This window comes from Oncorhynchus kisutch, unplaced genomic scaffold, assembly GCF_002021735.2.
Source record: "Oncorhynchus kisutch isolate 150728-3 unplaced genomic scaffold, Okis_V2 scaffold3549, whole genome shotgun sequence".
NCBI classification, from domain to species: Eukaryota; Metazoa; Chordata; class Actinopteri; order Salmoniformes; family Salmonidae; genus Oncorhynchus; species Oncorhynchus kisutch.
The window spans coordinates 136293-278940 of record NW_022265494.1 but is presented as its reverse complement, the minus strand read 5'-3'; the positions used below and the strand labels follow the sequence as shown (position 1 = coordinate 278940).

The 142648-nt window shown below is 42.7% G+C and overlaps 5 protein-coding genes across 13 annotated transcripts; 1 reads left to right on the top strand and 4 right to left on the bottom strand.

Moving 5' to 3' along the window:
• Nucleotides 1-8995: 8995 nt before the first annotated feature.
• Nucleotides 8996-14924, bottom strand: LOC109878778 (NACHT, LRR and PYD domains-containing protein 1b allele 3-like). 2 transcript variants are annotated; one of them, XM_031820612.1, is made up of 8 exons: nt 14881-14924; nt 12739-12803; nt 12392-12606; nt 11947-12203; nt 11665-11793; nt 11381-11513; nt 11266-11295; nt 8996-9601 (listed from the first exon to the last, which is right to left on the bottom strand). In XM_031820612.1, exons 2-8 carry the CDS (start codon nt 12744-12746, stop codon nt 9267-9269), a joined length of 1107 nt encoding a protein of 368 aa, XP_031676472.1. In that variant the 5' UTR covers nt 12747-12803; nt 14881-14924; the 3' UTR covers nt 8996-9266. The 2 variants fall into 2 exon arrangements, with proteins under 2 accessions (XP_031676472.1, XP_031676471.1); XM_031820611.1 differs by lacking the exon at nt 14881-14924 and having other exon boundaries at nt 12739-12874.
• A 7278-nt stretch (nt 14925-22202) lies between these two features.
• On the bottom strand, nt 22203-30415 carry LOC109878783 (NACHT, LRR and PYD domains-containing protein 3-like). Its single transcript, XM_031820606.1, has 8 exons — nt 30256-30415; nt 28354-30154; nt 28096-28269; nt 25211-25384; nt 24958-25131; nt 24526-24699; nt 23037-23083; nt 22203-22908 (listed from the first exon to the last, which is right to left on the bottom strand). The coding sequence occupies exons 1-8, from the start codon at nt 30374-30376 to the stop codon at nt 22346-22348; spliced, it is 3228 nt and encodes a 1075-aa protein (XP_031676466.1). The 5' UTR covers nt 30377-30415; the 3' UTR covers nt 22203-22345.
• Nucleotides 30416-41373: 10958 nt separating this feature from the next.
• On the top strand, nt 41374-70252 carry LOC109878765 (NACHT, LRR and PYD domains-containing protein 3). Of its 5 annotated transcripts, none has more exons than XM_031820601.1 (21): nt 41402-41455; nt 48556-48598; nt 49334-49515; nt 49741-49907; nt 50005-51805; nt 51889-52062; nt 54007-54180; nt 60005-60178; nt 60289-60462; nt 60843-60889; nt 61018-61594; nt 63966-64009; nt 64496-64533; nt 65417-65481; nt 65614-65828; nt 66020-66276; nt 66540-66668; nt 66861-66993; nt 67079-67099; nt 68875-69157; nt 69828-70252. In XM_031820601.1, exons 3-21 carry the CDS (start codon nt 49406-49408, stop codon nt 69832-69834), a joined length of 4590 nt encoding a protein of 1529 aa, XP_031676461.1. In that variant the 5' UTR covers nt 41402-41455; nt 48556-48598; nt 49334-49405; the 3' UTR covers nt 69835-70252. The 5 variants fall into 5 exon arrangements, with proteins under 5 accessions (XP_031676460.1, XP_031676461.1, XP_031676459.1 ...); XM_031820599.1 differs by having other exon boundaries at nt 69814-70252; XM_031820600.1 differs by lacking the exon at nt 48556-48598 and having other exon boundaries at nt 41374-41455; nt 69814-70252.
• A 2674-nt stretch (nt 70253-72926) lies between these two features.
• LOC109878769 (NACHT, LRR and PYD domains-containing protein 12) lies at nt 72927-94435 on the bottom strand. 2 transcript variants are annotated; one of them, XM_031820604.1, is made up of 21 exons: nt 94256-94435; nt 92282-92448; nt 90386-92180; nt 90129-90302; nt 85008-85181; nt 83093-83266; nt 82840-83013; nt 82506-82679; nt 81899-81945; nt 81217-81778; nt 80058-80577; nt 79856-79893; nt 78901-78965; nt 78554-78768; nt 78209-78362; nt 77712-77840; nt 77369-77501; nt 77254-77283; nt 76973-76993; nt 74414-74696; nt 72927-73657 (listed from the first exon to the last, which is right to left on the bottom strand). In XM_031820604.1, the coding sequence occupies exons 1-11, from the start codon at nt 94414-94416 to the stop codon at nt 80397-80399; spliced, it is 3783 nt and encodes a 1260-aa protein (XP_031676464.1). In that variant the 5' UTR covers nt 94417-94435; the 3' UTR covers nt 72927-73657; nt 74414-74696; nt 76973-76993; nt 77254-77283; nt 77369-77501; nt 77712-77840; nt 78209-78362; nt 78554-78768; nt 78901-78965; nt 79856-79893; nt 80058-80396. The 2 variants fall into 2 exon arrangements, with proteins under 2 accessions (XP_031676464.1, XP_031676465.1); XM_031820605.1 differs by lacking the exon at nt 83093-83266.
• A 9798-nt stretch (nt 94436-104233) lies between these two features.
• Nucleotides 104234-131116, bottom strand: LOC109878770 (NACHT, LRR and PYD domains-containing protein 1b allele 2-like). 3 transcript variants are annotated; one of them, XM_031820608.1, is made up of 11 exons: nt 131036-131116; nt 128498-128738; nt 116112-116203; nt 113315-113352; nt 110152-110216; nt 109805-110019; nt 109361-109620; nt 109097-109231; nt 107397-107529; nt 107201-107230; nt 104234-105991 (listed from the first exon to the last, which is right to left on the bottom strand). In XM_031820608.1, exons 2-11 carry the CDS (start codon nt 128614-128616, stop codon nt 105660-105662), a joined length of 1419 nt encoding a protein of 472 aa, XP_031676468.1. In that variant the 5' UTR covers nt 128617-128738; nt 131036-131116; the 3' UTR covers nt 104234-105659. The 3 variants fall into 3 exon arrangements, with proteins under 3 accessions (XP_031676468.1, XP_031676470.1, XP_031676469.1); XM_031820610.1 differs by having other exon boundaries at nt 128567-128738; XM_031820609.1 differs by having other exon boundaries at nt 104248-105991; nt 116112-116155.
• Nucleotides 131117-142648: the final 11532 nt, after the last annotated feature.

The window sequence follows — 142648 nt, the reverse complement described above, 5'->3', positions numbered from 1 at the left end:
AGAGAGAGACAGAGAGACCGAGAGAGAGAGAGACAGCGAGAGACAGAAGAGAGAGAGAGAGAGAGACAGAGAGAGGAGAGACAGAGAGACAGAGGAGACAGAGAGAGACAGAGAGAGAGACAGAGAGACAGAGAGACAAGACAGAGAGACAGAGAGCCGAGAAGAGAGAGAGACCTGCAGGCTGCTGTATATTCTGACAACAGGGTGAAAGGCAAACTGCAGACAAACATCAATACAGACAAACTTTACACACACACACACACACACACACACACAGACACACACACACCACACACACACACACACACACACACACACACACACACACACACACACACACACACACAGACACACACACACACACACACACACACACACACACACAGACACACACACACACACACACACACACACGCACACAGACACACACACACACACACACACACACACACACACACACACACGGTGGCTGTCCAGGGGAATGTCACCATCTCGAAACGAGGTCCACTGTCGCATTACCGTGTGTGTATGTCACACACACACTTTGACGTCTGTTTCGTGTGTCAATGTGGATAATATGATTAGCTATAGTTTACAATCCACAGATGAACATGCGGACGATGAACAGACAGAGGTGTGTGTGTGTGTGTGTGTGTGTGTGTGTGTGTGTGTGTGTGTGTGTGTGTGTGTGTGTGTGTGTGTGTGTGTGTGTGTGTGTGTGTGTGTGTGTGTGTGTGTGTGTGTGTGTGTGTGTGTGTGTGTGTGTGTGTGTGTGTGTGTCTGTGTGTGTGTGTGTGTCTCGGATTGGACTCTATAGCCAGCAAATAAAATCACTGTTAACTCAGAAATGGACAACCTTAAGAGATGGACTATATAAGAGATGGACTATATAAGAGATGGACTATATAAGAGATGGAGCACCATAAGAGATGGACTTTATAAGAGATGGACTATATAAGAGATGGACCACCATAAGAGATGGACTATATAAGAAATGGACTATATAAGAGATGGACTATATAAGAGATGGAGCACCATAAGAGATGGAGCACCACAGGAGATGGACTTTATAAGAGATGGACTATATAAGAGATGGACCACCATAAGAGATGGACTATATAAGAGATGGAGCACCACAAGAGATGGACTTTATAAGAGATGGACTATATAAGAGATGGACAACCATAAGAGATGGATTATATAAGAGATGGAGCACCATAAGAGATGGACTATATAAGTGATGGACCACCATAAGAGATGGACTATATAAGAGATGGACTATATAAGAGATGGACTATATAAGAGATGGACCACCATAAGAGACAGACTATATAAGAGATGGACCACCATAAGAGTTGGACCACCATAAGAGATGGACTATATAAGAGATGGACCACCATAAGAGACAGACTATATAAGAGATGGACCACCATAAGAGATGGACTTTATAAGAGATGGACTATATAAGAGATGGACTATATAAGAGATGGACCACCATAAGAGAAAGACTATATAAGAGATGGACCACCATAAGAGTTGGACCACCATAAGAGATGGACTATATAAGAGATGGACCACCATAAGAGACAGACTATATAAGAGATAGACCACCATATGAGATGGACTTTATAAGAGATGGACTATATAAGAGATGGAGCACCATAAGAGATGGACTATATAAGAGATGGACTATATAAGAGATGGACCACCATAAGAGATGGACTATATAAGAGATGGACCACCATAAGAGACAGACTATATAAGAGATGGACTATATAAGAGATGGAGCACCATAAGAGATGGACTATATATGGACTATATAAGAGATGGACTATATAAGAGATGGAGCACCATAAGAGATGGACCACCATAAGAGACAGACTATATAAGAGATGGACCACCATAAGAGATGGACTATATAAGAGATGGACTATATAAGAGATGGAGCACCATAAGAGATGGACTATATATGAACTATATAAGAGATGGACTATATAAGAGATGGAGCACCATAAGAGATGGACTATATAAGAGATGGATTATATCAGAGATGGACTATATCAGAGAAGGAAAACCATAAGAGATGGACTGTATAAGAGATGGACCACCATAAGAGATGGACTATATAAGAGATGGACCACCATAAGAGATGGACTATATAAGAGATGGAGCACCATAAGAGATGGACCACCATAAGAGATGGACTATATAAGAAATGGAAAACCATAAGAGATGGACTATATCAGAGATGGAAGACCATAAGAGATGGACAATATCAGAGATGGAAGACCATAAGAGATGGACTGTATAAGAGATGGACTATATAAAAGAGATGGGCCACCATAAGAGATGGACCACCATAAGAGACGGACTATATAAGAGATGGATTATATCAGAGATGGACTATATCAGAGATGGAAAACCATAAGAGATGGACTATATAAGAGATGGACCACCATAAGAGATGGACTATATAAGAGATGGAGCACCATAAGAGATGGACCACCATAAGAGATGGACTATATAAGAAATGGAAAACCATAAGAGATGGACTATATAAGAGATGGAGCACCATAAGAGATGGACTATATAAGAGATGGACTATATAAGAGATGGACTATATCAGAGATGGAAAACCATAAGAGATGGACTATATCAGAGATGGAAAACCAAAAGAGATGGGCTATATCAGAGATGGGAAACCATAAGAGATGGGCTATATCAGAGATGGAAAACCATAATAGATGGAGTATATCAGAGATGGAAAACCATAAGAGATGGACTGTATAAGAGATGGACTATATAAGAGATGGACCACCATAAGAGATGGACTATATAAGAGATGGACCACCATAAGAGATGGACTATATCAGAGATGTGCCCCCATAAGATATGGACTATATAAGAGATGGACTATATAAGAGATGGACTATATCAGAGATGGAAAACCATAAGAGATGGACTATATAAGAGATGGACTATATAAGAGATGGACTATATCAGAGATGGAAAACCATAAGAGATGGACTATATCAGAGATGGAAAACCAAAAGAGATGGGCTATATCAGAGATGGACTATATAAGAGATGGACTATATCAGAGATGGAAAACCATAAGAGATGGGCTATATCAGAGATGGAAAACCAAAAGAGATGGGCTATATCAGAGATGGACTATATCGGAGATGGACTATATAAGAGATGGACTTTATAAGAGATGGACCACCATAAGAGATGGACCACCATCAGGAAGTGTACATAAATAAACTATAGAGAGGACGAGGGAATAATATATCTTGACAAGGCCAGGTCAACTATGATAGGCTATAGGAATGGTTGACAAGGCCAGGTCAACTATGATAGGCTATAGGAAGGCTAGACAAGGCCAGGTCAACTATGATAGGCTATAGGAATGCTTGACAAGGCCAGGTCAACTATGATAGGCTATAGGAATGCTTGACATTTTCATCCAATCCCGTATGGCATCCATATTGCTATGAAAATATAATTTGTCGGTCTATGTAGCCTATTCACATATGAACCGAAGGTCGCGTGCACACGCGCGCACACACACTCACACACAGTGCCCTATCCACGTCCTAAACGAAGGTAGGAGCAGCAGCATAACCTGGCTATTACATGATAACAAGAAGGCCACTGCTACCGGATAACAAATAACATCAATAACAATCCAAACATGCACGAGACAATCCAAACATGCACGCTTACTTCCCCAGCTCCTCGAAAAGCTGGAATTCATCGGTGAATCTCGTGCAAATCGTTAGCGCCATCCTGAAAGCGACAGCAGTGTAGCAGACCGTAGACGCGATAGAGATGGATGTAATGCGCCCACTAGATCCACACTAGCGTTGTCTTCACCACCAGCGCTTTACCGCACGAACGAATAGATAGAAAGCTAAAAAACAGCGCAGAACAAGGCGGATCATACAGCGATGGCTCGACTGAAGAGAAGAAGAACGCTCTGCCGCAGCGACAGAACGGAAGACGCACCACTAGTCCAGTCACCAAACGCTGTCTGCCGCGAAGGACGATTGTTAAACCTAAATCCCTTTTTTTTTTGCAACGACAACAGCGTTATTGGGAGGATTTAGGACAGTGAATCTGGTGTATGCAGCTCACAGAGCGGAGATGCTGCATTTTGTCTGCATTTCTAGCTGTCTGTCCGTCTATAGCGCGTCCCCTCGTTTTGCCACTGAGGTGTGCGCGTGTGGTCGTCACTAGTTACCACAGCCACAAAGTTATAATTATGAAGTCATAATTAATTAAATCCGTATATATCTACAATTTATCTTCTTAAAATTTGATTCCATAACCTAACCCTAACCTCAACCCTAACCAAAACCACACTGCTAACACTTTGCCTAACCCTAACCAAAACCACACTGCTAACACTTTGCCTAACCCACGTTAAGCCAATCTTGACTTTGTGGCTGTGGTATATTGACAACCCCTCCCACAGGCTCTGCGATCAGCCCCTCTACCCACGTCATCCTTATACTTATTAAAATTACTATCGCCTTCAATAATAATAATAATGGTGACGATAGTGATAATAAATTATTATATTAATACATAATACATCATGAATAAACTGTTATTATTCATCTATGATCATATCTGATTGGTGCGGCAGGTAGCCTAGTGGTTAGAACGTTTGACTAGTAACTCAAAAGTTGCTAGAGCGGATCCCCGGAACAGACAAGGTAAAAAAAAATCTGCCGTTCTAAACAAGGCAGTTAACCCACTGTTCTTAGGCCGTCGTTGTACATAATAATTTGTTCTTAACTGACTTGCCGAGTTAAATAAAGGTTAAATAAATACAATACATCATAAATAAACTGTTATTTGTGTGTTTAATGGTTCTATAAGTTCCAACAAGGACATTTATTTCATTTTATTTTACCTTTATTTAACCAGGCAAGTCAGTTAAGAACAAATTCTTATTTTCAATGACGGCCTAGGAACAGTGGGTTAACTGCCTGTTCAGGGGCAGAACGACAGATTTGTACCTTGTCAGCTCGGAGGTTTTGCAACCTTCCGGTTACTAGTCCAACGCTCTAACCACTAGGCTACCCTGCTGCCCCGGCAGGACATTTCCCACATCCCCCATGAGGACAAATGCTGTTTTAATTGAAAGTGTTGGGTTTAGAGTTCAGTTTAGGGTAAGAGGTTTAGAGTTCAGTTTAGGGTAAGAGGTTTAGAGTTCAGTTTAGGGTAAGAGGTTTAGAGTTCAGTTTAGGGTAAGAGGTTTAGAGTTAAGTTTAGGGTAAGAGGTTTAGAGTTCAGTTTAGGGTAAGAGGTTTAGAGTTCAGTTTAGGGTAAGAGGTGTAGAGTTCAGTTTAGGGTAAGAGGTTTAGAGTTCAGTTTAGGGTAAGAGGTTTAGAGTTCAGTTTAGGGTAAGAGGTTTAGAGTTCAGTTTAGGGTAAGAGGTTTAGAGTTCAGTTTAGGGTAAGAGGTTTAGAGTTCAGTTTAGGGTAAGAGGTTTAGAGTTCAGTTTAGGGTAAGAGGTTTAGAGTTCAGTTTAGGGTAAGAGGTTAGAGTTCAGTTTAGGGTAAGAGGTTTAGAGTTAAGTTTACAATTAGGGTAAGAGGTTAGGTTTAGAGTTAAGTTCACAATTAGGATAAGAGGATAGGTTAAGAGTTAAGTTCACAATTAGGGTAAGAGGTTAGGTTTAGAGTTAAGTGTACAATTCGGGTAAGAGGTTAGGTTTAGAGTTAAGTGTACAATTCGGGTAAGAGGTTAGGTTTAGAGTTAAGTTTAGGGTAAGAGGTTAGGTTTAGAGTTAAGTTCACAATTAGGATAAGAGGATAGGTTAAGAGTTAAGTTCACAATTAGGGTAAGAGGTTAGGTTTAGAGTTAAGTTTAGGGTAAGAGGTTAGGTTTAGAGTTAAGTTTACAATTAGGATAAGAGGTTAGGTTTAGAGTTAAGTGTACAATTCGGGTAAGAGGTTAGGTTTAGAGTTAAGTTTAGGGTAAGAGGTTAGGTTTAGAGTTAAGTTCACAATTAGGATAAGAGGATAGGTTAAGAGTTAAGTTCACAATTAGGGTAAGAGGTTAGGTTTAGAGTTAAGTTTAGGGTAAGAGGTTAGGTTTAGAGTTAAGTTTACAATTAGGGTTAAGAGGTTAGGTTTAGAGTTAAGTGTACAATTCGGGTAAGAGGTTAGGTTTAGAGTTAAGTTTAGGGTAACAGGTTAGGTTTAGAGTTAAGTTTACAATTAGGATAAGAGGATAGGTTAAGAGTTAAGTTCACAATTAGGGTAAGAGGTTAGGTTTAGAGTTAAGTTTAGGGTAACAGGTTAGGTTTAGAGTTAAGTTTACAATTAGGGTAAGAGGTTAGGTTTAGAGTTAAGTTTAGGGTAAGAGGTTAGGTTTAGAGTTAAGTTTAGGGTAAGAGGTTAGGTTTAGAGTTAAGTTCACAATTAGGGTAAGAGGTTAGGTTTAGAGTTAAGTTTAGGGTAACAGGTTAGGTTTAGAGTTAAGTTTACAATTAGGGTAAGAGGTTAGGTTTAGAGTTAAGTTTAGGGTAAGAGGTTAGGTTTAGAGTTAAGTTTAGGGTAAGAGGTTAGGTTTAGAGTTAAGTTTAGGGTAAGAGGTTAGGTTTAGAGTTAGGTTTACAATTATGGTTATGGGTAAATGATTCAAATCTGTCGTTCTGCCCCTGAAAAAACCAGTTAACCCACTGTTCTTAGGCCGTCATTGAAAATAAGTATGTGTTCTTAACTGACTTGCTCAGTTAAATAAAGGTTAATTTAAAAATGTTAATTAAAATGGGTTGAGGTTAAGGTAAGGGTAAGAAAAGATAGGATTTTGAATGGAAATCAATGTTCGGTCACCACGAGGCTAGAAGAACAAAACGTGTGTATGTGTGTGTGTGGTAACTGGGTACTACAATGCAGTCTGATCACTATAGTTGTATTTTATTTTATTTGACTATTTAATATACATCCAAATGTTTCACCAGGCAACAGATGTATCCCATAATGGCAGAGGATAAATAGTCAAAGTGAATGACTTGTTTCCATGATGGTCCTCTATTGGTTGGCCATGGTGGTCCTCTATTGGTTGGCCACGGTGGTCCCCTATTGGTTGGCCATGGTAGTCCTCTATTGGTTGGCCATGGTGGTCCCCTATTGGTTGGCCATGGTAGTCCTCTATTGGTTGGCCACGGTGGTCCTCTATTGGTTGGGCATAGTGGTCCTCTATTGGTTGGCCATGGTGGTCCCCTATTGGTTGGCCATGGTAGTCCTCTATTGGTTGGCCATGGTAGTCCTCTATTGGTTGGCCATGGTGGTCCTCTATTGGTTGGCCATGGTAGTCCTCTACTGCTATTAACCCAACCACCCAACTATATGTGATGAAGTGAAAAGGCCCCCCCACCAGAGCATGAACTGTGGGCCGAGAAGGAGGCATCGATTTTTTTTAAAGGTACAGGATTGCTTTATTTATTCAACACCATCTGAACATATTATATTTTTTTACCGTTCCCAAAAGCATCTGGTGCACATACAGTTAGGAACAGTTAGGTATTATATCTCAGACTGACTTACTAATGCCAGATAGCTTAAAACAATGAAAGAGAAAGCTCAATGTAAATTGCACTAGAATGATCCATTTATGGATCTTCTTTTAAGGTATTGTTTTCACTTCATTCAACCCGCCTACCAGACACCCGCCCTTCATCCACACACTATTTCATGACCCTAAACACACAGATTTAACCGTGGGGACTGCAGATGAGACCCACACATCACCAGTTGGTACCCCAACACTGTTACTATCCATTAGGTTGGTACCCCAACACTGTTACTATCCATTCTACCATTAGAATGATACCCCAACACTGTTACTATCCATTCTACCATTAGAATGATACCCCAACACTGTTACTATCCATTCTACCATTAGAATGATACCCCAACACTGTTACTATCCATTCTACCATTAGAATGATACCCCAACACTGTTACTATCCATTCTACCATTAGAATGATACCCCAACACTGTTACTATCCATTCTACCATTATGTTGGTACCCCAACACTGTTACTATCCATTATACCATTAGGTTGATACCCCAACACTGTTACTATCCATTCTACCATTAGGTTGGTACCCCAACACTGTTACTATCCATTCTACCATTAGGTTGGTACCCCAACACTGTTACTATCCATTCTACCATTAGAATGATACCCCAACACAGTTACTATCCATTAGGTTGCTACCCCAACACTGTTACTATCCATTCTACCATTAGAATGATACCCCAACACTGTTACTATCCATTCTACCATTAGAATGATACCCCCACACTGTTACTATCCATTCTACCATTAGGTTGGTACCCCAACACTGTTACTATCCATTCTACCATTAGGTTGGTACCCCAACACTGTTACTATCCATTCTACCATTAAAATGATACCCCAACACTGTTACTATCCATTCTACCATTAGAATGATACCCCCACACTGTTACTATCCATTCTACCATTAGGTTGGTAACCCAACACTGTTACTATCCATTCTACCATTAGGTTGGTACCCCAACACTGTTACTATCCATTCTACCATTAGGTTGGTACCCCAACACTGTTACTATCCATTCTACCATTAGAATGATACCCCAACACTGTTACTATCCATTAGGTTGCTACCCCAACACTGTTACCATCCATTCTACCATTAGAATGATACCCCAACACTGTTACTATCCATTCTACCATTAGAATGATACCCCCACACTGTTACTATCCATTCTACCATTAGGTTGGTAACCCAACACTGTTACTATCCATTCTACCATTAGGTTGGTACCCCAACACTGTTACTATCCATTCTACCATTAGGTTGGTACCCCAACACTGTTACTATCCATTCTACCATTAGGTTGGTACCCCAACACTGTTACTATCCATTCTACCATTAAAATGATACCCCAACACTGTTACTATCCATTCTACCATTAAAATGATACCCCAACACTGTTACTATCCATTCTACCATTAGGTTGGTACCCCAACACTGTTACTATCCATTCTACCATTAGGTTGGTACCCCAACAGTGTTACTATCCATTCTACCATTAGGTTGGTACCTCAACACTGTTACTATCCATTCTACCATTAGGTTGGTACCCCAACACTGTTACTATCCATTCTACCATTAAAATGATACCCCAACACTGTTACTATCCATTCTACCATTACAATGATACCCCAACACTGTTACTATCCATTCTACCATTAGGTTGGTACCCCAACACTGTTAATCTGAAGCATTGACCAAAGATAGGGGTCAATCTCCCGAAGAAGGTTGATCATCCTGGAACACGACTCAGTTCCTTTTCTCAACACCATGTCGATGATGTCACGTGCCTTCTCTGCCCTCTCAGCGATCACCTTCACTGACTCCATTTCCTCCTGGTTGATGACTGTGTGTTGCAGGAGTCCGTCCAGCAGTTCATTCAGGACAGGTCTTGACACTCGTTTCACAAACTCTGTCCGTACAGAACGCAGCTGCAGTTTTGTAGAACCAGTCAGACTTCTCTCAGGCGGACGCCCTGCCCCCAACACAGCACCTGAGAGAGTCAGGTTACAAAATAACTACATTTGTACATTTACATTTTAGTCATTTAGAAGCAGACTCCTAAAATAAAAGTTTTGAGAAAACAACGACCTAAACATACCACATATTCACATTTAGGGACGGTTTCACAGACATAAAAAAACAGACTGGGGCATTCAGAACCAGGCTAATCTACATCACGTCCTGGAGGAGATGTCATTGGGGCATTCAGAACCAGGCTAATCTCCATCAAGTCCTGGAGGAGATGTAATTGGGGCATTCAGAATCAGGCTAATCTACATCAAGTCCTGGAGGAGATGTCATTGGGGCATTCAGAACCAGGCTAATCTACATCAAGTCCTGGAGGAGATGTCATTGTTCTTGAAGACAGTATTTTATAATCAGGACTAGTTCAGGTCCTACAGTAAACCATGTTGACTGGCCCGCAAGTCATTGGTTTGTACATGGCATTCGGAAAGTATGACTTGGTCCACATTTTGTTACGTTACAGCCTTTTTCTAAAATCAATCTACACACAACATGAATCTTGTTTCCATTGATCATCCTTGAGATGTTTCTACATTTGAAGATCCCCAAGAACACAGTGGTAGCCATCATTCTTAAATGGAAGAAGTTTGAAACCAACAAGACTCTTCCTAGAGCTGGCCGCCCGGCCAAACTGAGCAGTTTGGATAGAAGGTGATCAAGAACCCAATGGTCACTCTGACAGAGCTCCAGAGTTCCTCTGTGGAGATGAGAGAACCTTCCATAAGGACAACTATCTCTGCAGCACTCCACCAATCAGGCCTTTATGTCAGAGTGACCAGACGGAAGCCACTCCTCAGTAAAAGACACATGACAGCCTGCCTGGAGATTGACAAAAGGCATGATAAGACTCTCAGACCACGAGAAACAAGATTATCTGGGTATGATGAAACCAAGATTGAACTCTTTGGCCTGAATGCCAAGCTTCACATCTGGAAGAAACCGGTCACCATCCCTACAGTGAAGCATGGAGGTGGCAGAGTCTGTACGGTGAAGCATGGAGGTGGCAGCATCATACTGTGGGGATGTTTTCAGTGACAACGACTGGGGGACAAGTTAGGATCAAGGGAAAGATGAACGGAGTAAAGTACAGAGATCCTTGATGAAAACCTGCTCCAGAGCGCTCAGGACCTCAGACTGAGGCAAAGGTTCACCTTCCAACAGGACAACATCCCTAAGCGCACAGTCAAGAAAGCACAGGAGTGGATTGGGGACAAGTCTCTGAATGTCCATGAGAGGCCCAGCCAGAGTCCGGACTTGAACCCGATCTAACATCTCTGGAGAGACCTTAAAATAGCTGTGCAGCAACACTCCCCATCCAACCTGACAGCGCTTGAAAGGATATGCAGAGAAGAATGGGAGAAACTCTGTGCTGAGTAAAGGTTCTGAATACTTATGTAAATGTGATATCTGTTTTTGCTTTGTCATCATGGGGTATTGTGATGTCATTATGGGGTATTGTGATGTCATTATGAGGTATTGTGATGTCATTATGGGGTATTGTGTGTAGATTGATGAGGAAAGAAAACAATTGAATCCATTTTAGAACGAGGCTGTAACGTAAGAAAAAGTGGCAAAAGTCAAGGGGTCTGAATACTTTCTGAATGCACTGTAACTCTCATGTTAACTTACTTGTTGAACGGGTGTCAGAGATGTATTCATCTGAAAGATAAACAAAATTAGGTAATATCACTCTAAACAGCATCTGGTACTAAAGTACAAAGTGATGATTGACATAGGCTCCTACCTGTTGGTACTATTTCTTTCCACGCTGTCGTCTCATCATCACCAAATAATTCCATCGCAATGTCAATCCCTGTCATTTTCACAACCGCCCTGAAAAAGCTTGGTGTGGTGTCTCTATGTATGAGATGAATCCTCTGGAGGGAGAGAGAGAGAGACTGCTTTAGCAATGTGTTTTGTTTTCCATGCAAATAAAGGCATTTGAATTTAATTGAGAGAGGGAGAGATCAATGCATAGAAATGTGACTTAAATGTCAGATTCATGTTCTTAGTCAACTAAAACTGTACCGGTGGATTGATGGAGGTAGAACAGGGAATGTTCAGTCTGAAGGAACTCTTCAGTTTGAAAGACCGCTCTGGTCTTGTGTTGGGAAACCTTTTAGATCCTTGAAACTTTATTTCCTGTTGTTCCACAGCCTGCGAAACGAGGCACAAAATACCCAGCCAGTCAATGTATAGTCTGATTCAAACATGATTCAGAAAACAAGCAACACATCTTCATTTAATGAGTGTCAACATAACTAACCAGTGGTGCAGTTTAAGGTCATCTCTATAATAATGGTACCTCACCTGTATCTGGCCGGGGTCACTGGGAAACAGGTATAGGCGTGGAATTAGTTTATCCTTTATCACTGTCAGATAGAGCATCAGCTCACAGTGGACATCTACGTTCCAAGACAGTAATCTCAGTATCAGAGAGATAGCTGAGAACTTGGGATGGAGAATCTTAGCATGGAATCTGGTGACCTCATACACTTCCTCTAAAGACACTCCATGTTCCTCTACATGAAGAATCTTCATCTCATTCCTCAGGGAAGGGTTGGTCCCTGAACAACACAATACAAAGGAGACAGAAAGACAAATATTGTATTATTCATCCAACTAAAACACAAAGAATATGCAGTACCAGATCACAGTAAACTCAAACTCCCAGAATAGTTCATTCATTAATTCAGGAAGTGAAACTCAGTTACATGGAAATGTCTTTCTGAATACTATTTCTATATGGCTTTACCTAAACAGACAAAGTGTGGCAGATGAACTTCCTCCAGTTCACCTAACTCCATAGTGATGTCCAGCAATGGACCACCTTGTGTGTACTGCATGCCTTTCAGAAGTTGACTGTAGGGTTCCCAGTTCCTGAAGTGATACTTCAGAATGACATCTCTCTCACACAGCCAGCGGAGCCCAGACACTGTGCACTCATAACTCCCTTTGGGTGTCCTGTGCCTGAGGGCAACAACAAGATATGGTAGAGAGGGTCAATGGTCAAATGGAGAGGTTGGATTAGAAGACTATTCCCAAAGGTAATGGGGAAATACACTAGCAGGTGGAATGAAATGTTACAAGTAGTTATTTTACCTGAACATTGTCACTCCCTGGACAGTGGAAGTCAAGGGTTCAATCTGAAGCCAGTGTGTGGAGTCCTGAACAAGGACAAGCATGTCAGTAATACATATGGGGCCTGTTTCCTGGACACAAATTGAGTCTAGTGCTGGACTAAAAATCAATGGAAGTTTCAATAGAAAGTTCTTTAACTTCTTGAAGCTATGGGGGCGCTATTTCATTATTGGATTGCATTAAGCCTAGCATTCAGCCGGCAACATTTTCACAAAAACCAGAAAAGCATTCAAATAAAATCATTTACCTTTGAAGAACTTCGGATGTTTTCAATGAGGTGACTCTCAGTTAGATAGCAAATGTTCAGATTTTACAAAAAGATTATCTGTGTTGACAAATCGCTCCGTTTTCTTCATCACGTTTGGGTAAGAAAAAAAATGAAAATTAAGTCAATTAAGTCATTAAAACGCAAAGTTTTTTCCAAATTAACTCCATAATATCGACAGAAACATGGCAAACGATGTTTAGAATCAATCCTCAAGGTGTTTTTCACATATCTCTCGATGATAAATCCTTCGTGGCAGTTGACTTTCTCTTCTGAAGAAATGGAACACGCGTGGACCTAGAGATTACGCAATAATTTCGACACAGGACACCGGGCGGACACCTGGTAAATGTAGTCTCTTATGGTCAATCTTCCAATGATATGCCTACAAATCAGTCACAATGCTGCAGACACCTTGGAGAAACGACAGAAAGGGCAGGCTCATTCCTGGCGCATTCACAGCCATATAAGGAGACATTGGAACACAGCGCCTTCAGATTCTGGGGCATTTCCTGTATGAAACTTCATCTTGGTTTCACTTGTAGCATTAGTTCTGGGGCACTCACAGATAATATCTTATCAGTTTTGGAAACGTCAGAGTTTTTTCTTTCCAAAGCTGTCAATTACATGCATAGTCGAGCATCTTTTCGTGACAAAAATATCTTGTTTAAAACGGGAACGTTTTTTATCCAAAAATTAAAAGAGCGCCCCCTATCTCGAAGAAGTTTTAAGGTCCAGGACTAGACTTAATCTGTGTCCGGGAAACTGGCCCATTAACCAAAGTAACTCATCAAATGTATTTATTCAATGTTACATGGAATGCTGGGGATTTATCAATTAAACTGTCCAATGATAAAATATGAAAACAGCTAAAATCCTGCATGACTACAAGCAGAACACAGGACTGTCTATATCCCAGTATGAATGGTTGGTCAGTACACACCTGGCTTTGAGACTGTGTTTATATTACTAAAGCAGAACACAGGACTGTCTATATCCCAGTATGAATGGTTGGTCACTACACACCTGGCTTTGAGACTGTGTTTATATTACTAAAGCAGAACACAGGACTGTCTCTATCCCAGGATGAATGGTTGGTCACTACACACCTGGCTTTGAGACTGTGTTTATATTACTAAAGCAGAACACAGGACTGTCTATATCCCAGTATGAATGGTTGGTCACTACACACCTGGCTTTGAGACTGTGTTTATATTACTAAAGCAGAACACAGGACTGTCTATATCCCAGTATGAATGGTTGGTCAGTACACACCTGGCTTTGAGACTGTGTTTATATTACTAAAGCAGAACACAGGACTGTCTATATCCCAGGATGAATGGTTGGTCAGTACACACCTGGCTTTGAGACTGTGTTTATATTACTAAAGCAGAACACAGGACTGTCTATATCCCAGTATGAATGGTTGGTCAGTACACACCTGGCTTTGAGACTGTGTTTATATTACTAAAGCAGAACACAGGACTGTCTATATCCCAGTATGAATGGTTGGTCACTACACACCTGGCTTTGAGACTGTGTTTATATTACTAAAGCAGAACACAGGACTGTCTCTATCCCAGTATGAATGGTTGGTCAGTACACACCTGGCTTTGAGACTGTGTTTATATTACTAAAGCAGAACACAGGACTGTCTCTATCCCAGTATGAATGGTTGGTCAGTACACACCTGGCTTTGAGACTGTGTTTATATTACTAAAGCAGAACACAGGACTGTCTCTATCCCAGTATGAATGGTTGGTCAGTACACACCTGGCCTTGAGACTGTGCCTGACTCCTGCAGGTATGTAAAAGTAATAATTGACATTATGACTTACCTCAACATGGTCACAAGTCTTACAGCTCTGAGGAATCCCTGAAGTCAAAATTAGTTTTTATTTATTATTTTTTATTTTGTTATTTTTATATTATATTTATATTATTATATTTAAAACGGAATAATAATAATAGTAATAATAATAATTTAAAAAATCAAAAATTAAAAATTGACAATGTAATAATTAATTAATAATTATTAAATAGACTTGTAATAAAAATTAATATAACTTATATAATATATAATGTTTTGTAGGTGTTGGGGTCTGATTTCTGGTAGATTCTAGGATGAGAGCTTAAAGGTAGAGTCAGCTAAATGATGTTGTACGAGCAGCACCACAGATATTGTAATGAGCAAGATGCCCGACTTCTCTCTCACACAGTCACTCACTCACACACAGTATCTGCCCAGGTGCAAGGGTTCTCTTCACTCTCTTACAGAGTGTTAGTCACGGGACCAAAACAACATAGAAGTTTAGCCTTGCTCTCCAACACTCTTAGTTGTTGTAGAAATTGACCCACTCTGCTGTTTACGTTGTGCATTTATGTTGTATCGCTGACTCTACCTTTAAGTTTGTTTTGACCAAATAGATCATGATTGTGTTCCTTGTCTGGGACTCAAGTATAATGAATGCTTTTTATCGAACTTTGATTTAAAACTATTTTGAGTTAAAAATAATTAAAAATAATTATCATTTAACACTCACATGTCTCAGGTCCAGGCTTGATCCAACACTCTCCACCATGGTCGCTGGTGTCCTCAGGTCCAGGCTTGATCCAACTCTCTCCACCATGGTCTCTGGTGTCCTCAGGTCCAGGCTTGATCCAACTCTCTCCACCATGGTCTCTGGTGTCCTCAGGTCCAGGCTTGATCCAACTCTCTCCACCATGGTCTCTGGTGTCCTCAGGTCCAGGCTTGATCCAACTCTCTCCACCATGGTCTCTGGTGTCCTCAGGTCCAGGCTTGATCCAACACTCTCCACCATGGTCTCTGGTGTCCTCAGGTCCAGGCTTGATCCAACACTCTCCACCATGGTCTCTGGTGTCCTCAGGTCCAGGCTTGATCCAACACTCTCCACCATGGTCTCTGGTGTCCTCAGGTCCAGGATTGATCCAACACTCTCCACCATGGTCTCTGGTGTCCTCAGGTCCAGGCTTGATACAACACTCTCCACCATGGTCGCTGGTGTCCTCAGGTCCAGGCCTGATCCAACTCTCTCCACCATGGTCTCTGGTGTCCTCAGGTCCAGGCCTGATCCAACTCTCTCCACCATGGTCTCTGGTGTCCTCAGGTCCAGGCCTGATCCAACTCTCTCCACCATGGTCTCTGGTGTCCTCAGGTCCAGGCTTGGTACAACTCTCTCCACCATGGTCTCTGGTGTCCTCAGGTCCAGGCTTGGTACAACTCTCTCCACCATGGTCTCTGCTGTTGGTAAAGCAGAAGGATAGACTGTGATTAAACTAAATACAACTTATATAGGCTTTATATAGCATACATACAGTCTTCATAAGCAGTACAAAGGGTGTATAAATGTTGACAGACTAGGTCCCTATGTAGGCTGAATTGCCTAAATGTGACATAACCCACTATGTCAACTACTAGTCTAAATGTCTATAGGTCCAACCGAACACATTAAAACACACCACTACTACTAATTTAACTGTCTGTGGGTCCAACAGAACACAACACACCACTACTACTAATCTAACTGTCTGTAGGTCCAACAGAACACAACACACCACTACTACTAATCTAACTGTCTGTGGGTCCATTAAAACACCCCACTACTACTAATCTAACTGTCTGTAGGTCCAACAGAACCCATTAAAACACACCACTACTACTAATCTAACTGTCTGTAGGTCCAACAGAACCCATTAAAACACACCACTACCACTAATCTAACTGTCTGTAGGTCCAACAGAACACATTAAAACACACCACTACTACTACTAATCTAACTGTCTGTAGGTCCAACAGAACACATTAAAACACACCACTACCACTAATCTAACTGTCTGTAGGTCCAACAGAACACATTAAAACACACCACTACTACTAATCTAACTGTCTGTAGGTCCAACAGAACACAACACACCACTACTACTAATCTAACTGACTGTAGGTCCAACAGAACACAACACACCACTACTACTAATCTAACTGTCTGTAGGTCCAACAGAACACAACACACCACTACTACTAATCTAACTGTCTGTAGGTCCAACAGAACACAACACACCACTACTACTAATCTAACTGTCTGTAGGTCCAACAGAACACAACACACCACTACTACTAATCTAACTGTCTGTAGGTCCAACAGAACACATGAAAACACACCTCTACTACTAATCTAACTGTCTGTAGGTCCAACAGAACACATTAAAACACACCACTACTACTAATCTAATTCTCTGTAGGTCCAACAGAACACAATAAAACACACCACTACGACTAATATAACTACTACTTATCTAAGCCCATAGAAACACATTGAAGAACACATACATAGAAGACAGTCCAAAAAATAAATCATAAGACAAGGTTTTGAAGTGTCTTTCCTACATGTAGGAGATATAAGAAAGCTTTGGCAATATGTTTTAGACATAGTGATTAACCCCTTTTTTGGGGGTTAGTGACAACACTACCTTCAAATGGAGAACACCATCGTGTTCGTGAAAATCTCCACTTTTCATTGTGGGGTCGGATGAGTTTGTAGCCAAACCGGTTCTGACACTACAAACAGAAGTTGGCACGTTGACAGTTCTGCCAAAACACCCTGCTCTGCCACCTTTCACTGTGGATGAGGCGGATTGAAACACAGATATATCTATCTTAAACTGGCGGATGTGTCACACCCTGATCTGTTTCTCCTGTCCTTGTGCTTGTCTCCACACCTCTCCAGGTGTCGCCCATCTTCCCCATTATCCCCTGTGTGTTTATACCTGTGTTCTCTGTTTGTCTGTTGCCAGTTCGTCTTGTTTGTCAAGTTAACCAGCGTTTTTGTTCTCAGCTCCTGCTTTTCCCAGTCTCTTTTTCTCGCCCTTCTGGTTTTGACCCTTGCCGGTCCTGACTCTTAGACCACCTGCCTGACCACTCTGCCTGCCCCTGAGCCTGCCTGCCTGCCGACCTGTACCTTCGCCCCACCTCTGGATTGTTGACCTCTGCCTACCTTGACCCTGAGCCTGCCTGCCATTTGGTACTGTTGCCCCACCTCTGGTTTACTGACCCCTGCCTGCTTTGAGCTGTTTATCGCCTGCCCCTGTTGGAATATTAAACTATTGTCAATTCAATGTGTCTGCATCTGGGTCTTACCCTGATTCCTGATAATACGAACTGGCCATGACTGACCCAGCCAGCTGCACAACGCCATCTCCACCCAGTAAGCCACCATCGATAGGCACGAGGAATTGCTAGGTCGCAGTTGGTAGGATAGAATACCTGCATGTCTCTAGTAATGAATTGTACTCCGAGGGGGTCCAAACGTTGGCTGAATGCCATGACCTGCTGAAGCAATTCCACGGGCTGTCTGGGAGGCAGCCTCAGCAACTCAGCTGCTAGCAGCGCCGTCTGATCGGTCACTCCACCTTCTCGGGAGCCCCGCTTACCTCCTACAGAACATTTCAATGGAGAGCCGAGCACCTGTCGGGCATTCCTAGCTCAGTGTGCCCTCGTCTTCGAACTTCAGCCTTCCTCCTTCCACTCGGATCACTCTAAGATAGCCTACCTCATCACGCTGATGTCCAGGATAGCTCTCACCTGGGATACTGCCATGTGGGATCAACAGCTGGCCAAATGCGCTAGTCTGGAGGGGTTCGTGGGAGACATGAGGAAGGTTTTTGATGCCCCGTTCTCCGGGCGAGAGGCCCCCGGAAACTAATCCAGCTTTGGCAGGACTCCTGCACGTTGGAGGCACTGAGGCACTGTTCAATATGTTTCTGCACGATGTCTCGAAGGAGGTCAAAGACGAGCTTGCAGCCCGGGAGTTACCTATGGAGCTCAATTCCCTCATCACTTTGACCATCTGAATCGATGGGCGATTATGGAACAATGGAGGAAATTGGATTTCGCTCGCACACCCAGGGATCCTACCAATCCTTGACTTTGGCGATGTCATTTACAAAATAGCCTCCAATACCCTACTCAACAAATTGGATGCAGTCTATCACAGTGCAATCCGTTTTATCACCAAAGCCCCATATACTACCCACCATTGCGACCTGTACGCTCTCGTTGGCTGGCCCTCGCTTCATACTCGTCGCCAAACCCACTGGCTCCATGTCATCTACAAGACCCTGCTAGGTAAAGTCCCCCCTTATCTCAGCTCGCTGGTCACCATAGCATCTCCCACCTGAAGCACACGCTCCAGCAGGTATATCTCTCTAGTCACCCCCAAAACCAATTCTTTCTTTGGCCGCCTCTCCTTCCAGTTCTCTGCTGCCAATGACTGGAACGAACTACAAAAATCTCTGAAACTGGAAACACTTATCTCCCTCACTAGCTTTAAGCACCAACTGTCAGAGCAGCTCACAGATTACTGCACCTGTACATAGCCCACCTATAATTTAGCCCAAACAACTACCTCTTTCCCTACTGTATTTAATTTTTATTTATTTATTTATTTTGCTGCTTTGCACCCCATAATTTTTATATTTCTACTTTGCACATTCTTCCATTGCAAAACTACCATTCCAGTATTTTACTTGCTATATTGTACTTACTTTGCCATCATGGCCTTTTTTGCCTTTACCTCCCTTCTCACCTCATTTGCTCACATTGTATATAGACTTGTTTATACTGCATTATTGACTGTATGTTTGTTTTTACTCCATGTGTAACTGTGTCGTTTTATCTGTCGAACTGCTTTGCTTTATCTTGGCCAGGTCGCAATTGTAAATGAGAACTTGTTCTCAACTTGCCTACCTGGTTAAATAAAGGTAAAATAAATAAATAAAAAAATCCCACCTTGCTTCAGAGTCTTCCCCGTAAGCTCCCGATGGTCTCGTTGCTGAGAGAACCTGAGGCTTCTCAACCCGACGGGTCGCCGAGAGCTTTTTGGATGCTACACTGGCGTCCGAGCTGGACATCCCCACTCAGTCGCTCTCAGCCCCTCTCCATTCCGATGGACGTTAGAGCGCTGAACGGGCGCTCTATAGGCCGAGTCACTCACAACACCACTCCCATCAAACTACATGTGTCAGGGAACCACAGCGAAGCTCAAGTCCTCCCTGATTCCAGAGGTATTGGGATTCTCCTGTCTCCAGCGACACAATCCCCTTATTAACTGGTCTGCTGGTGCCATCATGGGCTGGAGCCCGTTCTGCTACGCCCATTACCTGAAGTCAGCACAACCTGCCCCGGGATGTCTTCCTCGGGGCTCTGAAGGTGCCCTGGACCTCTCCGCCATTCCTGCGGAGTACCATGACCTCCGGGAGGTGTTCAGCAAGGCCTGGGCCACTTCGCTCCAGCCACACCAACCTTATGACTGCGGGATTGACCTTCTCTCTAGCACGACTCCGCCCCGGGGATGACTGTACTCTGTCTGGACCAGGGACCAAGGCGATGGAGAGCTACATTGGGACTCTCTTGCTTCAGGATTCATCCGTCCTTCGTGCATCGACTACCGGGGTGTCAACGACATAACAGTGAAGAACCACTACCCGCTACCACTCATCTCCTCGGCCTTCGAGCTGATCCAGGGGGTCACCGTGTTCTCCAAGCTGGATCTACAGAACATCTACCAGCTGGTGCGGATATGGGAAGGGGACGAGTGGAAGAACGCCTTCAACACGGCCAGCGGTCACTATGAGTATCTGGTCATGCCATTTGGCCTTACCAACGCCCCTGCTGTGTTCCAGGCTCTGGTCAATGATGTTCTCTGCGACATGTTGAACCGGTTCGTCGATTTCTACCAAGATGACATCTTCATCTTCTCCCGTTCCACTCAAGAACCCTTTCCACCCACGTTTACGACCCCGGAGCCCGAGACAATCCTTCCCACCTCGTGCCTGGTGACGGCACTCATCTGGGGTATAGGGAAACAGGTCCGGGAGGCGCATCGGTCCCTGCCGAACCCTGGGGAGCCCTGATAACCAGATGTTTGTGGCTGACACTGTCCGCAATGCGGTCCTGGAGGGGGCCTGCCACCCGGGATCCCATCGGACCCTGGCCTTCATGCAACAACGGTTTTGGTGGCATACGATGGTTCCAGATGTCGCCGTGCTTATCTCCACCTCCACGGTCTGTGCTCAGAATAAGACTCCTCGGCTCCGGCTGGTCTTCTGTAACCACTGAAGCCTGGTCCCACATATCCCTGGATTTCATAACGGGTCTCCCACCGTCTGAGGGAAACACGGCTATCATGACCATGGTTGACTGGTTTTTCTTTCAAGGCCGCTTACTTCATTCCTCTCCCAAAACTACCCTGGTCCAAGGAGACGGCCCAGCTCATGGAGCAGCACATCTTCCGGATCCATGGACCTCCCGTGGACATGGTCTCCGACCGGGGTCCTTAGTTCTCATCCCAGTTCTGGAAGGCGTTCTGCACCCTCATTGGGTCATGGGCAGAAGGTATGGCTATCCACCCAGGATCTGCCGCTCCGGGTGGAATCCCACAAACTCTCCCACAAGTTTATCGGCCCATTCCCAATCTCCAAGATTATAAGCCCCTCTGCTGTTCTTCTTCTGTTGCCCTGTACCCTTTGTATACATTCCACCTTTCATGTTTCCAGACTCAAACCAATGTCTCACAGACCTTTGTCTGGTGTTTCCAGGCCCACCCCTCTACCGGCTTACACAGTGAGGCATCTCCTGAAGATTCGACCTTGGGGCAGCGGGTTCCAGTACCAGGTTGACTGGGAGGGTTATGGCCCAGAAGAGAGGTGCTGGGTCCCTGCCAGGGACATCCCGGACCTAGGCCTCATCGCAGATTTTCAACGCTGACACCACGGTCAACCAGGTATGCGCCCCTAGAGGGGGGGGTACTGTCACACCATGATCTGTTTCACCTGTCTTTGTGATTGCCTCCACCCCCCTCCAGGTGTCGCCCATCTTCCCTATTACCCCTGTGTATTTATACCTGTGTTCTCTGTTTGTCTGTTGCCAGTTCGTCTTGTTTGTCAAGTCAGCCGCGGTTTTGCTCTCAGCTCCTGCTTTTCCCACTCTCTCTTTTCTCGCCCTACTGGTTTTGACCCTTGGCTGTCCTGACTCTTAGCCAGCCTGCCTGACCACTCTGGCTGCCCCTGACCCTGAGCCTGCCCGCCTGCCGACCTGTACCTTTGCCCCACCTCTGGTTTAGTGACCCCTGCCTGCCTCGACCTGTCTATTGCCTGCCCCTGTTGGAATATTAAACCATTGTCATATCAATGTGTCTGAATCTGGGTCTTACCTTGATTCCTGGTAGGATGATTGATGAGGATTTTGTTATTATGTTACCTAGAATGATTGTTACCTAGATCGATGACTCACCTTTGATTGTGTCGATCGTCTATCTGACACAGAGTGACTGAGGAGGAGGAAACCTCAAACCCAAACCCAGGATAGAGGGGTTCAGTGAATCTGGTGTGTTCTGTGTAAAGGTGTGTCAGTGTACCAGAGGAGGACACACTATAGAAGGACAAAGTACCAGCTGACCAGTCCAGATACACTCCAACTCTGTTAGGAACAGGATCAGAGATGGATCTTCTGACACTGACTCCAGGATGGTAAAAGTCATAACCGCTATCAGAGCAGAATAAACACCAGGACTTCCTATTGAGTCCAATCCAACTGTCATCCTCATCTCCCTTCCTCTTCATTCCTTTGTACACCACACCGATGTAAATCTGGTCACCGTCCATCTCCACCTCCCAGTAATAACGACCTCCAGATAAGCCTTCTCTGCAGAGAACTTGGAAAAGACAATCAAATCTGTCTGGATGGTCTTCATAATGTTGGTTCTCCAACACCCATGTCACCTTCCTGTTCCCCTCAGACAGTATCAGGTGTGGGTGTGCTGTATTTGGGTCCAGGGTGAGATGACAGGCATCTGTAGACAAAAGGAGAGTTTAATCAAACCACATCTTCATATAAAATGTTGTTTTGTCGGAACAGAACAAGTATTGATTAGTTACTATAGTTCTGAATATACAGTTAATTAGGATTGAAGAGACTTACATTTTCTCAGCCCTGATTTCAGCCTGCACTCTCCACCATGATCCACACTGTAGGAGAAACAGGTTATTGACTGACAAAGACCTAATAAAGCAGTCAACATTTAAACCATATTGTTGTGTTCTGGTGCACTATCCCAGTTCATTACTATCCTACCTACTGCATACAGAACGGAGTACAGTTCATTACTGAAGACATACAGGTATTCTATCCTACCTACTGCATACAGAACAGAGTACAATTCATTACTAGAGACATACAGGTATTCTATCCTACCTACTGCATGCAGAACGGAGACACACAGGTATTCTATCCACCCTACTGCATACAGAATGGAGTACAATTCATTACTAGAGACATACAGGTATTCTATCCTACCTACTGCATACAGAATGGAGTACATTTCCAACAGGATATCAGAGATGCAGAAGAAGAGTATTCATGTGGTGATGATGTATGCTGTGTTGGAGTGCTCAGCCTGCTGGGTAAACTTCCCCCTTAATTCTACCATCATGTCCTCATGTTACTGAACCTACTCCACTACATACAGTGGCAAGAAAAAGTATGTGAACCCTTTGGGATTACCTGGAATTCTGCATAAATTGGTCATCAAATGTAAACAACAACAGACAAACACAGTCTGCTTATACTAATAACACACAAACAATTCTACGATTTCATGTATTTATTGAACACACCATTGTCACGACCTTTTGGGGTGTATATCGTGGCTCCCCTCTCACTCTCTCTCCCACATCAGGTTTTAAAACGGTCATAAACTCCTGCTAAAAACTCTCACTCTTTGCTGCCATGGAGTATGGAGCAAGAGAACCTATGGAGAACAAAGAACTTCTCTTTAGAAAACTCCTAATCCCCAAAATGGGAGAATTAAACAATATTTCCATTTTTGAGAATGTGGGAATGGTCCGTGGACACTTAAGAGACAGTCATGTCGCGTGTCGTTTCATTTGGTGATCTCATGAAGGACAGGAAACACACATAACTATATATCTTTGTATATTGTGGCTCCCCTCTCACTCTCTCTCCCACATCAGGTGGGATCTTAGGTCTTCTGAGATCTATTTTGTTCGTGGCATGGTTCACATCAGGCAATGCTTCTTGTGAATAGCAAACTCAAATTTTGTGAGTTTTTTTTATAGGGCAACGTAGCTCTAACCAACATCTCCAATCTCGTCTCATTGATTGGACTCCAGGTTAGCTGACTCCTGACTCCAATTAGTCATTAGCCTAGGGGTTCACATACTTTTTCCAATCTACACTGTGAATGGTTAAATTCTGTATTCAATATAGACAATACAAATAGAATAGTTTGTGTGTTATTAGTTTAAGCACACTGTGTTTGTCTATTGTTGTGACTTTTATGACCAACTGATGCAGAAATCCAGGTAATTCCAAAGGGCTCACATCATTGGTATTGCACCTGTATGACACAACCGCTGCTCACACTATTAGGAAATCTATTCTGACTTACTTCAGCTTCATCAGTTTATATGTGGGATCCACCAGAGCAGCTGAAAGCAGTCCCCCTGCAGAGTCTCCTGGGTGATTGTAGCTCAGGTCCAGCTCTTTCAGGTGGGAGGGGTTTGACCTCAGAGCTGAAGACAGAGCAGCACAGCCCTCCTCTGTGACCAGACAGCCAGACAGCCTACAGAGAGACAAAACAGCTGTCTAGGTTGGTGTACTGGTATCAATCATCTTGTAGGACACCAATACATTTGTCCATGACACAAACATTGTGATGAAATATTAGATTTTCAGAGTATTTATTTCACTAAGCTCAGTACTGACCTGACTGAAACAGCTGTACTTACCCCAGTGTGTGTTTACAGTCTGGATCCTCCAGTCCAGCAGACAGCAGTGTAACTCAGCCCAGTACCAACCTGACTGAAACAGCTGTACTTACCCCAGTGTGTGTAGTTTATAGTCTGGATCCTTCAGTCCAGCAGACAGCAGTGTAACTCCTGAGTCCTGCAGGTCATTGTCTCTCAACTCCAGTTGTTTCAGTTGTGAGTTGGGTGAACTCAGGACTGAGGCCAGATCTGAACAGCAACCCTCTGTCAGACCACACTGACCAAGACTAGAGGGCAGAAGAGCACATGAATAACACATCTTTAAAACATCCACATAATAACTCATACTGAAGATATTTAACTCACACTAGTGTCTGTATGTTGCAGAGTGGACTGGTTAGTCCAACACAGAGCAGCTCCACTCCTCTGTCTCCCAGGTCATTGTAGCTGAGGTCCAGTTCTCTTACGGGGGAGTTTGGTGTCTGCAGAGCTGAGGCCAGAGTCTCACAGGATTCATATGTGAGGTTACAGCCGGCTAGTCTGGAGAGAGGAGATATAGTGATACACTGTTTCTAACACAGTCTAGACCTCTGCAGGCAGAATGACAGCAAAGTACATTGAACCAAAAAATATAAACTCAACATGCAACCACTTCAAAGATTGAACTGAGGTACAGTTCATTAGGAAATCAACTAATTGAAATTAATTCATTAGGCCCTAAACTATGAATTTCACATGACTGGGAATACAGATATAATTCAGAAAACCAGTGACCACCATTTGCCTCATGCAGCGCAACACATCTCCTTTCGTATAGAGTTGATCAGGCTGTTTATTGTGGCCTGTGGAATGTTCTCCCACTCCTCTTCAATGGCTGTGCGAAGTTGCTGGATATCGGCGGGATCTGGAACACGCTGTCGTACACTTTCGATCCTGAGCATCCAAAACATGCTCAATGGGTGACATGTCTGGTGAGTATGCAGGACATGGGAGAACTGGGAAATGTTTTAGCTTCCAGGAATTGTGCATTCTCATGCTGAAACATGAGGCGATGGCGGCAGATGAATGGCACGACAATGGGCCTCAGGATCTCGTCACTGTATCTCTGTGCTTTTCAAATTGCCATTGATAAAATGTAATTGTGTTCATTGTTTGTAGCTTATTCCTGTCCATACCATAACCCTCCCGCCGCCATGGGGCACTCGGTTCACAAAGTTGACATCAGCAAACCTAAGATGAAGTTGGATGCGGCTTATGGTAGAGAAATAAACATTGACTTCTCTGGAAACAGCTCTGGTGGACATTCTTGTAGTCACCATGCCAATTGCATGCTCCCTCAAAAGTGTCATGTCTGCAACAGTAGGGACATGAGAAATTCATGTTCAAGTCATCAAATGCTCCGAAAAAAACAATTATCTGCAAAAAACGAATCAATTGCTAGCTAGCTAGCTAGCTACGTCTATCTTCGCTGGACCTGTGTTCACAATGTATCCAATTCACTTCGCTAGTCCTGTGTCCACAATGTATCCAATTGACTTCGCTAGTCCTGTGTCCACAATGTATCCAATTTACTTCGCTAGTCCTGTGTCCACAATGTATCCAATTGACTTCGCTAGTCCTGTGTTCACAATGTATCCAATTTACTTCGCTAGTCCTGTGTCCACAATGTATCCAATTGACTTCGCTAGTCCTGTGTTCACAATGTATCCAATTGACTTCGCTAGTCCTGTGTTCACAATGTATCCAATTGACTTCGCTAGTCCTGTGTCCACAATGTATCCAATTGACTTCGCTAGTCCTGTGTCCACAATGTATCCAATTGACTTCGCTAGTCCTGTGTTCACAATGTATCCAATTGACTTCGCTAGTCCTGTGTCCACAATGTATCCAATTGACTTCGCTAGTCCTGTGTCCACAATGTATCAAATTGACTTCGCTAGTCCTGTGTCCACAATGTATCCAATTGACTTCGCTAGTCCTGTGTTCACAATGTATCAAATTGACTTCGCTAGTCCTGTGTCCACAATGTATCCAATTGACTTCGCTAGTCCTGTGTCCACAATGTATCCAATTGACTTCGCTAGTCCTGTGTCCACAATGTATCAAATTGACTTCGCTAGTCCTGTGTTCACAATGTATCCAATTCACTTCGCTAGTCCTGTGTCCACAATGTATCCAATTGACTTCGCTAGTCCTGTGTCCACAATGTATCCAATTGACTTCGCTAGTCCTGTGTCCACAATGTATCCAATTGACTTCGCTAGTCCTGTGTCCACAATGTATCCAATTGACTTCGCTAGTCCTGTGTCCACAATGTATCCAATTGACTTCGCTAGTCCTGTGTCCACAATGTATCCAATTGACTTCGCTAGTCCTGTGTCCACAATGTATCCAATTGACTTCGCTAGTCCTGTGTTCACAATGTATCCAATTGACTTCGCTAGTCCTGTGTTCACAATGTATCAAATTTCGGTTTTGCTTTCTGTAACTTTGTTGCATGTCCTCTCTGCATGTATAGACGGTTATCGCGTCATCATATCTTTTCCAACTGTCCCGTTATCTGATTTGAATGTGCATTCTAGAATGCCCTTCTAGCCAATCAGAAATGAGCCTTCAACAATGCTGAGGAATAACTCATGTTAAAAACATACCAACTCACTCAAGATATTTAACCTTTGTGTGGTGCCTCCGGGAATGTGGCCGGGGGATAGCCACTGTTTTGAGCGTCAGCAACACCCCACAACCAGCATTGTAGGTTGCCGCAAGCTAGGCTGCCGCAAGCTAGGCTGCCGCAAGCTAGGCTGCCGCACTGCCGCAACCTAGGCTGCCGCAAGCTAGGCTGCAGGGCTATATCCACTCCTGAGTCCACTTAGCCTCGTTATGCAGCAACGCTATTCGGGACATTTAAGGTGTTGCTTTAGTTCAGCAAGGGAGAGCTCCTGGCTGGACATTGTGGTCTCCACAGGAAAACTAGCCAGTTTTCATTCAAGTCTTACTCTAGGTTCAGATCATTAGAGCCTTTAGTTTTCAGTTACAGTTTGAGAACCTTTGTGATTCTATTATTTTGAATAAATATGCCAGACTAGCAGGTTTACTCTCCTATGTGTTAGACTGATATTGTTCCATCCTGCCAGCCACACCAAGAGAGTCGTAACATTTATTTTATATATCTTTCACATTTTATGTATATGTAATAACTACGAATAAATAAACAATAAAGAAATAGTGGATACTGAAGATATTTAACTCACACTAGTGTCTGTATGTTGCAGAGTGGATTGGTTAGTCCAACACAGAGCAGCTTCACTCCTCTGTCTTCCAGGTCATTGTAGCTGAGGTCTAGTTCTCTCAGAGGGCAGTTTGGTGTCTGGTGAATTGAGACCAGAGTCTCACAGGATTTATATGTGAGTTTACAGCCATCCAGTCTGGGAGAGAGGAGATAATCTGTTAGATATACAAATCCTTCATTATAATGATACTGTATACATCAACTCAATAACAGAACTTACAGTGCTCTCTTGCAGGTTTTCACTACCGGCATTAACCTCTGATAACCTTTCTCTGATGTGTTGTATCTCTTCAGTTTAAACTTCTCCAGCACCTCCTCTGACATCAGTAACAGGTAGGCCAGGGCTGAACATTGGTCAGGTTTTAGTCTTGTTTCTGAAAGAGTTCCTGAATGCAGGGAGTTCTGCATGTCTTCAACTAGAGAGTTGGCACCAAGTTCATTCAAACAGTGGAACAAGTTGATGATCCTTTCTGGTGAGGATTCCTCCTTGATCTTGTCTGAAAGGTACCTGACTGTTCTCTCAACTGTTTCCTCATTGGTCTGTGTTGTACTTCCTGTCTGTGTCAGAAGGCCTCGTAACAGATTCTGATTGGACTCCAGTGAGAGACCCAGAAGGAAGCGGAGGAACAGGTCCAGGTGTCCATTCTCACTCTTCAAGGCCTGGTCCACTGCTCTCCTGTGTAAGTCAGACAACTGGATTGACTCCTTCTCTTCATCATCACTAGTTGGGGAGAAAACATTTTCCTTCTTGTCCAGACAAGATTCTAAAGCATGCACTGCTGCTAGAAACTCCTGAATGCTCAGATGCAGAAAGCTGTAGACCTTGTCTTGGTACAGCCCAGATTCCTCTTTAAAGATCTCTGTACACAATGCTGAGTACTCTGACGCCTCTGTGACGTCAAGGCCACACTCTCTCAGGTCCTCCTCATAGAAGATCAGGTTGCCCTTCTGCAGCTGTTGGAAAGCCAGCTTTGCCAGTTTCAGGATCATCTCTTTGTCTGACTGAGACAGTTCCTTGGGGTTTGTCTCTGTGGCTTTGTTGTACTTCTTGTTCTTCGCAATGATTTGGATGAGAATGAAATGTGAGTACATCTGGGTCAGAGTTTTGGGGACTTCATCCTTCTCTGCCTCTTTCAGCATAATCTCAAGGACAGTGGCTGATATCCAACAGAAGACTGGTATGTGGCACATGATGTGGAGGCTCCTTGATGTCTTCATGTGTTTGATGATTTCACTGGCCAGATTCTGATCTTTGATTTTCTTCCTTAAGTATTCCTCCTTCTGTGGATCATTGAACCCTCGTACCTCTGTTACCTGGTCAACACACTCAGGAGGGATCTGATTGGCAGCTGCAGGTCGTGAGGTTATCCAGAGGAGAGCAGAGGGAAGCAGATTCCCCTTGATAAGATTTGTCAGCAGCACATCCACTGAGGTAGGCTTCGTGACATCACAGCATTTCTCATTGTTTTTGAAGTCTAGAGGAAGTCGACACTCATCCAGACCATCAAAAATGAAAACGGTTTTGGTTTCACCATCTTCAATGCTGTCAATCTCTTTCAGCTCTGACAAGTAGTGGGATATATGTTGCATCAGACTGTATTGGTCCTTTTTCAGGTTCAGATCACGGAAAGGAAGAGGAAACATGAAATGAATGTCCTGATTTGCTTTTCCTTCTGCCCAGTCAAGGATGACTTTCTGCACAGAGACTGTTTTTCCAACACCAGCGATTCCTTTTGTCAGCACAGTTCTGATAGGTTTGTCTTGTCCAGGTAAAGGCTTGAAGATGTCGTTGCATTTGATTGGTGTCTCTTGTGTGGTTTGTTTCTTGGATGCCATCTCGATCTGTCTAACCTCATGTTCATTATTGAGCCCTCCACTTCCACCCTCTGTGATGTAGAGCTCTGTGTAGATGTCCTTGAACAGACTTTGGTTTCCATGGTGTCCAATTCCTTCAGATATGTGTTGATACTTGTGTTTCAGTTTAGCCTTAATCTCTTGTTGGACTGTCAGCAGAGTTTGACCTGTAGGAAAACAATGAGAGTTGGGACTCATAAGTTTGTATGTGTGTTTTAAAAAGGCCTTTGTACCATTCTTTGTAATATTATATGAAACACAGTCTTACTTCTTCTGTCCAGAAGGTTGTGTGTGATCTTTAATGCATCCTCACTGTCCAAACTCTCCACTTCCTTATTGTCATCTGGTAATGGTTCCTGGCTGAAAGCAGGTGGCTGATCACTCTTCATTGATAGCAGGCTGGTTGTAGGTGACTCTGCTCTGGGCTTCTGGAAACTGAACAAAACAGGGAGACAGGTCACCTCATCAAAATCAAATCAATACCTCATCTACTTCCTTTCAACAACACTTATATCTTTAAGAGAACTGTATATTTTACATTTAATCTCTTACCTCTTCGAACTGGTGTCTTGGGTCATTTTAGAGGCAGTGGTCCCCTCCTCTCTCCCCCCAGAGAGACTCATTTTAGAGGCAGTGGTCTCCTCCTCCCTCTCCTCATATAGACTCATTTTAGAGGCAGTGGTCCCCTCCTCTCTCTCCCCATATAGACTCATTTTAGAAGCAGTGTTCCCCTCCTCTCTTTCCCCAGAGAGACTCATTTTAGAGGCAGTGGTCTCCTCCTCTCTCTCCCCAGAGAGACTCATTTTAGTTGTAAGTCACAGCTCACTCAGCTACAATAAGAGATAACAGAACAGTCAATATTTCTGAACATTGAAGAACCATTAACAATGACAACACATTTACTGTCTGTGGTCAAAGAGTTAAATCAGAGAATTCATGTTGAATTTAAACATACGCAGTCCAATATGTTATTAATTTGATTTGACTTGAATCCCGAGAAGCTGAGTCCATAACAACAGCTAGTCTACCTGGTTGGATCCCCTGACTCCATAACAACAGCTAGTCTACCTGGTTGGATCCCCTGACTCCATAACAACAGCTAGTCTACCTGGTTGGATCCCTGACTCCATAACAACAGCTAGTCTACCTTGTTGGATCCCCTGACTCCATAACAACAGCTAGTCTACCCGGGGAACACACAGCTAAAAGAACATTCCAGTTTAGACTGAAAGACGGTAGTAGACATTATGAACATTTACCAAGGATACATGACAAACAGTTAAAATAGCTGGCAGGTATTTGTTCTATACCAAGTGTAAGGTTCTGCTTTTTCTTTGTGTTCTGGAACGTAGCCCTGTTTCTTTGTGTTCTGGAACGTAGCCCTGTTTCTTTGTGTTCTGGAACGTAGCCCTGTTTCTTTGTGTTCTGGAACGTAGCCCTGTTTCTTTGTGTTCTGGAACGTAGCTCTGTTTCTTTGTGTTCTGGAACGTAGCCCTGTTTATTTGTGTTCTGGAACGTAGCCCTGTTTATTTGTGTTCTGGAACGTAGCTCTGTTTCTTTGTGTTCTGGAACGTAGCTCTGTTTCTTTGTGTTCTGGAACGTAGCTCTGTTTCTTTGTGTTCTGGAACGTAGCTCTGTTTCTTTGTGTTCTGGAACGTAGCCCTGTTTCTTTGTGTTCTGGAACGTAAGCCCTGTTTCTTTGTGTTCTGGAACGTAGCCCTGTTTCTTTGTGTTCTGGAACGTAGCTCTGTTTCTTTGTGTTCTGGAACGTAGCCCTGTTTATTTGTGTTCTGGAACGTAGCCCTGTTTATTTGTGTTCTGGAACGTAGCTCTGTTTCTTTGTGTTCTGGAACGTAGCTCTGTTTCTTTGTGTTCTGGAACGTAGCTCTGTTTCTTTGTGTTCTGGAACGTAGCTCTGTTTCTTTGTGTTCTGGAACGTAGCTCTGTTTCTTTGTGTTCTGGAACGTAGCCCTGTTTATTTGTGTTCTGGAACGTAAGCCCTGTTTCTTTGTGTTCTGGAATGTAGCCCGGTTTCTTTGTGTTCTGGAACGTAGCCCTGTTTCTTTGTGTTCTGGAACGTAGCCCTGTTTCTGTGTGTTCTGGAACGTAGCCCTGTTTCTTCGTGTTCTGGAACGTAGCCCTGTTTCTTTGTGTTCTGGAACGTAGCCCTGTTTCTTTGTGTTCTGGAACGTAGCTCTGTCTTTCATTTATGTTCATTGATTTCACCTCTGTTCGTTTCTCATCTGGTCTCATCAGCTCCCTATTTAGTTCAGTTCTTTCTGTTTGTATGTTTGTGAGGTAGTGTTTGATTTTTTTGACTTTCTACCTGTGTTTTACCATTGACTGCTTGTGACCATGATTCCTGCCATATGTGAAGGCTTATTCAACATCTGCTGTGCTCTGCATGTGAATCTTCTCCCTGAATATTCATTACCGCTCACCTAAAAACGGAATGGATTCAGCGGTGCTACTGCGGCGCCTAACCCAGCAAGAGGAGCTTATGGAGGAAATGTGCTATCTTCTCCGCCAGCCTGCCCCTTCTCCTCCGATGCCAGGTATCATAACCCAGCAAGAGGCGCTTACGGAGGAAATGTGCCATCTTCTCCGCCAGCCTGTCCCTTCTCCCCCGATGCCAGGTATCGTAACCGATAGCCTCCTTCGTTCATACACATGCCTGGAAAATATGACGGTTCACCTGGGAAATGTCAGGGATTTCTGATGCAATGCAGCAAACACATTGAACACAACCCCACTAACTTCGCCATCGATAAGAGCAGGGTGGATTTTGTTGTGTCTCTACTCACAGGCAAAGCCCCGGATTGGGCCACCGGCATATGGACTGCCAACAGCACAGAACTCAGATCCGAGACCTATTTCCACACGCTCTTCAAAGAGGCATTCCTTCGATCACTCTCCCTCCTATAGGAGACCTCATGGAACTTCAACAAGGATGCAATTCAGCTGCCGAGTATGCCTTCGAGTTCCGCACCATGTCTGCAGGGAGTGGATGGAATCCGTCTGTTTTTACTTGGCATCTACTGAAGAGGGCTCAACATGGAACTTCTGGCAGAGCTGGCCTGTAGAGGTGACCTTAAAGGATTTAAATCAATACATTCGTTTCGCCATCGACCACCTCATCGCCGACCTCCGAAGAACAGGAACCCGAAACCTTCTCTTTCCATGATTCCGTCTTCCTGTCAGTTTTCCAGAGCCCATGCAGTTGGGCCGTGCTCCTGTCCCGTGTATTGAACGTCAAAAGCAAATCCAAGAAGGGCTCTGCCAACACTGTGGAGGGAAAGATCATCTACTCAGGCATTGCTCTGTCCCCCCACAGAGAGATGAGAAGGGTCCCTCCACTGCCATGCAGGTAGGTGTGTCCTTTTTTCAAAATATCTCCGAGGACCAATTCTCCGCCCCAGTATTGATGACAGTGAAGGGGGTTACCAAGTCCGTAGAAGGCTTGATAGATTCAGGAGCAGCAGGTAAATTCATCGATCAACAGCGAGTACAAGAGCTTGACATTGATCTAACACCTGTCACCCTCCCTTAAGGATTAACACCCTGGACTAGCAGCCATTAGGCACATGGTTCATCACGCACCTGACCACAGAGCGTCACCCCTCCCTTTAGGATTAACACCCTGGACTGGCAGCCATTAGACACGGGGTTCATCACGCACCTGACCACAGAGCGTCACCCCTCCCTTAAGGATTAACACCCTAGACAGGCAGCCATTGGGCACGGGTTCATCACGCACCTGACCACAGAGCGTCACCCTCCAGATTGGAGTCTTCCACACTGAAACCATTCAACTCATGGAACTCTCATCCCCCATATAGCTACTCATCCTCGGACACCCCTGGCTTTGTCATCATGACCCTGCCATCTCGTGGCAATAAGGTGAACTACTATCCTGGTATTCTACTTGCTTCTCCAGTTGTCTCAATCTCCCTGCAGAGCCACCACCATAGAGGACCCTGCCTCGGCAGTGCCACCCACCATACATTCTGCATACGCCCAGTACAGCAACGTCTTCAGCAAAGTCAAGGCCTCCACTCTGCCACCACATTGTCCAGGAGACTGTGCTATTGATTTACTCCCTGGAGTGTCCCCACAGAATGGCCATGTTTAACCCCTGCCTATCCCAGAAAATGAGGCAATGGAGAACTACATTGATGAATGACTCAAAAGGTTTAATTCGTCCTTCTTCCCCGACTGCGTCCAGCTTCTTCTTCGTTGGAAAAAAAGAACGGTGGTCTCCGTCCATGTATTGATTATCGTTCCCTGAATGATGTCACAGTCAAGAACTCTTCTTTTGTACCCAGCGACCCTTGAACAAGTGGGCCGCGCCGACATCTATACTAAACTCGACCTGCGAAGTGCATATAACCTTGTCCTTATACGTGAAGGCGACGAATGGAAGACGGCCTTTATCACCACTCGAGGACACTACGAATACCTGGTTATGCCCTACGGCCTTACGAACGCCCCAGCCGTCTTCCAATCCTTTATGAACAAGGTTTTCCAGGATATGATCAACCGCTTTCTCATCGTCTACATTGATGACCTCCTGATTTACTCCCTGAAGGAACACATAAAGCATGTGCAAAAGGTTCTTCAACGGCTCCTTGACCATAACCTTTAATGTGAAGACTGACAAGAGCGCCTTCCATGTGAACTTCCTCTGCTTCGTACTGACACCTGGAGGGGTCAGCATGGATGTGGACAAAGTCACCGCCATCAGTAATGGGCCCAAACCCACCACCGTTAAGGAACTCCAATGTTTCATTGGGTTCTCCAACTTCTTTCGCCGGTTCATTCAGAACTTCAGTTCTACTGCCGCCCCGCTCACTGCCCTTACCAGACAAAAGACCGGGCCCTTCAATGGACTGATACAGCCCTGACTGCGTTCAGCTTGAAATGCCTCTTCATCTCAGCTCCTGCCCTTCGCCAACCTGATCCGACCCTTCCTTTCACCCTGGAGGTGAATGCCTCCAAAGTAGGAGCCATACTCTCTCAGCGGGTGGGAACACCTTCCAAATCACATCTCTGGGCCTTCTTCAGGAAGTTATCCCCCAATGAGAGGAATTACAATGTGGGGACCAGAGAACTCCTCTCCATCAAGCTGGCCCTCGAGGAGTGGCACCACTGGTTGGAGGGCGCAAACATTCCCTTTCTTGTCCTAACAGATCATTGTAATCTGGAATATATCAGAGGGGCCAAGAGGTTAAACTCCAGACAAGCCTGCTGGGCTCTTCACACACTTCCATTTTCATGTTACTTACATCCTTGGAAAGAAAAAGTTTGACCTTCCGACCAGTAACTAAGACCCTACACCCATTCTTCCTTCTTGCATTATGGGACCGGTACAGTGGGAGGTTCACTCTGCCATACAAGAGGCCCAAACCTCAGACCCGGCTCCTCCTGAGACACCAGCTGGTGCAATGTTGTCACACGTCCTTGGGGTCAGGACATCCGGACATTCCACGAACCACCGAACTTCTAGCCTGGAAATTCTGGTGATCCTTACTGGCATCCGACGTAAGGGATTACTTACTCACCTGTCCAGTCTGCGCCCAAACCAAACGCCCCCATCATCTTCCTTCTGGGAAGCTTCAACCTTTGCCAATCCCTCACAGACATTGGTCCCACAAATCTGTTGACTTCATCACAGACCTTCCTGAATCGTCTGGTAATACCACAATCCTTGTCATAGTAGACCGTTTTTCAAAAATGTGTCGTCTGGGTCCTCTTCCTCATCTACCTAACGCCATGGAATTGGCGGAGTGCATGTTCCAGCATGTGTTCCGTCTGTATGGGATTCCAGAGGACATCGTCTCTGACCGCGGGCCCCAGTTTGTCTCCCGGGTGTGGCGAGCCTTCTGTGACTGATTGGTGGTCGCCCTCAGTCTCTCCTCCGGGTAACACCACCAGACCAACGGGCAGACGAACGTCTGAACCAAGAAATAGGGAAGTACCTCCACCAACAATATTCTGCTTCTCCACACGACTGGAGTCGGTATATTGCCTGGGTTGAATACGCTCAGAACTCACTCATGCACTCATCCCTCCACATTACTCCATTTCAGTGTGTCCTTGGTTGTTAACGCTAGTTAAAATGGTCCCTTTCCTAAATTAGCCATGGATGGAGAGAGGGATTCTAACTTTTGGTTTAACTTAATTCTCCATACTGGCCAATGATTATAATGGTGATTCTGATACCAACCATTAAGTCATACATTGTTGTAGCCTGAGAGGATAGACGTTAAATATGTAGCTAGATGTAGAAGGCTCACGTTAAACTAGCTAAAGTTACCCATGAATGGAAGTTAGGGCGGCGAGCAAGCATATTAGCCATGTAGCCTATGACAACAAACAAGAAAAGTGTGTACTGTATGACAGAGTGATAGACCGTTTTGTCAACATGACAGAGAGGAGGATGTCATTGGTGTTTCTCTACGATTAGGGTGAGTCAACATGTTTTTTTCTCTACTTGTATGAACGTGCACACACAGACATCGGGTACTATGAACCATTCTTTGCAACGTGCAGTAACTAAATTAATAGTTTAGTGGTCCAAAAATGTCGGAAACATTAACTTGCTTGACCCTGCTGTAGGTCATGTGACTGTCTGTTAAATACAATATGCTTTGTGTACTTAACCGGACAGATGTTGCGCTCTGGTTCTGTGATAAAACAAAGGTGTGGTTGAATTCTTATTGTACCGGGACATAGTAATTATATATTAATAACAGTGATTTTTACCCACGCACCGATACTGGTGTGACCTCATAATTGGCGTGGATGTAATGTGGACACCCACGCTTTAGGCTTCTGTAGGACTGAACCTGCCAAGTCGATGTAAGAGCTACGGAATGTTTTAATTATAGGCTATGTCCGGGCGTTCTGTGTTTTATATTTTTAAATTTGTATCATGTCATTAAATATCAGCCACTATCGAGAACCAGGGTCAGTAATACCCACATACATTTATAACTGTCACTTGAGTGTTCGTTTCCTTCTAATTGTATCTTCCATTGTTGCGTCATTCCATTCCGTTCACCTTTCTGTCCTCTGTCACGTCAGTGTAAGTTGTTCCTGAGGGTCGTTAGCATCAGGCGAAAGTTGTGCAACAATGTGGAACATATCGCCTGTTTGAATCATTATGGAACTCAGACCCGACGTAGCGGGTTAAACCTGTCGCCTGGTGCTCGGTTCACGACGACTGGACCGTTGTTATACGGTTCCTTGATTAGTGAGAATTAGGGGCAGATGTACAGGACCCTCCCTATTCAACCTCTCTTGTACACTTTTTTACACCTTCCAATGTTTCATGGATTCAACTTGAATATGACAACTTTCAGGATGAATCAAACCGCTGTGTTTATTATTTATCAATATAATTTGTGTGAAAACGCTGTTGAATGATAACTGCAAGTGGGTGTTTTCAGTGATTAAATTACATTTATTCAGCGCACGCAAGGTAACCACGCCTACAAAGCCCGTTATGCAACTTAATAAGGTAAGTCTGAATATAAACTGATGACAAGTGCGTAGGAAAGGCGTGAATAATCAGGGCGTAATTTCATAAATTGGAATAGTGCCCTTAGTGAATACACACATGCACTGCTTGAGTTCACATGAGGTGCGATCAGTTTATCTCGCCCGTCGTACTGGGTCTTGTATTCAGAAGAAGAATGGCGTGCCGACAACGATTGAACCAGTGGGTAACATTATGCAACGGTGCACCGGCCAATTTATCGAGCGCACAGCAGTGAGCCAAACGGACAACCACTTTCCTGATCGGTGTCGCCAGAAAGCATTTTCAACGTTGATTTAGCCCGACATTCAAATAGTTTCTATGCCCATTGTTGCTCGTCACCTTCTCTTGACTGACTTGTCGAAAGAGAGTGTTTTCTTTAGTGACAGCTTCACATAATTCCGATGCACGTCTTCTAACGTAGTTTCATCATGCGGATAATAATCACGATAATGCGCTGTCCGTCGCCTTGACCAATAATACTCTACCTCATAGCCCTGTAGCCTACAACATCACATTGGATCATATTGATTAGGCTAATTAATATGAATCAACACCCATGTAAATAAGACTAAACTTGCCATTCTTCAAAGTTGAAATCTGTATTGTATTAACTTTACAATTCTTCAGACGTCTTTCCCTTAAATCATCTGTCTCTTTATGAAAGCCTAGCTTCTCCACAACACTTTTCTACATTCAATTATAAAAGAACGTAACAAACCTCAAGATGTTTTTGTCTTCTACCCGTAAGGTCCATTTCTTCCTCTAGGTCCTTAAACATGGACAACCTGTGTTGGGACATGAGGTGTAGGGAGGATAGAGGTGGAGAGAGGGAGAGGTGGAGGGGGGAGAGAGTGGGAAGGGAGGAGACTGAGAGATAGGAGGAGACGGAGAGATAGGGAGAGGCGGAGGGAGGATGGAGGTGGAGGGAGGATGGAGGTGGAAAGAGGAGGGAGAGGTGGAGGGAGGAGAGAGAGAGGGAGAGAGGTGGAGTGGGAGAGAGGGAGGATACAGGTGGTGAGGGAGGAGACAGGTGGTAAGGGAGAGAGGGAGTAGACAGGTGGTAAGGGAGAGACCTTGAGAGGATCTGCAGAGAAGAATGGAAGAAACTCCCCAAATACAGGTGTGCCAAGCTTGTAGCATCACACCCAAGGCTGTAATCGCTGCCAAAGGTGCTTCAACAAAGTACTGAGTAAAGGGTCTGAATACTTATGTAAATGTGATATTTCCGGGTAGTTAAAAACATAATATGTTAAAATGTCTAAAAACCAGATTTTTGCTTCCGTCATTATGGAAAATAAAAATGACAGAAAAGGCCCAAAGGAGTTGGTGGAATCGTCCTTTAAATCATGGCCCACTTGCTCAGCTGGGCCAGGGACGCTTTAATTAGGTCAGGTGGGAAATGTCCAACAGATCTCAACTGATTAGGAGGAGGAAATGTCCTACAGATCTCAACTGATTAGAAGGAGGAAATGTCCAACAGATCTCAACTGATTAGAAGGAGGAAATGTCCTACAGATCTCAAATGATTAGAAGGAGGAAATGTCCAACAGATCTCAACTGATTAGGAGGAGGAAATGTCCAACAGATCTCAACTGATTAGGAGGAGGAAATGTCCTACAGATCTCAACTGATTAGGAGGAGGAAATGTCCTACAGATCTCAACTGATTAGGAGGAGGAAATGTCCAACAGATCTCAACTGATTAGGAGGAGGAAATGTCCTACAGATCTCAAATGATTAGAAGGAGGAAATGTATTTATTTGACCTTTTTATTTAACTAGGCAAATCAGTTAAGAACAAATTCTTATTTTCAATGACGGCCTAGGAACAGTGGGGTTAACTGCCTGTTCAAGGGATTTGAACTTGCAACCTTTCAGTTACTAGTCCAACACTCTAACCACTAGGCTACCCTGCCACCCCAGAAATGTCCTACAGATCTCAACTGATTAGGAGGAGGAAATGTCCGTGTGTCTGTGTGTCTGTCTGTCTGTGTGTCTGTGTGTCTGTCTGTCTGTGTGTCTGTGTGTCTGTCTGTCTGTGTGTCTTCACATATATCTATATTTCTTAATTATTTTAGATTTGTCGGTATTGTTGATATATTGTTAGATACTACTGCACTGTTGGAGCTAGGAACACAAGCATTTAGTTTAGCAGCTGTGAAAAGGGGTTGAGGGTTTGAATGGTGCATCAGAAGAGTCCATGGTGGTGGATTGGCCTACACTGCAGGAAGCAGGGGTTTCCTTTCACCAGCAGGATCCTGACATTTTAAAGGTTAAGAAGGTGGACGTTGTGGCCTTTATAGCTGTGGTAATTAATGGCACGACTTTGTGGCCTTTATAGCTGTGGTAATTAATGGCACGACTTTGTGGCCTTTATAGCTGTGGTAATTAATGGCACGACTTTGTGGCCTTTATAGCTGTGGTAATTAATGGCACGACTTTGTGGCTTTTATAGCTGTGGTAATTAATGGCACGACTTTGCGGCCTTTATAGCTGTGGTAATTAAGGGCACGACTTTGCGGCCTTTATAGCTGTGATAATTAAGGGCACGACTTTGCGGCCTTTATAGCTGTGGTAATTAAGGGCACTGCCGAGGTGGAGAGAAAGTGGACTTTGCGGCCTTTATAGCTGTGATAATTAAGGGCACGACTTTGCGGCCTTTATAGCTGTGGTAATTAAGGGCACTGCCAAGGTGGAGAGAAGGTGGACTTTGTGGCCTTTATAGCTGTGGTAATTAAGGGCACTGCCAAGGTGGAGAGAAGGTGGACTTTGTGGCCTTTATAGCTGTGGTAATTAAGGGCACTGCCAAGGTGGAGAGAAGGTGGACTTTGTGGCCTTTATAGCTGTGGTAATTAATGGCACGACTTTGTGGCCTTTATAGCTGTGGTAATTAAGGGCACTGCCAAGGTGGAGAGAAGGTGGACTTTGTGGCCTTTATAGCTGTGGTAATTAAGGGCACTGCCAAGGTGGAGAGAAGGTGGACTTTGTGGCCTTTATAGCTGTGGTAATTAAGGGCACTGCCAAGGTGGAGAGAAAGTCCAGATAGATAGAAATTATAGTGATTGTGGACAATAAGATTTCACAACATAAGAGTTACATGGAATATTGGCACAAGCCAAGCCCTCTCAGGTCCTAGAGCCGTACCACCATCTCAGGTCCTAGAACCGTACCACCCTCTCAGGTCCTAGAACCGTACCACCCTCTCAGGTCCTAGAGCCGTACCACCCTCTCAGGTCCTAGAGCAGTACCACCCTCTCAGGTCCTAGAGCCGTACCACCCTCTCAGGTCCTAGAGCCGTACCACCCTCTCAGGTCCTAGAGCCGTACCACCCTCTCAGGTCCTAGAGCCGTACCACCATCTCAGGTCCTAGAACCGTACCACCCTCTCAGGTCCTAGAACCGTACCACCCTCTCAGGTCCTAGAGCCGTACCACCCTCTCAGGTCCTAGAGCCGTACCACCCTCTCAGGTCCTAGAGCCGTACCACCTTCTCAGGTCCTCGAGCCGTACCACCCTCTCAGATCCTAGAGCCGCGCCACCCTCTCAGATCCTAGAGCCGCACCACCCTCTCAGGTCCTAGAGCCGCACCACCCTCTCAGATCCTAGAGCCGCGCCACCCTCTCAGATCCTAGAACCGCACCACCCTCTCAGGTCCTAGAGCCGCACCACCCTCTCAGATCCTAGAGCCTGAGAAGGGATATATGGAGAACTACAGAATGAAGTGGGAGTTGTGTTTGTTTTGGCAATATACTATTTTTATTAGGGTGGAGGAAGTTAGTTTCACTATTACGCATTGATTTATTATAAGTTTTTGTTTCAAACCGTCCAGTTGGTGGCGGCAATACACCTTTTGGGGTGCTGTCCTCCATAAACCCCACAGAAGAAGAAGAGGAGGAAGAACGTTGTCGATTAAGAGGAATGTTTAAGAGGTTTGTAAGCGTTCTTTTACAATTTTATGCAGAACTCGAGAGAGAGAGTGATGATTTAGGGGGTAAAACATCCGCCCGGTTATTACGATATTGATTTAAACTTTCAAAAATGATTATTTTAGGCTTATTTACATTGGTGGTGATTAGCTAGTAGTGATAAGTGATAAGCTTATTCAATAAGATAGTGATAAGCTTATTCAATAAGATCCGATGTGATGTGATATAGGCTCCAGGGCTATGAGGTATGGTATTATTGTTATTCGGCGATTGACAGCACATTATTAAGGTGATTATTATACGCACAAAAGACTGGAAACTGGCTTACTTTCACTTCCTGAAAGAAGACGTGCATCGGAATTATGTAAAGCTGTCATTAAATCAAATAGTCTGTGTCGTCAAGTAAATGTGACGTTCAACAATGTGCATATAAACTATTTAAATGTTGTGCTAAATCACATATTAAGTTAAAAGCTTTCTGGAGACAGATCAGGAAGGCGGTGGTCCGTTTGACGAACTGCAGATGCGCTCGATATAACGTCCCCGGCTCATCTATGCGCGTTGTGAACCCCGGGTTGAATCATCACCACAACTTTTCTCAGAATGAAAACCCCGGTGCGCCGGGCGAGATAAACTGATCGCAACTCAAGTGAACTCAAGCAGTGCATGGGTCTATTCACTCAACCAGGGATGGGCAACTGGTGGCCCGCAACCAAGAATAAAAAACATTGTTTTCCTGTTGACCGTTAGAATAATAGAAAACACACGGTGCAGTGTGTAAATGTGGTTGAGCATCAGCAGTCAGTCTATTAGCCCATGTTAGCTACATGTTTTTAGATTGGTAAATTAGTCTAGCGGCTAAACTTGTAGTAAGCATGGTTGAATTACCAACCGGGGTGGGGCCCGTTGATCATCAGTTAACATATTAAAAGCTGGTCAAATTTGCCTCCACCCCATGGCAACATGTCCCCATGGCAACACGTCCCCATGGCAACACGAGTAGAATTATCTATAAAACGGAAAATGTTTTCTTTGAATTGCAGGAAGTTAGAGTTAGAAAATTGCTATTTCATTTTCATGTTGCCCCATGGGAACATGTGCAGGAGAAAGGGGTATGGTTGCGGGTTACTGATATACATTTGTATTTATTCATTATTAAATGATTAAAAGTCGTAATTATGTTACCAAATATGAAACTAACATAATTAAGAAACTCATTTGAAAAACTAAAACTATAATCATTGATTCCAAAACGAAAATAAAATATAAACCATCATAAATTATGTTCAGTTAGTTTTTCCTTCTATATATTGTCTGGTAAATGTTGCCAGGAGTTGGTGATGTTTCAAATAGGCCCAACTTGTTCATCACTAGTCTCCCTAGACAGACAGGTTCCCTCCCATAATGTACCAATGTTCCTGCATGCAAGCAAAGATTGACTATTATATTGAGAAGATACTCAAGTGACCACTCCAACAATGGAAATGCATGGCCTCAAAGATGGAAGGCAGGCGGGAGGAGGTTAGATCCGGTGGGACCATCTAGCCATTATAGCCTCTGTGACAGCATGGGCAGTGCGATTGAGGAAATCTCCATTTTTAAAGTAGTACATTTTCTTCTTCATTGGCTGATTGCTCCCAACTCATAGGAATCCCTACCCAGTTGACTACTTTAAAATGGTGGGAGGCCTCAAGAGCAATGTCCAAAACAGATTATATCCATGAGTCCTCCATCTCTATGACAACAGCATAGAGGATCTACTCCGCCCTAAATCTGTCCTTGTGAGATTAGCCCTTTTTTTGTATTATTTTCGTGGACAGAGTTTGCGCTGAGTAACATCTCTCGCATCGCATCTTCTTCTCTGATACATGTCTGGAGAAGTTTCTGCGGGTCAGTTGGGAAAGAGACAGAGAGGAACAGGCGAAGTGAGAGGATCTACTCCGCCCTAAATCTGTCCTTGTGTGATGAGCCCCTTTTTTTGTATGGAGGTCTTTTCTTTGTATAAATGTCACCTTTATTTAACCAGGTAGGCCAGTTGAGAACACGTTCTATGGGAGTGTGGAGTTCTGTGAGGCTTATTAGATCTAATAGAAGGTTTGTAATGTTTAGGTTGTTACAGATGTACTGATATAAAGTGGATGGATGTTGCATTCCGGTGTTATGATACTGATGATTTGTCTCCGTAGATGGTTTGTTTATGTTTCTACGGTTGTGGCTTGATGGAGTAGATCTGTAAGGCCTACAGCTCCATCTAGTGGTTGAGTTGGGGACAACATATGTTAACAAATGTAGCACTTTAGCTAAGGCTAACCCTTTCCTAAATTTAACCTCAGTCTCCTGTGTTAGTGTTAGTTCTCCTCTTAACCTGCCGTGTCAGTTCTCCTCCTAACCTGTTAGTTCTCCTCCTATCCTGCTGTGTTAGTTCTCCTCCTATCCTGCTGTGTTAGTTCTCCTCCTATCCTGCCGTGTTAGTTCTCTTAACCTGCTGCCTTAGTTCTCCTCCTATCCTGCCGTGTTAGTTCTCCTCCTATCCTGCCGTGTTAGTTCTCCTCCTATCCTGCTGTGTTAGTTCTCTTAACCTGCTGCCTTAGTTCTCCTCCTATCCTGCCATGTTAGTTCTCCTCCTATCCTGCCGTGTTAGTTCTCCTCCTATCCTGCCGTGTTAGTTCTCCTCTTAACCTGCCGTGTTAGTTCTCCTCCTATCCTGTTAGTTCTCCTCCTATCCTGCCATGTTAGTTCTCCTCCTAACCTGCCGTGTTAGTTCTCCTCCTATCCTGCCGTGTTAGTTCTCCTCCTATCCTGCCGTGTTAGTTCTCCTCCTATCCTGCCGTGTTAGTTCTCCTCCTATCCTGCCGTGTTAGTTCTCCTCCTATCCTGCTGTGTTAGTTCTCCTCCTATCCTGCCGTGTTAGTTCTCCTCCTATCCTGCCGTGTTAGTTCTCCTCCTATCCTGCCGTGTTAGTTCTCCTCCTATCCTGCCGTGTTAGTTCTCCTCCTAACCTGCCGCGTTAGTTCTCCTCCTAACCTGTTAGTTATCCTCCTAACCTGCCGCGTTAGTTCTCCTCCTAACCTGTTAGTTCTCCTCCTATCCTGCCGTGTTAGTTCTCCTCCTATCCTGCCGTGTTAGTTCTCCTCCTAACCTGCCGTGTTAGTTCTCCTCCTATCCTGCCGTGTTAGTTCTCCTCCTATCCTGCCGTGTTAGTTCTCCTCCTATCCTGCCGTGTTAGTTCTCCTCCTATCCTGCCGTGTTAGTTCTCCTCCTATCCTGCTGTGTTAGTTCTCCTCCTATCCTGCCGCGTTAGTTCTCCTCCTATCCTGCTGTGTTAGTTCTCCTCCTATCCTGCCGCGTTAGTTCTCCTCCTATCCTGCCGCGTTAGTTCTACTCCTAACCTGCCGCGTTAGTTCTCCTCCTATCCTGCCGTGTTAGTTCTCCTCCTAACCTGCCGTGTTAGTTCTCCTCCTATCCTGCCGTGTTAGTTCTCCTCCTATCCTGCCGTGTTAGTTCTCCTCCTATCCTGCCGTGTTAGTTCTCCTCCTAACCTGCCGTGTTAGTTCTCCTCCTATCCTGCCATGTTAGTTCTCCTCCTAACCTGCTGCCTTAGTTCTCCTCCTATATTATATTATATTATATTAACCAGGTAGTATAGTATAGGCTCTATCAGATTATCCATTATATTGACCAGGTACTATAGTGGCTGCAGTATCAGATTATCCATTATATTGACCAGGTACTATAGTGGCTGCAGTATCAGATTATCCATTATATTGACCAGGTACTATAGTGGCTGCTGTATCAGATTATCCATTATATTGACCAGGTACTATAGTGGCCGCTCTAACAATTAAAATGTCTTTAAAAAATGGAAGGCAGTTGAGAGGAGGCAAGATCAGGTGGAAGCATTCTAGCTAATGAGAGGGCAGATCAGGTGGGAGCATTCTAGCCAATGACAGGGCAGATACACGCGTGTGAAAAACGGGCATAACGGTTTCCACTAGTTACCACAGCCACAAAGTCGAAATGTGCTTTTTCGTAAAATGACAAAAAACACATTTTTTTGTCTTAATTTAAGGTCATGCTTAGCCACAAGGTTAGCAGACTGGTTAAGGTTAGATTTAAAATCCTATTTAAAAAAAGATATATTCCGATATGAAGTGTTTTTTATCAAAGTTGCCGGGCTGTCATGTGTCCAATTCATATCAGTACACGTGTAACAACCCGATCACTACAAAACTTCTATTTGATCAAATAAACCACATGCAACAAATAAGACACAGGTTTTTTTGCTGACCAAATTCACCACTCTTTCATTGACCTCCATACAAAAAATCCTCGATTGGTGGAAGTGATTTTCCGCCAAATTACCCCTGTCGATTCACCTCTTCCTCTCTGCTTAATGTAAACATCTCTGCCGGACACAAAGTAGCAGCTGGCCAGTAAGATGGAAAACACAGGAGAAATTAACTCATGAAATATAACTCAAGCGGCCAGTTTCCATCATCTACCTTAAACCACTGCAAATGTTTTGCCTTGTAAAACTTTGGTTTCGTATCACAACGTCAAAAGTTAAAATCTAAAGGAAGTCCGTTCTGTCTGTCCTCTATCATGAGCACTAATATTGATGCAGCTGGTGGCCACACCATACTTAATGCAGCTGGTGGCCACACCATACTTAATGCAGCTGGTGGCCACACCATACTTAATGCAGCTGGTGGCCACACCATACTTAATGCAGCTGGTGACCACACCAGATACTGACTGTTACTTTTGATTTTGACCCCCCCCCTTTGTTCAGGGACACATGATTCCATTTCTGTTAGTCACATGTCTGTGGAACTTGTTCAGTTTATGTGTCAGTTGTTGAATCTTATGTTCATACAAATATTTACACATGTTAAGTTTGCTGAAAATAAACGCAGTTGACAGTGCTGAGTTTAGTTTGTAGGCCAAACCGTTCTGATGCTACCGTAACATTATGTGTGAGAACCGATTTTTGGGATGTCTCATGGTCTGAGAAACACCGCTCTAGCTCTGCCACCTTCCACCGCAGATGCTGAAGGGCGATATCGGCGGATGGTGTGGATTGAGATGCAGCCCATGCAAAAATTCGTTTTTCGATGGGGATTGTTTTAGGATAATTTGATTTTCGTGGGAGCGCGACCATTGTAGGCTAAGGGTTTTTAAATTCATAGATGGAGCTATGGATGCTAGGACTGACCATGCATGATATCAACATTAAATTGTGTTTTTACAAACATTGGAGTTAAACAAGCTTATATTTTGGGTTCTGATGGAGGACAACAGTTGAACTGAGCTCATGAGAAATGTATAAGTTAGATTCTTCAAGAATGACTCAGAATATCATTCATTTATAAGTCCAAAAATGGATGTAGCAACTAAGGATTCTAGTTTTAAAGACCCAATGCAGGCATGTTTATATCAATAACAAATAATTTCTGGTTAACAATTAATGAAGTACTGCTGTAATGGATTTCCCCCCAAAACAGGGCTGTTATGGAGTCAGAGGATCCAACCAGGTAGACTAGCTGTTGTTATGGAGTCAGAGGATCCAACCAGGTAGACTAGCTGTTGTTATGGAGTCAGGGGATCCAACCAGGTAGACTAGCTGTTGTTATGGAGTCAGGGGATCCAACCAGGTAGACTAGCTGTTGTTATGGAGTCAGGGGATCCAACCAGGTAGACTAGCTGTTGTTATGGAGTCAGAGGATCCAACCAGGTAGACTAGCTGTTGTTATGGAGTCAGGGGATCCAACCAGGTAGACTAGCTGTTGTTATGGAGTCAGCGGATCCAACCAGGTAGACTAGCTGTTGTTATGGAGTCAGGGGATCCAACCAGGTAGACTAGCTGTTGTTATGGAGTCAGAGGATCCAACCAGGTAGACTAGCTGTTGTTATGGAGTCAGGGGATCCAACCAGGTAGACTAGCTGTTGTTATGGAGTCAGAGGATCCAACCAGGTAGACTAGCTGTTGTTATGGAGTCAGAGGATCCAACCAGGTAGACTAGCTGTTGTTATGGAGTCAGGGGATCCAACCAGGTAGACTAGCTGTTGTTATGGAGTCAGGGGATCCAACCAGGTAGACTAGCTGTTGTTATGGAGTCAGGGGATCCAACCAGGTAGACTAGCTGTTGTTATGGAGTCAGAGGATCCAACCAGGTAGACTAGCTGTTGTTATGGAGTCAGGGGATCCAACCAGGTAGACTAGCTGTTGTTATGGAGTCAGAGGATCCAACCAGGTAGACTAGCTGTTGTTATGGGGTCAGGGGATCCATCCAGGTAGACTAGCTGTTGTTATGGAGTCAGAGGATCCAACCAGGTAGACTAGCTGTTGTTATGGAGTCAGAGGATCCAACCAGGTAGACTAGCTGTTGTTATGGAGTCAGAGGATCCAACCAGGTAGACTAGCTGTTGTTATGGAGTCAGGGGATCCAACCAGGTAGACTAGCTGCTGTTATGGAGTCAGGGATCCAACCAGGTAGACTAGCTGTTGTTATGGAGTCAGGGATCCAACCAGGTAGACTAGCTGTTGTTATGGAGTCAGAGGATCCAACCAGGTAGACTAGCTGTTGTTATGGGGTCAGGGGATCCATCCAGGTAGACTAGCTGTTGTTATGGAGTCAGAGGATCCAACCAGGTAGACTAGCTGTTGTTATGGAGTCAGAGGATCCAACCAGGTAGACTAGCTGTTGTTATGGAGTCAGGGGATCCAACCAGGTAGACTAGCTGCTGTTATGGAGTCAGGGATCCAACCAGGTAGACTAGCTGCTGTTATGGAGTCAGAGGATCCAACCAGGTAGACTAGCTGTTGTTATGGAGTCAGGGGATCCATGTTCCATTGCATTTCTACAGACAAAGGAATTCTCCGGTTGGAACATTATTGAAGATTTATGATAAAAACATCCTAAACATGGATTCTATACTTCGTTTGCATGTTTCTACAAACTGTAATATGACCTCTCGTCTGAACTTTTGCCTGGACTTGCCTGCGCATCGTGAGTTTGGATTGTGTACTAAACGTGCAAAAAAAAGGAGGTATTTGGACATAAATGATGGACTTTATCTAACAAATCAAACATTTATTGTAGAACTGGGATTCCTGGGAGTGCATTCTGATGAAGATCATCAAAGGTAAGTGAACATTTATAATACTATTCTGACTTCTGTTGACTCCACAACATGGCGGATATCTGTATAGTTGTTTTGGTCTCTAAGCGCTGTACTCAGATTATTGCATGGTGTGCTTGTTCTGTAAAGATTTTTTTTAAATTAGACACCGCGGTTGCATTAAGCAGAGGTTTGTCTAAAGTTCCATGTATAATAGTTGTATCTTTTATCAATGTTTATTATGAGTATTTCTGTAAATTGATGTGGCTCATTACTGAACATAAAGCGCCAATGTAAACTGAGGTTTTTGGATATAAATATGAACTTTATCAAACAAAACATACATGCATTGTATATCATGAAGTTCTATGAGTGTCATCTGATGAAGATCATCAAAGGTTAGGGATTCATTTTATCTCTATTTCTGCTTTTTGTGACTCCTCTGCTTGGTTAGGAAATGGCTGTGTTTTTCTGTGACTAGGTGCAGACCTAACATAATCGTTTGGTGTGCTTTCGTCGTAAAGCCTTTTTGAAATCGGACACTGTGGTGAGATTAACAACAAGTTGATCTTTAAAATGGTGTAAAATACTTGTATGTATTCAAAGGAATTTGAATTATGAGATTTCTGTTTTTGGTGCCCTGCACTTTCACTGGCTGTTGTCATATCGATCCCGTTAACGGGATCTCAGCCATAAGAAGCTAATGGTTCTTCAACAATTCTTCAGAAATATTAACTGTTCTGCTATTTCTTATTGCAGCTGAGTGAGCTGTGACTTACATCTAAAACCAGTCTCCCTGGGGAGAGAGGGGAGGGGACCACTGCCTCTAAAATGAGTCTCTCTGGGGAGAGAGAAGAGACCACTGCCTCTAAAATGAGTCTCTCTGGGGAGAGAGAGGAGAACACTGCCTCTAAAATGACTCAAGACACCAGTTCTAAGAGGTAGGGGATTACATGTAAAATATAAAGAAAAGTGTTCACAAATGACATAAAATTGAGGTCTATTTCATTCATTTAAATGGCCAAAAATGGATTTACCAATTGCAGACTGTAGCTTTAAAATAAACATCAGAACTTCTTAAAGTTCCATTATACAGTTGTTAAAAGGAAGTAGATTAGGTATTGGTGTGATATTGATGAGGTGATCTGTCTCCCTGTTTTGTTCAGTGTCCAGAAGCCCAGAGCAGAGTCCCCTACAACCAGCCTGGTATCAATGAAGAGTGATCAGCCACCTGCTTTCAGCCAGGAACCATTACCAGATGACAATAATGAAGTGGAGATTTTGGACAGTGAGGATGCATTAAAGATCACACACAACCTTCTGGACAGAAGAAGTAAGACTGTGTTTCATACAATATTACAAAGAATGGTACAAAGGCCCTTATAAAACACACAAACTTATGAGTCCCAACTCTCATTGTTTTCCTACAGGTCAATCTCTGCTGACAGTCCAACAAGACATTAAGGCTAAACTGAAACACAAGTATCAACACATATCTGAAGGAATTGGACACCATGGAAACCAAAGTCTGTTAAAGGACATCTACACAGAGCTCTACATCACAGAGGGTGGAAGTGGAGGGCTCAATAATGAACATGAGGTTAGACAGATAGAGATGGCATCCAAGAAACAAACCACACAAGAGACATCAATCAAATGCAACGACATCTTCAAGCCTTTACCTGGACAAGACAAACCAATCAGAACTGTGCTGACAAAAGGAATCGCTGGCATTGGAAAAACAGTCTCTGTGCAGAAGGTCATCCTTGACTGGGCAGAGGGAAAAGCAAATCAGGACGTTCATTTCATGTTTCCTCTTCCTTTCCGTGATCTGAACCTGAAAAAGGACCAATACAGTCTGATGCAACTTCTTTCCCACTACTTCCCAGAGCTGAAAGAGATTGACAGCATTGAAGATGGTGAAACCAAAACTGTTTTAATTTTTGATGGTCTGGATGAGTGTCGACTTCCTCTAGACTTCAAAAACAATGAGAAGTGCTGTGATGTCACGAAGCCAACCTCAGTGGATGTGCTGCTGACAAACCTCATCGAGGGGAAACTGCTTCCCTCTGCACTCCTCTGGATAACCACACGGCCTGCAGCAGCCAATCAGATCCCTCCTGAGTGTGTTGACCAGGTGACAGAGGTACGAGGGTTCAATGATCCACAGAAGGAGGAGTACTTCAGGAAGAAGATCCCAGATCAGAATCTGGCCAATGAAATCATCAAACACATGAAGACATCAAGGAGCCTCCGCATCATGTGCCACATGCCAGTCTTCTGTTGGATATCAGCCACTGTCCTTGAGATGATACTGAAAGAGGCAGAGAAGGATGAAGTCCCCAAAACTCTGACCCAGATGTACTTACACTTCATGCTCATCCAAATCATTGTGAAGAACAGGAAGTACAACAAAGCCACAGAGACAAACCCAAAGGAACTGTCACAGTCAGACAAAGAGATGATCCTGAAACTGGCAAAGCTGGCTTTCCAACAGCTGCAGAAGGGCAACCTGATCTTCTATGAGGAGGACCTGAGAGAGTGTGGCCTTGATGTCACAGAGGCATCAGAGTACTCAGCATTGTGTACAGAGATCTTTAAAGAGGAATCTGGGCTGTACCAAGAGAAGGTCTACAGCTTTGTGCATCTGAGCATTCAGGAGTTTCTAGCAGCAGTGCATGCTTTAGAATCATGTCTGGACAAGAAGGAAAATGTTTTCTCCCCCACGAGTGATGATGACGAGAAAGAGTCATTCCAGTTGTCTGACTTACACAGGACAGCAGTGGACCAGGCCTTGAACAGTGAGAATGGACACCTGGACCTGTTCCTCCGCTTCCTTCTGGGTCTCTCACTGGAGTCCAATCAGAATCTGTTACGAGGCCTTCTGACACCGACAGGAAGGACAACACAGACCAGTGAGGAAACAGTTGAGAGAACAGTCAGGTTCCTTTCAGACAAGATAAACCAGGAATCCTCACCAGAAAGGATCATCAACTTGTTTCACTGTCTGAATGAACTTGGTGCCAACTCTCTTGTTGAAGACATGCAGACCTCCCTGCATTCAGGAACTCTTTCAGAAACAAGACTAAAACCTGACCAATGTTCAGCCCTGGCCTACCTGTTACTGATGTCAGAGGAGGTGCTGGAGGAGTTTGACCTGAAGACATACAACACATCAGAGAAAGGTTATCAGAGGTTGCTGCCAGTAGTGAAAACCTGCAAGAGAGCACTGTAAGTTCTGTTATTGAGTTGATGTGTACAGTATCATTATAATGAAGGATTTGTATTTCTAACAGATTATCTCCTCTCTCCAGACTGGATGGCTGTAAACTCACATATAAATCCTGTGAGACTCTAGCCTCAGCTCTGCAGACACCAAACTCCCCCCTGAGAGAACTGGACCTCAGCTACAATGACCTGGGAGACAGAGGAGTAGAGCTGCTCTGTGTTGGACTAACCAGTCCACTATGCAACATACAGACACTAGTGTGAGTTACATAACTTCAGTATCTACTGTGTGTTTATATAGTTTGTATTTAGAGGACCAAAAAAAGCAGAAACCGATTAATTGGACGATTTTGTATTTTTTTTAAATATATTTGTAATAATGACAATTATCACAAATTAGACACCTTGCTTTCCCTGTTGCCAATTCAATGTCATTGTCCCACACTGGTGCTCTGCCAGTCTCTGCTGTCTGTAAAATTAATATAATCGTACACACACACACGCGCACACACACACACACACACACAGCTCTCTGAAGTTACAGGGATACTGAAGAGTCTGCTTAGGAGACACATACTCTCAACTGTTTGAATAATAAAACTAGAGTTGAAGTTACCTGTGATGAATGTTGAAAACAACTAATTTCTATATGCAGGAAATCCTATTTTAATAATGGACATGGTATGTATTTACTACCAAAGTGTGAAACATAAATCCCATGACACCTTCCAGCAAAATCTGAAAAGCGGTTCTTTCATTCATATATTCCATAGGATATTTTTAGATTCACTTCAAATCAGGTCTGTGTTTTGTGTAGGTTTACACCACCTTGCCAATTTAATAACTGTGTTGATATCCATAGGACAAGGTAACTCTGATCAATATTAGCGAAGATTTTAAAAAAAATTGTAGAGTGGATTTCTGAAAATTTGTTGACAAACGTTACCTTATCCTAGCGAGATTTACACGACTATCAAAACTCAGAGGCGTTTTAAGCACAAAACACAGACTGTATTTGAAGTAGATCAAGACATTCTCTATGGAAGACACGAACGGTGAAATAATGAAGGAACCCCTTTCGAGTTCAGCCGCAAAGGAATTATGACGCGTCGACTATTTCTCTCTATACCATTTGTATTTCATATGCCTCTGACTATTGGATGTTCTTATAGGCACTTTAGTATCGCCAGCCTGATCTCAGGAGTTGATAGGCTTGAAGTCATAAACAGCGTCAAGCATTGCTAAGAGCTGCTGGGAAACACAGTAAAGTGCTGTTTGAATGAATGCTTACGAGCCTGCTGCTGCCTACCAACGCTCAGTCAGACTGCTCTATCAAATATCAAATCATAGACTTAATTATAATATAATAAACACAGAAATACGAGCCTTTGGTCATTTAATATGGTCAAATCCGGAAACTATCATTTCTGAAAAACAAAACGTTTATTCTTTCAGTGATATCCGGAACCGTTCCACAGTTTATCGAACGGGTGACATCCCTCAGTCTAAATATTGCTGTTACACAACCTTCAATGTTATGTCATGATTATGTAAAACTTGGGCAAGTTAATTTCGGTCTTTGTTAGGAAGAAATGGTCTTCACACAGTTCGCAACGAGCCAGATGGCCCAAACTGCTGCATATACCCTGACGCAAGAGAAATGACTCAATTTCCCTAGTTAATATTGCCCGCTAACATGAATTTCTTTCAACTAAATATGCAGGTTTAAAATATATATATACTTCTGTGTATTGATTAAGAATGGCATTGATGTTTATGGTTAGGTACATTTGTGCAATGATTGTGCTTTTTCGGCAATGCGCTTTTGTTAAATCATCAGCCGTTTGGCGAAGTAGGCTGTGATTCGATGATAAATTATAAGGCACCGCATTGATTATATGCAACACCTAACCTAGTAATATCATCAACCATGTGTAGTTAACTATTGATTATGTGAAGATAGATTGTTTTTTATAAGGTAAGTTTAATGCTAGCTAGCAACTTACCTTGGCTCCTTGCAGCAACAAGGTCCTTTTGATGCTGCACTTGCGTAACAGGTGGTCAGCCTGCCACGCAGTCTCCTCATGGATTGCAATTTAATCGGCCATAATCGGCATCCAAAAATGCTGATTACCGATTATGAAAACTTGAAATCGGCCCTAATTAATCGGCCGACCTCTAATCGACATATCTCCGCTCTCCAGACTGGTTGACTGTAAAATCACACATGAATCCTGTGAGACTCTGACCTCAGCTCTGCAGACACCAAACTCCCCCTTGAGAGAACTGAACCTCAGCAACAATGACCTGGGAGACAGAGGAGTGGAGCTGCTCTGTGTTGGACTAACCAGTCCACTCTGCAACATACAGACACTAGTGTGAGTTCAATATCTCAAATCAAATCAAATGCATTTGTCACAAACACATGGTTAGCAGATGTTAATGCGAGTGTAGCGAAATGCTTGTGCTTCTAGTTCCGACAATGCAGTAATAACCAATGAGTAATCTAACCTAACAATTCCAAAACTACTACCTTATACACACAAGTGTAAAGGGATAAAGAATATGTACATAAAGATATATGAATGAGTGATGGTACAGAACGGCATAGGCAAGATGCAGTAGATGGTATTGAGTACAGTATATACATATGAAATGAGTATTGTAGGGTATGTAAACAAAGTGGCGTAGTTTAAAGGGCCTAGTGATACATGTATTACATAAAGATGCAGTAGATGGTATCAAGTACAGTTTATACATATGCAATGAGTAATGCAGGGTATGTAAACATTATATTAAGTAGCATTGTTTAAAGTGGCTAGTGATATATTTTACATCAATTTCCATCAATTCCCATTATTAAAGTGGCTGGAGTTGAGTCAGTGTGTTGGCAGCAGCCACTCAATGTTAGTGGTGGCTGTTTAACAGTCTGATGGCCTTGAGATAGAAGCTGTTTTTCAGTCTCTTGGTCCCAGCTTTGATGCACCTGTACAGACCTCGCCTTCTGGATGATAGCGGGGTGAACAGGCAGTGGCTCGGGTGGTTGTTGTCCTTGATGATCTTAATGGCCTTCCTGTGACATCGGGTTGTGTAGGTGTCCTGGAGGGCAGGTAGTTTGCCCCCGGTGATGCGTTGTGCAGACCTCACTACCCTCTGGAGAGCCTTACGGTTGTGGGCGGAGCAGTTGCCATACCAGGCGGTGATACAGCCCGACAGGATGCTCTCGATTGTGCATCTGTAGAAGTTTGTGAGTGCTTTTGGTGACAAGCCGAATTTCTTCAGCCTCCTGAGGTTGAAGAGGCGCTGCTACGCCTTCTTCACGACGCTGTCTGTGTGGGTGGACCAATTCAGTTTGTCCATGATGTGTACGCCGAGGAACTTAACTTACTACCCTCTCCACTACTGTCCCATCAATGTGGATAGGGGGGTGCTGCATCTGCTGTTTCCTGAAGTCCACTATAATCTCCTTTGTTTTGTTGACGTTGAGTGTGAAGTTATTGGGGAGATGTTGTTGCCTACCCTCACCACCTGGGATCGGCCCATCAGGAAGTCCAGTACCCAGTTGCACAGGGCGGGGTCGAGACCCAGGGTCTCGAGCTTGATGACGAGTTTGGAGGGTACTATGGTGTTAAATGCTGAGCTGTAGTCAATGTACAGCATTCTCACATAGGTATTCCTCTTGTCCAGATGGGTTAGGGCAGTGTGCAGTGTGGTTGCGATTGCGTCGTCTTTGGACCTATTTGGGCGGTAAGCAAATTGGAGTGGGTCAAGGGTGTCAGATAGGGTGGAGGTGATATGATCCTTGACTAGTCTCTCAAAGCACTTCATGATGACAGATTCCAAGAACACAGGATGAGATGTTACTATCCTTTGTGCAAGCACTTCCAAGAGTTAATGAACAGTGAGCCTGGTGAAATTTGGGGAGCGCATCGTCAGTAGTGTACCTTTGGTTCCTAGGGTGTTTCGGCCTTTCACACTATACACCCTCCCCAAAGGCGCCAGCGACAGGGTGATCAATCCTACGCTTGCGTCCCATTCCCAATTAGTCATAGGAGTTGCCCTGTTGATGATAGCCAACATCCCATGGGACTATGCATGGCAGGGGCGTCCTCCTCCCTGAGTCAAGCATTGTTGACCGCATACCTCCTGGCCCTCTCACTTCGGGGCCCAGCTGGGGTCTTTCCTCTTCATCCAGAGCCACTGACTGCTGCCTTCTGCCGCCTCCGATACAGCTTTGATTGCCGAACGCTGGCTCTGGCCCTTAATTCCAAGGTCTCTAAGCAGTCTGGTTGTAGATGTTGCCACAAAACCTCTGCAGCCCACCTCCACTGGTCGGACTTCTGTGTTCCAGCCATGATGCCGTGCTTCGGCAGCTAGATCGGCATAGCGCAGATGTTTTCGCTCATAAGCCTCATCTACTGAGTCCTCCCAGGGTACTGTGAGCTCAATGATGAAGACCTTCTTGAGCGAACGGGACCAGAGCACCATGTCAGGTCTTAGGGTGGTGGTTGCGATCTCCGGAGGAAACACAAGTTGCCGGCCAATGTCAGCTAGCATTTTCCAGTCGCGGGCCAAGCGCAGCTGGTCTCGCTCTAATGGTGTCGAGCCGCGCTTCGGTGGTTTAGCCCCTTCACGGACAAAGTTTGTCCGTAAGGGGTGTGATGCTGCTGGGGGTGGTAGGGAGTTGCTGGCTGCTCGCTTGTCCTCCAGGGCGGACGCAAGGTTTTTAAGGACTTGGTTGTGACGCCAAGTGTAGCGTCCTTGGGTGAGGCTTGTTTTACACCCCGTGAGAATGTGCCTGAGGTTGGCTGGCATGGAACAGAGGGCACAGTCCGGATCTTCACCATACCATTGGTGAAGAGTAACTGGAGTTGGAAGGACGTCATATGTTGCTCTGATGGAAAAGCTCAACCGCCTCGCTTCCATGGCCCACAGATCCTTCCAGCTGATCTTCCTCTTCTCCACACTGTCCCATCGAGTCCACTGTCCCTGTTTGGAAAGAGAGACTGCCTTGGCCCACCTTGCAGCCTCCTCCTGATGGCGTACTTCCTGTACTACCATCTTCCGCCGCTCTGGTGCAGTAGCCTTACTCCAAGCAGCACGGCTAGTTAGCCCAAGGCCTCCCCTCCCTTGCTGAACATGATCCACAATGTCAGCATGTCTGAGGGCTGCTGTTGCCTCCTGGACTGCTTTTCCTGGCCTCCATTTGCGCCCAGTTGCCAAGTTCGGCGCGTTGTTGCTCACCACTGGGTCTCGAGATTCATTCAGTGTCATCTGGAGCCTGGTTTTTGAACACTTGAATTCCTCTGTTAGACTGGTGAGGGGCAGCTTGAGGACACCATCTCCATAGAGGCCGATGGTGGTAAGGCATCGTGGAACTCCGAGCCACTTCTTTAAGTAGCCTGTGACTCCTCTTTCCATCTTCTCCACTGTTGAGATTGGAACCTCATACACTGCTAAGGGCCACAACACCCGGGGTAGGAGACCAAACTGCAGACACCAGGCCTTTAACTTTCCAGGTAGCTGGGTGTTGTCGATGGACTGTAGGCTACTACTGATGTCTTTGCGCAGCTGTTGCACCTGGTCTTTGTCCTTCAGGCTTGCATCATACCACCTTCCAAGGCTTTTTACCGGCTGCTCAGACACTGTTGGGATTTGGTCATCTCCGATGAAGAATTTCAGGTCAGAGAGTACTCCCTTCACAATCGAGATGCTGCGTGACTTGGATGGTTTAATCTTCATACGGGCCCAGCTGATGTTCTCCTCGAGTTTTCTGAGCAGTCTCCTGGTGCATGGGACAGTGGTGGTCAATGTTGTAATGTCGTCCATGTAGGCTCTGAGTGGAGGGAGGCGGAAACCAGAGTCGACTCGCTGTCCACCAGCAACCCATTTTGAGGATCTGATGATAACCTCCATTGCCATTATGAATGCCAATGGAGAAATGGTACATCCTGCCATTATACCTACATTCAGGCACTGCCATGAGGTGGTGAACTCTGAGGTGGTGAAGCAGAACTGCAGATCCTGGAAGTACGACTTCACCAGGGTTGTGATGGTGTCCGGTATGTGGAAAAATATGAAGGCAGACCACAGGAGTTCATGGGGCACAGAGCCAAATGCATTGGCGAGGTCGAGAAAGACTACATGGAGGTCCCTTTTCTCCACCTTGGCCATTTGGATCTGGTGCCAGATCATGCTGGAATGTTCCAAGCAGCCAGAGAACCCTGATATGCCTGCCTTCTGTACAGATGTATCGACGTACGCATTCCTTTGCAGGTACTCGGCCATCCTCTGGGCAATGACCCTAAAGAAGATTTTACCCTCGACATTCAGTAAGGAGATTGGGCGGAATTGGCTGATGTTCACTGCATCCTTCTCCTTAGGGATCAGGACCCCGCCTGCCCTACGCCACACTTTGGGTATTATCTTATTTTTCCAAGCTGTTCTCATAAGCCTCCAGAGGAACCTCAGGACGTCTGGTGCGTTCTTATACACTTTGTACGGGACTCCATTTGGCCCCGGGGCTGATGCTGTTCTTGCCCCTCGAACTGTGTTTTCCACCTCTTTCCATGTCGGAGGGCTGGTCTCAATATGATGTTCCGTAGTTTCAATGGGTGGGATATCTGATGGGATGGCCAGATGTTCATGTCGCTTTGAGTCAAAGTTTGTTGTTCTCAGGTGCTCCTCTAGGTCTTTCTTTGTTGTTTTTAGAGCTCCACTTTTTTCCTTCGTGAAGAGACTTTTAAGGAACTTGAAGGGATCTTTATAGAATCGAGTTCTAGTTTGTTCTTTCTTCCTTCTGCGTTTCCGTAGGTTCTCTGCTCTACGGAGGGATGCCAACCGGGTTTTGATATCAGCCTGAAGTGCCTCTATGCCCTCCTTCTCCACTTCCGAGGCCTTCTTCCACTGTTTCTTAAGCTGTTGCCTTTCTTGAACGAGGCGCTTGATTTCTTGTTGCCTCCTGGAAACTGGTGGGGTTGGAACCTTTCTCCCGCCTTTTGCCTCTTCCACTCCAAATCTTTCTGTCCCGTACTCATAGATAATGTCCCCCATCCTCTCCAACTTCTTCTCCACTGTGCCTCGAAGTTTCTCGAGGGTCAAGGTAAGGTCAGTATTCACTGTTTCCCACAACTTCTTGTCACTGGCGCCGGGCCACTTCACATATGGTCTGTGCCCTGGTAGTCTCCTCTCGACTACAGGTCTGGGAGGCTCGGTGAGTTCCACTCCTGTTGTTGGTTCCACCTCAGTTGTTACTTCGGTGCTTGAGTTTACGTCCTCCATGACAGTGGTACTGATGCACTGCAAACTATGGTTTGCGTCCAGTTGCTGTGCTTCATTCGACTGATTTGATCGCTTTCGCAGAAAGTAATCAATGCGAGGCCTCTGTCTCTCTTTACCCAAACACCCCTTCTTCCCCTGGTGGATCCTCAACCCATGGTGTGATGTAACTTTCCTCCAACCACAGACACATACCTGCATCTGTTTGTGGCCCGCTGTTGCAGCAGAACTTGTGACAGTTGCTGTGGTGTTCTCTTGTGCTGTGCTCTCATTACTCGTAGTCGTTTCCGGTCCAGTCGTTACCATGTTGTCAGCCGATGAGTCATCTTCCGCTCTCGCAGACTCTAGGGGTATTCTCGTATGTTGACTTTCTGTAGCTAAAGCGGGTGTTTCCAACATACTGCGACGCATGGGAAACTACAGAAATGGGAAGCTACCCCATGACTGTCCCAGTGGGGTCTATTCCCTCCTGTCAGCCGTCTCTCCGTGCCGCCACAAGGACTTTCCCCTGTTGTCAGCTGATCTTTCTCAGCAGTCACTGGACAAGTCCAGATATTCAGATGTGATATTCAGACAGAAGTGAGTGCTACGGGGCGGTAGTCGTTTAGCTCAGTTACCTTAGCTTTCTTGGGAACAGGGAGAATGGTGGCCCTCTTGATGCATGTGGGAACAGCAGACTGGGATAAGGATTGATTGAATATGTCCGTAATCTTCAGTATCCACTGTGTGTTTATATATTTTGTATATAGTAAGTATGTGTATGTTTTTAACATTGTTTAATCATTTCCTTCTGTTATTGTCTTAATGAATAACATTATTCTTAAATCTTTGTAGATTTAAGAATAATGTTATTCATATCTTCAGTATGAGTTATTATGTGGATGTTTTCAACGTGTGTTAATCATGTGCTCTTCTGCCCTCTAGTCTAGGTCAGTGTGGTCTGACAGAGGGTTGCTGTTCAGATCTGGCCTCAGTCCTGAGTTCACCCAACTCACAACTGAAACATCTGGAGCTGAGAGACAATGACCTGCAGGACTCAGGAGTTACACTGCTGTCTCCTGGACTGGAGGATCCAGACTGTAAACTACACACACTGGGGTAAGTACAGCTGTTTCAGTCAGGTTGGTACTGAGCTTTGTAAAACAAAAACATCTAATATTTCATTACAATGTTTTTGTCATGGACAAATGTTGTGTGTCTCTCTGTAGGCTGTCTGGCTGTCTGGTCACAGAGGAGGGCTGTGCTGCTCTGTCTTCAGCTCTGAGGTCAAACCCCTCCCACCTGAAAGAGCTGGACCTGAGCTACAATCACCCAGGAGACTCTGCAGGGGGACTGCTTTCAGCTACTCTGGTGGATTCAACATATAAACTGATGAAGCTGAAGTAAGTCAGAATAGATGTCCTAATAGTGTGAGCAGTGGTTGTGTCATATGTAGTGTAGTAGGGTCAGTAACATGAGGACATGATGGTAGAATTAAGGGGAAGTTTACTCAGCAGGCTGAGCACTCCAACACAGCATACATCATTACCACATGAATACTCTTCTTCTGCATCTCTGATATCCTGTTGGAATTGTACTCCGTTCTGTATGCAGTAGGTAGCATAGAATACCTGTATGTCTCTAGTAATGAACTGTACTCCGTTCTGTATGCAGTAGGTAGGATAGTAATGAACTGGGATAGTGCACCAGAACACAACAATATGGTTTAAATGTTGACTGCTTTATTAGGTCTTTGTCAGTCAATAACCTGTTTCTCCTACAGTGTGGATCATGGCGGAGAGTGCAGGCTGAAATCAGGGCTGAGGAAATGTAAGTCTCTTCAATCCTAATTAACTGTATATTCAGAACTATAGTAACTAATCAATACTTGTTCTGTTCCGACAAAACAACATTTTATATGAAGATGTGGTTTGATTAAACTCTCCTTTTGTCTACAGATGCCTGTTATCTCACCCTGGACCCAAATACAGCAAACCCACACCTGATACTGTCTGAGGGGAACAGGAAGGTGACATTGGTGGAAGAGAAGCAGCATTATGAAAACCATCCAGACAGATTTGACTATCATCCCCAAGTTCTCTGCAGAGAAGGCTTATCTGGATCTCGTAATTACTGGGAGGCGGAGATGGATAGGTACCTGCATGATGGCATGACTGTCTTTGGTGTGGTGTACAAAGGAATGATAAGGAAGGGAGCTGGAGATGACAGTAGCGTTGGACACAATAAGGAGTCCTGGTGTTTAGTCTGCTCTGACAGTCATTATCACTTTTTCCAAGCTGGAGTCCGTAGGAGATCCATCCCTCGTCCTGATTCTATGAGAGTTGGCGTGTATCTGGACTGGCCAGCTGGTACTTTGTCCATCTATAGTGTGTCCTCTGGTACACTGAAACACCTATACACAAGACAGACCACATTCACTGAACCCCTCTATCCTGGATTTGGGTTTCTGTTTGGGGTTTTCTCCTCCTCCTCCTCAGTGACCCTGTGTCAGATAGATGACCAAAACATTCAGAGGTGAGTCATAGCAATGTTTCATAATTTGTTTTCCTCTGGAATCATTCCTACAATTAGATTAGTAGTAGTGGTGTGTTTTAATGTGTTCTGTTGGACCTACAGACAGTTAGATTAGTAGTAGTGGGGTGTTGTGTTCTGTTGGACCTACAGACAGTTAGATTAGTAGTAGTGGTGTGTTGTGTTCTGTTGGACCTACAGACAGTTAGATTAGTAGTAGTGGTGTGTTTTAATGTGTTCTGTTGGACCTACAGACAGTTAGATTAGTAGTAGTGGTGTGTATTAATGTGTTCTGTTGGACCTACAGACAGTTAGATTAGTAGTAGTGGTGTGTTTTAATGTGTTCTGTTGGATGTTCAGACAGTTAGATTAGCTCTCCTCTCTGTAATGTCAGTCTCACTCTAACCACGAGAGTTCATCAGAACCTATTAAATAGGACATCCTCACTGTTAGGCCAGTCTCACTCACTCATTTCCAAATCAAATTTCATTAGTCACATGTGCTGAATACAACCTTACAGTGAAATTCTTACTTACGTGCCCTTAACCAACAATGCAGTTGGAAAAATATATGGATAAGAATAAGAAATAAGAGGAACAAGTAATGAAAGAGCAGCAGTAAAATAACAATAGTGACCTCCATCCAATAGTCAATGTGCAGGGGAACCGGGTATTTGAGGTAATATGTACATGTAGGTAGAGTTATTAAAGTGACTATGCATAGATGATAACGACAGAGAGTAGCAGCGGTGTAAGGGGGGTGGGTGCAAATAGTACCACTGTTGTGTCATTTGTAAACTTAATGATGGTGTTGGAGTCATGCCTGGCTGTGCAGTCATGAGTGAACAGGGAGTACAGGAGGGGACTGAGCACGCACCCCTGAGGGGCCCCTGTATTGAGGATCAGCATGGCGGAAGTATCGTTACCTACCCTTACCACCTGGGGGCTGCCTGTCAGGAATTCCAGGATCCAGTTGCAGAGGGAGGTGTTTAGTCCCAGAGTCCTTAGCTTATTGATTAGCTTTGAGGGCACTATGGTGAGTTCCTTTTGTCTAGGTGGGAAAGGGCAGTGTGGATTGCAATAGAGATTGCATGATCTGTTGTGGCGGTATGCAAATTGGAGTGGGTCTAGGATTTCTGGGACAATGGTGTTGATGTGAGCCATGACCAGTCTTTCAAAGCATGTCATGGCTACAGACCTGAGTGCTACGTGTCGGTAGTCATTTAGGCAGGTTACCTTAGTGTTCGTGGGCACAGGCACTATGGTGGTCTGCTTAAAACATGTTGGTATTTCAGACTCGGACAGGGAGAGGTCGAAAATGTCAGTGAAGACACTTTCCAGTTGGTAAGGATGTGCTCGCAGTACACATACTGGTAATCCATCTGAATGTTGACCTTTTAAAGGTCTTACATCAGAGAGCGTGAGCAGTCTTCCGGAACAGCTGGTGCGCTCATGCATGGTTCAGTGTTATTTGACTCGAAGCGAGCATAGAAGTACAGTGCCTTGCAAAAGTATTCATCCCCCTTGGCATTTCCTATTTTGTTGCCTTACAACCTTGAATTAAAATAGATTTTTGGGGTGGTTGTATAATTTGATTTACACAGCATGCCTATCACTTTGAAGATGCAAAATATTTTTTATTTTGAAAAAAACAAGAAATAAGACAATAAACTGTGCTTGAGACTATTCACCCCCCAAAGTGAATATTTTGTAGAGCCACTTTTTTTGCAGCAATTACAGCTGCAAGTCTCTTGGGGTATGTCTCTATAACCTTGGCACATGTAGCCACTGGGATTTTTGCCCATTCTTCAAGGCAAAACTGCTCCAGCTCCTTCAAGATGGATGGGTTCCTGCTGGTGTACAGTAATCTTTAAGTCATACCACAGATTCTAAATTGGATTGAGGTCTGGGCTTTGACTAGGCCATTCCAAGACATTTAAATGTTTTCCCTTAAACCACTCGAGTGTTGCTTTAGCAGTATGCTTAGGGTCATTGTCCTGCTGGAAGGTGAACCTCTGTCCCAGTCTCAAATATGTTAGGTCAGAGCCAAATCACAAAAACAAAAACGCAGCCATTTTCCCAGCCAAAGATAGGAGTCACAAAAAGCAGTAATATAGATAAAATGAATCACTAACCTTTGATGATCTTCATCAGATGACACTCATCGGACATCATGTTACACAATACATGTATCTTTTGTTCGATAATGTGCATATTTATATCCAAAAATCTCAGTTTACATTGGCGCGTTACGTGCAGTAATGTTTTGATTCCAAAACATCAGGTGATTTTGCAGATAGCAACATGCTATATATAGCCTTTATGAGTTGTATTTAGTTTATTCACAGTCTATCCTTCTGCTTTACCAACACCAGAGACCATGGTGGAGAGAGTTGTATCAAGTCTGGACCTGAGAAATGTGAGTAAACTAATTTAATTGTTTTAAAATCCAAATACGATGAAAGCAATCATTGCACTTGAGTCCCAGGCAAGGAACACAATCATGGTCTATTTGGTCAAAACAAACATGAAGGTATTGTCAGCGATATGAAGTAGATGCACAAAGTAAACGGCATTGTGGGCCGATTTCCGCAAAACAACTAAGAGCGTTGTAACACGATGCTAAACTTCTTGGCTGACACTCTGTTAGAGAGTGAAGAGATCATCCTAGGATCTAGCAGAAATCAGACCTCAACATCTACAAAACACGGACCAGAACGATGTTGTTTCCTGCTTCCACAAACATGAATTAATATAACACTAATGTCAGATTATGGTATGCTAATGAGTGTACATTCTGAGACTGTTGCTTAGTTTTATTCATTTTTATTACAAGTCTATTTAATAATTATGAATTCATTATTACATGAGATTGTCAATTTTAACCAACTACTTTTGACTTCAGGGATTCCTCAGAGCTGTAAGACTTGTGACCATGTTGAGGTAAGTCATAATGTCAATTCTTACTTTTACATACCTGCAGGAGTCAGGCACAGTCTCAAAGCCAGGTGTGTACTGACCAACCATTCATACTGGTATATAGACAGTCCTGTGTTCTGCTTTAGTAATATAAACACAGTCTCAAAGCCAGGTGTGTACTGACCAACCATTCATACTGGGATAGAGACAGTCCTGTGTTCTGCTTTAGTAATATAAACACAGTCTCAAAGCCAGGTGTGTACTGACCAACCATTCATACTGGGATATAGACAGTCCTGTGTTCTGCTTTAGTAATATAAACACAGTCTCAAAGCCAGGTGTGTACTGACCAACCATTCATACTGGGATATAGACAGTCCTGTGTTCTGCTTTAGTAATATAAACACAGTCTCAAAGCCAGGTGTGTACTGACCAACCATTCATGCTGTGATATAGACAGTCCTGTGTTCTGCTTTAGTAATATAAACACAGTCTCAAAGCCAGGTGTGTACTGACCAACCATTCATACTGGGATATAGACAGTCCTGTGTTCTGCTTTAGTAATATAAACACAGTCTCAAAGCCAGGTGTGTACTGACCAACCATTCATCCTGGGATATAGGCAGTCCTGTGTTCTGCTTGTAGGCATGCAGGACTGTTGTCATATTTTGTCATTAGACAGTTTAATTGATACATCACCAGCATTCCATGTAACATTGAATAAATATATTTGATGAGTTACTTTGGTAATGGGCCAGTTTCCCGGACAGATTAAGTCTAGTCCTGGACATTAAAGAACTTTCTATTGAAACTTCCATTGAGCATGCTTTTTAGTCCAGCACTAGACTCAATCTGTGTCCAGGAAACAGGCCCCATATGTATTACTGACATGCTTGTCCTTGTTCAGGACTCCACACACTGGCTTCAGATTGAACCCTTGACTTCCACTGTCCAGGGAGTGACAATGTTCAGGTAAAATAACTACTTGTAACATTTCATTCCACCTGCTAGTGTATTTCCCCATTACCTTTGGGAATAGTCTTCTAATTCAACCTCCCCATTTGACCATTGACCTTCTCTACCATATCTTGTTGTTGCCCTCAGGCACAGGACAGCCAAAGGGAGTTATGAGTGCACAGTGTCTGGCCTCCGCTGGCTGTGTGAGAGAGATGTCATTCTGAAGTATCACTTCAGGAACTGGGAACCCTACAGTCAACTTCTGAAAGACATGCAGTACACACAAGGTGGTCCATTGCTGGACATCACTATGGAGTTAGGTGAACTGGAGGAAGTTCGTCTGCCACACTTTGTCTGTTTAGGTAAAACCATGTAGAAATAGTATTCAGAAAGACATTTCCATGTAACTGAGTTTCACTTCCTGAATTAATGAATGAACTATTCTGGGAGTTTGAGTTTACTGTGATCTGGTACTGCATATTCTTTGTGTTTTTTTAGAATAATGAATAATACAAGATTTGTCTTTCTGTCTCCTTTTTATTGTGTTGTTCAGGGACCAACCCTTCCCTGAGGAATGAGATGAAGATTCTTCATGTAGAGGAACATGGAGTGTCTTTAGAGGAAGTGCATGAGGTCACCAGATTCCATGCTAAGATTCTCCATCCCAAGTTCTCAGCTATCTCTCTGATACTGAGATTACTGTCTTGGAACGTAGATGTCCACTGTGAGCTGATGCTCTATCTGTCAGTGATGAAGGAAACACTAATTCCACGCCTATACCTGTTCCCCAGTAACCCCGGCCAGATACAGGTGAGGTACCATTATTATAGAGATGACCTGAACTAACTACTGGTTAGTTATGTTGACACTCATTAAATGAAGATAAATGTGTTGCTTTTCTCCTAAACGGAAAAGATTGCGAAGACGAAACTTGGTGAGCATAGGTTTGGCATAATGGGCAGTTGGCCCCGAACAAGATGGTGTCGAGGCCTCAATGCTTTTTGAGTTTTCTGAATCATGTTTGAATCAGACTATACATTGACTGGCTGGGTATTTCGTGCCTCGTTTCACAGGTTGTGGAACAACAGGAAACAAAGTTTCAAGGGTCTAAAAGGATTCCCATCACAAGACCAGAGCGGTCCTTCAAACTGAATTGTTACTTCAGACTGAACATTCCCTGTTCTACTGCCATCAATCCACCGGTACAGTTTTAGTTGACTAAGAACATGAATCTGACATTTAAGTCACAGTTCTATTTATTGTTCTCTCTCTCTCTCTCTCTCTCTCTCTCTCTCTCTCTCTCTCTCTCTCTCTCTCAATTCAATTCAAATGGCTTTATTGGCATGGGAAACATGTTCACATTGCTAAAGCAGTCTCTCTCTCTCTCCCTCCAGAGGATTCATCTCATACAAAGAGACACCACACCAAGCTTTTTCAAGGCGGTTGTGAAAATGACAGGGATTGACATTGAGATGGAGTTATTCAGTGATGATGAGAGGACAGTATGGACAGAAATAGTATCACGAGGTAGGAGCACATGTCAATCATCACTTTGTACTTTTGTACCAGATGTTATTTAGAGTGATATAACCTCATGTTGTTTATCTTTCAGATGAATACTATCAGAACCAAGGTAAGACCCATATGCAGACTGTCCAAGTAACAGTGCTTATTGTAACAGGGGAAGGCAAAGACAGGTCAAGGCAGGCAGGGCTCAGTAAACCAGAGGTGGGTTAAAGGTACAGGTCGGCAGGTGGGGTCAGGGACAGGGGCAGCCAGAGTGGTCAGGCAGGCGGGGTCAGGGGCAGCCAGAGTGGTCAGGCAGGCGGGGTCAGGGACAGGGGCAGTCAGAGTGGTCAGGCAGGCGGGGTCAGGGACAGGGGCAGCCAGAGTGGTCAGGCAGGCGGGGTCAGGGACAGGGGCAGCCAGAGTGGTCAGGCAGGCGGGGTCAGGGACAGGGGCAGCCAGAGTGGTCAGGTAGGCGGGGTCAGGGACAGGGGCAGCCAGAGTGGTCAGGCAGGCGGGCTCAGAGTCAGGACAGGCAAGGGTCAAAACCGGGAAGACAGGAAAAGAGAGACTGGGGAAAAAACAGGAGCTGAGACACAACACTGGTTGACTTGAACAAACAAGACAAACAGAGGACACAGGAATAAGTACATGGGGGGTAATGGGGAGATGGGCGACACCTGGAGGGGGGTGGAGACAATCACAAAGACAGGTGAAACAGATCAGGTTGTGACAGAATACGTCACTGACACCCATTCAACTAGTAAGTTAACAAGAGAGTTACAGTGCATTCGGAAAGTATTCAGACCCCTTGACTTTTTCCACTTTTTCTTACATTACAGCCTTGTTCTAAAATGGATTCAATTGTTTTCTTTCCTCAACAATCTACACACAATACCCCATAATGACATCACAATACCCCATAATGACATCACAATACTCCATTTGCAAAAATAGGTTTAGACATTTTTGCAAATGTATTTAAAAATAAAAAAACAAAAACATTTACATACATGAAGGGAACATTTTGACATTTGCTGTAGTGAGAAACACCATATTGCAGTCATCTAATGAAGTTTCTCGGACATTCGGTTTCCGTTTGATTACATTTAAAAATGTTGGTCGTTTTTTCGCTGTCCCGGTATATCCCACCAGAGGGTGAATGGAATCATATTGCAAATGTACAAAACATCACCAATCACGACGTGGCCTTTTCTCCTAAACTGAAAAGATTTCGAAGACGAAACTTGGTGAGCATAGGTTTGGTGTAATGTGCAGTTGACCCCGAACAAGATGGCATCGAGGCCTCAATGCTTTTTGAGTTATGGCCATTTTTCTGGGATTAAAGGTCAAAAACGAATATAGAGCGCTAATTTGACCTCTTTACGTCAAAGTACATAAACCTACAGTGTTAGGAAAAAAGAACCAGCCATTTATCTATCGTAATTTAACTTCTCTGCGCTACGCATCATACAGTACAGGATCACTTTCCTAAACAACCGCTAAATTGCAGGGCACCAAATGCATAAATATTACTAAAAATATTTAGAATCATGCCATCACAAGTAAAATATACCAAAACACAGCTTAGTCTGTTGTTAATCCACCTATCGTGTCAGATTTTGAAAATATATTTTACAACGAAAGAAATCCAAGCTTTTGTGAGTGTAGCTTTCAATGCTACAACAGCTTAGCCTTATATTAGCTTGGTTAGCTTGGTCTCGAAAGTAAGAAAAAGCAATAAAATGAATCGCTTACCTTTGATGATCTTCAGACGTTTCCACTCACGAGACTCCCAGTTACACAACAAATCTTCTTTTTGTTCGATAAATAAGACTGTTAGATGTAGAAACAGCTGCTGTTCACCCTAAAGACATAATCATTTAATTCACCCCCCTTCAGCATTAACACTCTCTGGGATTCCTGCTGAGGAGTTTCTGAAGCAACACAGGGCTGAACTCATTCAGGGAGTCAAAAACACAATGCCAATAGCAGATGATCTGTTGTCAAAGAGCATGATTGGTGATGAAGAGTACTCCAGAATAAAAGCTGAAACAACTGAACAGGAGCGAATGAGAGAACTACTGAATGCAGTCCTCCCTAAAGGACCAGAAGTGATGGGAGCTTGTCTCAAAGCTCTCAGTGAACATGAACAACATCTTGTTAAGTACTTGAGAGAATCTAGGTAAGACCGGTTTCTTTTCTCCCTCCCTTGAATATGTGGAATGATTAAATATAGGTCAAATAAAAACATAGCTACCCAGATCAAAGAGTCTTTTTCAGAATGGAAGCATGTTTTTGTGTTGCTGCCTGTAATAAATGTATATTTTATAGTTCTATCATAGGACCATCATCACATCATTATCTCAGGTGTATCATAGGATCATCATCACATCATTATCTCCGGTGTATCATAGGACCATCATCACATCATTATCTCAGGTGTATCATAGGACCATTATCACATCATTATCTCAGGTGTATCATAGGACCATCATCACATCATTATCTCAGGTGTATCATAGGACCATCATCACATCATTATCTCAGGTGTATCATAGGACCATCATCACATCATTATCTCAGGTGTATCATAGGACCATCATCACATCATTATCTCAGGTGTATCATAGGACCATCATCACATCATTATCTCAGGTGTATCATAGGACCATCATCACATCATTATCTCAGGTGTATCATAGGACCATCATCACATCATTATCTCAGGTGTATCATAGGACCATCATCATATCATTATCTCAGGTGTATCTCACTCCTCCTTCTTCTCCATACTTTTTGATCTCCCTCTTCCCTTCTCCTCCGTCCTCTGTCTTGTGGCACCTAATCTGAAGATGCTGAGGCCTGTCTCCTAATCTGTGGACAAAGACACTTCTCCACCTAATCTGAAGATGCTGAGGCCTGTCTCCTAGTCTGTGGACAAAGACACTTCTCCACCTAATCTGAAGATGCTGAGGCCTGTCTCCTAGTCTGTGGACAAAGACACTTCTCCACCTAATCTAAAGATGCTGAGGCCTGTCTCCTAGTCTGTGGACAAAGACACTTCTCCACCTAATCTGAAGATGCTGAGGCCTGTCTCCTAGTCTGTGGACAAAGACACTTCTCCACCTAATCTGAAGATGCTGAGGCCTGTCTCCTAGTCTGTGGACAAAGACACTTAAATGATTGTAATGGAAATGTTTATGTTTGTGCTATTCTTTTAACACATGTCTGTGTTTTATTCATGTGCTGTTCTATAAACCAATGTGTGTTCATGCAAGTGGCTGACTGTACAAATCCTCACTATCAGTAGCTGTAATTTGGCAGTAAGGCCAGACTTGTTTTGAGAAGGAGATATCTCAGTTTCAAGGTCTCAGCTTAGAGAGAATAAGACTGGTGAGGTGTTGGTCTGTCAAATGTTATGTGATAAATATAATATAATAATATATCTGTGTATAGCATATATAAGACAACTGCTGGGTCTGACCAGGTAGAGCTCCTGATTGACATGTGTATTATGGTTCATTGAGTTGAGTCTGATCAGGGAGAGCTCCTGATTGACATGTGTATTATGGTACATTGAGTTGAGTCTGACCAGGGAGAGCTCCTGATTGACATGTGTACTATGGTTCATTGAGTTGGGTCTGACCAGGGAGAGCTTCCCATTAAGAGTAGAAACCTTCTCTGTTCACATTGTCTATCACCTTCACATTAAGAGTAGAAACCTTCTCTGTTCACATAGTCTATCACCTTCACATTAAGAGTAGAAACCTTCTCTGTTCACATAGTCTATCACCTTCACATTAAGAGTAGAAGCCTTCTCTGTTCACATAGCCTAGTTGAACTCGTTTTTGGATGGTGCTCTTATGGCGATGTGGCTACCGTCTATTTCTCCATTCGTATTTGGGAACCCATTGATGGCAAAGAAACCCCTCTTAACCTGTTGCGTGTGTGAGATGCCTCTGGCTGAAAAGTTCCCCCTGCCACCTCTACACTCTAACCACTAGGCTACCCTGCCGCCTCTACACTCTAACCACTAGGCTACCTGCCTCCTCTACACTCTAACCACTAGGCTACCCTGCCGCCTCTACACTCTAACCACTAGGCTACCTGCCTCCTCTACACTCTAACCACTAGGCTACCCTGCCGCCTCTACACTCTAACCACTAGGCTACCTGCCGCCTCTACACTCTAACCACTAGGCTACCTGCCTCCTCTACACTCTAACCACTAGACTACCTGCCTCCTCTACACTCTAACCACTAGGCTACCCTGCCGCCTCTACACTCTAACCACTAGGCTACCTGCCTCCTCTACACTCTAACCACTAGGCTACCTGCCTCCTCTACACTAACCACTAGGCTACCCTGCCGCCTCTACACTCTAACCACTAGACTACCTGCCTCCTCTACACTCTAACCACTAGGCTACCTGCCTCCTCTACACTCTAACCACTAGGCTACCCTGCCGCCTCTACACTCTAACCACTAGGCTACCTGCCTCCTCTACACTCTAACCACTAGGCTACCCTGCCGCCTCTACACTCTAACCACTAGGCTACCCTGCCGCCCAGTGTGTGAGATGCCTCTGGCTGAAAAGTTCCCCTGGGCCAAAAACCAGAGGGATTGATTTGGATGCAGCGGTGCCAAATCTTCCAACAGATCAGATCAGACATCTCTCATTGTGTTTCCATTATCTCAGTCTGTTATAGTATTTACCGGGTAGTTGACCTTTCACACGTTCCTCTAATTTAACACATTACTGGCCTTTATGTGGATTATTATCAAATGACCTGATCAGATTATATACAGCCTGTCAAGACATGTTGAATTCACAAATAAATAAAACAATAATGGCATTATCACAATTTCACACATTTTCACACATACAGTATATTTTCCCCCATTCTACACTTGACAAGCAGTTTCCTCATTCCACCACGTGGCACTGTTCTGTACGTACCATGGTCACGGGGCTGCACACTGTCAAGATAACGTTTATATTGATAAATCTCACACTTTTCACGGTAATGATCCCTAGCATGGTTCACACACAGATTATCTCCTACGTCTGATTAATAAATGAGGCCTCAGGTAATGAATAATAATAATAATAATAATAATAATAATAAACAACAGTCAAAATATATATATATTTTGAAAATAAGAAAAATCTTAAAGTGCATAAAATGAAGGAGAAAATAAAGGTTAATATATATTATATAATATATATATTTATAAAATACATTTATGTTGAATGTGTGTAGGACTGACTGACCCTCCTGCTAGATAGGGGTCCAGCTAGGTACCTAGTGGAGGACTGACTGACCCTCCTGCTAGGTAGGGGTCCAGCTAGGTACCTAGTAGAGGACTGACTGACCCTCCTGCTAGGTAGGGGTCCAGCTAGGTACCTAGTGGAGGACTGACTGACCCTCCTGCTAGATAGGGGTCCAGCTAGGTACCTAGTGGAGGACTAACTGACCCTCCTGTTAGAAGATCCACACTTCCAGGAGGCTGCAGAAGGAGAGAGGCTGTGTGGTTGGACCTAACTGACCCTCCTGCTAGAAGATCCACACGTCCTGGAGGCTGCAGAAGGAGAGAGGCTGTGTGGTTGGACCTAACTGACCCTCCTGCTAGAAGATCCACACGTCCAGGAGGCTGCAGAAGGAGAGAGGCTGTGTGGTTGGACCTTTCGTAAGACATTGCTCCAGCTCCCCAAGAAGGTTGATCATCCTGGAACTTGACTCAGTTCCTTTTCTCAACACCATGTCGATGATGTCACGTGCCTTCTCTGCCCTCTCAGCTATTCCCCCTTTCGTGAGTCCATTTCCTCATTTCCTTCAGACAGAGTGACTTGCAATCCCATAAAGAATCTAAGGAAGGTCTTTGGTCAAGATGACAACATGGTGATGTGTATCTTTGACTAGCCTCACACAGTGACACTCAAAGTCAATCTTAAATGAATCATTATTTATTGTCAGTGAGCTGGAGAGGTTCCAACCAACTCAATGCACCATAGTACACATGTCAATCAGAGGCTATGCCTGGGGCAGCCACAGCAGTTCTAATATATGGCTATACACAGACAAGTTAAATTTGCATGATTTAGCATAATTAATGAATCATTACTGTTTGCTTCATTCATGTGACGGGACCAATACTGGTTCATAACATTTGACAGACCAACACCTCACCAGTCTTCTTCTCTCTAAGCTGAGACCTTGAAACTGAGATATCTCCTTCTCAAACCAACGTCTGGCCTTACTGCCAAATTACAGCTACTGATAGTGAGGATTTCTACAGTCAGCCACTTAATGAACACACAAATTAGTTTACAGAACAGCACATGAATAAAACACAGACATTTGTTAAAAGAATAGCACAAACAAACATTTCCCTTAAAATCATTTAAGTGTCTTTGTCCACAGACTAGGAGACAGGCCTCAGCATCTTCAGATTAGGAGAAGTGTCTTTGTCCACAGACTAGGAGACAGGCCTCAGCATCTTCAGATTAGGTGAAGAGGTGTCTTTGTCCACAGACTAGGCGACAGGCCTCAGCATCTTCAGATTAGGTGAAGTGTCTTTGTCCACAGACTAGGAGACAGGCCTCAGCATCTTCAGATTAGGTGAAGAGGTGTCTTTGTCCACAGACTAGGCGACAGGCCTCAGCATCTTTAGATTAGGTGCTAAAAGACAGAGGATGGAGGAGAAGGGAAGAGGGAGATCAAAAAGTAGGGAGAAGGAGTGAGATACACCTGAGATAATGATGTGATGATGGTACTATGATACACCTGAGGTAATGATGGTCCTGTGATACACCTGAAGTTATGATGTGATGATGGTCCTATGATACACCTGAGATAATGATGTGATGATGGTCCTGTGATACACCTGAAGTAATGATGTGATGATGGTCCTATGATACACCTGAGATAATGATGTGATGATGGTCCTATGATACACCTGAGATAATGATGTGATGATGGTCCTATGCTACACCTGAGGTAATGATGTGATGATGATCCTATGATACACCTGAGATAATGATGTGATGATGGTCCTATGCTACACCTGAGGTAATGATGTGATGATGATCCTATGATACACCTGAGATAATGATGTGATGATGGTCCTATGATACACCTGAGATAATGATGTGATGATGGTCCTATGATACACCTGAGATAATGATGTGATGATGGTCCTATGATACACCTGAGATAATGATGTGATGATGGTCCTATGATACACCTGAGATAATGATGTGATGATGGTTCTATAATAGAACTATAATGAGAAACATTTATTACAGGCAGCAACACAAAAACATGGTTCCACTCTGAAAAAATACTTTCTCTTTGATCTGGGTGGCTATGTTTTTATTTGACCTATATTTAATCATTCCACATATTCAAGGGAGGGAGAAAAGAAACCGGTCTTACCTAGATTCACTCAAGAACTTAACAAGATGGTGTTCGTGTTCACTGAGAGCTTTGAGACAAGCTCCCATCACTTCTGGTCCTTTAGGGAGGACTGCATTCAGTAGTTCTCTCATTCGCTCCTGTTCAGTTGTTTCAGCTTTTATTCTGGAGTACTCTTCATCACCAATCATGCTCTTTGACAACAGAACATCTGCTATTGGCATTGGGTTTTTGACTCCCTGAATGAGTTCAGCCCTGTGTTTCTTCAGAAACGCCTCAGCAGGAATCCCAGAGAGTGTTAATGCTGAAGGGGGGTGAATTAAATGAATATGTCTTTAGGGTGAACAGCAGCTGTTTCTACATCTAACAGTCTCTCCAGTTCCTCTGATAGTCATGTCTTGTTTTGAGCTGACTCCAGGGTTGTCGTCAATTCATTTTCAAGTCAGTCAAAATTAAACCAGTTTCTTCAACCATTACGGATACTTTTTGGAATTTGTCGAACGGAACACGGTTTTGATTTTCAGAGCATAATGCGCAACCCAAATGGTGTTTTTTTGTGATAAAAGTCATATTTATCGAACAAAAAGAAGATTTGTTGTGTAACTGGGAGTCTCGTGAGTGGAAACGTCTGAAGATCATCAAAGGTAAGCGATTCATTTTATTGCTTTTTCTTACTTTCGTGACCAAGCTAACCAAGCTAATATAAGGCTAAGCTGTTGTAGCATTGAAAGCTACACTCACAAAAGCTTGGATTTCTTTCGCTGTAAAATATATTTTCAAAATCTGACACGATAGGTGGATTAACAACAGACTAAGCTGTGTTTTGGTATATTTTACTTGTGATTGCATGATTCTAAATATTTTTTGTAATATTTATGCATTTGGTGCCCTGCAATTCAGCGGTTGTTTAGGAAAGTGATCCTGTACTCAGGATGCGTAGCGCAGAGAAGTTAAATTACGATAGATAAATGGCTGGTTCTTTTTTCCCAACACCGTAGGTTCATGTACTTTGACATAAAGCGGTCAAATTAGCACTCTATATTCGTTTTTGACCTTTAATCCCAGAAAAATGTCCATAACTCAAAAAGCATTGAGGCTTTGATGCCATCTTGTTCGGGGTCAACTGCCCATTACGCCAAACCTATGCTCACCAAGTTTCGTCTTCGAAAACTTTTCCGTTTAGGAGAAAAGGCCACGTCGTCATTGGTGATGTTTCGTACATTTGCAATATGATTCCATTCACCCTCTGGTGGGATATATCGGGACAGCGAAAAAACGACCAACATTTTTAAATGTAATCAAACGGAAACCGAATGTCCGAGAAACTTCATTAGATGACTTCCTGAAAGATCTGGCCCCCGTGCACGGCACACCACCGTCCGCAAATTTTACAAACGTTGGTGGACGTCTAGTAAGAGACCGTACATTTGCAATATGGTGTTTCTCACTAACCATACGGCAAATGTCAAAATGTTCCCTTCATGTATGTAAATGTGATCGTTTTTTATTTTTAATACATTTGCAAAAATGTCAAAACCTATTTTTGCTTTGTCATTATGGGGTATTGTGTGTAGATTGTTGAGGAAAGAAAACAATTGAATCCATTTTAGAACAAGGCTGTAATGTAAGAAAAAGTCAAGGGGTCTGAATACTTTCCGAATGCTCTGTAACTCTCATGTTAACTTACTAGTTGAATGGGTGTCAGTGACGTATTCTGTCGTCCACCCTGATCTGTTTTACCTGTCTTTGTGATTGTTTCCACCCCCCTCCAGGTGTCGCCCATCTCCCCATTACCCCCGTGTACTTATTCCTGTATTCTCTGTTTGTCTGTTGACAGTTTGTCTTGTTTGTTCAAGTCAACCAGTGTTGTGTCTCAGTTCCTGTTTTTTCCCCAGTCTCTCTTTTCCTGTCCTCCCGGTTTTGACCCTTGCCTGTCCTGACTCTGAGCCCGCCTGCCTGACCACCCTGGCTGGCCCTGTCCCTGACCCCGCCTGCCTGACCACTCTGGCTGCCCCTGTCCCTGCCTGCCTAACCACTCTGGCTGCCCCTGTCCCTGACCCCGCATGCCTGACCACTCTGGCTGCCCCTGACCCTGACCCCACCTGCCTGACCACTGTGGCTGCCCCTGTCCCTGACCCCGCCTGCCTGAACACTCTGGTTGCCCCTGTCCCTGACCCCGCCTGCCTGACCACTCTGGCTGCCCCTGTCCCTGACCCCGCCTGCCTGACCACTCTGGCTGCCCCTGACCCCGCCTGCCTGACAACTCTGGCTGCCCCTGTCCCTGACCCCACCTGCCGACCTGTACCTTTAACCCACCTCTGGTCTACTGACCCCTGCCTGCCTGACCACTCTGGCTGCCCCTGTCCCTGACCCCACCTGCCGACCTGTACCTTTAACCCACCTCTGGTTTACTGACCCCGCCTGCCTGACCACTCTGGCTGCCCCTGTCCCTGACCCCACCTGCCGACCTGTACCTTTAACCCACCTCTGGTTTACTGACCCCTGCCTGCCTTGACCTGTCTTTGCCTGCCCCTGTTACAATAAACACTGTTACTTGGACTGTCTGCATCTGGATCTTACCTTGGTCCTGATAGTACTCATCTGAAAGATAAACAACATGAGGTTATATCATATATGTCATTATGGGGTATTGTGATGTCATTATGGGGTATTGTGATGTCATTATGGGGTATTGTGATGTCATTATGGGGTATTGTGATGTCATCATGGGGTATTGTGTGTAGATTGATGAGGAAAGAAAACAATTGAATCCATTTTAGAACGAGGCTGTAATGTCAGAAAAAGTGGCAAAAGTCAAGTCAATACTTTCCGAATGCTCTGTAACTCTCATGGTTACTTACTTGTTGAACGGGTGTCAGAGATGTATTCATCTGAAAGATAAACAACATGAGGTTATATCACTCTAAACAGCATCTGGTACTAAAGTACAAAGTGATGATTGACATGTGCTCCTACCTCGTGATACTATTTCTTTCCATACTGTCCTCTCATCATCACCGAATAACTCCATCTCAATGTCAATCCCTGTCATTTTCACAACCGCCTTGAAAAAGCTTGGTGTGGTGTCTCTTTGTATGAGATGAATCCTCTGGAGGGAGAGAGAGAGAGACTGCTTTAGCAATGTGAACATGTTTCCCATGCCAATAAAGTCATTTGAATTGAATTGAGAGAGAGAGAGAGAGAGAGAGAGAGAGAGAGAGAGAGAGAGAGAGAGAGAGAGAGAGAGAGAGAGAGAGAACAATGCATAGAACTGTGACTTAAATGTCAGATTCATGTTCTTAGTCAACTAAAACTGTACCGGTGGATTGATGGCTGTAGAACAGGGAATGTTCAGTCTGAAGTAACTATTCAGTTTGAAGGACCGCTCTGGTCTTGTGATGGGTATCCTTTTAGACCCTTGAAACTTTGTTTCCTGTTGTTCCACAACCTGTGAAACGAGGCACGAAATACCCAGCCAGTCAATGTATAGTCTGATTCAAACATGATTCAGAAAACTCAAAAAGCGTTGAGGCCTCGACACCATCTTGTTCGGGGCCAACTGCCCATTATGCCAAACCTATGCTCACCAAATTTCATCTTGGAAATCTTTTCCGTTAAGGAGAAAAGCAACACATTTATCTTCATTTAATGAGTGTCAACATAACTAACCAGTGGTGCAGTTTAAGGTCATCTCTATAATAATGGCACCTCACCAGTATTTGCCCGGGGTTACTGGGGAACAGGTATAGGCGTGGAATTAGTGTTTCCTTCATCACTGACAGATAGAGCATCAGCTCACAGTGGACGTCTACGTACCAAGACAGTAATCTCAGTATCAGAGAGATAGCTGAGAACTTGGGATGGAGAATCTTAGCATGGAATCTGGTGACCTCATGCACTTCCTCTAAAGAAACTCCATGTTTCTCTACATGAAGAATCTTCATCTCATTCCTCAGGGAAGGGTTGGTCCCTGAACAACACAATAAAAAGGAGACAGTAAGACAAATCTTGTATTATTCATTATTCAAAAAAAACACAAAGAATATGCAGTACCAGATCACAGTAAACTCAAACTCCCATAATAGTTCATTCATTAATTCAGGAAGTGAAACTCAGTTACATGGAAATGTCTTTCTGAATACTATTTCTACATGGTTTTACCTAAACAGACAAAGTGTGGCAGATGAACTTCCTCCAGTTCACCTAACTCCATAGTGATGTCCAGCAATGGACCACCTTGTGTGTACTGCATGTCTTTCTGAAGTTGACTGTAGGGTTCCCAGTTCCTGAAGTGATACTTCAGAATGACATCTCTCTCACACAGCCAGCGGAGCCCAGACACTGTGCACTCATAACTCCCTTTGGGTGTCCTGTGTCTGAGGGCAACAACAAGATGTGGTAGAGAGGGTCAATGGTCAAATGGAGAGGTTGGATTAGAAGACTATTCCCAAAGGTAATGGGGAAATACACTAGCAAGTGGAATGAAATGTTAAAAGTAGTTATTTTACCTGAACATTGTCACTCCCTGGACAGAGGAAGTCAAGGGTTCAATCTGAAGCCAGTGTGTGGAGTCCTGAACAAGGACAAGCATGTCAGTAATACATATGGGGCCTGTTTCCTGGACACAGATTGAGTCTAGTGCTGGACTAAAAAGCATGCTCAATGGAAGTTTCAATAGAAAGTTCTTTAAGGTCCAGGACTAGACTTAATGTGTCCGGGAAACTGGCCCATTAACCAAAGTACCTCATCAAATATATTTATTCAATGTTACATGGAATGCTGGTGATTTATCAATTAAACTGTCTAATGACAAAATATGACACCAGCTAAAATCCTGCATGACTACAAGCAGAACACAGGACTGCCTATATCCCAGTATGAATGGTTGGTCAGTACACACCTGGCTTTGAGACTGTGTTTATATTACTAAAGCAGAACACAGGACTGTCTATATCCCAGTATGAATGGTTGGTCAGTACACACCTGGCTTTGAGACTGTGTTTATATTACTAAAGCAGAACACAGGACTGTCTATATCCCAGTATGAATGGTTGGTCACTACACACCTGGCTTTGAGACTGTGTTTATATTACTAAAGCAGAACACAGGACTGTCTATATCCCAGTATGAATGGTTGGTCAGTACACACCTGGCTTTGAGACTGTGTTTATATTACTAAAGCAGAACACAGGACTGTCTATATCCCAGTATGAATGGTTGGTCAGTACACACCTGGCTTTGAGACTGTGTTTATATTACTAAAGCAGAACACAGGACTGTCTATATCCCAGGATGAATGGTTGGTCAGTACACACCTGGCTTTGAGACTGTGTTTATATTACTAAAGCAGAACACAGGACTGTCTATATCCCAGGATGAATGGTTGGTCAGTACACACCTGGCTTTGAGACTGTGCCTGACTCCTGCAGGTATGTAAAAGTAGGAATTGACATAATGACTTACCTCAACATGGTCACAAGTCTTACAGCTCTGAGGAATCCCTGAAGTCAATAGTAGTTGTTATTTAAAATGGACAATCTCATGTAATAATGAATTAATAATTATTAAATAGAATTGTAATAAAAATGAATATAAGTGAGAAAAAGTCACAGAATGTACACACATCAGCATACCATAATCTGACATTAGTGTTAATAACACTCACATTTCTCAGGTCCAGACTTTATACAACTCTCCACCATGGTCTCTGGTATTCTCAGGTCCAGGCTTGATCCAACTCTCTCCACCATGGTCTCTGGTGTCCTCAGGTCCAGGATGGATCCAACTCTCTCCACCATGGTCTCTGGTGTCCTCAGGTCCAGGCTTGATCCAACTCTCTCCACCATGGTCTCTGATGTCCTCAGGTCCAGGCTTGATACAACTCTCTCCACCATGGTCTCTGGTGTCCTCAGGTCCAGGCTTGATACAACTCTCTCCACCATGGTCTCTGGTGTCCTCAGGTCCAGGCTTGGTACAACTCTCTCCACCATGGTCTCTGGTGTCCTCAGGTCCAGGTTTGATCCAACTCTCTCCACCATGGTCTGGTGTCCTCAGGTCCAGGCTTGATACAACTCTCTCCACCATGGTCTCTGGTGTCCTCAGGTCCAGGCTTGATCCAACTCTCTCCACCATGGTCTCTGGTGTCCTCAGGTCCAGGCTTGATCCAACTCTCTCCACCATGGTCTCTGGATTTGGTAAAGCAGAAGGATAGACTGTGATTGAACTAAATACAACTTAAAGGCTTTATATAGCATACATACAGTCTTCATAAGCAGTACAAAGGGTGTATAAAGGGTGACAGGACAGCTCCCTATGTAGGCTGCATTGCCTAAATGTGACATAACCCACTATGTCACCTTCCATAAAGTCAATACTGATGGTGATATTTAACTAGGCACAGTCTAACTGTCTATAGGTCCAACCGAACACATTAAAACACACCACTACCACTAATCTAACTGTCTGTAGGTCCAACAGAACACATTCAAACACACCACTACTACTAATCTAACTGTCTGTAGGTCCAACAGAACACAACACACCACTACTACTAATCTAATTGTCTGTAGGTCCAACAGAACACATTAAAACACACCACTACTACTAATCTAACTGTCTGTAGGTCCAACAGAACACATTAAAACACACCACTACTACTAATCTAACTGTCTGTAGGTCCAACAGAACACATTAAAACACACCACTACTACTAATCTAACTGTCTGTAGGTCCAACAGAACACATTAAAACACACCACTACTACTAATCTAATTGTAGAAATGATTCAAGAGGAAAACAAATGATAAAACATCGCTATGACTCACCTCTGAATGTGTTGGTCATCGATCTGACACAGGGTCAATGAGGTGTAGTCAGAGGAGTACATTATAAACCCAGGATAGAGGGGTTCAGTGAATGTGGTGTGTTCTGTGTAAAGGTGTGTCAGTGTACCAGAGGAGGACACACTATAGAAGGACAATGTACCAGCTGGCCAGTCCAAATACACTCCAACTCTGTCAGAATCAGGACAAGTATCTGGTCGACTGTATCTGATGACTCCATTATGGTAAAAGTTATAAGCACTATCATAGCAGACTAAACACCAGGACGTCCTATTGTGTCCAATCCTATGGTCACTCTCCCTTCCCTTTCTCTTCATTCCTTTGTACGCCACACCAATGAAAGCCCCGTCACCATCCCTCTCCACCTCCCAGTAATAACGACCTCCAGATAAGCCTTCTCTGCAGAGAACTTGGGGATGATCCAATCTGTCTGGATGGTCTTCATAATGCTGGTCCTCCACCACCCGTGTCACCTTCCTGTTCCCCTCAGACAGTATCAGGTGTGGGTTTGCTGTATTTGGGTCCAGGGTGAGATGACAGGCATCTGTAGACAAAAGGAGAGTTTAGTTTAAAATGTTGTTTTGTAGTTATAGAACAAGTATTGATTAGTTACTATGTTACTATAGTGCTGAATATGCAGTTAATTAGGATTGAAGAGACTTACATTTCCTCATCCCTGATTTCAGCCTGCACTCTCCACCATGATCCACACTGTAGGAGAAACAGGTTATTGACTGACAAAGACCTAATAAAGCAGTCAACATTTAAACCATATTGTTGTGTTCTGGTGCACAATCCCAGTTCATTACTATCCTACCTACTGCATACAGAACAGAGTACAATTCATTACTAGAGACATACCGGTATTCTATCCTACCTACTGCATACAGAACAGAGTACAATTCATTACTAGAGACATGCAGGTATTATATCCTACATACTGCATACAGAACAGAGTACAATTCATTACTAGAGACATACAGGTATTCTATCCTACCTACTGCATACAGAACAGAGTACAATTCATTACTAGAGACATACAGGTATTCTATCCTACCTACTGCATAGAGAACAGAGTACAGTTCCAACAGGATATCAGAGATGCAGAGGAAGAGTATTCATGTGGTGATGATGTATGCTGTGTTGGAGTGCTCAGCCTGCTGGGTGAACTTCCCCTTAATTCTACCATCATGTCCTCATGTTACTGACCCTACTACACTACATATGACACAACCGCTGCTCACACTATCAGGACATCTATTCTGACTTACTTCAGCTTCATCAGTTTATATGTGGGATCCACCAGAGCAGCTGAAAGCAGTCCCCCTGCAGAGTCTCCTGGGTGATTGTAGCTCAGGTCCAGCTCTTTCAGGTGGGAGGGGTTTGACCTCAGAGCTGAAGACAGAGCAGCACAGCCCTCCTCTGTGACCAGACAGCCAGACAGCCTACAGAGAGACACACAACAGCTGTCTAGGTTGATGTACTGGTGTCAATCATCTTGTAGGACACCCATACATTTGTCCATGACACAAACATTGTGATGAAATATTAGATTATTTGTTTAACTCAGCTCAGTACCGACCTGACTGAAACAGCTGTACTTACCCCAGTGTGTGTAGTTTACAGTCTGGATCCTCCAGTCCAGCAGACAGCAGTGTAACTCCTGAGTCCTGCAGGTCATTGTCTCTCAGCTCCAGATGTTTCAGTTGTGAGTTGGGTGAACTCAGGACTGAGGCCAGATCTGAACAGCAACCCTCTGTCAGACCACACTGACCTAGACTAGAGGGCAGAAGAGCACATGATTGACAAATGTTTAAAACATCCACATAATAACTCATACTGAAGATATTTTACTCACACTAGTGTCTGTATGTTGCAGAGCGGACTGGTTAGTCCAACACAGAGCAGCTCCACTCCTCTGTCTCCCAGGTCATTATAGCTGAGGTCCAGTTCTCTCAGGGGGGAGTTTGGTGTCTGCAGAGCTGAGGCCAGAGTCTCACAGGATTCATATGTGATTTTACAGTCAGCCAGTCTGGAGAGAGGAGATATGTTGATACACTGTTAAATATGCAAAGATTTAAGAATAATGTTATTCATTAAGACAACAACAGAAGGAAATTATTAAACAATGTTAAAAACATACACATACTTACTATATACAAAATATATAAACACACAGTGGATACTGAAGATTACGGACATATTCAATCAATCCTTATCCCAGTCTGCTGTTCCCACATGCATCAAGAGGGCCACCATTCTCCCTGTTCCCAAGAAAGCTAAGGTAACTGAGCTAAACGACTACCGCCCCGTAGCACTCACTTCTGTCATCATGAAGTGCTTTGAGAGACTAGTCAAGGATCATATCACCTCCACCCTACTTGACACCCTTGACCCACTCCAATTTGCTTACCGCCCAAATAGGTCCACAGACGACGCAATCGCAACCACACTGCACACTGCGCTAACCCATCTGGACAAGAGGAATACCTATGTGAGAATGCTGTTCATCGACTACAGCTCGGCATTCAACACCATAGTACCCTCCAAACTCGTCATCAAGCTCGAGACCCTGGGTCTCGACCCCGCCCTGTGCAACTGGGTACTGGACTTCCTGATGATCCGATCCCAGGTGGTGAGGGTAGGCAACAACATCTCCCCAATAACTTCACACTCAACGTCAACAAAGCAAAGGAGATGATTGTGGACTTCAGGAAACAGCAGAGGCAGCACCCCCCTATCCACATCGATGGGACAGTATTGGAGAGGGTAGTAAGTTAAGTTCCTCGGCGTACACATCATGGACAAACTGAATTGGTCCACTCACACAGACAGCGTCGTGAAGAAGGCGTAGCAGCGCCTCTTCAACCTCAGGAGGCTGAAGAAATTCGGCTTGTCACCAAAAGCACTCACAAACTTCTACAGATGCACAATCGAGAGCATCCTGGCGGGCTGTATCACCGCCTGGTACGGCAACTGCTCCACCCACAACCGTAGGCTCTCCAGAGGGTAGTGAGGTCTGCACAACGCATCACCGGGGGCAAACTACCTGCCCTCCAGAACACCTACACCACCCGATGTTACAGGAAGGCCATTAAGATCATCAAGGACAACAACCACCCGAGCCACTGCCTGTTCACCCCGCTATCATCCAGAAGGCGAGGTCTGTACAGGTGCATCAAAGCAGGGACCGAGAGACTGAAAAACAGCTTCTATCTCAAGGCCATCAGACTGTTAAACAGCCACCACTAACATTGAGTGGCTGCTGCCAACACACTGACTCAACTCCAGCCACTTTAATAATGGGAATTGATGGAAATTGATGTAAAATATATCACTAGCCACTTTAAACAATGCTACTTAATATAATGTTTACATACCCTGCATTACTCATCGCATATGTATAAACTGTACTCGATACCATCTACTGCATCTTTATGTAATACATGTATCACTAGGCCCTTTAAACTATGCCACTTTGTTTACATACTCATCTCATATGTATATACACTGTACTCAATACCATCTACTGCATCTTGCCTATGCCATTCTGTACCATCACTCATTCATATATCTTTATGTACATATTCTTTATCCCTTTACACTTGTGTGTATAAGGTAGTAGTTTTGGAATTGTTAGGTTAGATTACTCATTGGTTATTACTGCATTGTCGGAACTAGAAGCACAAGCATTTCGCTACACTCGCATTAACATCTGCTAACCATGTGTTTGTGACAAATGCATTTGATTTGATTTGAGATATTGAACTCACACTAGTGTCTGTATGTTGCAGAGTGGACTGGTTAGTCCAACACAGAGCAGCTCCACTCCTCTGTCTCCCAGGTCATTGTTGCTGAGGTTCAGTTCTCTCAAGGGGGAGTTTGGTGTCTGCAGAGCTGAGGTCAGAGTCTCACAGGATTCATGTGTGATTTTACAGTCAACCAGTCTGGAGAGAGGAGATAATTATAATTAGTGAGATATACAAATCGTTCATTATAATGCACAATCGTTGCACAAATGTACCTAACCATAAACATCAATGCCATTCTTAATCAATACACAGAAGGATATATTTTTTTTTAAACCTGCATATTTAGTTGAAAGAAATTCATGTTAGCGGGCAATATTAACTAGGGAAATTGAGTCATTTCTCTTGCGTCAGGGTATATGCAGCAGTTTGGGCCGCCTGGCTCGTTGCGAACTGTGTGAAGACCATTTCTTCCTAACAAAGACCGGAATGAATTTGCCCAAGTTTGACATAATCATGACATAACATTGAAGGTTGTGCCAGAGTCTCACAGGATTCATGTGTGATTTTACAGTAGGATGTAACAGCAATATTTAGACTGAGGGATGTCACCCGTTCGATAAACTGCGGAACGGTTCCGGATATCACTGAAAGAATAAACGTTTTGTTTTTCAGAAATGATAGTTTCCGGATTTGACCATATTAAATGACCAAAGGCTCGTATTTCTGTGTTTATTATATTATAATTAAGTCTATGATTTGATATTTGATAGAGCAGTCTGACTGAGCGTTGGTAGGCAGCAGCAGGCTCGTAAGCATTCATTCAAACAGCCCTTTACTCTGTTTGCCAGCAGCTCTTAGCAATGCTTGATGCTGCCTATCAACTCCTGAGATCAGGCTGGCGATACTAAAGTGCCTATAAGAACATCCAATAGTCAGAGGCATATGAAATACAAATGGTATAGAGAGAAATAGTCGACGCGTCATAATTCCTTTGCGGCTGAACTCGAAAGGGGTTCCTTCATTATTTTACCGTTCGTGTCTTCCATAGAGAATGTCTTGATCTACTTCAAATACAGTCTGTGTTTTGTGCTTAAAACGCCTCAGAGTTTTGATAGTCGTGTAAATCTCGGTAGGATAAGGTAACTTTTGTCAACATATTTTCAGAAATCCACTCTACAATTAGTTTTTAAATCTTCGCTAATATTTAGCCAATATTGATCAGAGTTACCTTGTCCTATGGATATCTACACAGTTATTAAATTGGCAAGGTGGTCTAAACCTACACGAAACAGACCTGATTTGAAGGGAATCTAAAAATATCTTATGGAATATATGAATGAAAGAACCAATTTCAGATTTTGCTGGAAGGTGTCATGGGATTTATGACTCACACTTTGGTAGTCAATACATACCATGTCCATTATTAAAATAGGATTTCCTGCATATAGAAATTACAGATGTTTTCAACATTCATCACAGGTAACTTCAACTCTAGTTTTATTATTCAAACAGTTGAGAGTATTTGTGTCTCCTAAGCAGACTCTTCAGTATCCCTGTCACTTCAGAGAGCTGTGTGTGTGTGTGTGTGTTTGTGCGCGTGTGTGTGTGTACGATTATATTAATTTTACAGACAGCAGAGACTGGCAGAGCACCAGTGTGGGACAATGACATTGAATTGGCAACAGGGAAAGCAAGGTGTCTAATTTGTGATAATTGTCATTATTAAAAATATATTTAAAAAAATACAAAATCGTCCAATTAATCGGTTTCGGCATTTTTTGGTCCTCCAATATTCGGTATCGGCGTAAAAATCATAATCGGTTGACCACTAATGTCGATACACTGTTAAATATGCAACGCTTTAAGAATAATGAGATACATTAAGACAATAACAAAAGGACACATGATTCACCAATGCTAAAAACATACTATCTCACTCAAGATATTCAACCTTAGTTTGATATATTTATCACATTGTATGTATGTGTAACGGTTTTCATATAGTGAAGGAGAGTCAGACCAAACTGCAGCGTGTCGATTGCGATCCATGTTTATTTAAACAAACGTAAACACAACTAAACACTACAAAAAATAAACGAAAACAGCCTATACTTGTGTCAACTAAAATCAAACAAGGACATCAAGACAATCACCCACAACAAACTCAAAGAATATGGCTGCCTAAATATGGTTCCCAATCAGAGACAACGATAAGCACCTGATTGAGAACCACTCCAGACAGCCATAGACTTTGCTAGATAACCTCACTAGCTACAATCCCAAATATATACACACCAAAACCCCAAGACAAAACACACCACAATACAAAAACTCCATGCCACACCCTGGTCTGACCCAATACATGAAGAAAAACACAAAATACTTAGACCTGGGTGTGACAGAACCCCCCCCCCTAAGGTGCGGACTCCCGAACGCACCTCAAAACAATAGGGAGGGTCCGGGTGGGCGTCTGTCCATGGTGGCGGCTCCGGCGCGGGACGTGGAACCCACTCAGTCAATGTCTTAGTCCCCTCTCCTCGCGTCCCTGGATAGACCACCCTCGCCGCCAACCATGGCCTAGTAGTCCTCACCCAGAACCCCACTGGACTGAGGAGCAGATCGGGAGTGAGAGGAAGCTCAGGAGTCAGAGGAAGCTCAGGAGTGAGAGGAAGCTCAGGAGTGAGAGGAAGCTCAGGAGTGAGAGGAAGCTCAGGAGTGAGAGGAAGCTCAGGAGTGAGAGGAAGCTCAGGAGTGAGAGGAAGCTCAGGAGTGAGAGGAAGCTCAGGAGTGAGAGGAAGCTCAGGAGTGAGAGGAAGCTCAGGAGTGAGAGGAAGCTCAGGAGTGAGAGGAAGCTCAGGAGTGAGAGGAAGCTCAGGCAGGTAGATAGATCTACCAGATCCTGGCTGGCTGGTGGTCTCAGCAGATCCTGGCTGACTGGCAGATCCTGGCCGACTGGCGGATCCTGGCCGACTGGCGGATCCTGGCAGATCCTGGCCGACTGGCGGATCCTGGCTGACTGGCAGATCGTGGCCGACTGGCAGATCTGGAAGAGTCTGGTTGACTGGCAGATCTGAAAGAGTCTGGTTGACTGGCAGATCTGAAAGAGTCTGGTTGACTGGCAGATCTGAAAGAGTCTGGTTGACTGGCAGATCTGAAAGAGTCTGGTTGACTGGCAGATCTGAAAGAGTCTGGTTGACTGGCAGATCTGAAAGAGTCTGGTTGACTGGCAGATCTGAAAGAGTCTGGTTGACTGGCAGATCTGAAAGAGTCTGGTTGACTGGCAGATCTGAAAGAGTCTGGTTGACTGGCAGATCTGAAAGAGTCTGGTTGACTGGCAGATCTGAAAGAGTCTGGCAGATCTGGAAGAGTCTGGCTGACTGGCACTTCTGGCGGATTCTGGCTGACTGGCCCTTCTGGCGGATCCTGGCTGACTGGCACTTCTGGCGGATCCTGGCAGACTGGTGGATCCTGGCTGACTGGTGGATCTAACTGATCCTGACAGACTGGCGACGCTGGGCAGACTGGCGGCGCTGGGCAGACTGGCGGCTCTGGCTGCTCCTTGCAGACTGGCAGCTCCTTGCAGACTGGCAGCTCTGGCTGCTCCATGCAGACTGACAGCTCTGGCTGCTTCATGCAGACTGGCAGCTCTGGCTGCTCCATGTAGACTGGCTGCTCCATGCAGACTGGCAGCTCTGGCTGCTCCATGCAGACCGGCGGCTCTGGCTGCGCTGAACAGGCGGGAGACTCCGGCAGCGCAGGAGAGGAGGAAGGCTCCGACAGCGCTGGAGAGGCGGGAGACTCCGGCAGCGCAGGAGAGGAGGAAGGCTCCGACAGCGCTGGAGAGGCGAGGCACACTGTAGGCCTGATGCGTGGTGCTGGTACTGGTGGTACTGGACCGAGGACACGCACAGGAAGCCTGGTGGGGGGAGCTGCTACCGGAGGGCTGGGGTGTGGTGGTGGTACTTGATAGACCGGACCGTGCAGGCGCACTGTAGCTCTTGAGCACCGAGCCTGCCCAACCTTACCTGGCTCGATGCCCACTCTAGCCCGGCCGATCCGAGGAGCTGGAATATACCTCACCGGGCTATGCACCCGCACTGGGGACACCGTGCGCACCACTGCATAACACGGTGCCTGCCCGGTCTCTCTAGCCCCCCGGTAAGCACAGGGAGTTTGCGCAGGTCTCCTACCTGGCGTAGCCATTCTCCCTGTGAGCCCCCCCAATAATTTTTTGGGGCTGACTCCCGGGCTTCCATCCGCTCTGCCGTGCTAGCTCCTCATAATGCCGCCTCTCTGCTTTTGCTGCCTCCAGCTCGGCTTTGGGGCGACAATAGTCTCCAGGCTGATCCCAGGGTCCTTTACCGTCCAGTTCCTCCTCCCATGTCCATTTCTCCAGGTGGTGCAACCTCTCCCACTGTAGCTGCTGCTGCTGCTGCTGCCTCTTCTCCTGTAGCACCTTTGGGCGGCTACGCTCCCCTGGTTTAGCCCAGGGTCCTCTCCCGTCGAGGATCTCCTCCCATGTCCAGAAATCCTTCTTACGCATCTCCTCTTTGGGCTGCTCCTGCCTGTTGACACGCTGCTTGGTCCGTTTGTGGTGGGTGATTCTGTAACGGTTTTCATATAGTGAAGGAGAGTCGGACCAAACTGCAGCGTGTCGATTGCGATCCATGTTTATTTAAACAAACGTAAACACGACTACTACAAAAAATAAACGAAAACCGAAAACAGCCTATACTTGTGTCAACTAACATCAACCAAGGACATCAAGACACTCAGGACAATCACCCACAACAAACTCAAAGAATATGGCTGCCTAAATATGGTTCCCAATCAGAGACAACAATAAGCACCTGATTGAGAACCACTCCAGACAGCCATAGACTTTGCTAGATAACCCCACTAGCTACAATCCCAAATATATACACACCAAAACCCCAAGACAAAACACACCACAATACAAAAACTCCATGCCACACCCTGGTCTGACCCAATACATGAAGAAAAACACAAAATACTTAGACCTGGGCGTGACAGTATGTTTCTGCATATTTACCAAGATATTCAAATAATGTTAAACATACACATACTAACTAAATACAAACTATATAAACACACAGTAGATACGGAAGATATTTAACTCACACTAGTGTCTGTATGTTGCATAGTGGACTGGTTAGTCCAACACAGAGCAGCTCTACTCCTCTGTCTCCCAGGTCATTGTCGCTGAGGTCCAGTTCTCTCAGGGGGGAGTTTGGTGTCTGCAGAGCTGAGGCCAGAGTCTCACAGGATTTATATGTGAGTTTACAGCGATCCAGTCTGGAGAGAGGAGATAATTAGTGAGATATACAAATCCTTCATTATAATGATACTGTACACATCAACTCAATAACAGAACTTACAGTGCTCTCTTGCAGGTTTTCACTACGGGCAGCAACCTCTGATAACCTTTCTCTGATGTGTTGTATGTCTTCAGGTCAAACTCCTCCAGCACCTCCTCTGACATCAGTAACAGGTAGGCCAGGGCTGAACATTGGTCAGGTTTTAGTCTTGTTTCTGAAAGAGTTCCTGAATGCAGGGAGGTCTGCATGTCTTCAACTAGAGAGTTGGCACCAAGTTCATTCAGACAGTGGAACAAGTTGATGATCCTTTCTGGTGAGGATTCCTCCTTGATCTTGTCTGAAAGGTACCTGACTGTTCTCTCAACTGTTTCCTCATTGGTCTGTGTTGTACTTCCTGTCTGTGTCAGAAGGCCTCGTAACAGATTCTGATTGGACTCCAGTGAGAGACCCAGAAGGAAGCGGAGGAACAGGTCCAGGTGTCCATTCTCACTCTTCAAGGCCTGGTCCACTGCTCTCCTGTGTAAGTCAGACAACTGGATTGACTCCTTCTCTTCATCATCACTAGAGAAAACATTTTCCTTCTTGTCCAGACATGATTCTAAAGCATGCACTGCTGCTAGAAACTCCTGAATGCTCAGATGCACAAAGCTGTAGACCTTGTCTTGGTACAGCCCAGATTCCTCTTTAAAGATCACTGTACACAATGCTGAGTACTCTGATGCCTCTGTGACATCAAGGCCACACTCTCTCAGTTCCTCCTCATAGAAGATCAGGTTGCCCTTCTGCAGCTGTTGGAAAGCAAGTTTTGCCAGTTTCAGGATCATCTCTTTGTCTGACTGAGACAGTTCCTTTGCGTTTGTCTCTGTGGCTTTGTGGTACTTCTTGTTCTTCGCAATGATTTGGATGAGAATGAAGTGTGAGTACATCTGGGTCAGAGTTTTGGGGACTTCATCATTCTCTGCATCTTTCAGCATCATCTCAAGGACAGTGGCTGATATCCAACAGAACACTGGCATGTGGCACATGATGTGGAGGCTCCTTGATGTCTTCATGTGTTTGATGATTTCATTGGCCAGTTTCTGATCTGTGATTTTCTTCCTGAAGTACTCCTTCTTCTGTGGATCATTGAACCCTCGTACCTCTGTCATCTGGTCAACACACTCAGGTGGGATCTGATTGGCTGCTGCAGGTCGTGAAGTTATCCAGAGTAGAGCAGAGGGAAGCAAATTCCCCTTGATGAGATTTGTCAGCAGCACGTCCACTGAGGTTGGCTTCGTGACATCACAACACTTCTCATTGTTTTTGAAGTCTAGAGGAAGTCGACACTCATCCAGACCATCAAAAATGAAAACAGTTTTTGTTTCACCATCTTCAATGCTGTCAATTTCTTTCAGCTCTGAGAAGTAGTGGGAAAGAAGTTGCATCAGACTGTATTGGTCCTTTTTCAGGTTCAGATCACGGAAAGGAAGAGGAAACATGAAATGAACGTCCTGATTTGCTTTTCCCTCTGCCCAGTCAAGGATGACCTTCTGCACAGAGACTGTTTTTCCAATGCCAGCAATTCCTTTTGTCAGCACAGTTCTGATAGGTTTGTCTTGTCCAGGTAAAGGCTTGAAGATGTCGTTGCATTTGATTGGTGTCTCTTGTGTGGTTCGTTTCTTGGATGCCATCTCTATCTGTCTAACCTCATGTTCATTACTGACCCCTCCACTTCCACCCTCTGTGATGTAGAGGTCTGTGTAGATGTCCTTGAACAAACTTTGATTTCCATGGTGTCCAATTCCTTCAGATATGTGTTGATACTTGTGTTTCAGTTTAGCCTTAACGTCTTGTTGGACTGTCAGCAGAGTTTGACCTGTAGGAAAACAATGAGAGTTGGGACTCATAAGTTTGTGTGTGTGTTTTATAAGGGCCTTTGTACCGTTATTTGTGATATTGTATGAAACACAGTCTTACTTCTTCTGTCCAGAAGGTTGTGTGTGATCTTTAATACATCCTCCCTGTCCAAACTCTCCACTTCATTATTGTCATCTGGTAATGGTTCCTGGCTGAAAGCAGGTGGCTGATCACTCTTCATTGATAGCAGGCTGGTTGTAGGTGACTCTGCTCTGGGCTTCTGGACACTGAACAAAACAGGGAGACAGAACACCTCATCAATATCACATCAAATCCTCATCTACTTCATTTTAACAACTGTATAATGGAACTTCTAGAAGTCCTGATGTTTCTTATAAAGCTACAGTCTCCAATTGGTAAATCCATTTTTGGCCTTTTAAATGAATGATGTACAGTTATGGCCAAATGTTTTGAGAATGAATATTAATTTTCACAAAGTCTGCTGCCTCAGTTTGTATGTTGGCAATTTGCATATACTCCAGAATGTTATGAAGAGTGATCAGATGATTTTCAAAGCTCCTCTTGCAAATGAACTGAATCCCCCAAAAACATTTCCACTGCATTTCAGCCCTGCCGCAAAAGGACCAGCTGACATCATGTCAGTGATTCTCTTCTTAACACAGGTGCGAGTGTTGATGTGGATAAGGCTGTAGATCACTCTGTCATGCTGATTGAGTTCGAATAACAGACTGGAAGCTTCAAAAGGAGGGTTGTGCTTGGAATCATTGTTCTTCTTCTGTCAACCATGGTTACCTGCAAGGAAACACGTGCTGTCATCATTGCTTTGCACAAAAAAAGGGATTCACGGGCACGAATATTGCTGCCAGTAAGATCTCACCTAAATCAACCATTTATCGGATCATCAAGAGCTTCAAGCAGAGCGGTTCAATTGTTGTGAATGAAGGCTTCAGGGCTCCCAAAGTCCAGCAAGCGCCAGGACCGTCTCCTAAAGTTGATTCAGCTGCAGAATTGGGGCACCACCAGTACAGAGTTTGCTCAGGAATGGCAGCAGGCAGGTGTGGGTGCATCTGCACGCACAGTGAGGTGAAGACTTTTGGAGGATGGCCTGGTGTCAAGAAGGGCAGCAAAGAAGCCACTTCTCTCCAGGAAAGAAAGTCAGGGACAGACTGATATTCTGCAAAAGGTACAGGGATTGGACTGCTGAGGGCTGGGGTAAAGTCATTTTCTCTGACGAATCCCCTTTCCGATTGTTTGGGCATCCAGAAAAAAGCTTGTCCAGAGAAGACAAGGTGAGCGCTACCATCAGTTCTGTGTCATGCCAACAGTAAAGCATCCTGAGACCATTCATGTGTGGGGTTGCTTCTCAGCCAAGGGAGTGGGCTCATTCACAATTTTGCCTAAGAACACAGCAATGAATAAAGAATGGTACCAGCACATTCTCTGAGAGCAACTTCTCCCAACCATCCAGAAACAGTTTGGTGACGAACCATGCCTTTTCCAGCATGATGGAGCACATTACCATTAGGCAAAAGTGATAACTACGTGGCTCGGGGAAGAAAAAAAGATCAATATTTTGGGTCCACGGCCAGGAAACTCCCCAGACCTTAATCCCATTGAGAACTTCTGGTCAATCCTCAACAGGTGGGTGGACAAACAAAACCCCACTAATTCTGACAAACTCCAAGCATTGATTATGCGAGAATAGGCTGCCATCAGTCAGGATGTGGTCCAGAAGTTAATTGACAACATGCCAGGGCGGAAGGCGGAATGCAGAGGTCTTGAAAAAGAGGGGTCAACACTACAAATATTGACTCTTTGCATCAACTTCATGTAATTGTCAATAAAAGCCTTTGACACTTATGAAATGCTTGTAATTATACTTCAGTATTCCATAGTAACATCTGACAAAAATATCTAGACACTGAGTTACAGACTTTGTGAAAACTAATATTTGTGTCATTCTCAAAACTCGTGGCCACGACTGTAGACCTGCATTTGATATAATTTGGGAACACTTTTCCCTTTAGTTATATATCTTTAAGAGAAATGTATATTTTACATTTAATCTCTTACCACTTAGAACTGGTGTCTTGAGTCATTTTAGAGTCAGTGGTCCCGTCCTCTGTCTCCCCAAAGAGACTCATTTTAGACGCAGTGGTCCCCTCCTCTCTCTCCCCAGAGAGACTCATTTTAGAGGCTGTGGTCCCCTCCTCTCTCTCCCCAGAGAGACTCATTTTAGAGGCAGCGGTCCCCTCCTCTGTCTCCCCAAAGAGACTCATTTTAGAGGCAGTGGTCCCCTCCTCTCTCTCCCCAGAGAGACTCATTTTAGAGGCTGTGGTCTCCTCATCTCTCTCCCCAGAGAGACTCATATTAGATGTAAGTCAAAACTCACTCAGCTAGAATAAGAAGAAACAGAACAGTCAATATTCTGAACATTGTTGAAGAACCATTAACAATGACAACACATTTACTATCTGTGGTCAAAGAGTTCAATCAGCGACTTCATATTGTATCCAACATACACAGTCCACTATGTTATTAAAGATACACAGTCCACTATGTTATTAAACATACACAGTCCACTATGTTATTAAACATACACAGTCCACTATGTTATTAAAGATACACAGTCCACTATGTTATTAGACATACACAGTCCACTATGTTATTAAACATACACAGTCCACTATGTTATTAAACATACACAGTCCACTATGTTATTAAACATACACAGTCCACTATGTTATTAAACATACACAGTCCACTATGTTATTAAACATACACAGTCCACTATGTTATTAAACATACACAGTCCACTATGTTATTAAACATACACAGTCCACTATGTTACATACACAGTCCACTATGTTACATACACAGTCCACTATGTTATTAAACATACACAGTCCACTATGTTATTAAACATACACAGTCCACTATGTTATTAAACATACACAGTCCACTATGTTATTAAACATACACAGTCCACTATGTTATTAAACATACACAGTCCACTATGTTATTAAACATACACAGTCCACTATGTTACATACACAGTCCACTATGTTATTAAACATACACAGTCCACTATGTTATTAAACATACACAGTCCACTATGTTATTAAACATACACAGTCCACTATGTTACATACACAGTCCACTATGTTACATACACAGTCCACTATGTTATTAAACATACACAGTCCACTATGTTATTAAACATACACAGTCCACTATGTTATTAAACATACACAGTCCACTATGTTATTAAACATACACAGTCCACTATGTTATTAAACATACACAGTCCACTATGTTATTAAACATACATAGTCCACTATGTTACATACGCAGTCCACTATGTTATTAAACATACACAGTCCACTATGTTATTAAACATACACAGTCCACTATGTTATTCATTTGATTTGACTTGGATCCTTATTAGCTGACATTTGTCAACAAAAAATGGAATTACTAAATTGCTACGTTATTTGATCTAATAGAAGTTTCGTAATGGTTAGGTTGTTATGAGGGGAAAAAACGACTTTATATTGGAGTTGTGCCTGTTGCCATAGAGATGGAGGACTCATCATGGATATAATCTGTTTTAGAACGGACTGTGCTTTTGAGGCCTACAACCATTTTAAAGTAGTCAACTGGGTGGGGATTCCTATGAGTTGAGTTTCCTATGAGTTTTAACAGTTTTTATAGAAGGAAAAAAAATAAACTGAACATTAATTATGACGGTTTTATTTTATTTTTGTTTTGGAATCAACATTTACCCATTTTTAATGATAATAATAATTAATTAATAATAATAATAATAATTAATGATTTAAATGATAACTGTCACACCCTGACCATAGTTTGCTTTGTATGTTCCATGTTTTGGTTGGTCAGGGTGTGATCTGAGTGGGCATTCTATGTTCTGTGTCTAGTTTGTCTGTTTCTGTGTTTGGACCTGATATGGTTCTCAATCAGAGGCAGGTGTTAGTCATTGTCTCTGATTGGGAGCCATATTTAGGTAGCCTGTTTTGTGTTGGGTTTTGTGGGTGATTGTTCCTGTCTTTGTTACACCAGATAGGGCTGTTTTCGGTTTTTCCACATTTCTTGTTTTGTATATTGTTAATTTATCATATTAATTAAAGATGTATCACAATAACCACGCTGCGTTTTGGTCCGCCTCTCCTTCAACAGAAGGAAGCCGTGACAATAACTGATGATCAATGGGACACACCCCGGTTGGTAATTCAACCATGCTTACTACAAGTTCAGCCGCTAGACTAATTTACCAATCTAAAAACATGTAGCTAACATGGGCTAATAGACTGACTGCTGATGCTCAACCACATTTACACACTGCACCGTGTGTTTTCTATTATTCTAACGGTCAACAGGAAGTTGAGATCCAGACTGAGTTCCAAAACAATGTTTTTTATTCTTGGTTGCGGGCCACCAGTTGCCCATCCCTGGTTTAGTGAATAGACCCATGCACTGCTTGAGTTCACTTGAGGTGCGATCAGTTTATCTCGCCCGGCGCACCGGGGTTTTCATTCTGAGAAAAGTTGTGCTGATGATTCAACCCGTGGATCAAAACGCGCATAGATGAGCCGGGGACGTTATATCGAGCGCATCTGCAGTTCGCCAAACGGACCACCGCCTTCCTGATCTGTCTCCAGAAAGCTTTTAACTTAATATGTGATTTAGCACAACATTTAAATAGTTTATATGCACATTGTTGAACGTCACATTTACTTGACGACACAGACTATTTGATTTAATGACAGCTTTACATAATTCCGATGCACGTCTTCTTTCAGGAAGTGAAAGTGAGCCAGTTTCCTCAGATAATAATCACCTTAATGTGCTGTCATTCACCGACAACAATAATACCATACCTCATAGCCCTGTAGCCTTTCTCACATCACATTGGATCTTATTGATTAGCTTAATCACTATGAATCAATACCAATGTAAATAAGCCTAAAATAATTATTGAACGTTTAAATCAATATTGTATTAACTTGGCGGATGTCTTAACCCCTAAATCACCTCTCTCTTTATGATGAACTAACTTCTCAAAAATACTTTTCTACATTACATTGTAAAAGAAAGCTACAAACGTCTGAAACATTTTTCTTCGACGATAACGTCCGTTACTTCCTCTACTTCCTTAAACAAATATTTCCTGTTTCAACTAGTGATGGGTCGTTCGATAACGACAGGGTGTTTTTGAACGGATCTTTTTGGTGAACGTCGGTAACCGAATTGCATCGGTGAAAGAGCCGTTCATCTCGCTCCCTGGTTTACATACAGCTACGAGGTGCTTTTTGAGCTCAAAACAACGATTACCTGCAGATAAGTTACACAATAATTCTCTAAAGAGGGTGAATCCTTACTGCAGAAACAATAAATAGTGGGCCGAGCGCGTCATTCTTGTCAAGGCTTTGTAGTGCGTAAAAAACAAACAGTTGATCAAATCATTTAAATACTAGTTATCGAAAAAAAGAAAAAAGCCCACTTAATTCTTTGGCCAAAACTTTTGTATTTTCCTGATTTATGAATTTTAGTGACGTTGCCAGTTCTTGTTCCTGAATGTATTTCGTTATTTGGTTCTCAAAACTTGAACTCGAGATTTACCATTTGGAGATGGCAGCGTTTCCCGCAACCATATGATTGGTCGGGTAAGCTAATGCGTCATCACACTCCCTCATCTGATTGGTCGGGTAGGCTATAACGTCATCACACTCCCTCATCTGATTGGTCGGGTAGGCGGACCTTCTGACTTTGTGGATGTGCTAACTAGTGAGCAAAGCAGAATACCACCTTTCTGAGTTTATCAACTTAATGTCGCATTCAAAACCACAGGGATCTCGGTAAAAAAACTAAATCTGACTGGGAAAAGTCGATTTGAACGGTTCTCTTTCGCGAGAGAGAGCTGACATCGTATTTTTCGGAGGTCCCAGTTGTTCCCAGTTGTTGTGTTCTCGGCATAAACTTTTCACATAAGCCCTTCATTTAGTTTCAATACCCGTTGCCGCACGTCATTTTTTCTTGCCCATATTGACGAGAATTACTTTTATTTTTCAAATAAACTAGTTTACGTGATACACGAAGTGAAAGAGCGCAAAGACAATAATCACGTTCATGTGCAGTCAATCTCCCATACCCTACCTACCTCATAGCCCTGTAGACTATAATATAACATTGATTCATATTGACTAGGCTGATCAATATGAATCAGCATCAATGAAAGGAAGCCTAAAATAATCATTCATGAAAGTTGAAATCAGTATTGTAATAATTCAATTTTGTGGATGTCTTACCTCTCTGTGCGACGGCCTAACTTCTCCGAACCACTTTTCTACATACAATTGTAAAAGAACGGTACAGTACAAACCTTAGAACCATTTTTCTTCTACTGATATTGTCCATTTCTTCCTTCACTTCCTTATAAATGTACTTCCTATTTCAACACAGTGGGCTGGTTCAACATGTATACGTTTATATTATATATTCACATTTATGTCATGTAACGTTTTCATACACTTAATGCCAGTATTCAGCCCATAGAATATGAATTTATCTGGTACAAGTGCATTTTGTATTATTTTATATCAGGATTTGATTGAGTGATGTTTTGCAGTGCTACCAGCAGAGGGCAGTGTGACAACAACCAGGTTCGGCAGAAGGACGCAAGACGGTCATATCTGTGTTGTTATGGTAACACGATAGGATGGGTAACCAATGACAGACAATGATTCTGCAAACCCCCCCCCCAAAAAAAATATTGATTATAATGTATAGCATATGAAGTTAAAAATAGACTATTTATAATGTGAAGTTACATTGAACTAATCACATTCATCAAAGACACAGTCACACATTCAGAGATAGACATGCACAGACAAATACATTCCATTCCTTTTCCTGTCATTTATTGAGAATGTATTTGACAGAGATACTTCACATCAATCATCATTTCTGTAAATGTGACAGATTTAGCCAGCTAGCTAGTTTAACTGTAGTCCCTGGACAGGTAGATCAACGTAGGTTGAACAGCTCCTTATTTGTCCTTCAGCCACTCTCAAGTCATTGGTAAAGGGGTGACAGGTTACACAGCTCTTTATGTCTGTCAATGGTCAATGTGTTCCAGACATGAGGCTCTCACTGAGAAAACTGCTGATAGACTGAGATGGTTGTGTTGATATTCAGCCTCTCTCATGAACCTCTAACAGGCCAACACTGTACAATATATTCACAAAATACATTTCTGTGGTTTTAAGTTGAATGCCAAATTCTCAGAGCCAGTTTCCCAGACACATTCACAGTGATTATGCAAATACAGTAAGTACATTCCAATAACATCACAATACACGTTTACAATATATATACAATACACGTTTACAATCTCCTCCAATAGGGTGTCATTACAGTTGGTAGTCCGTTTCCTAATACTCATACTAACCACACTAACCGTACTATTTGTGACGAGATTTTAAGCATATAGTATGCTTATTGGTCATAGTATGATATAGTTTAGTATGCCAAAAGTTCCCGGATCTCGTTCCTATTCGCCAAAATATGAAGTTTACAAGCAGAGCACACTAATTCCGTACTTTGGGCCCATAATGCAATTCTTCCGGAAATGGGCGGGGCTTCACATAGTTTTCAGAGTTTAAGAAAATAGCGGAAAGTATGTTGCTGAAGTCCAACGACAGCGGATACAAATTCATTGCTTTAACTAATTATGACAAATGTTAAGAAAATGTTGAGCAATGTAAGAAAGTAATTACTTTTCAAATAAGTTACCTTACACGTAATGTTGGCTGATAATTTGCTAGCTACGCTGTCCTTACGAACCACATAGCATATCATTACAGCTGTATGTACCGGTATGTTAGCTACCTACCTAACGCTACAGTAGTTGGCTACTTATACATCAAACGTGTCAGTATATTAACTACAGGCTAACTAACTACTCAACGTTTATTGACTTGATTATTCCCGTCATTCTTAGCTCAGCTAAATGGTATAGTCCTTGTGCTTTCGTAAATTCTCTCTGTCTCTCTACTCCGATTTCAGAGCATCTCGCCTGAGAGACCAGAGCGCAGAATAGTGAATTTACGAGGCGCTCAACACCCGTTGAATATGACCAGTGTCAGTAAACATCGGGGGGAAAAAAGCGTAATTAAATTGTTTCCAGCAGCACCAGAAAGCTCAAATCAACCCTACTCCTCTGTCTGAGCGTCCAGCACTCCAGATTGAATTGAATAACGCACCCAAAGTCGAACAATGTCTAATAAGTAATTTGTTATGCTAACTAGCTAGCAAGAGGTTGCATAGCAACAGCATCAACTTCCGGTAGAGAAAGCAACGAGCTGGTTGGTTACAGTATACTAAAATGAACTAATAGTATGTAGTATTTTCTCATTATGTAGTATACAGTATGTTAGTATGGGTATTCGAAAACAGCTCTAGACTCCCCTCTCCCACTCATCTCTGCACACTAGACTGTCACGTCTAAACCAGAGACAATCACACAAACTCTGTAGTCTATGATCACACTATTTGTATGGACCCGTATGCTACAGCTGGACATGGGCCAGTTTCCTGTATCCATGGTGCTGGGTTGTAGTGTCAGCCTAGTGACCGTTGCTTAGCGACAGACGGAGGACTGATCAGCGAAGCAGAACAGACCGGAACAGTTTGTTTTTCTTCACCCTGTTGTTCTGGTTTTTGTTTGGCACATTATTTACCTGGACACGGGGCAGTAGATGTTTTTGCGTTACTGTGTGTGTGTGTGTCTCATTCTTAATGTGTGTGTATTAGATGAATGTTTACAGGCTTCCCAGCCAACCAATGGTGAACAGACAGAAGTGTGGTGGAATATTCACCAAGTTAAAGTGTGAGTCCTAAATGGTACCATATTCTCTATATAGTGCACTAGTTTAGACCAGGGCCCTATTCCCTATATAGTGCACTACTTTAGACCAGAGCCCTATTCCCTATATAGTGGTACTACTTTAGACCAGAGCCCTATTCTCTATATAGTGGTACTACTTTAGACCAGAGCCCTATTCCTATATAGTGCACTACTTTAGACCAAGGCCCTATTCCTTATATAGTGCACTACTTTAGGCCAGGGCCCTATTCCCTATATATAGTGCACTACTATAGACCAGGGCCCTATTCTCTATATAGTGCACTACTTTAGACCAGGGCCCTATTCCCTATGTAGTGCTGTGTAGGGCTCTGTATAAGGAATAGGATGCCATTTGGGACAGCTTTGGCTGATCAGTAAAGGTCAATGGTCATGCTCAGGGGGTTACCATGGAGATAGAGGAATATGTAGAATTAAAACGGGACGGCGAAACATACTCCTGGAGAGATGCTACTGGCCGTGCAGGCTTTTACTCCGACCCTGCTCTAACACACCTGATTCTACTAATCAGTCTAATCAGAACCTTGACTGGCAGAATGAGGTGTGTTAGAGCAGGGCTGAAGCAAAAGCCTGCAGACCCAGTAGCTCTCTGGGAGGAGGGTTGGTATCACCAAGACCACTTTAGGTTCATACGGCATCAACTAGCTTTATGATTGGTTTACCGGCCATCAACTACCTTTCTGATTGGTTACCTCACATATAAAGCAAATTTATTGGATCTTGGTCACTCCTTTTATATTCTTTGTCTGGTATTTCTGAACAGGTGTATTATGATCCTAGCAGACGTGTGTATGAATGATCACGTAACAGGTGTGTATGAATGATCACGTAACAGGTGTGTTTACAGTAAACTACCCAGAAACAGAATACATTCTCTTTATCATGTTAAAACTCAAACAGGAGCAATATGGAACCATTTTAGGAACCAAAAACTATATTTAATTGCTTAGAAAAATGTATAGAATTTTATTTGGAATGCTAAGCCAGACAAATTTAAACGTGCCCATTTAAATATTGAATATGAGTTTGGGGGGCTAAAATTAAATATTAAAGCTCTTTAAACCTCTCACTAAAATCTTCCCCCCATACATAAATTATAATTAATTAAACCCAAAATGGTTCTCCAGTAGATTAAGAAAATCTCATCCTTTGTTTAAAAATAGCTTTTTTGCCTTTATACAGATTACAACTTCTCATTTCTGACTAATTGAAAATTAAATTTCTTTCTTCAACAAGCCATACAAAGCTGATTACAATTTCAGTTTTATACTCCGTAAAAGGTAGAAAAAAATATTTCAACAAATTTAATGGTTAAACTCAAATATATTGATTCATTTAAAAAAAACATTCTTTATGAATAAAAAAAAAATGGTATTATATTTATTTATGATATTATGAATAGAAATGGAGTTGTCAGTTATTGAAAATATATCGGAATGTCTGTTCAATCCACATTTACAACCAACTTACTGCAGCACTACTTTAAAATGGAGGAGGCAAGTGGAAAAGGGAGAAGGTAGGGAACTTGTTTGTCTGCCATATAGGGGGCAGCATTTTCACTTTGAATGAATAGCGTGCCCAAAGTGAACTGCCTCCTACTCTGTCCCAGATGCTAATATGTGCATATTATTATTACTATTGGATAGAAAACACTCTAAAGTTTCTAAAACTGTTTGAATGATGTGTGTGAATATAACAGAACTCATATGGCAGGCAAAGCCCAAACAGGAAGTGGGAATTCTGAGGCTGGTCGATTTTCAACTCATCACCTATTGAAATCCCAGTGGGATATGGATCTGTTTGCACTTCCTACGCCTTCCACTAGATGTCAACAGTCTGTAGATCATTGAATGAAGCTTCTACTGTGATGTTGAGTCAGATAGAGCTGTTTGAGTCAGTGGTCTGGCAGAGTGCTATCGACTTGCGTTCCATTATTTCTACAGACACAAAGGAATTCTCTGGTTGGAACGTTATTGAATATTTAGGATGACAACATCCTAAAGATTGATTCTATAGTTAGTTTGACAAGTTTATTCGACCTGTAATATATTTTTTATTTTAGATTTTAGTTTTCGTCCGACGTTCGCCTGGACCTGCACGAGCGTTTGGATGTGTGTACTAAACGCGCTAACAAAAGTAGCTACTTGGACATAAATAATGGACATTATCGAACAAAACAACAATTTATTGTGGAACTAGGATTCCTGGGAGTGCATTCTGATGAAGATCATCAAAGGTAAGGGAATAATTATCATGTCGTTTCGTATTTCTGTTGACTCCAACATGGCAGAGAAAAAAAATTTCTGGGTATTTTTTGGACTTGGCGGTGATCTAACATAATCATATGTTGTGTTTTAGCTATAAAACATTTTTTTAAATCGGACATGATGGGTAGATTAACAAGATGTTTATCTTTCATTTTGTCATGTATTGTCATATTATGTCTTGTTCCTGTTCTTTCTCTTCACTCCGTTTCCCTCTGCTGGTCGTATTAGGTTACCTTCTCTTCCTCTCCTTCCCCCAGCTGTTCCTCATCTTCTCTAACTACCTCGTTCACTCTTTTCCCACCTGTTCCCTTTTTCCCTCTGATTAGGTCTCTATTTCTCTCTCTGTTCCTGCTTCTTTCTTTGTCAGATTCTCGTTTGAGTTTCTCATGCCAGAACCAAACTATCATCTTGTTTGCTTCACCCTTGTCCCATCCTGTCGGAATCTGCCTGTTCTTCTGATGCTACGTGTGATCAGGTACCTCTGTCCGCTACGACCCGCGCCTACCCAGAGAGACCAGCAGTCTGTCGCCGCAACCCAGCTATTCTCCTCTGCTGCTAAGAAGGGGACTCTTTTGTAAATATCAGAAGGACTTTCTGTTTCATTTGTCGCCCTCTCTGAGGGTTGTCTATTTTGCCATTTTCTACATCTGAAGAGGATCTATGTCTTCCCTGTGTTTTTACATTAAAGGACTCTGTTTTTGTTAAACCGCTTTTGGGTCCTCACTCAAGTGCACAACACATTTGCTCTATTGGACTTGTTAAAGATACAAATTGGCTGAAAGGAACTTTCAAACATACCAGTTTCATCTGAGACATGTTGACAGCTGCGACAAAAAATAAATGGGAGGAGATTTTAAATTGACCAATTCCATGGCACATGGTTTATGAACGGGTACAAAAAAATACTCAATTTAAATGATTATATTAAATTATTGCCGCTAACAGAATGCTATATATATGGGGCAACAATACAACAATCTCAGCTCTGTAGATATTGTTGCGAAGAGACAGAATAAATAGATAATTTATTCTGGTATTGCCCTGATGTAGCTAGTTTCTGGTCATAGGTTCAGGAATGGTTAGAAAATCACATGCACTTAAAATGAACCTTACAAATAGCAGTGTTGGGCGATCTGGAAAACCATAGTCAGTCAATAAATAATATAATAATATAATAATACTATATAATATATAATAATATATATAATAATACTATATAATATATACTATATAATAATATATAATATAATAATATATACTATATAATAATATATAATAATACTATATAATATATACTATATAATATATACTATATAATATAATATATAATAATACTATAATAATACTATATAATAATACTATATAATATATACTATATAATAATATATAATATATACTATATAATACTATATAATATATACTATATAATATATACTATATAATATAATATATAATAATACTATAATAATACTATATAATATATACTATATAATATATACTATATAATATATAATATATACTATATAAATATATAATATAATAATATATAATATAATAATATATACTATATAATAATATATAATATATACTATATAATATATACTATATAATAATATTCGCAGGAAAGGTTTTCATCTTCAGCTCACAATATGTGGATACTATACGATTAGAAAGATTCAAACATTGAGTAAAACATCACAGCACAATAAAAAATATATGTATACATGTATACGTATGTATGTGTAGTAAAAAAAGCTGTGGAAAAAACTAAGAGATGTGTCCTCTGAAGAGGTTGCTGCTTTTTTTGACAAAGATTTACAGCCCAGTCAGATCAGGGGTGTATTCATTAGTCACCCACAGTAGCACAATGTTTTGAAAACAAAATAGTTGTTGCAAATAGTTGGATTTTTTTACAATTTTGGACAAATTCAGCTAGGTCCCAACCCTGTTTTGGGGGGGAAAGCATTCAGGGTAATCCTAAACATTGAATAGGCGTGTTGATCTAGGAGCAGGTCTCCCCAGTCCAAATTATTCAAATTATTATTCTTATATTCAATGTTTTTACACAACACTGTGTCTCCATAACATTTGTACAGTTATTTTTGTATTTTGTACCCCAACACTGTTACCAGCCATTCTACCATTAGGTTGGTACCCCAACACTGTTACTATCCATTCTACCATTAGGTTGGTACCCCAACACTGTAACTATCTATTCTACCATTAGGTTGGTACCCCAACACTGTAACTATCTATTCTACCATTAGGTTGGTACCCTAACATTGATCTGAAGCTGTGAACAAAGACAGGCGTCCAGCTCCCCAAGAAGGTTGATCATCCTGGAACACGACTCATTTCCTTTTCTCAACACCATGTCGATGATGTCACGTGCCTTCTCTGCCCTCTCAGCGATCACCTTCACTGACTCCATTTCCTCCTGGTTGATGACTGTGTGTTGCAGGAGTCTTTCCAGAAGACCATCCAGGACAGGTCTTGACACTCGTTTCACAAACTCCGTCCGTACAGAACGCAGCTGCTGCTCTGCAGAACCAGTCAGACTGATCTCAGCCGGACGCCCTGCCCCCAACACAGCACCTGAGAGAGTCAGGTTACAAAATAACTACATTTGTTCATTCACATTTCAGTCATTTAGAAACAGACTTCATTCAAAGTGACCTACAATAAAAGCCTAAATTATATTATTGAATCTTTGCATTGAGAACCTATTCTCGGACAATAACGACCTGCATCAATGAACACATCACACCACTACTGTTTCAATCATATTCGGTTCCACAGACATAGACAAAGAGGCTGGGGCATTAAGAACCAGGCTAATCTACATCAGGTCCTGGAGGAGATGTCATTGGGGCATTCAGAACCAGGTTAATCTACATCAGGTCCTGGAGGAGATGTCATTGGGGTATTCAGAACCAGGCTAATCTACATCAAGTCCTGGAGGAGATGCCATTGGGGTATTCAGAACCAAGCTAATCTACATCAAGTCCTGGAGGAGATGTCATTGGGGCATTCAGAACCAGGCTAATCTACATCAGCTCCTGGAGGAGATGTCATTGGGTCATTCAGAACCAGGCTAATCTACATCAGGTCCTGGAGGAGATGTCATTGGGGTATTCAGAACCAGGCTAATCTACATCAAGTCCTGGAGGAGATGCCATTGGGGTATTCAGAACCAAGCTAATCTACATCAAGTCCTGGAGGAGATGTCATTGGGGTATTCAGAACCAGGCTAATCTACATCAAGTCCTGGAGGAGATGCCATTGGGGTATTCAGAACCAGGCTAATCTACATCAAGTCCTGGAGGAGATGTCATTGGGTCCTTCAGAACCAGGTTAATCTACATCAAGTCCTGGAGGAGATGTCATTGGGACATTCAGAACCAGGCTAATCTACATCAAGTCCTGGAGGAGATGTCATTGGGGCATTCAGAACCAGGCTAATCTACACCAAGTCCTGGAGGAGATGTCATTGGGGCATTCAGAACCAGGCTAATATACATCAAGTCCTGGAGGAGATGTCATTGGGTCATTCAGAACCAGGTTAATCTACATCAAGTCCTGGAGGAGATGTCATTGGGGCATTCAGAACCAGGTTAATCTACATCAAGTCCTGGAGGAGATGTCATTGGGACATTCAGAACCAGGTTAATCTACATCAAGTCCTGGAGGAGATGTCATTGTTCTTGAAGACAGTCTTTTATAATCAGGACTAGTCCAGGTCCTACAGTAAACCATGTTGACTGACCCTCAAGTCATTGGTTTGTATCTCTCATGTTTACTTACTAGTTGAATGGGTGTCAGTGATGTATTGATCTGAAAGAAACAGAAATAGGTTATATCACTCTAAATAGCATCGGTCAGAAAATAACAGTTATGATTGACATATTCTCCTACCTGCTTGTAGCATATCTCTCCACGCTGTCTTCTCATCATCCCCGATCATCCCCTTGACATACTGTTCATGTCCAGTATTACTTACCTTTTGATACCACTGATTTCCATACTGTCCTCTCATCATCCCCGATTAACTCCATCTCAATGTCCACCCCTGTGTTTCCCATTATCATCTTACAACAGCTTGGTGTGGTGTCTGCAGGTAACAGCTGAATCTTCTGTAGGAGGCCATATGGTGCAACGATTGAGACAACAGAGGGAAATAGAATGATATTCCAGTTATTCACATTGTCATGACTCTCCTGGCTGAGGATCCAAGGCCTCAGATCAGCTTGGCAAATGGCTGACAGATAGCCAGACCTCTTTAACACCCGGTCATAAATTAGTCAGGAGGGAAATCTCCCGCTCTTCAGGAATACCTTTGTCCTCCAGGAAACTTTTCCCGCCAAAACTATAAAAACGTCCAAAAAAAGTGACTATTGGAACAATATTTAAATGATAGAAATGTGAGGAATGGTCGGTGGGGGATCTAAAGAATAATCATGTCATATTGTTTATTATTTTGTGACGTCAATAAAAACTTCATTATCTTTCACACTGTCAGGTTTACATCCTTTACGTTGTGTAGGAAATATGAAGAACAATGAAACTATTGTTGTTAAGATAGGAATATATTAGTTTAGTTTTCTAAGGAGATCATAGTTTTTCGTGTCCGTTGCACATAAAACTAAGCGACGCCCCCAAATGAGGTCAGAAGAGTGTGTCATTGTGATGGAACCGCCCCTTTCTGGCCAGAGAGCTTAAAAGGACTGACTAAGAATTAACATATGGGACCAGCAGACGGACAGCGTGAGCTGAACGTTCCCCAAAATGGTTGGAAACTTTGAAAAAATCAACACGAGGTGAGAAGATAAACCTCCACTACGAGTCCAGAAACATTCAGTCTGCAGCTGTAACATGTGGTCCTAGAACTTTGACTAAAAGACACGAGGTGGGAAGGAAGAAATCCCATCTCAGACAATCACTCAGTCTGCTCTATTTGAACCCTCCACTACTAGAGAAGTTCTACAACTAAGAAGGACATTATGACCTCTGGTGGACAAGCTGAGCCTTACACCGAAGCGTGAACTACAACGACCCCGCCCCTATAGAGTTGATTGGTTAAAACAGAGAGATGACAAACAAAGACATCTACACCTAAATATATACATTGCATTACATTGCTTGCGGTGCTACGTACTCTGATTACTGTGAGCGTAGTTTCCAAATGTATCCAAGTGTTGACTCTCTTTTGTCTCTCCCTCCCTCTATCTTTCTCCATCCCCTTTCCTTTCCATTGTGTAAAAAGCCGTCATATCGTTTCAGTCCACTAGGGACTTTCATCTCATGTAAGTGTGTATGTGTATTCTGTGTTATTATTTAGTTAGTTAGTAAAATAAATTAAATAAATTGGTGAATGATCAGAAAGGGTTCTTGCAGATTCAAGAGGTCTGCGACGTTCAGAATGAGACTGATATGAGGTAATGATTGATAAGTGACTTATCGAGAGACATATATCTTCTCGAGTTTAATTCAGGAGATGGTAACTCGTTAAACATCTTCCGTGGTGCCCCAATTTCCTAATGAGTTAATTGCTACATGATTCATCTTCTTTTTTAAATTTTTTATCGGGTAACAAATAAACATAGTTGATTCAATAAATAACAGTCATCACATTAATGATGATGTCACGCCATGACATATACAAAATGACAGATTCATGTCCTCAGCCTGCTAAAACTGTACCTCTGGATTGATGGAGGTGGAGAGGGGATTCTTGAGTGCAAACCAATTGTTCAGCTTTAAGGACCCGTTTGGACTTGACAGGAGAAATTCAGAATATCCTTGGGACACCTGATTTTTCTCCCGGTCCTGAACAGCCTACAAAATGAGCAATGTAGAAGTCAGTCAGAACAATGTAGTCTTGTAATTCACACAACATGCAGCTCACTGAGATAAATGTTGGTCATAGTCTCTATTGTATTACACATTTTAATGTTAGTGCCTCACCTCTTTCTGACTGGAGTTTCTGAGGAGCAGGTACAGCCTTGAAATTACTGTTGACCTTTTTACTGCCAAATAGAGGATCACGTCACAGTGGACATCTACGTTCCAACAGGCGATTTTGTTCAGTACAACAGAGACCGATGAGGACTTGGGATGGAGAATCTTAGCATGGAATCTGGTGACCTCATGCACTTCCTCTAAAGACACTCCATGTTCCTCTACATGAAGAATCTTCATCTCATTCCTCAGGGAAGGGTTGGTCCCTGAACAACACAATACAAAGGAGACAGAAAGACAATTATTGTATTATTCATCCAACTAAAACACAAAGAATATGCAGTACCAGATCACAGTAAACTCAAACTCCCAGAATAGTTCATTCATTCAGGAAGTGAAACTCGGTTACATGGAAATGTCTTTCTGAACACTATTTCTACATGGTTTTACCTAAACAGACAAAGTGTGGCAGATGAACTTCCTCCAGTTCACCTAACTCCATAGTGATGTCCAGCAATGGACCACCTTGTGTGTACCGCATGTCTTTCAGAAGTTGACTGTAGGGTTCCCAGTTCCTGAGGTGATACTTCAGAATGACATCTCTCTCACACAGCCAGCGGAGCCCAGACACTGTGCACTCATAACTCCCTTTGGGTGTCCTGTGTCTGAGGGCAACAACAAGATGTGGTAGAGAGGGTCAATGGTCAAATGGAGAGGTTGGATTAGAAGACTATTCCCAAAGGTAATGGGGAAATACACTAGCAAGTGGAATGAAATGTTAAAAGTAGTTATTTTACCTGAACATTGTCACTCCCTGGACAGTGGAAGTCAAGGGTTCAATCTGAAGCCAGTGTGTGGAGTCCTGAACAAGGACAAGCATGTCAGTAATACATATGGGGCCTGTTTCCTGGACACAGATTGAGTCTAGCGCTGGACTAAAAAGCATGCTCAATGGAAGTTTCAATAGAAAGTTCTTTAAGGTCCAAGACTAGACTTAATCTGTGTCTGGGAAACTGGCCCATTAACCAAAGTAACTAATATAATGTATTTATTCAACGATACATGGAATGCTGGTGATTTATCAATCAACCTCTAGGGGGCGTTATTTTGACGTCCAGATGAAAATCTTGCCCAAAGTAAACTGCCTGTTACTGAGGCCCAGAAGCTAGGATATGCATATAATTTATAGATTTGGATAGAAAACAGAACTGATATGGCAGACGAAATCCCGAGGACAAACCAAAAGGTATTTTGATTTATTTTTTGATTAAAAAATTACAGTCTGACTTCATTTCCCAGATTGCAGTTCCTAGGGCTTCCACTAGATATCAACAGTCTTCAGAAAGAGTTTCAGGCAAATGAGGGAGAAGTTGTAGTTTTTCTAGGTGGTTTTGGCTGTAGTGTTTCCAAGTGGAAGAAAAAATATCAGCTACAACAGTCTGACTTCATTTCCCAGATTGCAGTTCCTAGGGCTTCCACTAGATATCAACAGTCTTCAGAAAGAGTTTCAGGCAAATGAGGGAGAAGTTGTAGTTTTTCTAGGTGGTTTTGGCTGTAGTGTTTCCAAGTGGAAGAAAAAATATCAGCTACAACAGTCTGACTTCATTTCCCAGATTGCAGTTCCTAGGGCTTCCACTAGATATCAACAGTCTTCAGAAAGAGTTTCAGGCAAATGAGGGAGAAGTTGTAGTTTTTCTAGGTGGTTTTGGCTGTAGTGTTTCCAAGTGGAAGAAAAAATATCAGCTACAACAGTCTGACTTCATTTCCCAGATTGCAGTTCCTAGGGCTTCCACTAGATATCAACAGTCTTCAGAAAGAGTTTCAGGCAAATGAGGGAGAAGTTGTAGTTTTTCTAGGTGGTTTTGGCTGTAGTGTTTCCAAGTGGAAGAAAAAATATCAGCTACAACAGTCTGACTTCATTTCCCAGATTGCAGTTCCTAGGGCTTCCACTAGATATCAACAGTCTTCAGAAAGAGTTTCAGGCAAATGAGGGAGAAGTTGTAGTTTTTCTAGGTGGTTTTGGCTGTAGTGTTTCCAAGTGGAAGAAAAAATATCAGCTACAACAGTCTGACTTCATTTCCCAGATTGCAGTTCCTAGGGCTTCCACTAGATATCAACAGTCTTCAGAAAGAGTTTCAGGCAAATGAGGGAGAAGTTGTAGTTTTTCTAGGTGGTTTTGGCTGTAGTGTTTCCAAGTGGAAGAAAAAATATCAGCTACAACAGTCTGACTTCATTTCCCAGATTGCAGTTCCTAGGGCTTCCACTAGATATCAACAGTCTTCAGAAAGAGTTTTAGGCAAATGAGGGAGAAGTTGTAGTTTTTCTAGGTGGTTTTGGCTGTAATGTTTCCAAGTGGAAGAAAAAATATCAGCTACAACAGTCTGACTTCATTTCCCAGATTGCAGTTCCTAGGGCTTCCACTAGATATCAACAGTCTTCAGAAAGAGTTTCAGGCAAATGAGGGAGAAGTTGTAGTTTTTCTAGGTGGTTTTGGCTGTAGTGTTTCCAAGTGGAAGAAAAAATATCAGCTACAACAGTCTGACTTCATTTCCCAGATTGCAGTTCCTAGGGCTTCCACTAGATATCAACAGTCTTCAGAAAGAGTTTCAGGCAAATGAGGGTGAAGTTGTAGTTTTTCTAGGTGGTTTTGGCTGTAATGTTTCCAAGTGGAAGAAAAAATATCAGCTACAACAGTCTGACTTCATTTCCCAGATTGCAGTTCCTAGGGCTTCCACTAGATATCAACAGTCTTCAGAAAGAGTTTCAGGCAAATGAGGGAGAAGTTGTAGTTTTTCTAGGTGGTTTTGGCTGTAATGTTTCCAAGTGGAAGAAAAAATATCAGCTACAACAGTCTGACTTCATTTCCCAGATTGCAGTTCCTAGGGCTTCCACTAGATATCAACAGTCTTCAGAAAGAGTTTCAGGCAAATGAGGGAGAAGTTGTAGTTTTTCTAGGTGGTTTTGGCTGTAGTGTTTCCAAGTGGAAGAAAAAATATCAGCTACAACAGTCTGACTTCATTTCCCAGATTGCAGTTCCTAGGGCTTCCACTAGATATCAACAGTCTTCAGAAAGAGTTTCAGGCAAATGAGGGAGAAGTTGTAGTTTTTCTAGGTGGTTTTGGCTGTAGTGTTTCCAAGTGGAAGAAAAAATATCAGCTACAACAGTCTGACTTCATTTCCCAGATTGCAGTTCCTAGGGCTTCCACTAGATATCAACAGTCTTCAGAAAGAGTTTCAGGCAAATGAGGGAGAAGTTGTAGTTTTTCTAGGTGGTTTTTAGTGTTTCCAAGTGGAAGAAAAAATATCAGCTAAAGTTTTTATAAAGAAGGACATTATTGAACAAAAGGACCTTTGAGTGCCAACAGAAGAAGATCATCAAAGGCATTTTTTATACCTCTATTTCTGACTTTCGTGTCGCACCTGCCTGGTTGAAATATGTTTTTCATGTGTTTGTATGCGGGGCGCTGTCCTCAGATAATCGCATGGTTTGCTTTCGCCGTAAAGCCTTTTTGAAATCTGACACAGCGGCTGGATTAACAAGAAGTTAAGCTTTATTTTGATGTGTTACACTTGTGATGTTATGAAAGTTAAATATTTATAATTCTGTAGTTTGAATTTCGCGCTCTGAAATTTCACCTGGCTGTTGGCCTACCTGCCCATAAAAAGTTTTAAAACAGTCTACTGACAAAATATGAAAACAGCTAAAAATCCTGCATGGTCAGTACACACCTGGCTTTGAGACTGTGTTTATATTACTAAAGCAGAACACAGGACTGTCTATATCCCAGTATGAATGGTTGGTCAGTACACACCTGGCTTTGAGACTGTGTTTATATTACTAAAGCAGAACACAGGACTGTCTCTATCCCAGTATGAATGGTTGGTCAGTACACACCTGGCTTTGAGACTGTACCTGACTCCTGCAGGTATGTAAAAGTAAGAATTGACATTATGACTCACCTCAATATGGTCACAAGTCTTACAGCTCTGAGGAATCCCTGAAGCCAAAAGTAGTTGTTATTTAAAATGGACAATCTCATGTAATAATGAATTAATAATTATTAAATAGACTTGTAATAAAAATGAATATAAGTGAGCAACAGTCTCAGAATGTACACTCATTAATTAAATCAAATTGTATCTGCACCGAATACAACAGGTGTAGACCTTACTGTGAAATGCTTTACTTACAAGCCCTTAAACAACAGTGCAGTTTAAGGAAATAGAGTTTAGTATATTTTGTAAATATTTTCTTAAGTAAAAATGAAGTAACATCACAATAACAAGGCCCGGTACAGGTTAGTCAAGGTCACTTGTGCATGTAGGTGTAAAATGACTATGCATAGACAATGAATAGAGAGTAGCAGCAGTGTAAAAATAAACAGGGGAGGGGGGGGCAATGTAAATAGTCTGGGTGGCCTTTTGATGAATTGTTCAGCAGTCTTATAGCTTGGGGGTAGAAGCTGTTAAGGAGCCTCTTGGACCTAGACTTTGCGCTCCGGTACTGCTTGCCGTGCGGTAGAAGAGAGACGAGTCTATGACTTGGGTGACTTGAGTCTGAACATTTTTGGGGCCTTCCTCTGACACCGCCTTGTATAGAGGTCCTGGATGGCAGGAAACTTGGTCCCAGTGATGTACTGGGCCGTACGCACAACCCTATGTAGCGCCTTATGGTCAGACACCGAGCAGTTGCCATATCAGGCGGTGATGCAACCGATCAGGATGCTCGATGGTGCAGCTGTAAAACTTTTTGAGGATCTGAAGACCCACGCCAAATCGTTTCAGTCTCCTGAGGGGGAAAAGGTGTTGTCGTGCCCTCTTCACAACTGTCTTGGTGTGTTTGGACCATGATAGTTTGTTGGTGATGTGGACACCAAGGAACTTGAAGCTCTCAACCTGCTCCACTTCAGCCCTGTCGATGAGAATGGAGGCGTGCTCGGTCCTCTTTTTCCTGTAGTCCACAATCATCTCCTTTGTCTTGATCATGTTGAGGGAGAGGTTGTTGGCCTGACACCACACTGACAGGTCTTTGACCTCATCCTTTATAGGCTGTCTCATCGTTGTCTCAGATCAGGCCTACCACTGTTGTATCGTCAGCAAACTTAATGATGGTGTTGGAGTTGTGCTTGGCCACGCAGTCGTGGGTGAACAGGGAGTACAGGAGGGGAATAAGCACACACCCCTTAGGGGAACCAGTGTTGAGGATCAGCGGGTTGGATGTGTTGTTGTCTACCCTCACCACCTGCGGGAGGCCGTCAGGAAGTCCAGCATCCAGTTGCGGAGGGAGGCGTTTAGTCCCAGGGTCCGTAACCTAGTGATGAGCTTTGAGGGCACTATGGTATTGAACGCTGAGCTGTAGTCAATGAATAGCATTCTCACATAGGTTTTCCTTTTGTCCAGGTGGGAAAAGGCTGTGTGGAGTGCAATAGAGATTGCATCATCTGTGGATCTGCTGGGGCGGTATGCAGACTGGAGTGGGTCTAGGGTTTCTGGGATAATGGTGTTGATGTGAGCCATGACCAGCCTTTCAAAGCACTTCATGGATACCGACGTGAATGCTAAGGGGCAGTAGTCATTTAGGCAGGTTACCTTCACCTTCTTGGGCACAAGGACAATGGTGGTCTGCTTGAAACATGTGGGTATTACAGACTCGGTCAGGGAGAGGTTGAAAATGTCAGTGCAGACATTTGCCAGCTGGTCTGCACATGCTGAGTAGACGCTCTGGTAATTTGTCTGGCACCGCGGCCTTGTGAATGTTGACCTGTTTAAAGGTCTTGCTCACGTCGGCTACGGAGAGCGTGATCACACAGTCATCCGGAACAGCTGGTGCTCTCATGCATGCTTCAGTGTTGCTTGCCTCGAAGCGAGTATAAAAAGGCATGTAGCTCGTCTGGTAGGCTTGCGTCACTGGGCAGCTCGCAGCTGGGTTTCCCTTTGTAGTCCGTAAGAGTTTGCAAGCCCTGTCACATATGACGAACGTAGTAGGATTCAATCCTAGTCCTGTATTGAGGCTTTGCCTGTTTGATGGTTAGTCTGAGGCCATAGCGGGATTTCTTATAAGCTTCCCGGGTTAGTGTCCTGCCCCTTGAAAAGCGGCAGCTCTAGCCTTTAGCTCGGTGCGGATGTTGCCTGTAATCCATGGCTTCTGGTTGGGGTATGTACGTACAGTCACTGTGGGGATGACGTCCTCAATGCACTTATTGATAAAGCCAGTGACTGAGGTGGTGTACTACTCAACGCCATTGGATGAAACACGGAACATATTAGCATACAATAATCTGACATTAGTGTCACATTAATTCATGTTTGTGGAAGCAGGAAACAACATCGTTCTGGTCCATGTTTTGTAGATGTTGGGGGCCTGATTTCTGGTAGATCCTAGGATGAGAGCTTAAAGGTAGAGTCAGCTAAATTATGATATACGAGCAGCACCACAGATATTGCGATGAGCAAGATGCCCGACTTCTCTCTCACACAGTATCTACCCATGTGCAAGGATTCTCTTCACTCTCTTACAGAATGTTTGTCACGGGACCAAAACAGCAGAGAAGTTTAGCCTTGCTCTCCAACACTCTTAGTTGTTGTAGAAATTGACCCACTCTGCTGTTTACTTTGTGCATCTACGTCATATCGCTGACTCTACCTTTAAGTTTGTTTTCACCAAATAGATCATGATTGTGTTCCTTGCCTGGGACTCAAGTATAATGAACGCTTTAAAACTATTTTGAGTTAAAAATAATTATCATTTAACACTCACATTTCTCAGGTCCAGGCTTGATACAACTCTCTCCACCATGGTCTCTGGTGTCCTCAGGTCCAGGCTTGATACAACACTCTCCACCATGGTCTCTGGTGTTTGTAAAGCAAAAAGATAGACTGTGAATAAACTAAATACGACTTATAAAAGGCTTTATATAGTATACATAGTCATAAGAACTATAAAGAGTGTAGAAAGGGGGACAGAACAGCTCCCTATGTAGGGTGCATTGCCTAAATGTGACATAACCCACTATGTCACCTTCCATAAAGTGATGATGGTGACATTACAGGTGACATTTAATTGTGCGCACCCCTATGGCACTCCCAATCACCGCCGGTTGTGATAAAGCCTGGGATCTAACCTGGGTCTGTAGTGACACAGCTGTTTAAGGTACTGCATGTCAGTGCTAGATGTGTCACTAAAATATCTTCAATATGCGCCTCGGAATTGGATAAGGACACGCGCAGTTGCGTCCCCGATATGTCGGTCTTCACTTGTAGCCTGTGAGAAAGACCCGATCACATGACTGAGGATCATGTGAGTGAGAGGTAGTTCTGCACGCAGCCGGGAGAATTGAATTATAATTATAATACTCACCCAAGGGCACAACGGCCACCGGCCGACAAAAATGCATGGAATTTTTTTTTAGGGCGCATTACCCGGGAAAATTGAGAAATTATCAAGTGCTTGTCAATTTGTGAATGAGAGATAGGACTTCCTGTTAACCGCTCAACACAGAATAGGACTTCCTGTTAACCGCTCAACACAGAATAGGAATTCCTGTTAACCGCTCAACACAGAATAGGACTTCCTGTTTCTTTGTTGATTTATTGTGATGGTGTAGGTAGACTGTATTACATGGATTTATTGTGATGGTGTAGACTATATTACATGGATTTATTGTGATGGTGTAGACTATATTACATGGATTTATTGTGATGGTGTAGACTATATTACATGGATTTATAGTGATGGTGTAGGTAGACTATATTACATGGATTTATTGTGATGGTGTAGGTAGACTATATTACATGGATTTATTGTGATGGTGTAGACTATATTACATGGATTTATTGTGATGGTGTAGACTATATTACATGGATTTATTGTGATGGTGTAGACTATATTACATGGATTTATTGTGATGGTGTAGACTATATTACATGGATTTATTGTGATGGTGTAGACTATATTACATGGATTTATTGTGATGGTGTAGACTATATTACATGGATTTATTGTGATGGTGTAGACTATATTACATGGATTTGTTGTGAAGGTGTAGGTAGACTATATTACATGGATTTATTGTGATGGTGTAGGTAGACTATATTACATGGATTTATTGTGATGGTGTAGGTAGACTATATTACATGGATTTATTGTGATGGTGTAGACTATATTACATGGATTTATTGTGATGGTGTAGGTAGACTATATTACATGGATTTATTGTGATGGTGTAGACTATATTACATGGATTTGTTGTGAAGGTGTAGGTAGACTATATTACATGGATTTATTGTGATGGTGTAGGTAGACTATATTACATGGATTTATTGTGATGGTGTAGGTAGACTATATTACATGGATTTATTGTGATGGTGTAGACTATATTACATGGATTTATTGTGATGGTGTAGGTAGACTATATTACATGGATTTATTGTGATGGTGTAGACTATATTACATGGATTTATTGTGATGGTGTAGGTAGACTATATTACATGGATTTATTGTGATGGTGTAGACTATATTACATGGATTTATTGTGATGGTGTAGGTAGACTATATTACATGGATTTATTGTGATGGTGTAGACTATATTACATGGATTTATTGTGATGGTGTAGGTAGACTATATTACATGGATTTATTGTGATGGTGTAGACTATATTACATGGATTTATTGTGATGGTGTAGACTATATTACATGGATTTATTGTGATGGTGTAGGTAGACTATATTACATGGATTTATTGTGATGGTGTAGGTAGACTATATTACATGGATTTATTGTGATGGTGTAGGTAGACTATATTACATGGATTTATTGTGATGGTGTAGACTATATTACATGGATTTATTGTGATGGTGTAGGTAGACTATATTACATGGATTTATTGTGATGGTGTAGGTAGACTATATTACATGGATTTATTGTGATGGTGTAGGTAGACTATATTACATGGATTTATTGTGATGGTGTAGGTAGACTATATTACATGGATTTAATGTGATGGTGTAGACTATATTACATGGATTTATTGTGATGGTGTAGGTAGACTATATTACATGGATTTATTGTGATGGTGTAGGTAGACTATATTACATGGATTTATTGTGATGGTGTAGACTATATTACATGGATTTATTGTGATGGTGTAGACTATATTACATGGATTTATTGTGATGGTGTAGGTAGACTATATTACATGGATTTATTGTGATGGTGTAGACTATATTACATGGATTTGTTGTGAAGGTGTAGGTAGACTATATTACATGGATTTATTGTGATGGTGTAGACTATATTACATGGATTTATTGTGATGGTGTAGGTAGACTATATTACATGGATTTATTGTGATGGTGTAGACTATATTACATGGATTTATTGTGATGGTGTAGACTATATTACATGGATTTATTGTGATGGTGTAGGTAGACTATATTACATGGATTTATTGTGATGGTGTAGACTATATTACATGGATTTATTGTGATGGTGTAGGTAGACTATATTACATGGATTTATTGTGATGGTGTAGGCTATATTACATGGATTTATTGTGATGGTGTAGGCTATATTACTTGGATTTATTGTGATGGTGTAGGTAGGCTATATTACTTGGATTTATTGTGATGGTGTAGACTATATTACATGGATTTATTGTGATGGTGTAGGTAGACTATATTACATGGATTTATTGTGATGGTGTAGATAGACTATATTACATGGATTTATAGTGATGGTGTAGACTATATTACATGGATTTATTGTGATGGTGTAGGTAGACTATATTACATGGATTTATTGTGATGGTGTAGACTATAATACATGGATTTATTGTGATGGTGTAGACTATATTACATGGATTTATTGTGATGGTGTAGGTAGACTATATTACATGGATTTATTGTGATGGTGTAGACTATATTACATGGATTTGTTGTGAAGGTGTAGGTAGACTATATTACATGGATTTATTGTGATGGTGTAGACTATATTACATGGATTTATTGTGATGGTGTAGGTAGACTATATTACATGGATTTATTGTGATGGTGTAGACTATATTACATGGATTTGTTGTGAAGGTGTAGGTAGACTATATTACATGGATTTATTGTGATGGTGTAGACTATATTACATGGATTTATTGTGAATGTGTAGACTATATTACATGGATTTATTGTGATGGTGTAGGCTATATTACATGGATTTATTGTGATGGTGTAGGCTATATTACATGGATTTATTGTGATGGTGTAGGCTATATTACATGGATTTATTGTGATGGTGTAGGTAGACTATATTACATGGATTTATTGTGATGGTGTAGGTAGACTATATTACATGGATTTATTGTGAAGGTGTAGGTAGACTATATACATGGATTTATTGTGAAGGTGTAGGTAGACTATATTACATGGATTGTTGTGATAGTGTAGGTAGACTATATTACATGGATTTATTGTGAAGGTGTAGGCTATATTACAAGGATTTATTGTGATGGTGTAGACTATATTACATGGATTATTGTGATGGTGTAGGCTATATTACATGGATTTATTGTGATGGTGTAGGTAGACTATATTACATGGATTTATTGTGATGGTGTAGGTAGACTATATTACATGGATTTATTGTGATGGTGTAGGTAGACTATATTACATGGATTTATTGTGATGGTGTAGGTAGACTATATTACATGGATTTATTGTGATGGTGTAGACTATATTACATGGATTTATTGTGATGGTGTAGGTAGACTATATTACATGGATTTATTGTGATGGTGTAGACTATATTACATGGATTTATTGTGATGGTGTAGGTAGTCTATATTACATGGATTTATTGTGATGGTGTAGGTAGTCTATATTACATGGATTTATTGTGATGGTGTAGGCTATATTACATGGATTTATTGTGATGGTGTAGGATATATTACATGGATTTATTGTGATGGTGTAGACTATATTACATGGATTTATTGTGATGGTGTAGGTAGACTATATTACATGGATTTATTGTGATGGTGTAGGTAGACTATATTACATGGATTTATAGTGATGGTGTAGACTATATTACATGGATTTATTGTGATGGTGTAGGTAGACTATATTACATGGATTTATTGTGATGGTGTAGACTATATTACATGGATTTATTGTGATGGGTGTAGACTATATTACATGGATTTATTGTGATGTTGTAGGTAGACTATATTACATGGATTTATTGTGATGGTGTAGACTATATTACATGGATTGGTTGTGAAGTGTAGGTAGACTATATTACATGGATTTATTGTGATTGGTGTAGACTATATTACATGGATTTATTGTGATGGGGTAGGTAGACTATATTACATGGATTTATTGTGATGGTGTAGACTATATTACATGGATTTGTTGTGAAGGTGTAGGTAGACTATATTACATGGATTATTGTGATGGTGTAGACTATATTACATGATTTATTGTGATGGTGTAGGCTATATTACATGGATTATTGTGATGGTGTAGACTATATTACAATGGACTTATTGTGATGGTGTAGGTAGACTATATTACATGGATTTATTGTGATGGTGTAGGATATATTACATGGATTTATTGTGATGGTGTAGACTATATTACATGGATTTATTGTGATGGTGTAGACTATATTACATGGATTTATTGTGATGGTGTAGGTAGACTATATTACATGGATTTAATTGTGATGGTGTAGGTAGACTATATTACATGGATTTATTGTGATGGTGTAGGTAGACTATATTACATGGATTTATAGTGATGGTGTAGACTATATTACTGGATTTATTGTGATGGTGTAGGTAGACTATATTACATGGATTTATTGTGATGGTGTAGACTATATTACCATGGATTTATTGTGATGGTGTAGACTATATTACATGGATTTATTGTGATGGTGTAGGTAGACTATATTACATGGATTTATTGTGATGGTGTAGACTATATTACATGGATTTATTGTGATGGTGTAGGTAGACTATATTACATGGATTTATTGTGATGGTGTAGACTATATTACATGGATTTATTGTGGATGGTGTAGGTAGACTATATTACATGGATTTATTGTGATGGTGTAGACTATATTACATGGATTTATTGTGATGTGTAGACTATATTACATGGATTTATTGTGATGGTGTAGGTAGACTATATTACATGGATTTATTGTGATGGTGTAGGTAGACTATATTACATGGATTTATTGTGATGGTGTAGACTATATTACATGGATTTATTGTGATGGTGTAGGTAGACTATATTACATGGATTTATTGTGATGGTGTAGGTAGACTATATTACATGGATTTATTGTGAAGGTGTAGACTATATCACATGGGATTTATTGTGATGGTGTAGGCTATATTACATGGATTTATTGTGATGGTGTAGGCCTATATTACATGGATTTATTGTGATGGTGTAGGTAGACTATATTACATGGATTTATTGTGAAGGTGTAGGTAGACTATATTACATGGATTTATTGTGAAGGTGTAGGTAGACTATATTACATGGATTTATTGTGATGGTGTAGGTATACTATATTACATGGATTTGTTGTGATAGTGTAGGTAGACTATATTACATGGATTTATTGTGAAGGTGTAGGCTATATTACATGGATTTATTGTGATGGTGTAGACTATATTACATGGATTTATTGTGATGGTGTAGGCTATATTACATGGATTTATTGTGATGGTGTAGGTAGACTATATTACATGGATTTATTGTGATGGTGTAGGTAGACTATATTACATGGATTTATTGTGATGGTGTAGGTAGACTATATTACATGGATTTATTGTGATGGTGTAGACTATATTACATGGATTTATTGTGATGGTGTAGGTAGACTATATTACATGGATTTATTGTGATGGTGTAGACTATATTACATGGATTTATTGTGATGGTGTAGGTAGACTATATTACATGGATTTATTGTGATGGTGTAGACTATATTACATGGATTTATTGTGATGGTGTAGGTAGTCTATATTACATGGATTTATTGTGATGGTGTAGGTAGTCTATATTACATGGATTTATTGTGATGGTGTAGGCTATATTACATGGATTTATTGTGATGGTGTAGGATATATTACATGGATTTATTGTGATGGTGTAGACTATATTACATGGATTTATTGTGATGGTGTAGGTAGACTATATTACATGGATTTATTGTGATGGTGTAGGTAGACTATATTACATGGATTTATAGTGATGGTGTAGACTATATTACATGGATTTATTGTGATGGTGTAGGTAGACTATATTACATGGATTTATTGTGATGGTGTAGACTATATTACATGGATTTATTGTGATGGTGTAGACTATATTACATGGATTTATTGTGATGGTGTAGGTAGACTATATTACATGGATTTATTGTGATGGTGTAGACTATATTACATGGATTTGTTGTGAAGGTGTAGGTAGACTATATTACATGGATTTATTGTGATGGTGTAGACTATATTACATGGATTTATTGTGATGGTGTAGGTAGACTATATTACATGGATTTATTGTGATGGTGTAGACTATATTACATGGATTTGTTGTGAAGGTGTAGGTAGACTATATTACATGGATTTATTGTGATGGTGTAAACTATATTACATGGATTTATTGTGATGGTGTAGACTATATTACATGGATTTATTGTGATGGTGTAGGCTATATTACATGGATTTATTGTGATGGTGTAGACTATATTACATGGACTTATTGTGATGGTGTAGGTAGACTATATTACATGGATTTATTGTGATGGTGTAGGATATATTACATGGATTTATTGTGATGGTGTAGACTATATTACATGGATTTATTGTGATGGTGTAGACTATATTACATGGATTTATTGTGATGGTGTAGGTAGACTATATTACATGGATTTATTGTGATGGTGTAGGTAGACTATATTACATGGATTTATTGTGATGGTGTAGGTAGACTATATTACATGGATTTATAGTGATGGTGTAGACTATATTACATGGATTTATTGTGATGGTGTAGGTAGACTATATTACATGGATTTATTGTGATGGTGTAGACTATATTACATGGATTTATTGTGATGGTGTAGACTATATTACATGGATTTATTGTGATGGTGTAGGTAGACTATATTACATGGATTTATTGTGATGGTGTAGACTATATTACATGGATTTATTGTGATGGTGTAGGTAGACTATATTACATGGATTTATTGTGATGGTGTAGACTATATTACATGGATTTGTTGTGAAGGTGTAGGTAGACTATATTACATGGATTTATTGTGATGGTGTAGACTATATTACATGGATTTATTGTGATGGTGTAGGCTATATTACATGGATTTATTGTGATGGTGTAGACTATATTACATGGACTTATTGTGATGGTGTAGGTAGACTATATTACATGGATTTATTGTGATGGTGTAGGATATATTACATGGATTTATTGTGATGGTGTAGACTATATTACATGGATTTATTGTGATGGTGTAGACTATATTACATGGATTTATTGTGATGGTGTAGGTAGACTATATTACATGGATTTATTGTGATGGTGTAGGTAGACTATATTACATGGATTTATTGTGATGGTGTAGGTAGACTATATTACATGGATTTATAGTGATGGTGTAGACTATATTACATGGATTTATTGTGATGGTGTAGGTAGACTATATTACATGGATTTATTGTGATGGTGTAGACTATATTACATGGATTTATTGTGATGGTGTAGACTATATTACATGGATTTATTGTGATGGTGTAGGTAGACTATATTACATGGATTTATTGTGATGGTGTAGACTATATTACATGGATTTATTGTGATGGTGTAGGTAGACTATATTACATGGATTTATTGTGATGGTGTAGGTAGACTATATTACATGGATTTATTGTGATGGTGTAGACTATATTACATGGATTTATTGTGATGGTGTAGACTATATTACATGGATTTATTGTGATGGTGTAGGTAGACTATATTACATGGATTTATTGTGATGGTGTAGGTAGACTATATTACATGGATTTATTGTGATGGTGTAGGTAGACTATATTACATGGATTTATTGTGATGGTGTAGACTATATTACATGGATTTATTGTGATGGTGTAGGTAGACTATATTACATGGATTTATTGTGATGGTGTAGGTAGACTATATTACATGGATTTATTGTGAAGGTGTAGACTATATCACATGGATTTATTGTGATGGTGTAGGCTATATTACATGGATTTATTGTGATGGTGTAGGCTATATTACATGGATTTATTGTGATGGTGTAGGTAGACTATATTACATGGATTTATTGTGAAGGTGTAGGTAGACTATATTACATGGATTTATTGTGAAGGTGTAGGTAGACTATATTACATGGATTTATTGTGATGGTGTAGGTAGACTATATTACATGGATTTGTTGTGATAGTGTAGGTAGACTATATTACATGGATTTATTGTGAAGGTGTAGGCTATATTACATGGATTTATTGTGATGGTGTAGACTATATTACATGGATTTATTGTGATGGTGTAGGCTATATTACATGGATTTATTGTGATGGTGTAGGTAGACTATATTACATGGATTTATTGTGATGGTGTAGGTAGACTATATTACATGGATTTATTGTGATGGTGTAGGTAGACTATATTACATGGATTTATTGTGATGGTGTAGACTATATTACATGGATTTATTGTGATGGTGTAGGTAGACTATATTACATGGATTTATTGTGATGGTGTAGACTATATTACATGGATTTATTGTGATGGTGTAGGTAGACTATATTACATGGATTTATTGTGATGGTGTAGACTATATTACATGGATTTATTGTGATGGTGTAGGTAGTCTATATTACATGGATTTATTGTGATGGTGTAGGTAGTCTATATTACATGGATTTATTGTGATGGTGTAGACTATATTACATGGATTTATTGTGATGGTGTAGGCTATATTACATGGATTTATTGTGATGGTGTAGACTATATTACATGGACTTATTGTGATGGTGTAGGTAGACTATATTACATGGATTTATTGTGATGGTGTAGGTAGACTATATTACATGGATTTATAGTGATGGTGTAGACTATATTACATGGATTTATTGTGATGGTGTAGGTAGACTATATTACATGGATTTATTGTGATGGTGTAGACTATATTACATGGATTTATTGTGATGGTGTAGGTAGACTATATTACATGGATTTATTGTGATGGTGTAGGTAGACTATATTACATGGATTTATTGTGAAGGTGTAGACTATATCACATGGATTTATTGTGATGGTGTAGGCTATATTACATGGATTTATTGTGATGGTGTAGGCTATATTACATGGATTTATTGTGATGGTGTAGGTAGACTATATTACATGGATTTATTGTGAAGGTGTAGGTAGACTATATTACATGGATTTATTGTGAAGGTGTAGGTAGACTATATTACATGGATTTATTGTGATGGTGTAGGTAGACTATATTACATGGATTTGTTGTGATAGTGTAGGTAGACTATATTACATGGATTTATTGTGAAGGTGTAGGCTATATTACATGGATTTATTGTGATGGTGTAGACTATATTACATGGATTTATTGTGATGGTGTAGGCTATATTACATGGATTTATTGTGATGGTGTAGGTAGACTATATTACATGGATTTATTGTGATGGTGTAGGTAGACTATATTACATGGATTTATTGTGATGGTGTAGGTAGACTATATTACATGGATTTATTGTGATGGTGTAGACTATATTACATGGATTTATTGTGATGGTGTAGGTAGACTATATTACATGGATTTATTGTGATGGTGTAGACTATATTACATGGATTTATTGTGATGGTGTAGGTAGACTATATTACATGGATTTATTGTGATGGTGTAGACTATATTACATGGATTTATTGTGATGGTGTAGGTAGTCTATATTACATGGATTTATTGTGATGGTGTAGGTAGTCTATATTACATGGATTTATTGTGATGGTGTAGGCTATATTACATGGATTTATTGTGATGGTGTAGACTATATTACATGGATTTATTGTGATGGTGTAGGTAGACTATATTACATGGATTTATTGTGATGGTGTAGGTAGACTATATTACATGGATTTATAGTGATGGTGTAGACTATATTACATGGATTTATTGTGATGGTGTAGGTAGACTATATTACATGGATTTATTGTGATGGTGTAGGTAGACTATATTACATGGATTTATAGTGATGGTGTAGACTATATTACATGGATTTATTGTGATGGTGTAGGTAGACTATATTACATGGATTTATTGTGATGGTGTAGACTATATTACATGGATTTATTGTGATGGTGTAGACTATATTACATGGATTTATTGTGATGGTGTAGGTAGACTATATTACATGGATTTATTGTGATGGTGTAGACTATATTACATGGATTTGTTGTGAAGGTGTAGGTAGACTATATTACATGGATTTATTGTGATGGTGTAGACTATATTACATGGATTTATTGTGATGGTGTAGGTAGACTATATTACATGGATTTATTGTGATGGTGTAGACTATATTACATGGATTTGTTGTGAAGGTGTAGGTAGACTATATTACATGGATTTATTGTGATGGTGTAAACTATATTACATGGATTTATTGTGATGGTGTAGACTATATTACATGGATTTATTGTGATGGTGTAGGCTATATTACATGGATTTATTGTGATGGTGTAGACTATATTACATGGACTTATTGTGATGGTGTAGGTAGACTATATTACATGGATTTATTGTGATGGTGTAGGATATATTACATGGATTTATTGTGATGGTGTAGACTATATTACATGGATTTATTGTGATGGTGTAGACTATATTACATGGATTTATTGTGATGGTGTAGGTAGACTATATTACATGGATTTATTGTGATGGTGTAGGTAGACTATATTACATGGATTTATTGTGATGGTGTAGGTAGACTATATTACATGGATTTATAGTGATGGTGTAGACTATATTACATGGATTTATTGTGATGGTGTAGGTAGACTATATTACATGGATTTATTGTGATGGTGTAGACTATATTACATGGATTTATTGTGATGGTGTAGACTATATTACATGGATTTATTGTGATGGTGTAGGTAGACTATATTACATGGATTTATTGTGATGGTGTAGACTATATTACATGGATTTATTGTGATGGTGTAGGTAGACTATATTACATGGATTTATTGTGATGGTGTAGACTATATTACATGGATTTATTGTGATGGTGTAGGTAGACTATATTACATGGATTTATTGTGATGGTGTAGACTATATTACATGGATTTATTGTGATGGTGTAGACTATATTACATGGATTTATTGTGATGGTGTAGGTAGACTATATTACATGGATTTATTGTGATGGTGTAGGTAGACTATATTACATGGATTTATTGTGATGGTGTAGACTATATTACATGGATTTATTGTGATGGTGTAGGTAGACTATATTACATGGATTTATTGTGATGGTGTAGGTAGACTATATTACATGGATTTATTGTGAAGGTGTAGACTATATCACATGGATTTATTGTGATGGTGTAGACTATATTACATGGATTTATTGTGATGGTGTAGGTAGACTATATTACATGGATTTATTGTGATGGTGTAGACTATATTACATGGATTTATTGTGATGGTGTAGGTAGACTATATTACATGGATTTATTGTGATGGTGTAGACTATATTACATGGATTTATTGTGATGGTGTAGACTATATTACATGGATTTATTGTGATGGTGTAGGTAGACTATATTACATGGATTTATTGTGATGGTGTAGGTAGACTATATTACATGGATTTATTGTGATGGTGTAGACTATATTACATGGATTTATTGTGATGGTGTAGGTAGACTATATTACATGGATTTATTGTGATGGTGTAGGTAGACTATATTACATGGATTTATTGTGAAGGTGTAGACTATATCACATGGATTTATTGTGATGGTGTAGACTATATTACATGGATTTATTGAACTCTTACTTTGTAGAACTGGTGTCTTGAGGCAAAATATTTTTAGAGGCTTTGGCCCTCTCTTCTCTCTCAGAATACCTCCTCTTAGAGGCAGTGCCTCTCTCCTCGCTCTCCCCAGACAGACTCATTTTAGAGGCAGTGGTCCCTCTCTCTCTCCCCAGATGTGACTCGTTTTAGAGGCAGTGGTCCCTCTCCCTCTCTCTCTCTCCCCAGAGAAACTTGTTTTCGAAGTAAGTCACAGCTCACTCAGCTACAATATGAAAGAAGAGATTAACAGTCAATATTTCTGAACATTGTTGGAAGTACCATTAACAATGACATGACTTCAAACCGTCCATGGTCACAGAGGTCACACAACGTCGTCACCTGCTAAATTAAATTACCTTCATAACAGCATTTGTCAGTTAAAATGTAACAATCAGGGGTTGGAACTGAAATTATTTTTCAATTGTTTAGTTCTGAACAGAACCATCATTGTTTTCATTCTGTTCCACTGTTTAGACCCAGCAGAATGTAGTTCTGAACAGAACCATATTGTTTTGGTTCAGTTCCACTGTTTAGACCAGCAGAATGTAGTTCTGAACAGAACCATCATTGTTTTCATTCTGTTCCACTGTTTAGACCAGCAGAATGTAGTTCTGAACAGAACCATCATTGTTTTCATTCTGTTCCACTGTTTAGACCAGCAGAATGTAGTTCTGAACAGAACCATCATTGTTTTCATTCTGTTCCACTGTTTAGACCCAGCAGAATGTAGTTCTGAACAGAACCATATTGTTTTGGTTCAGTTCCACTGTTTAGACCCAGCAGAATGTAGTTCTGAACAGAACCATATTGTTTTGGTTCAGTTCCACTGTTTAGACCAGCAGAATGTAGTTCTGAACAGAACCATCATTGTTTTCATTCTGTTCCACTGTTTAGACCAGCAGAATGTAGTTCTGAACAGAACCATCATTGTTTTCATTCTGTTCCACTGTTTAGACCCAGCAGAATGTAGTTCTGAACAGAACCATATTGTTTTGGTTCAGTTCCACTGTTTAGACCCAGCAGAATGTAGTTCTGAACAGAACCATCATTGTTTTCATTCTGTTCCACTGTTTAGACCCAGCAGAATGTAGTTCTGAACAGAACCATATTGTTTTGGTTCAGTTCCACTGTTTAGACCCAGCAGAATGTAGTTCTGAACAGAACCATATTGTTTTGGTTCAGTTCCACTGTTTAGACCAGCAGAATGTAGTTCTGAACCGATTCAAACCAACAAAAATTAATTGTATATATCGTTCCTTTTTTTAAACCTCTGAAAATCTATTTTTATTTTATTTATCTCTACATTAAATAACTTCACCAATCAGTGCTGACAGAGCAGCTTGCTAAGGAGCGGGCAAGATATTTAAATGCATTTGCATTTGGAGGAGGAGGCGGGGGCTTGAAACGCTGGCCATCTTGTTATGTCATACTATTTATTAAAAAAAGCAATATATTCATATGGTTTTTGAACACTATTTATTTGCAAACACAACTGGTTATGAACGCATCATAATGCCCGATGTCCATCAGATGTATATGAGGCTTTATTTTGCGGGAGTTTATGTAACAGTATAACTTTAGACCGTCCCCTCGCCATTACCCAACGTAGCTAAAGACGAATGGTGCGTTTGCTGACAATCATTTATTTATTTCTTTTACAAAGCAAGTCAAGAAGAAATTCTTATTTTCAATGAACTACCTTGTTCAGAGGGCAGAACGACAGATGTGTACCTTGTCAGCTCGGGGGTTTGAACTTGCAACCTTCCGGTTTACCGGTTTACCAACGCACTAACCACTAGGCTATCCTGCCGCCACAATCATTGAACACATCAGCTCACGTTAAATCGGGTGCACCTGAAGTGAGCAGAACGGGACCACCGCCTTTCTGATCTGTGTAACCAGAACGCTCCCAATCTTAAACTTTTAATACGTCATTTAGCCCGATATTATATTTTAATATTTAACTATCGGTAGTTCCTTTTCCTTTTGTTGCATGGCACTTTCACTTGCTCGACTTCATTAGGAATCAGCAGAAGCCTAAAACGGGGTGGGTATAATTTGTGGAACTTTCCAACAGGAATCTGTTCCAAACAACGCATACAGAGTCGTATTGCGGCCGAATAAGATACCGGGTAGGGAGGGAGTGGGCTATTTCATTAAGTGTTTAACTCCACCTCGTTTATTCCGAAAAATGTCTGTCCTCACTCTGGTAGTCTATGGACAAACATTAAGAATAAACTACGTGGTGAGTTGATGCCTGTTCGGCAGCAAGGTTAATTGATCGTGCTACATTGTAAGCGTTATTTGTTGCCAACGAAGTTTTTTGGAACATATTCCTGTTGGAACGTTCCACAAATTATACCCACCCTCTAAAACGACCATTATTGAAAGTTGAAATCAGTATTGTAATAACTTAACAATTCTTCGGGTGTTTTACCACCTAAATCACCTCTCTTGAATAGTCTTAACTTATCTAAAAAAAAAGTTTTCTATATTAAATTGTAAAAGAACGCTACAAACCTTAGAAACATTTTTATTCGACTGATCCGTGTCCATTTCTTCCTCTACTTCCGTATAAATGTACTTCCTGTTTCTCAACACAGTGGGCGGGTTCAACAGGTATAGGTTTGTAGTATATGTTTATGTTTATGTAAAGGCTTAATACACGTAACGCAAGTATTCTGCCCATAAATTCATATTCTATCTGGTAAGAATGTATTTTTTTTTTCATGATATCATTTAGTGATGTTTTGCAGTGCTACCAGAAGAGGGCAGTGTGATAACAACAATGTTTGGCAGAAAAGACAATAGACGGTCATATCTGTGTTGTTATGGTCAATCAATCAATCAATCAATTAGACTTATTTATAAAAGACCTTTTTACATCAGCTGATGTCACAAAGTGCTGTACAGAAACCCGTACAGAAACCCCAAACAGCAAGCGATGCAGGTGTAGAAGCACAGTGGCTAGGAAAAACTCCCTAGAAAGGCCAAAACCTAGGAAGAAACCTAGAGAGGAACCAGGCTCTGAGAGGTGGGCCAGTCCTCTTCTGGCTGTGCCGGGTGGAGATTAGAAACCTAGAGAGGAACCAGGCTCTGAGGGGTGGGCCAGTCCTCTTCTGGCTGTGCCGGGTGGAGATTAGAAACCTAGAGAGGAACCAGGCTCTGAGGGGTGGGCCAGTCCTCTTCTGGCTGTGCCAGGTGGAGATTAAAAACCTAGAGAGGAACCAGGCTATGAGGGTTGGCCAGTCCTCTTCTGGCTGTGCCGGGTAGAGAGGAACCAGGCTATGAGAGGTGGGCCAGTCCTCTTCTGGCTGTGCCGGGTAGAGAGGAACCAGGCTATGAGAGGTAGGCCAGTCCTCTTCTGGCTGTGCCGGGTAGAGAGGAACCAGGCTCTGAGGGGTGGGCCAGTCCTCTTCTGGCTGTGCCGGGTGGAGATTAGAAACCTAGAGAGGAACCAGGCTATGAGGGGTGGGCCAGTCCTCTTCTGGCTGTGCCGGGTGGAGATTAGAAACCTAGAGAGGAGCCAGGCTCTGAGGGGTGGCCAGTCCTCTTCTGGCTGTGCCGGGTAGAGAGGAACCAGGCTCTGAGGGGTGGGCCAGTCCTCTTCTGGCTGTGCCGGGTGGAGATTAGAAACCTAGAGAGGAACCAGGCTCTGAGGGGTGGCCAGTCCTCTTCTGGCTGTACCGGGTGGAGATTAAAAACCTAGAGAGGAACCAGGCTCTGAGGGGTGGGCCAGTCCTCTTCTGGCTGTGCCGGGTGGAGATTAGAAACCTAGAGAGGAACCAGGCTCTGAGAGGTGGGCCAGTCCTCTTCTGGCTGTGCCGGGTGGAGATTAGAAACCTAGAGAGGAACCAGGCTCTGAGGGGTGGGCCAGTCCTCTTCTGGCTGTGCCGGGTGGAGATTAGAAACCTAGAGAGGAACCAGGCTATGAGAGGTGGGCCAGTCCTCTTCTGGCTGTGCCGGGTGGAGATTAGAAACCTAGAGAGGAACCAGGCTCTGAGAGGTGGGCCAGTCCTCTTCTGGCTGTACCGGGTGGAGATTAGAAACCTAGAGAGGAACCAGGCTCTGAGAGGTGGGCCAGTCCTCTTCTGGCTGTGCCGGGTAGAGATTAGAAACCTAGAGAGGAACCAGGCTCTGAGGGGTGGGCCAGTCCTCTTCTGGCTGTGCTGGGTAGAGAGGAACCAGGCTCTGAGGGGTGGGCCAGTCCTCTTCTGGCTGTGCCGGGTGGAGATTATAAGAGTACATGACCTTTTAAGGCCAGATTGTTCTACAAGATGTTCAAACATTCATAGATGCCCAGCAGGTAAAAGTGACATTGAACTAATCACACTTATCAACGATAGACTGACACACACATAAATACATTCCATTCCTTTTCCTGTCATTTATTGAGAATGTATTTGACAGAGATACTTCACATCAATCATCATTTCTGTAAATGTGACAGATTTAGCCAGCTAGCTAGTTTAACTGTAGTCCCTGGGCAGGTAGATCAACGTAGGTTGAACAGCTCCTACAGACTGGGTCAGGGGGAGGTTGAGACATGTAGGTATTACAGACTGGGACAGGTTGAGACATGTAGGTATTACAGACTGGGACAGGGGGAGGTTGATACATGTAGGTATTACAGACTGGGTCAGGTTGATACATGTAGGTATTACAGACTGGGGGAGGTTGATACATGTAGGTATTACAGACTGGGTCAGGGGGAGGTTGATACATGTAGGTATTACAGACTGGGTCAGGGGGAGGTTGATACATGTAGGTATTACAGACTGGGACAGGTTGAGACATGTAGGTATTACAGACTGGGACAGGTTGAGACATGTAGGTATTACAGACTGGGTCAGGGGGAGGTTGATACATGTAGGTATTACAGACTGGGTCAGGGGGAGGTTGAGACATGTAGGTATTACAGACTGGGTCAGGTTGATACATGTAGGTATTACAGACTGGGGGAGGTTGATACATGTAGGTATTACAGACTGGGTCAGGCGGAGGTTGATACATGTAGGTATTACAGACTGGGTCAGGGGGAGGTTGGTACATGTAGGTATTACAGACTGGGACAGGTTGAGACATGTAGGTATTACAGACTGGGACAGGTTGAGACATGTAGGTATTACAGACTGGGTCAGGGGGAGGTTGATACATGTAGGTATTACAGACTGGGTCAGGGGGAGGTTGAGACATGTAGGTATTACAGACTGGGTCAGGGGGAGGTTGAGACATGTAGGTATTACAGACTGGGTCAGGGGGAGGTTGAGACATGTAGGTATTACAGACTGGGTCAGGTTGATACATGTAGGTATTACAGACTGGGTCAGGTTGAGACATGTAGGTATTACAGACTGGGTCAGGTTGAGACATGTAGGTATTACAGACTGGGTCAGGGGGAGGTTGAGACATGTAGGTATTACAGACTGGGTCAGGGGGAGGTTGATACATGTAGGTATTACAGACTGGGTCAGGGGGAGGTTGAGACATGTGGGTATTACAGACTGGGTCAGGTTGAGACATGTAGGTATTACAGACTGGGTCAGGTTGAGACATGTAGGTATTACAGACTGGGACAGGTTGAGACATGTAGATATTACAGACTGGGTCAGATTGAGACATGTAGGTATTACAGACTGGGTCAGGGGGAGGTTGAGACATGTAGGTATTACAGACTGGGTCAGGTTGAGACATGTAGGTATTACAGACTGGGTCAGGGGGAGTTTGATACATGTAGGTATTACAGACTGGGTCAGGGGGAGATTGAGACATGTAGGTATTACAGACTGGGACAGGTTGAGACATGTAGGTATTACAGACTGGGTCAGGGGGAGGTTGATACATGTCAGTGAAGACACTGGTCTGCACATGCCCTAAGTACACGTCCTGGTAATCCATCTGGCCCAGTGGCTTTGCAAATGTTGTAAACCTGTTTAAAATGGTCTTACACCAGCCGGAACAGCTGGTGCTCTTATGAATGGTTCAATGTTGCTAGCCTCGACGCGAGCATAGAAGGCATTTAGCTCATCTGGAAGGCTGTCATCAGTGTTGAACAGGAACACCAAGGCTGTCATTAGTGTTGAACAGGAACACCAAGGCTGTCATTAGTGTTGAACAGGAGCACCAAGGCTGTCATTAGTGTTGAACAGGAGCACCAAGGCTGTCATTAGTGTTGAACAGGAACACCAAGGCTGTCATTAGTGTTGAACAGGAACACCAAGGCTGTCATTAGTGTTGAACAGGAACACCAAGGCTGTCATTAGTGTTGAACAGGAACACCAAGGCTGTCATTAGTGTTGAACAGGAACACCAAGGCTGTCATTAGTGTTGAACAGGAACACCAAGGCTGTCATTAGTGTTGAACAGGAACACCAAGGCTGTCATTAGTGTTGAACAGGAACACCAAGGCTGTCATTAGTGTTGAACAGGAACACCAAGGCTGTCATTAGTGTTGAACAGGAACACCAAGGCTGTCATTAGTGTTGAACAGGAACACCAAGGCTGTCATTAGTGTTGAACAGGAACACCAAGGCTGTCATTAGTGTTGAACAGGAACACCAAGGCTGTCATTAGTGTTGAACAGGAACACCAAGGCTGTCATTAGTGTTGAACAGGAACACCAAGGCTGTCATTAGTGTTGAACAGGAACACCAAGGCTGTCATTAGTGTTGAACAGGAACACCAAGGCTGTCATTAGTGTTGAACAGGAACACCAAGGCTGTCATTAGTGTTGAACAGGAACACCAAGGCTGTCATTAGTGTGGAACAGGAACACCAAGGCTGTCATTAGTGTTGAACAGGAACACCAAGGCTGTCAATAGTGTGGAACAGGAACACCAAGGCTGTCATTAGTGTTGAACAGGAACACCAAGGCTGTCATTAGTGTTGAACAGGAACACCAAGGCTGTCATTAGTGTTGAACAGAACACCAAGGCTGTCATTAGTGTTGAACAGGAACACCAAGGCTGTCATTAGTGTTGAACAGGAACACCAAGGCTGTCATTAGTGTTGAACAGGAACACCAAGGCTGTCATTAGTGTTGAACAGGAGCACCAAGGCTGTCATTAGTGTTGAACAGGAGCACCAAGGCTGTCATTAGTGTTGAACAGGAGCACCAAGGCTGTCATTAGTGTTGAACAGGAACACCAAGGCTGTCATTAGTGTTGAACAGGAACACCAAGGCTGTCATTAGTGTTGAACAGGAACACCAAGGCTGTCATTAGTGTTGAACAGGAACACCAAGGCTGTCATTAGTGTTGAACAGGAACACCAAGGCTGTCATTAGTGTTGAACAGGAACACCAAGGCTGTCATTAGTGTTGAACAGGAACACCAAGGCTGTCATTAGTGTTGAACAGGAACACCAAGGCTGTCATTAGTGTTGAACAGGAACACCAAGGCTGTCATTAGTGTTGAACAGGAACACCAAGGCTGTCATTAGTGTTGAACAGGAACACCAAGGCTGTCATTAGTGTTGAACAGGAACACCAAGGCTGTCATTAGTGTTGAACAGGAACACCAAGGCTGTCATTAGTGTTGAACAGGAACACCAAGGCTGTCATTAGTGTTGAACAGGAACACCAAGGCTGTCATTAGTGTTGAACAGGAACACCAAGGCTGTCATTAGTGTTGAACAGGAACACCAAGGCTGTCATTAGTGTTGGAACAGGAACACCAAGGCTGTCATTAGTGTGGAACAGGAACACCAAGGCTGTCATTAGTGTTGAACAGGAACACCAAGGCTGTCATTAGTGTTGAACAGGAACACCAAGGCTGTCATTAGTGTTGAACAGGAACACCAAGGCTGTCATTAGTGTTGAACAGGAACACCAAGGCTGTCATTAGTGTTGAACAGGAACACCAAGGCTGTCATTAGTGTTGAACAGGAACACCAAGGCTGTCATTAGTGTTGAACAGGAACACCAAGGCTGTCATTAGTGTTGAACAGGAACACCAAGGCTGTCATTAGTGTTGAACAGGAACACCAAGGCTGTCATTAGTGTTGAACAGGAACACCAAGGCTGTCATTAGTGTTGAACAGGAACACCAAGGCTGTCATTAGTGTTGAACAGGAACACCAAGGCTGTCATTAGTGTTGAACAGGAACACCAAGGCTGTCATTAGTGTTGAACAGGAACACCAAGGCTGTCATTAGTGTTGAACAGGAACACCAAGGCTGTCATTAGTGTTTGAACAGGAACACCAAGGCTGTCATCAGTGTTGAACAGGAACACCAAGGCTGTCATCAGTGTTGAACAGGAACACCAAGGCTGTCATCAGTGTGGAACAGGAACACCAAGGCTGTCATTAGTGTGGAACAGGAACACCAAGGCTGTCATCAGTGTTGAACAGGAACACCAAGGCTGTCATTAGTGTTGAACAGGAACACCAAGGCTGTCATTAGTGTGGAACAGGAACACCAAGACTGTCATTAGTGTGGAACAGGAACACCAAGGCTGTCATTAGTGTTGAACAGGAACACCAAGGCTGTCATCAGTGTTGAACAGGAACACCAAGGCTGTCATTAGTGTTGAACAGGAACACCAAGGCTGTCATTAGTTTTGAACAGGAACACCAAGGCTGTCATTAGTGTTGAACAGGAACACCAAGGCTGTCATTAGTGTTGAACAGGAACACCAAGGCTGTCATTAGTGTTGAACAGGAACACCAAGGCTGTCATTAGTGTTGAACAGGAACACCAAGGCTGTCATTAGTTTTGAACAGGAACACCAAGGCTGTCATTAGTGTTGAACAGGAACACCAAGGCTGTCATTAGTGTTGAACAGGAACACCAAGGCTGTCATTAGTGTTGAACAGGAACACCAAGGCTGTCATTAGTGTTGAACAGGAACACCAAGGCTGTCATTAGTGTTGAACAGGAACACCAAGGCTGTCATTAGTGTTGAACAGGAACACCAAGGCTGTCATTAGTGTTGAACAGGAACACCAAGGCTGTTATTAGTGTGGAACAGGAACACCAAGGCTGTCATTAGTGTTGAACAGGAACACCAAGGCTGTCATTAGTGTTGAACAGGAACACCAAGGCTGTCATTAGTATTGAACAGGAGCACCAAGGCTGTCATTCGTGTTGAACAGGAACACCAAGGCTGTCATTAGTGTTGAACAGGAGCACCAAGGCTGTCATTAGTGTTGAACAGGAACACCAGGTATGTTCTCTGTTTAGTGAGTCCTCCAGATCAGAGGCAGTAGGGATGACCAGGGATGTTCTCTGTTTAGTGAGTCCTCCAGATCAGAGGCAGTAGGGATGACCAGGGATGTTTTCTGTTTAGTGAGTCCTCCAGATCAGAGGCACTAGGGATGACCAGGGATGTTCTCTGTTTAGTGAGTCCTCCAGATCAGAGACAGTAGGGATGTTCTCTGTTTAGTGAGTCCACCAGACCAGAGGCACTAGGGATGACCAGGGATGTTCTCTGTTTAGTGAGTCCTCCAGATCAGAGACAGTAGGGATGTTCTCTGTTTAGTGAGTCCACCAGACCAGAGGCAGTAGGGATGACCAGGGATGTTCTCTGTTTAGTGAGGCCTCCAGATCAGAGGCAGTAGGAATGACCAGGGATGTTTTCTGTTTAGTGAGTCCTCCAGATCAGAGGCACTAGGGATGACCAGGGATGTTCTCTGTTTAGTGAGTCCTCCAGATCAGAGGCACTAGGGATGACCAGGGATGTTCTCTGTTTAGTGAGTCCTCCAGATCAGAGACAGTAGGGATGTTCTCTGTTTAGTGAGTCCACCAGATCAGAGGCAGTAGGGATGACCAGGGATGTTCTCTGTTTAGTGAGTCCTCCAGATCAGAGGCAGTAGGGATGACCAGGGATGTTCTCTGTTTAGTGAGTCCTCCAGATCAGAGGCAGTAGGGATGACCAGGGATGTTCTCTGTTTAGTGAGTCCTCCAGATCAGAGGGATGACCAGGGATGTTCTCTGTTTAGTGAGTCCTCCAGATTAGAGGTAGTAGGGATGACCAGGAATGTTCTCTGTTTAGTGAGTCCACCAGATCAGAGACAGTAGGGATGACCAGGGATGTTCTCTGTTTAGTGAGTCCTCCAGATCAGAGGCAGTAGGGATGACCAGGGATGTTCTCTGTTTCGTGAGTCCTCCAGATCAGAGGCAGTAGGGATGACCAGGGATGTTCTCTGTTTAGTGAGTCCGCCAGATCAGAGGCAGTAGAGATGACCAGGGATGTTCTCTGTTTAGTGAGTCCTCCAGATCAGAGACAGTAGGGATGACCAGGGATGTTCTCTGTTTAGTGAGTCCTCCAGATCAGAGGCAGTAGGGATGACCAGGGATGTTCTCTGTTTAGTGAGTCCTCCAGACCAGAGGCAGTGGAGATGACCAGGGATGTTCTCTGTTTAGTTAGTCCTCCAGATCAGAGGCAGTAGGGATGTTCTCTGTTTAGTGAGTCCTCCAGATCAGAGACAGTAGGGATGACCAGGAATGTTCTCTGTTTAGTGAGTCCCCCAGATCAGAGGCAGTAGGGATGACCAGGGATGTTCTCTGTTTAGTGAGTCCTCCAGATCAGAGACAGTAGGGATGACCAGGGATGCTCTCTGTTTAGTGAGTCCGCCAGATCAGAGGCAGTAGAGATGACCAGGGATGTTCTCTGTTTAGTGAGTCCTCCAGATCAGAGGCAGTAGAGATGACCAGGGATGTTCTCTGTTTAGTTAGTCCTCCAGATCAGAGGCAGTAGGGATGACCAGGGATGTTCTCTGTTTAGTGAGTCCTCCAGATCAGAGACAGTAGGGATGACCAGGAATGTTCTCTGTTTAGTGAGTCCCCCAGATCAGAGGCAGTAGGGATGACCAGGGATGTTCTCTGTTTAGTGAGTCCTCCAGATCAGAGACAGTAGGGATGACCAGGGATGCTCTCTGTTTAGTGAGTCCTCCAGATCAGAGGCAGTAGGGATGACCAGGGATGTTCTCTGTTTCGTGAGTCCTCCAGATCAGAGGCAGTAGGGATGACCAGGGATGTTCTCTGTTTAGTGAGTCCGCCAGATCAGAGGCAGTAGAGATGACCAGGGATGTTCTCTGTTTAGTGAGTCCTCCAGATCAGAGACAGTAGGGATGACCAGGGATGTTCTCTGTTTAGTGAGTCCTCCAGATCAGAGGCAGTAGGGATGACCAGGGATGTTCTCTGTTTAGTGAGTCCTCCAGACCAGAGGCAGTGGAGATGACCAGGGATGTTCTCTGTTTAGTTAGTCCTCCAGATCAGAGGCAGTAGGGATGTTCTCTGTTTAGTGAGTCCTCCAGATCAGAGACAGTAGGGATGACCAGGAATGTTCTCTGTTTAGTGAGTCCCCCAGATCAGAGGCAGTAGGGATGACCAGGGATGTTCTCTGTTTAGTGAGTCCTCCAGATCAGAGACAGTAGGGATGACCAGGGATGCTCTCTGTTTAGTGAGTCCGCCAGATCAGAGGCAGTAGAGATGACCAGGGATGTTCTCTGTTTAGTGAGTCCTCCAGATCAGAGGCAGTAGAGATGACCAGGGATGTTCTCTGTTTAGTTAGTCCTCCAGATCAGAGGCAGTAGGGATGACCAGGGATGTTCTCTGTTTAGTGAGTCCTCCAGATCAGAGACAGTAGGGATGACCAGGAATGTTCTCTGTTTAGTGAGTCCCCCAGATCAGAGGCAGTAGGGATGACCAGGGATGTTCTCTGTTTAGTGAGTCCTCCAGATCAGAGACAGTAGGGATGACCAGGGATGCTCTCTGTTTAGTGAGTCCACCAGATCAGAGGCAGTAGGGATGACCAGGGATGTTCTCTGTTTAGTGAGTCATCCAGATCAGAGACAGTAGGGATGACCAGGGATGTTCTCTGTTTAGTGAGTCCTCCAGATCAGAGGCAGTAGGGATGACCAGGGATGTTCTCTGTTTAGTGAGTCCTCCAGATCAGAGACAGTAGGGATGACCAGGGATGATCTCTGTTTAGTGAATCCACCAGATCAGAGGCAGTAGAGATGACCAGGGATGTTCTCTGTTTAGTGAGTCCTCCAGATCAGAGGCAGTAGGGATGACCAGGGATGTTCTCTGTTTAGTGAGTCCACCAGACCAGAGGCAGTAGGGATGACCAGGGATGTTCTCTGTTTAGTGAGTCCACCAGACCAGAGGCAGTAGGGATGACCAGGGATGTTCTCTGTTTAGTGAGTCCTCCAGATCAGAGGCAGTAGGGATGACCAGGGATGTTCTCTGTTTAGTGAGTCCTCCAGATCAGGCAGTAGGGATGACCAGGGATGTTCTCTGTTTAGTGAGTCCTCCAGATCAGAGGCAGTAGGGACCAGGGATGTTCTCTGTTTAGTGAGTCCTCCAGATCAGAGGCAGTAGGGATGACCAGGGATGTTCTCTGTTTAGTGAGTCCTCCAGATCAGAGGCAGTAGGGATGACCAGGGATGTTCTCTGTTTAGTGAGTCCTCCAGATCAGAGGCACTAGGGATGACCAGGGATGTTCTCTTGATAAGTGTGTGAATTAGACCATTTTCCTGTCCTGTTGTAATGCGACGAGTCCTTTTTGGATGTCAGGAAAAATGTATGGAGTAAAAAAGTACATAATTTTCTTTAGTAATGTCGTGAAGTAAAAGTTGTAAAAAATATAGTTAAAGTAAAGATACCCCCAAAAAACGACTTTAGTACTTTTAAGGATTTTTACACCACTGAGCATAACCTACGGACAACAAACACAATTGCGTTTATCGATGACAATTTGAACAGAGACACCGTGACGAGATCCATCACCTCATGTTTCACACTGATAAAACCCCATGTCACAAGGATCTGGACAGAATTCCCGGAAGCTGAAAACGTCCCAGTTCTTCCATGGCCCGCGTACTCACCAGACATGTCACCCATCGAGCATGTTTGGAATGCTCTGAATCGACGTGTACCACAGTTCTGTTCCATTTCACACAGATTAGGGGTCTAATGAATTTATTTAAATTGACTGATTTCCTCATATGAACTGTGTATGAACGGTGAGGCTGGTTGCCTAGTGGTTAGTGTGTGTTGGGTAACCGAAAGGTTGCTGGGTCGAATCCCGAGCGGACAAGTACCCTGAACAAGGCAGTTAAACCCACTGTTCCCCGTTAGGCCGTCATTGTAAATAAGAATTTGTCTTTAACTGACTAGTTAAATAAAGGTTCAATTGAACTTTTTCATGTTTTTTTTCATGTTTTAAAATCTTTGTAAGTTTATACTACATGTAACCGGTATGAAATGGCTAGCTAGTTAGCGGGTGGTGCACGCTAAACAGCGTTTCAAAATCGCTCCGAGACCTTGAAGTTGTTGCTCCGCCTGCGGCATTTGTGGAGCGATGGGTAACGGGTGCTTCGAACGGTGGCTGTTGTCGATGTGTGCAGAGGCCAAGGTTGACGCAAGGAGGAGAGAGGACCGGAAACTAAAACTAGTTACAGGTTTCAGAGCGAGTGACGTCACCGATTGAAACGCTATTAGCGCCCCGCCCCGCTAACTAGCTAGCCATTTCATACCCGTTACACGCAGGCTTCCATTCACATTCATCAGATTAATTCAAGTAAGTAAAAATCTACATTCTATTTAGCAAAAACATTGATTACATTTTTTATAATTATATTCTTGATTTGATTGAGTGATGTTTTGCAGTGCTACCAGCAGAGGGCAGTGTGACAACAACAATCAGGTTTGGCAGAAGGACTAGACGGCCATATCTGTATCTGTGGTAATAACATGGTAGAATGTAACCAATAATGATTTGGCAAATATTTTTTTTAAAACAGACGAATTATACATTTATAGCACGATGTACATTCATGAAAATATAAGTTTAAGGAAAGAGAAAAAGCATTTTAATACAAATGGTTTATTATTATACATTATTGATCCATCCCTGGGTAGGAGAGAGAAATCGGGGTGGGAGAGAGGGAGACCGGGGGGAGAGAGAGACCGGAAGGAGAGAGAGGGAGACAGGGGGGGAGAGAGAGAGAGAGAGGGAGACAGGGGGGGAGAGAGAGAGAGAGAGGGAGACAGGGGGAGAGAGAGAGAGAGAGAGAGACAGGGGGAGAGAGAGGGAGACAGGTGGAGAGAGAGAGAGAGAGAGAGAGGGAGACAGGGGGAGAGAGAGAGAGAGGGAGACAGGGGGGGAGAGAGAGAGAGAGAGGG

What these genes read in the sequence shown, in the direction of transcription:
- LOC109878770 (XM_031820608.1), bottom strand. Translation starts at nt 128,616, where the DNA reads ATGAGTCTGTCTGGGGAGAGCGAGGAGAGAGGCACTGCCTCTAAGAGG. An exon ending in CAAGCCTGGACCTGAGAAAT is followed by an intron (nt 113,353 to 116,111) that starts GTGAGTGTTAAA and finishes TTTTGGCTTCAG; the next exon opens with GGATTCCTCAGAGCTGTAAG. An exon ending in GAAACTCCAGTCAGAAAGAG is followed by an intron (nt 109,232 to 109,360) that starts GTGAGGCACTAA and finishes CTCATTTTGTAG; the next exon opens with GCTGTTCAGGACCGGGAGAA.
- LOC109878769 (XM_031820604.1), bottom strand. Translation starts at nt 94,416, where the DNA reads ATGAGTCTCTCTGGGGAGAGAGAGGAGGGGACCACAGCCTCTAAAATG. An exon ending in AAAACCTGCAAGAGAGCACT is followed by an intron (nt 90,303 to 90,385) that starts GTAAGTTCTGTT and finishes TCCTCTCTCCAG; the next exon opens with ACTGGATCGCTGTAAACTCA. An exon ending in TGCAACATACAGACACTAGT is followed by an intron (nt 83,014 to 83,092) that starts GTGAGTAAAATA and finishes TCTGCCCTCTAG; the next exon opens with TCTAGGTCAGTGTGGTCTGA.
- LOC109878765 (XM_031820600.1), top strand. Translation starts at nt 49,406, where the DNA reads ATGAGTCTCTCTGGGGAGAGAGAAGAGACCACTGCCTCTAAAATGAGT. An exon ending in CAAGTCTGGACCTGAGAAAT is followed by an intron (nt 64,010 to 64,495) that starts GTGAGTAAACTA and finishes TTTTGACTTCAG; the next exon opens with GGATTCCTCAGAGCTGTAAG. An exon ending in CTACTGCCATCAATCCACCG is followed by an intron (nt 66,669 to 66,860) that starts GTACAGTTTTAG and finishes CTCTCCCTCCAG; the next exon opens with AGGATTCATCTCATACAAAG.
- LOC109878783 (XM_031820606.1), bottom strand. Translation starts at nt 30,376, where the DNA reads ATGAAGAGTGATCAGCCACCTGCTTTCAGCCAGGAACCATTACCAGAT. An exon ending in TGCAACATACAGACACTAGT is followed by an intron (nt 25,385 to 28,095) that starts GTGAGTTAAATA and finishes TCCTCTCTCCAG; the next exon opens with ACTAGCCGGCTGTAACCTCA. An exon ending in TATAAACTACACACACTGGG is followed by an intron (nt 24,700 to 24,957) that starts GTAAGTACAGCT and finishes GTCTCTCTGTAG; the next exon opens with GCTGTCTGGCTGTCTGGTCA.
- LOC109878778 (XM_031820611.1), bottom strand. Translation starts at nt 12,821, where the DNA reads ATGCTTGTCCTTGTTCAGGACTCCACACACTGGCTTCAGATTGAACCC. An exon ending in GCCACACTTTGTCTGTTTAG is followed by an intron (nt 12,204 to 12,391) that starts GTAAAGCCATAT and finishes TGTGTTGTTCAG; the next exon opens with GGACCAACCCTTCCCTGAGG. An exon ending in GAAAGAAATAGTACCAACAG is followed by an intron (nt 11,296 to 11,380) that starts GTAGGAGCCTAT and finishes TTTATCTTTCAG; the next exon opens with ATGAATACATCTCTGACACC.